Raw genomic sequence first — 144,179 nt, 5'->3', positions numbered from 1 at the left:
GCCCAAATGTGGTACCATTTAGGACCCCAGTTTCTAACCTTCAGAGCTTCCAACATTGTGTCAAGGATTCAATGTCCAGATGTAACTGACCAAACCAGATCTTTTGCTTGCACCCAGGAAGCCAGACTCTGAATCATGAGAATTGTCTCTACACAAAGGCGTTTTATTTGAGATGGTCATCAAGGGAGTCAGCGGGATTGGCACCCCCAAAACAACCGAATCCCCAAATGGTAGAGTGCTGGGATTTTCTAAGGGGTGAAGAAAAGTGTGGGGTTTCTTGTCTCCAGGTGTGAGGAGATGCGGGCAGTCCAGGTGATGGGGGTTCAGAGTGTTTGAGGTTCCAAGTGTTAGGAGTTAGCGCCTCAACTCCGTCCGGGGTTCCCAAAGACTACACAGAGCCAGAGATGCAAAAGCAAAAGGCTTTATTGCTAGCTTAAGCTAGGGCCCATGTACCAAGAGTCAGATGTCCTCCTCCGGCCTAAGCCTTTCTCTGGCCACCTCGTGTAGTAAGTGGGGATCCCGGATGAGGCCCCAAAATGTTAGGAGTTGGCGCCTCAACTCCGTCCAGGGTTCCCAAGGACTACACGGAGCCAGAGATGCAAAAGCAAAAAGGCTTTATTGTTAGCTTAAGCTAGGGCCCAACTCTGCCTGGAGCACTGACACAGCAGTCTCATCAGGTTGAGAGAGGGACCCCCTCCCAGAGCAACCAGCTGTTTTTGTACTTTGTTGACAGGATGCGGGGACTTTTGACACCTGGGGCAGGGTCCACCCTGATTGGATAGCTCTCATGGTGCCAGCTAAATTTCGTTTTTCCTTATGTTGTGGTTTCTGCCCAGAAACGAAACCTCGCGGTGCCTTTTTGAGATGGCAGTTATTTCTCAAAATGGCTGCAGTCTTGCTCATCTTACACAAGCAGGGGGTTTTCTTGGCAATTAGCAGGTGTTTGTCTCTGAGGCCACAATCAACTCAGAGAGACAGAGAATGTTATTAGGGATGGAACACGATTTTTCCAAGTTCCCAGCAATGTAGGTGAAGCCAGTTAATGGTTAATCATGAGGAGGGGAGAGGGCGCAAATCAGTGAGTTGGCAGTCTGAGAGAGGGAATGCAAAAGGGTGGTTAGAGTTCAATTCCATGGATTCCTAATTTTAAGTCTTTTCTGTTGCAAAATGGAGGTGATCCAGCTACACAAAGAAAATGAAGGTGGGGAGCCTCCCTGGTGGCTTAGGGGTTGAGTCTCAGCACTGTCACTGCGGCAACCTGAGTTTGATCCCCAGCCAGGGAGCTGACCCATAAGGTGCAGCAGACCTCTCCTGTCTCCCTGCTGCTCCCCTCAGCAGTGTATTTCAGTAGCTCATTCTGTTCTGCTCCCCACTCTGTCTCTGGTGAATTCTCTCAGCCCCTGTACCTCTGGCCTACACCCCAGCTCTTGTATGCATAAATAAATAAATAAAATGTTTTACAAAATAGAAAATAAAATAAAGGGGGAGGGGTAGAAAAGGGGTGGAGAGGTGGTTAAACACAAAGGCCAGCTCTTTACCAGAGTAAGTGAACAGGAGGCTATGAGAAAGCCCCGAGGCCAAACCGTGGTCTCTACACAGCCGTTCCTTATGAAAAGAAAACAAGGTTTCTTGGAAAATGGTGGATTCCACATCTGGAGCAGAAGAAGTAGAAATTATAGCTGGAACATCTTGCTCCACAAAGCAAGGACATGCTCTGAGGTTGGTGGGAGCACAGCAAAAGGACACAGGGGCTGACTACGAGGCATCCCCACTGGGCAAATCTTGGACAATCGAGCATGAAGACTGAGGCAGGGCCTCCCCGGTGGCGCAGCGGTTGAGCGCTGGGTTGCGAAGCTGCCCGCGGCCTCTGCGGTGCCGGTTCGATCCCCGGCTGCTCCCCGGCCACCGGAGGAGGGTCCCACATGGCGCGCAGACCTCTCCTGCCGCCCGCTGCTCCCCTCAGCAGTGTACTTCGGTCCTTCTGCCTGCTCTGCTCCCCGCTCTGGCTCTGGTGAATTCTCTCACCCTCCCGCGCTTCTGACTGTACCCAGTGCATGTATAAACAAAACAAACAAACAAACAAACAAATAAATAAAAACATGCCTCTATAAAATAAATAAATAAATAAATAAAACTAAAAAAAAAAAAAAAAAAAAGACTGAGGCAGCTGTGGATTATCACATTCAACAGAAAAATGGTTTGAATCCTAGGGCACATGCCCAGCCCCTCCCTACTTAGAAAGAATGGCAATGTAAAATGTGGACTCTAAAATGTAGAAGAAATGGTAAGAATAGAAAATTACATTTTTTGGTAACAAATTTTGTTAAGTCAATTCAGGTGAAACTTATTCAAGGAGGCTAAGTTGGTGTCTTATATAGGTTGTTGGAACAAGATAATCACACAATCTTGGGCCTCTCTGGTGGTGCAAGTTGTTAAGCACTGCTCTATGAAGCAATATGTAGCCTTTGCAGCAGAGTTTGATCCCTGCCCAGGGAGATACCCACATGTCGCAGCAGACCTCTCCTGACTCACCCGATGCTCCCCTCAGCAGTGTATTTCTGTCAATCTGCCTCTTCTGTTCCCTACTCTGTCTCTGGTGAGTCCTCTCACCCCCTGCATCTCTGGCCTGTACGGCAGCTCTTGTATGCATAAATAAATAAATCTTAAAAAAAAAAATTACACAATCTCAAAGTGTCACCCAAAGGCTTATGAGTCATGACGAGAACATGGAGAAATCTGGCAGGTGCCACTTAACCAAATAACAAGATTCCCTCACCAATGCTGGCATCAGCTGAGACCGTGGGTCTTCCTTTGAAGGACACAACATCACCTAGGAGGATCCTTGCCAAAAAAATATTTAATCTGAGTTTACTCATGAGGAATCAACAGGAAAATTCAAAATTTGCAAAATATTCTGCTAAATAACAGAAATATCAAAGCCAAGGAAGACCCAGAGAGACTTGGGGATCTGTTACCGATGGAAAGAGATTAAAGAGACGTCACAACTAAACGCAGTGTGAGATTATTGACTGGATCCATGGATTTAAAAACCAAACAAGGGCCTCCCTGGTGGCGCAGCGGTTGAGCGCTGGGTTGCGAAGCTGCCCGCAGCCTCTGCAGCGCCGGTTCGATCCCCGGCTGCTCCCCGGCCACCAGAGGAGGGTCCCACATGGCGCGCAGACCTCTCCTGCCGCCCGCTGCTCCCCTCAGCAGTGTCCTTCGGTCCTTCTGCCTGTTCTGCTCCCCGCTCTGGCTCTGGTGAATTCTCTCACCCTCCCGTGCTTCTGACTGTACCCAGTGCTTGTATAAACAAACAAATAAATAAATAAATCTTTAACCAAAAAAAAAAATAAAATAAAAACCAAACAAGTATAAAAGGCACAATTGGGACAACCTAGGAAATTAATCATGGGGTGCTCCCCTCACCTGTGATGATTACTGTTGCCAAAAAGATAAGAAGCAACAAATGTTGGCAAAAAGGGAGTCTTCCTACCCTGTTGTGGGAATGTAAATCCATGCAGCCACTGTGGGAAACAGTATGGTGATTCCACAAAGAACCTGAGAATAGAAATTCCATGTGATCCAGGCATTCCATTGCTGGGTATTCATCCTAAGAACACACAAACATGAATTTGGAAAGGTCCATGGGCCCCTATGTTCATTGCAGGTTTATCTTCGATAGCTAAGGTTTGGAAACAACCTAAGTTGGACGAGATTTCCTCACCAATACTGGCATCAGCTGAGACCGTGGGTCTTCTGATTAAGGACACAACATCACCTATAAGAATCCTTGCCAAAAATATTTAATCTGAGTTTAATCATGAGGAATCAACAGGAAAATTCAAATTTGCAAAATAACTGCTAAACTACAGGACAGTTGGATAGGTTGATACCCATTCATGGATAGATGGATGAATACTGAAGATGTAATATTTTCACATATATGACACATAGGTGGTATTATATACACATGGGATACTATTCAGCTATAAAAAATGTTGAAATTTTGCTGTTTGAAATAACATGCTTGGGCCTTGAAGCTATTATGTTAAGTGAAATGTGTCAGACAAAGATAAATACTATGTATCATTCATATGTGGAAGATAAAGAGATAAAACAACAGAATGGTGGTTACCAGAGGGAAGTGGGGGTGGGTCAGTCAAATAAAAGAGATCAATCAATTGTATGGTAGAGGATGGTAGCAATAACATGAGAGTACATACAGATGTCTAATTTTAATGTTGTATGCCAGAAATCTACATCATTGTCATAAACCAATGCTACCTCAATAAAAATGTATATAAAAATGGGTGATTCGTTTACAGAGAAGTTAAAATTTTTGATTGCAATAACTTGTGCTTTTACAGAGAAATGTCTTTGTTCTTAGGAGCTACGTGCTGAAATGTGTGAATTATCATTGGGTCTACAATTGATTCTCAGAAAGGTTAGCCCCCCCAAAATGGCTGCTTGTGTGCATGTGTATAGAGAGGGTGATAAAGCAAATGTGGAAAAATATTAACAAGTAGTGAATCTAGGAGTAGGATGTTTGCCTGATTATTATACTGTTATTTCAGCAGATTTGAAAATGGTTAAAATTAAAGGTGGAAAGAGAAGAGCTGGTCAATCATTGTGACTCTATTTGCCCATAGAAATGTTAGGTGAGTTTTAAGTAAAAAGATTAAATGTAGATGTCATCACTCATCACATTTTTAAATTAATGTCATTATGATTATAGTGATAACTGTTTTTTTAAAAACAACATCTAATTAATTTTTCTGCATGTTTAATTTTTGAATAGAAATACATTCACATAATTAAAAAAAGTACACAAAGGAATTTCCTTCCATCCTCCCCCATCTACCTCAATTCCCATTTTACCTTTGGCCTCTTATTTACTCTTCCAGAGATTACTTCTACATACATACACAAAAGCAAAATGTTTATTTTTTTCTTCCATTGTTACATTAAATAGTATAGTCTACATATGGTTCTACAGCTTGTCCTTTGCACCTAACGTATCTTAGATATGTTTTGGTATAAACACATAAAGAATTGGACCATTTTTTTTGAAATTGAGATATAATTGACATATAACATTATATTAGTTTCAGTGTATAACACAGTGACTTTGTATTTGTATATACTGTCGTAAGTCTAGTTAATGTTTGTCACTGAACAGTTTCAATTGTTTTTCTAAAAATAAAAAAAATTTAAGATCTACTCTCTTAGCAGCTTTCAAATATGCAGTATGATATTAACTTTGGTTGCATGCTATACATTATATCCCCAGGATATAATGCATTCATTAAAGGAAGTTCCTTTATTCCTTATTTCATTAAAGGAAGTTTTTACATTTTCACCTGCATTTTGCCCACTGCCCAGCTGACTCTGCCCAGCTGACTCTGACTCTGCCCAGCCTCTGCAGCGCCGGTTCGATCCTGGCCAGCCGGGGAGAATCCCACATGGCGCAGCAGACCTCTCCTATCTCGCCTGAGGCTCCCCTCAACAGTGTTCTTCGGTCCTTCTACCTGTCTGTTCCCTGCTCTGTCTCTGGTGAATCCTCTCACCCTCCCGCTTATCTGGCCTGTACTCCGGTTCTTGTATAAAAATAAATAATTTTTTTTTAAAAAGTGAGATTGTGTGGTGTTTGTCTTTGTCTTATTTCACTTAGCATCCATGTTTTGCAAGTAGCAAGGTTGCCTTCTTTTTTTATGACTGAATAGCATTCCATTCTAAATATATATTTCACAATTTCTCTATCCATTCCTCCATCTGCGGGTGTTTAGGTTGTTTCCATGACTTGGTTACTGTAGGTAATGCTGCAATGAACTTAGGGGTTCAGATATATCTTTTCATATTAATGCTTTTGTGTTCTTCAGATAAATACCCAGAAGGGAATTGCTAGATTATATGGTAGCTCTATTTTTAATTTTTTGAGGAATCTCTGATTGTTCTCCACACTGGCTGCACCAATTTACGTTCCCACCGACACTGAAGAAGGGCTCCCTCCTCCGTATATCCTCACTGACACCTGCTATATCTTTCCTTTTTTTTTTTTAGAAATTTAACTTTTTTTTTTTTTAAGATTTATTATTTATTTATACAAGCACTGGGTACAGTCAGAAGCGAGGGAGGGTGAGAGAATTCACCAGAGCCAGAGCAGGGAGCAGAGCAGGCAGAAGGACTGAAGGACACTGCTGAGGGGAGCAGCGGGCGGCAGGAGAGGTCTGCGCGCCATGTGGGACCCTCCTCCGGTGGCCGGGGAGCAGCCGGGGATCGAACCGGCGCTGCAGAGGCTGCGGGCAGCTTCGCAACCCAGCGCTCAACCGCTGCGCCACCGGGGAGGCCCTATTTCTTTCCTTTTAGATAGTAGTCATCCTGACAGATGTGCGGTGATATCTCATTGTGGTTTTGATTTGTATTTCCTTGATGATTAGCGATCTTGAGTGACTTTCCCGGTACCTGTTGGCCATCTGAATGTCTTCTTTGGAAAAACATCTGTTCAGATCCTCTGCCCACTTTTTAATTGATTGCTTGGGATATTTTTGCTTTTGAGTTGTATGAGTCCTTTATATATTTTGGATACTAATCCCATATCAGGTATAGGATTTGCAAATATTTTCTCCCATTCAGTAGGTGGCCTTTATGTTTTCTTGATGGTTTCCTTACCTGAGGCCATTTTCATTCTTTACACAGCTGTGTGGTGTTGTACTGTATGAACATAGTTTGATTTATTTATCTTTGACAGACTTTAGAAGTTTTCTTGTCTTTTGCTATTGCAAACAATTCAAAAGTGAACACCTTTGAGCACATACCTTTTTACACATGTGTGCTGGCAAGACCATAGAATATAGCACCAAGAGGCTCCTGAGCCAGAGGGACATGATTTCGTAATTTTGATGACTATTGCTTTTGGAATTAAAAATCTTCTTCACATAAATTTCTACCCCTGTGCAGGAAAAAGCTTTCCTGGCAGCCTTGTCAACAAAATGTACTGTGAAGCCTGTGAGTTTTTGCCTGTTAGATGAGGACAGATGATTCTTGGGGAAATTTCCATCTGCCTTGCTATAATAAATGAGGTTTTTTCATATCTTTAAGAATCTTTTGCAGTTTCTTCCTGTGAACTTTTCATACTTTTTGCCCCTTTTCTATTTCATTGTATTTTTATGGGAGCAAGGGGTTTCCAAGAGGAATTAAAACTTGTATGAATGTGAGGAGTTGAAGTTCTGAAATAGAGCTTCTAATCAGACCCCCAGAAACATTAGTACAGCTGAGGCCAGAGTTTGTGGGAAGATTCTGGGGTTGTGGGAAGATGAGGGGCTCTGTATGAAACCTGCTTTTTGGGCACTGCAGTCCAGCATTGTGTAGTGGGTGGGAGCTGCTCTTGATGCCCATCAACCAAGAGCTTCCAAGACTTGCTTCATCTCCTCAAATTCAAAGGACGACCTTCTGCTGCCATCCACATTTTGCATTAGAAAGCACGAGTTGGGTGTCCTCCAAGCCCATCTGGGTCAGGGCCCTGGGCTCCTGGTGCCAGGCTGGGTGTGTGGGGGGGTTCCAGGACAACTTGGCTGCTTGGCAGCTTTAGGGGCAGGTGGGCTGTGAGTCTGAGGCAGGGTTTGGGGATCCCAGGGGGGGACCAATTCAGGGGACCAAGTCTGGGGTTCAGGGTGGCCCTCTGGGCAAAGAGGGAAAGGGTGGGCAGGAAGCTTGGGAGAAGAAGGGAGTAGAGGAGGAAATCTTGGCACGAGGGCTGTTGTTCTTTTCCCCATTTGGGCACCCAAATCGGACTTAAAACCACCAGAGAACTTTCTAAGATGTAACGTCTCAAAATCCAAATTAGCATGTCTCTGTATGAAAAAGTAATCTGAATTAATGATCATATAACAGGATACGGGGCAGAGCCCGGAGCCGGCTGCGGGTGAAGGTAAGTAATTAAGCGCCTGGACTCCCCCCCCCCCCCCCTCCGGGCTCCATCAGCCAGAGCCGGCTCCAGCCCCTTAATTCGCTGCTGCGGGGCCACAGGCGAGGGCGTGAGCGGGTCTCTGGGCTGGAGGCGGACGCCCTCCCGGCGGGGCCTGCAGAGGGACGGTCCGCAGCGGGCAGCCCTGGAAGAAGACCCGCATCTACGGCGCAGACTGGAGAGGCTCTGGGGGGAAGAGCTTGCGCCCCGGGAGGCGACTGGTGACTAGGCCGACAGGAGGGGAGCACCCGCGAGCCCACTCACTGCCTGGAGGCCTTGGCGCTGCAGACCTGCCTCCCAGGCTCCGGGGAGCCGACCTTGTCTTCCACTGGATTCGAAGGGGTGGGGTCACCTCTAATAGGGCATCAATAAAGTTTCAGGATAATTAAGTGTCTAATTGAGTGTCTAAATTCAGCTGAAGCAATTTACCTGGAACCTTGCCGCATCTGTGGTGCTGTTTTGTTTTTTTTTTTTTTAGGAAGTCACTTTTTTTTTGAGGCTGGGGTGGGGTGTGTTGGTTGGGTGGAGAGCAGGGTGTGGAGGGGGCTCGATGGACTCTGGAGGACTGTGGGTGCCTGGGTAGTGGGTGATAGCATACCTCTGAAGGGATGTGAGCCTGCACCTCTGAATCACAGCGTTGCAAATCAATGTTACTTCAATGAAGAAATAAACTCTTTTTTGGCTTTAAATAAATCCCTTAATAATTCATGTTTTTTGACATTTAAATTTTCTTTCTTGAATTCCTTTGATATGATTGTGGCTGCCTTTTGCTTTTTATGAAACTGAGTAGGGTGCTGTTGCCACATGTAGGGTAAGGTAAAAGGATCAGGCTTTTCTGCCCTCCCGCCATCCGGATAGATGATGGATCCTTGCGGTCCTGAATGCATGCCTGATGGCGGGCACCTGGAGCAGGGTGTGGGCATATGTACATGGGATTCACCTGGGCCAAGACTGTGCTTTTAAGGGCGGCGTCAAGGGGACACCAGCAGAAGCCGAGAAGCGGAGCAGAACCACGCAAGAGCAGAGCGGCAGAGACCACCAGAGAAGGCCAGAGAGCCCACAGAGTGAAGACTTGCTGGGGGCTGGGAGGCCCCATGGACAGTAGAGACTGACTCGCCCTTGTGAAATAGGATTAGTGCCCCTTTCCCTGACCCCCTTCCTATTTTGGTTTTGGTGGGGGTGTTCTCTCTGCAGAATTGACTAACCCGAACTTCTGTGTCCTGCTTGTCAGTCTTTGGTAGGATCTCCACATTGTCACCATGGAGAGACATACTGATCCCCTTCAGTTTGCCTTTCCCTCTCCTTCTGCTTACCTTTCCCACCTCTGCTACATGTACTTTTCAGTGTTTCCTTTGTCAAAGTAAAAGCATGGACATTTTTTCCTCGTAATCATTTCTTCTTCCCGACCTGCCTAAAGAGTAATTCAAAAAAAGTAGAACCAATATAGTATTTATTTAAAAAAAAAGTTGGTTTAAAAATAAGCAGGCAACTATAACTCAGACATTCTGCAAGGGAAGGGGAGGCAGAAGGATCAAAACGGGAGGGAAGAGCACAAGGTGATGGTGCACAGGTGAATGGGTGGTGGGAATTTTACGGGAATGACACCTGATTAGAGAAAGCAAACATTGTACAAAAAATGAACAATGATGATATCTATATCTATATATAAAGAAAAAAAAAAGGAATGAGATCTAGAGAAAAAAAAAAGCTGGTTTAGATCATGCAAGTGTTGCTCACTGGAATACCTCGCTTGTGACTTTGTACATCGACACATAACTTCCTCAGAAGGAGCGCTCAGCAGATATATTACTGCCCAAATCTCTGCATGTTTGCAACACTTGAGTGATAGTTGGCCTGCTTAGGAGTTCCAGGGTCAAAATTACTTTCCTTAAGAACTTTGAAGGTGTTTTGCTATTGAAGAAGTAATTTGCAAGACTAAATTCCTTGACTGATACTACTATGGTGCTCGGTTCCAAGGTTTTATGAGTGTCAAATTTAATCTGTAGTCCTGTGAAATCTATAGTATTATTATCCACATTGCACAGATGAGGAAACCAAGGTATGTAACTTGTCCAGGCAGGATTAAACCCTGGCACCTGTGTGCTGAAGCTGGCAGGCTCCTTCGATTGAGGGGTGACCTCTTGCACAATCCTTGTTCTCACAGGGTTCCAGAAAGACTGCTTCCCTTCCCTACCCCTTCGGGCCCAGGACTAACAGCTTCCCAGTGTTCCTGCTCCCAAATGCTTTGTCACACCCTGTTTGGTCCCATAACCCAGCCCAAACTTCTGTTCTGAGTCTGTGCACTTACCCATTGGAGGGGGTCAGTTGTATGCTGGTGGACAAAGCTAGACTTTTTGTGGTGATCACACTGCCGTACATGCAGATGTCGAATAAGAAAGTTCAGCCACTGAAACTCATATGATGTTACAAGTGAATGTGCCTCAATTTTAAAAAAGTGATCATTAAATTGCTTTTCTTAAGCCTCTTGAATGCCCACCAGGGACTGTGACTGTTAGCATGAGACCAACGGGTATGCTGGGACCCCCAAACTTGTGTGCTCTAAAGGGATTCTGCCATCTGCTGCATAAAGACAAAGCAGACTCTTAGTGTCTAAGGTCTTCAATAGAATGGTTGTGCATAGAGAGGGAAGAAGAGAAAAGATATGATTTCTCAGTGAAACACCCCATGTTACCCGTCCCCTTGTGTGCAAATGTCCAGTTAAACAGGTTTGGCCCAAAGCGGGGCCACTGAGGTCTAAAAGCTTGCCACAAGCCTAAGGCACCTTCTGGTGGGGAACCACAGTTTCGAAAGCTCCCAGGAAGCTGGCACAGAAGGAAAGACCACATCAAGATAATAGCTGCCACTGTCAGCCTCCCTGAACATCTAGTCACCGTGTCTATTGTCTCTCCTCCCTGTGTCTCCTTCTGTCCTTCCTGCTTGTTTTAGTCCACACATCTTCCATGTTACACAGCTTCACCTGGCCACTCAGCTCTGCTTACCATGCCATGGTTCCTAGGAGCCAGTCCAAGGCACCACCCCCTTTATGGGGATATCTCTAACATGGCCAAAGCAGTCACATGTCTTGGAAGGGCCAGGGCTTAGAATCAGCCTGGTTCTGGGTGTCTGTTCCCCAGAAGTAGGTTTAAGACATGAAAAGAATAGTTTGGGGGCTTCCCTGGTGGCTCAGGGGTAGAAGTCTCAGTGCTATCAAGATTTTGCCAGTCACTGCAACATGAGTTCGATCCCAGGCCAGGGAGCTGAACTACATGGTGCAGCAGACCTCTCCTGTCTTCCTGCTGCTCCCCTCAGCAGTGGATTTCAGTAGGTCTGTCTGTTCTGCTCCCCACTCTGCCTCTGGTGAAGCTGTTACAGGACAGCCCCGATATTGAACGGGTTGCCTGGCTGTGGGTCCTCACCCGCGTGCTTACAAGGGACTTATTAATACTCCACTGCAGGCACACACAAAAGGTTAATAAAAGGTTTATTTACAAGGGAAAAGGAAATAAGGAAAATGTACAACTCAGGGAGAAAATCGGGAAATAAAGTCTTTAATGCGTCCTACCCGATCCGCCGACCTGGAAACCCAAAAAGCACTCTCAGAGCTGGCCAGACGCTGCGAGCTGGCGGAGAGCCAAAATGGGGGACCCCTCCAAAGCCCATGTGTCTGGCTTTATACCAAACCTGGCTGCTTAACCCCACCCTCAGGTCCCAGCCACCTTCCCTTTGGTGGTGATGGGATTCGGAGTTCCCAGTGTCTTTGGCTTTGGCCTGGGGTGGGGGTGGAGTCCACAAAGCCTGTGTGGAGTTAGCTTTAGGACATCCTTTTCCCCCTAACAAATCCTCTCAACCAGCCCCACACACCTCTGGCCTACACCCTAGTTCTTGTATGCATAAGTAAATAAAAATAAATTTTTTTTAAAAAAAGAAGACAATAGTTTGAATGGACAAAATTTAAGTTAGTGTATTTTAATTTGGTATTGAATAACCCCATATTTAAAAAAATCAAACTTGTCCTAATATTGTTATACCAATAACCACACTGTTCATGTCGTCACTTTTATCTATTAGTATTTCAGATCTGTATAGCAAAATAGTTGATCTAAGCAACTTATCTTTTAAAAATAGCATCATATAACTTTAAGTTCTTCTTTTACCATTGCTCAAGTGTTTTGAAAACCAGAGAGCATCTTTCTATGGGACCCTCTGGGGCTGCCAGGTTCAGCCTCCCCTTTGGGTTCTAATTGTCATTACAGAGAAGAGTGGTTGTTTTTCAGAGTTTGGACAACAGGTCCACCGTGAAGACATCGGCTCTGAAAGAGTTACCATGACAACCTCCCTATTCAAGGTAAGCATTTAAGTTTTATCGAAACAAAGGACTTGGCTTTGTGTTAAATTGGTCCCCACGGCAGGGCTGCTCACAGCACGAATGTCACTGTATTAGCCCCTTTTCCTGGGATTAGGGGGCTCAGCTCCTGACTGGGTGGCTACCTCCTTGCATCTTGGATTCAGATCAAGAACCTGGTCTATTTATGAGATAAGACCCAGCTGCCCCAAATAAGCAAGCTCTCTGTTGGCCGTATGTAGTGCCTCATTGTGTAGTTACTATTTGCTCTTGGAATAGAGGCTCTTAGATCTGGAAAGGAGATTTCGTTACTGGAACAGACTGCTGGGTTTTTTTTCTCTGTTTGGCTTTTCTTGCTGCTCCCTCTATCCTGGGAATCCTGTTTCACTCCTCCCAGTGACTCGTCCATTGATTGCTTAGTAAATGTTGCTGGGAGAGCTAGCTATCCATTTGGGGAGAAGTCACTTCTTTTTGTCTTGTTATTCACAAAATCTGATGGCTTAAAAATTAAAATTGCTAGAGATGAAGAAACTGAAGGAGTGTGTTTTCCTAGTGAGAAGAAAGAAAAACATCTAGAGGCCCTAATAGGAAAAACAGAGGCCACCAGAAATTTAAAATGTATACACACAACTTCATCACAACAGGTAAACAAGTAACAAAATTTCAAACGTATGTGTGCTATATGACAAAATGTCAATAGCCATAAAGGCTTATGAAGTAGATAAGACAAATATGTGTAAAAGATATTCAAACATGTGGATCAAAGAAATATAAACAAATAGCAGAAATATCACCATCACCTGTTGCTCCAGCTGAAATGTGAAAATCCTGAGAAAAATTAAGGGTGTGTCTGAGTCTGGGCAAGGAGCATTTCTGTTCTGTTGATGGGATGTAAAATTGTAGCGACTTTGAAAAGGGTGTGTGTGTGGCAATGTTTGTCCATTTAAAATGTCCAAGACGGGCCTCCCCGGTGGCACAGTGGTTGATTGCTGGGTTGAGAAGCTGCCCGCAGCCTCTGCAGCGCTGGTTCGATCCCCGGCTGCTCCCTGGCCACCGGAGGAGGGTCCCACATGGCGCGCAGACCTCTCCTGCCACCCGCTGCTCCCCTCAGCAGTGTACTTCGGTCCTTCTGCCTGCTCTGCTCCCCGCTCTGGCTCTGGTGAATACTCTCACCCTCCCGTGCTTCTGACTGTACCCAGTGCTTGTATAAATAAATAAATCTTAAAAAAAAAAGTCCAAGACTTCAACCCCCCAATTCCCTTCCTAATCATTGATTTTACAAGAATACTTTTACAGATTAAAAATGAGAGTATGTGAAAGTGGGAGTGTGTGCATCACAGTTTGAATTTACCTTGTTGGTAAATTTGCTCACATTCTTTTCCTCCACTGAAAGCTTTGTGAGGTCAGGGACCATGTCTCATTCACTGTTTTGTCCCCAGCCAGGTGTGGTGCTTTCCACATGGCAGATACGGAAATATTTGAATGAGTGAGTGGATGAGTGAATGAATGAGTGAATATCATGTAGATGCAATTAAACAAAAGTGGGATTATGTTACTAATACATGGAATGGATTTGGGTCAACGCGTCAATGATACAGAAGGTGAGATTTACCCTGATGTTCATGTCACTCACCCAGATATAATAAATAACTGAAGTTGAAATATACAAAGCAAAACTAGAAGACATTAAAGAATAAATTGTCACAAGGAATTTCAGAGTGAGACCCTTGGACACATCCTTCTCGCACTTTGACAGGTCAAATAGGAAAAAGGGAAGAGTTGGTGGCTCTGCATTGGGTAGACATGCTCTCCCAGGTGTCTGCACCTCACGCAAACCCACCCACGAACCTCTCAACCTCTGAAATTCTCCAGTTCCACATGGTAGTAGAACAGGACACATTTTCTAAAAATTTAATGTGACTTGAAATTGATTAAAAAGTTTATTTAAAAAATTCAAGGTCTGGAAGTAAAACAAATAAATCTTTTCAGTAATCTTCTGTCAGGGGTTAATTTCTGCCAAAAAGCAATTACGGATCCTTAGAAGGTTAGTAACAGAGAGCAAGAAGCAACAAAGCTTCTGAGAGGCAGCCAGTGCTTTGCTCAGAGAAAGAGAATGGAGTGCTTTCATTATTAGGCCGGAGAGGATGGACATAAATGAACCAAGTATTCCATAAAAAACTAGAACACCTGGGCCTCCCCTGGTGGTGCAGGCGGTTGAGTGCAGCGCTGTGAATCTGTCCGCAGCCTTTGCAGCGCGGGTTCGATCCCAGAGGGTCGGTGAGGGTCCCACATGGTGCAGCAGACCTCTCCTGTCTCCCCCGCGGCTCCCTTCAGCAGTGTGTTTCCTCAGTCTGCCCGTTCTGTTGCCCGCTCTGTCTCTGGTGAATCCTCTCACCTCCCGCGCGTCTGGCTTGTACCCCAGTTCTTGTATATATAAATAAATAAATAAATCTAAAAAAAAAAAAAAAAAGCTAGAACACCAATAAAACAAAGCCAAGAAAAATAAAAATGGGACTAACGGAGACCAAATTAGAGGACAGCAAATTAAAGAACTAGAGTAGAACTTTTAATACAAGGAATAGTTTCTGGAAAAGATAAAAAATGACTAAAATTTTAGCAATGCTAACCAAGAAAAAGAAAGAAAACATGGGTAGTCGTGCAGGGCACAGAGCCCAGTGGGAGAGGATTATTACCTGGCATCCTCCCTATGCCCTGCTCTCCCCGGCCGAGCTCTCCTGGTCTCAAGGGCTGGTAAGCACCCTGGCTGGCCAGGCTGGTCCCTGGGGAGCTCGGCTGTGTATTTGGTGAGGAAAATGCAGACCTTTGCTCTTGTCCTTGTCTTCCCTTGGGCCAGGGCCAGATGCCAGTGGTGAACTAGCTTGGGGCAGTCTCCTCCTGAAAGTGGATTTAGAACCCTGCAGCTCTGTCAGGCTGGGCTGCTCCTTTAAATGGAGAATCTGCAAACTTGAGATGGAGGGACAGGCCTTGTACTCCGAGGTGTGGAAAGAGCTGTTAGCTAAGAGGAGGGAGCAGCAGGTGTGGACATCGCTGGGGCGGGGAGAGAACATCGACATGGCCTGATGGACATGGCCCAGAGTGGCCTAAAGGCAGCGGCTTCGTGGCTGAGCAACTCCTCCAGTTCTTGGGTTCTCTGAGACCCTTTTCCCTTCTGTGAAGGTATAATTTACAAAAGATTAAATGACATGACTCAACAGCAGTAAATGCCAAGGAGTTTCTTCAGCTCAATTAATGTGGGGACCAGGAAGATGTGAAAATGAGTTCTGAATACAGTTGAGGAACTGGGTGTTTCAGGAATTTGATAAAGCAGGGTTAGCGACATTGCTCCCTGAGAAAGAAACCCGCGAATCTCCTATAGGCCCATCGCTATAACACCTGGGACTATTTTTCCTATAGGTCAGAGATTATTTGCATATCTAACTGAAATAATCTCTGAGTTCTCCCCTGCCCTGGCAGAGCTCTACCTGACAACAGAAAGGAGAGCAGGGGTGCAGGCCCAGAACTACACTCAGAGCGCCTGGCAAATCTCTCTGTTCTATTTCAAGTTTTGGAAACTTGTACTTAAAAATAAACTGCCTTTAAGCTGATCTGAGAGGAGTTCTGGTAATCAAAGCCTAGAGGGTCTTCACCAAGTGTGGAACAGGAGCAGATGAAACAGGCAGGAGAAGTCAGGCGTACAAGACTCAGAAGGGAGTCCTGAGACTCTAGGGGTGGGATGGGGTGGGGTGGGGAGTTGGGAGGATGGGGATAGGGGTGGGGTAGAGCACATGGTCTCCCGTGAGCCTCCCTTTCCAAGGTTCTAAACCAAGCTATGTAAAACAAAGTCATTCAGAGAAATAGAAGTGCACATCAGTTCGTTATCAATGAACCAAACTATCAATCAACCTTTGTATTTGAGACCTGCTGTGTGATCAGAACCAGGTTGGAAGTACAGAGGTGTGCGGGTGCTCTAAGCTGGCTCCCCAAGACTTCACAGACAACCAACACACTGAAATTACTTCTCAGGTATCGCACACATGGTTTGTTATTCCTAGACGTTTTTCATAATCATAGATTATTGTAACTTATGGAGAGAGTGGCAGTATAGTGTATTTGCTACTATTTTTTTTTAAGATTTATTTATTTATGCATACAAGAACTGGGGTACAGGCCAGAGGTGTGGGGGGGTGAGAGGATTCACCAGAGACAGAGTGGGCAACAGAACAGGCAGATCCACTGAAATACACTGCTGAGGGAGCAGCGGGCCAGTCAGGAGAGGTCTGCTGTGCCATGTGGGTTGCTCCCTGGCCAGGGATCAAACTTGTGCTGCAGAGGCTGCAGATAGCTTCATAATTGCATCTTAACCCCTTGTGCCACCAGGGAGGCCCCAGTATAGTGTATTTGAACTAGCAACAACAATTAACTATTGGGAGGAAATGAGAAAAAGGTACATTTGTGTTTTCAGGGATTTTTTTCCATTTTTTTGTTAAATATTTTTATTGAGGTAACATTGGTCTACAACACTGTGATTTAGAGGTGGCACTTCATGGCTCTTCACTTTTATGTCACTGACCACACCCACCAAAGCACCCATAAATCGCCACCATAATCCTCCTTCCCCCTTTGCTTCTCACCTCTCACCCTCCTCTTCAGGTAGTCTCAAATCTGCAGTCGGAGTTCTAAGTTTTGTTTTGTCTTTTCCTTTCCACACGTGAGTAAAACCATTGGTCTTATGACAACCATGTTGTCGTAAGCGGTAAGATTTCACTTTTTTTTAAAGATTTTTTTATTTATACAGGAACTGGGGTACAGGTCAGATGTGCAGAAGGGTGAGAGGATTCACCAGAGATAGAGCGGGGAACAGAACAGGCAGACTGATGAAATACACTGCTGAGGGGAGCAGCGGGTGAGATAAGAGAGGTCTGCTGCACAATGTAGGATTCTCGCCAGCCGTCTGGGATCGAATCCAGCTGTAGAGGCTGTGGACAGCTTCACAGTGCAGCACTCAATCGCCTGCGCCACCAAGGAGGCCCAGATTTCACTTTTTTTTAAGAAAGCCGAGCAGTATTCCATGGCGTACATGTACTTCTTCTTTATCCACTGGGGTCAGTCCTGGGGCAGTTAGACTGTTCCTATAACTTGGCTGTTATAAATAGTGCTGCAATGAACATGGGAGGCTGTTATTCAGGGATTATTCTTGATGGCCACGTCAACTCTCAGACTTTCTTGGGGAACTGTGGATTTGGAGATGGTGTCAGTTATCTAGGGCTGCTTAACAAACCTCTGCCAAATTTAGTGCTCAACATAATGACTTATTATTTCCCACAATTTCATGGTGTGGCTGTGCTCTGCTGGAGGAGCCTTCCATTAGGTTCCCCTGGGGTTTCTCATGTGGCTATAACCATCCAGAATATCCAAGATGACCTCTGTAAGGTCAAGGCCAGGGCAGAGGTGGGGTTGGGGAGGGGGAGAATTTGAAACTGCTGCCACCTGCATCCCAGAAGCCGGCTCTGCCAGGTTTGCACGGGCCCTGATTAGCAGCATTGAAAGAACAACCAGCTCCAAGAGAAAAAACTTCTTTGAAAAGGAACTTTGACTCCGCATTCTCCACCTCCCTCCAAGGCCAGACCCTGCCCTATAAAAGCTTGCCCTTATCCCCCAATGGGCTTGACTTCTCCAACCCCCGTGGGGGTAGGTGCAGGAGCACAATAAATTTCCTGCCTGCGAGAAACTTAGCCTGGCGTTCCTTTTCTTTACCACACTGATCCTTTCAGCCTCCAGTGTCTATGGCCTCATCACAGCCTGTTAGCTGGACCTCTCTGTCCAATTCATCCCTAATTATTTTGGAGTCTACCACAGGTTTGCTCACTGGGCAGCAGAACAGTCCAAGAATTAAAAGAGGAAGCTCCAAGGCTTCTTTCCGCCTGCCTCATATCTGCTGCATCCTGTTAGCCAAACTCCCCAAAACAGAGGACCTCCATGTGGTAGGGTAATGGACCTCACCACCAGGTGGGAGGGGCTGCAAGGTCCCATGGGAAAGAGGCCTGGCCTCATGGAGGCAAGATTCCTTGGGAGCCTTACTTGACTCATTTACTGGCAAACCATAAGGCAGTCCCTGTTCACAAGGTTCAGCAGGAAAAGGGCATGTGGCATTAATGGGCCTGCTTAATTCGGGCAGGACCACACATATGGGAGGACTTTAATAAACATTTACTATATTGAGCCAGAAGAATGAATTTAGACCCTTGTTTTGTAATCTTCCTAACCTTACCTTGCACAGTCTGCAGATCAAAAACCCTGAAAAAGATACTTAAAAGATTGAGTTAAAAACTACTTCAGAATTTTTCATTCCACTTAATTTGAACAAATAGTATATGTATATATATCAGCTAATGAATATTTCAGTCTTTCACGTATGAACCAAAAATGTAATTATGGATTTGATTTTACCAACGTTTGCTGCCTGCAGTAGGCAGTGATCACAAATTGCATTAAATGAAAGGTGAACCCCATTATAGTATCCGGAAAATGGAGCTTAATAAGTTTTATAATTATGGGGCAAATCTATGCAAATTGCAATTTTTATTAGGCAATTTTCCATCTTCATCTAGGCTCTAATAGTCTATTAGGCTGGTGGCACTTCAGTGCTTTTATTAAGGAAGTTCTTTAACTTCTTTTCTGTTTTGTTCCTTATAATGAAGGAATTGTATTTTTGGGGTAAAATGGTCACAGACCTGATTTACTTATCTTTTTCGATCACATCACAAATAGGAAGCCGAGTTCTATGTTAATTACTCAGCTAAAACTCTACATAGCCAATTTATACCCATCTTGTATAATGACTGAAAACTTAAGAGGATTTTTATGCTCTCTCAAAAAACCTTAATACTGAGATCTTTTCCATTTACTGTACCATGTTGAATGTTGGCCAAAAGAAAAGGACTTCTTGATTTAAAAATTTTGCCAGGTCAGTTTTTCATCCTATAAGTGTTGATTCCCCTGCTTGGTGATTATGAGGCTTTGAATCATTTTATAAGCGTGGAATTCAAAGTTGACACATAAAAGGAACCATAATATTCCCTTTGTCCACTTCTACTGCTCTATGGTTTGGGTATATTTTATGATATCAGACTCTGTAATTCAATGTTTTTAGCAAATTGTCAGGTTTTATTGTCATGTGTGTACAAAATTTTATCATGTTTTCTAAATCATGATTTGATGAAGAGAAAATGGCCCAGTGTCCCTAAGCATGAGGGGAAAGGCATGTAGGAGGTTTTTCAGGTTGCTTGGTATTTTTTTTTTAATTATTTTTTTCGCAGAAAAATTAGGGTGTAGGTTAGAGGGTGGGGGGGTGGGAGGATTCACCAGAGACAGAGTGGGGACCAGAACAGGCAGATTTATTGAAATACACTGCTGAGGAGAGCAGCAGATGAGACAGAAGAGATCTGCTGTGCCATGTTGGTAGCTCCCTGGCCGGGGAGTGAACTCTTGCTGCAGTGGCTGTGGATAGCTTCATAGTGCTGAGACTTAACCCTCTTGTACCATCAGGGAGGCCCAAAATACAGATGAATCTTAAATGCATATAATAAAAGAAAGACATCAGTCTGAATGACCCAATTATACAACATTTGGGAAAAGGCAAAACTATAGAAATGGTAACCAGATCCGTGGATGCCAGGTGTCTGAGTCGGGGGTTGAGCAGGGGGAGCACAGGGGAGTTTTTAGGACCGTGAAGCTATCCTGTATGCCCCTATAATAGCAGTAGTGGCCACATGACAGCATGCACTTCTCAAAACCACCAGGTATTTTCTACACTCTTTAAACCTCAGGAAGCAATACTTGGAGCACCGTACTCCTTGTCTGCAGCCCTAAAATAGAGGGATAGTGGTTCTGTCCCAGAAGTCAGCTGTTGCATCCCTCTCATTTCTGCCACCTCAACTCAGGTCATAGGTTCACCAAGGACGGAAGCCCGTCTGTCACTCCATCTAAACACAACATACAATTTTTAGAACACTGCACAGGGGATAGTTGGTTTCTGTGTAAGAAGTCCAGTCCATACCAAGACCACCACATGAGAAAAGCCATTTAACCATATGGAGCTAACACTAGGAGTAAGAGGTGCCCACCAGCCACCAGTTGTCCTAACTACCATGGCCCAGGGGGCAGACATGCGAGTGAAGAGCAGACAGATATGCCCATATAAACAACTGACAGCTAGTTCTTCACTTCTCTGTCTAAGGGAATAATTAAGACAATGCTCAATCATCAGGAAAGGAGGGTGAGGCTATCATGTGGTTCTCAGCCAGGCTTATATGGAATTGGCTCCATTCAAAGATCACCAAAAAGCAAGCAACGTGGAACTGAGCATAGATGTTACAAAAATGGGAATGGGGAGATGAGGATTAAGAACACACACGAACAAATATTCAATTATGTGATTGAAGAAACATTTAGATAAAACTTCTCCAAAGCCTCAGGAAAACTATGTTGTAAGAACTCAAAACAGAAAGGCTACAGTCAGAGACAAGAGCATCAAGCATCAGAAAGGGAGGGGAAGTGGCTCTTGGAGAATGCATTCAAGGGAAATGATTTCTAGAAGGGAAAACCACCTCTGAAGCCCATTGCAGTCAAGTCTGTACTGCTGCCATGGAGAAGATGGCCAAGGGAAACCCCAGCAAGTACAAGGAGCAGAAGTGGAGAATATACATGATTAGACAGTGGACATGGAAGGTGATAGAAGTGGTGCAACACACAGTGGGTCTTCCCAAATAGAACAGAACAAATTTAACAAAAGTAAATTTATAGAAAAAATAGAAGGGTGACTGTGGTTTATATGCTAACAGGATTCTCTTACTAGAACATGAAAAATCAGTATAAAATCATCAGGCTAATATAAATTCTAGAAGCATCAGGGCAAGATAAGGTTATAACTTGTCATAGGAAATTTCAGTTGACTTCAGACTTTTTTCCCAAACTCAAGATGCCAAAAGATAATGGAACAATTTTTGCAGATGTTGGTGGAGAAAAGACTTCGGGTTAGGAATTCACAAATGCCTCTTAAATTATATACTTTAGTTGATGGAATGCATATTAATAAGGATCAAAATAAATAACGTATGAATATGGAGAATTAAGTTTGTGGTGACCCTTTAATCTAAATACACAGATTTATTAGGTTAACATGACTGGAAATTGTGGTCATAAAACCAGAATTTACATATTAAAAATTTTTTTTTACATTAAGTAGCTTATTCAAGAAATGTAAGCGATCATAAAAATTCCAGCTAGTGCCAGCAGAAATAATGGATGGGGAAAGGATGGAAAGATCTTGGCTTCTTTGTTTTTTTAATAAGTGGAATGTCTAGTCTGGCTGCTATAACTAAGTGCCATGGACTAGAGAGCTTATAAACAATAGGCATTAACTTCTAACAGTTCTGGAGACTGAAAGTCTGAGACGAGGGGCCAGCATGGCTGGGTGAAGTCTCTTTTGGGTTGCCTTGCTGTGTCCTCATGTGGTGGAAGGGATTATTGGTCTCTTGTATGAGACCACCATTCCTGAGGGCTCCACCCTCAAGACTAGTCATTTCCCCAGGGCATCACTTTTGGGGTTAGGATTACAATTTATGAATTTGGGGGGACACAAACATTTATGCAAGAGCAGGGAATCAAGAGGTAATAGTTTAAAATTGAAAGCTATTAAAAAAATAAATAAAATTGAAAGCTATTAAATACACTTTAGCCTTTTTATACCAACCCCTACTTTAGATACAAACTTTAAGAAATGCCTTCTATATACACACATACAAAAATAATATAAAGAAATCACTTCTCTGTACACTCATTTATGTGCTTAGTCTGATTAGTTTTGAGGGTGATGGTGTCGCCTCTGTTGCTGTGCTCATCTCTCTCTCTCCATGCATTCCCTGTGGTTTTTCTTCATACATTCCAATGCTATGTTATTTGGTGCACAGATGTACATGCTAGTTACCGCCATTGTGACCTGTGACCTTTAAGATAAAGTGATCCTCTGACATATTTAATGCTTTTTACTTATAATTTATATATTTGTTGATTGATATGATTGCTACCCATGTTTTTCTTTGTTTGCATTTACCTTGTATATTTTTATGTATCCTTTTGTTTTCCTATTGTGGTATTCTTTTGTTTCAAGAATGCCTCGTATTTATCGCATAAAGTTGGACTTAGTTTTTAGGCCTGATTTTAGAATCTGTTTCATTTAGTGGGTTATTTTATTCCATGTTCTCTTATCATCAGAAATAATAGGGCCAGAGGGATAAACTAATGAATTAAACCAGAGTTCATAATTAGGCCCTAGTGTCTAAAGAATTAATTTTGTCACAGATATTTCCTCAGAGAAGTGTGGTGTCAAAGAGCCACACTATGTGTTTGAAGAATAAGTTAAATTCTCACCTTTCTCCTTACACCAAAACAAATTTCAGATAGCTAAAAAATTAAATGTGAAAAGTAGTGACAAATGGTCAGTAAATATGAAAGTATGCTTAATCGTAGAGATTAAAGAAATTCAAATTAAAGCAATGAGATCACTTATTTATAGCTACTTGTCAAGGAATTAAAAAGATGGATTATAGCAAATGCTATATGATATGAATGAGTGGGACTCTTTTGTATGATTGGAAAGTTGGTGTTTGGCACTGTGCTTTCAGTTTAACCAGATCAAGAATCTTAAAAAGGGCTCCCCGGTGGCTCCCCGGTGGCGCAGCGGTTGAGCACTGGGTTGCGAAGTTGCCCGCAGCCTCTGCAGCGCCGGTTTGATCCCTGGCTGCTCCCCGGCCACCAGAGGAGGGTCCCACATGGTGCGCAGACCTCTCCTGCCGCCCGCTGCTCCCCTCAGCAGTGTGCTTCGGTCCTTCTGCCTGCTCTGCTCCCTGCTCTGGCTCTGGTGAATTCTCTCACCCTCCTGCGCTTCTGACTGTACACAGTGGTTGTATAAATAAATAAATAAATAAATAAACAAATAAATAAAGGTATATCTACCTTTTTTTTTTTTGCATAGAAGAACGTGTGTGTAGGCCAGAGATGTGGGAAAGGTGAGAAGAGTCACCAGAGACAGAGTGGGGAGCAGAACAGGCAGATTGACTGAAATACACTGCTGAGGGGAGCAGCAGACAAGACAGGAGAGGTCTGCTGCGCCATGTGGGTCAGCTCCCTGGCCAGGGATAGAACTCAGGCCGTAGGGGTGAGACTTAACTAATCCCTAGGCCACCAGGGAGGCCTACATTTACCTTTTTAATTGCAAGGGACAGAATTCCAATTTCTACAAACTTCAGAAGGAAAGGATCGCCCCCTCCATGGGGTTTCCTGGACAGGGCTAGAAGCTGGGTCTTGAATGCCCCCTCTCACGCCCCCTCTGCCTCTCCCTGCAAACTGGCTCAGTCTTTTCCTGGGCTTCCTTCCCTTGGAGAACATGAGCTCAGGAGGCACTGGGCTTGCACCTTCCCAGCCCCCCATGGAGGGCTGCTTATGAGACGGTCTTCAAAAATACTTCCTGGCGTGGACCCGGACCTCTGTTTCCATTTCCACTCATGCCACGAGGGAGTCCACACAGGCTATTTCCTCTGCTGGAAAATCAGCCATGCAGCAAGCAGTGCTTTCCACATGGAGGCTTCCTGACAGCAAGCGTGGAACGTACTCCATCACTGGTGACCCCCGTCTATGGGACAGAGGCGAGCATTTCCCCCCAACTTGTCCTGGGTGAAAACAGCAGCGTGAGGCAGTCGTGGGCACTGCAGAGTCCATGACCAAAACTGTCTTCTCCAAGACTAAAAAGGTAGTTCTCATAGAAGCATTTTCCAACTTTTAGTTTAGAACAGTACTTGTAAATGAATAAAGACAAAGATGTCCTGCATCGGCCATGTAGGGTAATGACTCAGAGCACTGGCTACTTGGTCAGAAACCCAGCTGCAGCACACACGGCCTGGGGGGCCTTGAGCAAGTGATTTGCTTGAATTTCTCATCTGAAAATGAGGTTGATAATAGTAAGTACCTGTTTCAGGGTGATGTGAGGATGAACTCAGTTAATATGTGCACAGTGCTTCGAGGGATTCCTGGCAGGGTGGTGATGCTACAGTGCAAATGTTAAATGCAATACGTGCAATTGAGAAGGAGCAATAGTCAGTGTTGGAGTGATTTCCCGTCTTCCCCTGCTGAAGAGTGTGTCGACGGCTGTGAGCCTTGGGCAGTTCTATCTTTGTATATTGGGAATGGGGCAAAAACTGGAGGTGGGGTAGAGACCCTGAAATTTAGTTTCTAAATGTTTGGAGAGAGCACCTCCTGGGACCAAATTTAGAAATTCTTGTGCACCATCCAGGGACTTTAAGCCATACGCCATGAGTGAAGGGGGTTTTTGGATTATCACCGAGCTGTGTGTAAGTACATATTGCTTGTTGGGAAGAAGAGGAATCAAATACTCATTGCTGTTGGCCATATTTCCCTTTCTCCCCCTTTCCAGCCACACGGTAGGGTCACTTTGGCGCCCCCTGGTGGTTGAGCGGGGCCATATAACTGCAGAAGAGACGTGTCGCTTCCAGCTAGATGATTTTTTTTTGATTTTATATAATTCTTACATCATTTTTCATTTTTTTGCACAATGTACGCATTTTCATTTTGATTATATTCCCCGTACAATTGCACCCCCCTTATTTTGACCCTAGTCCTTCCTCTCCCCGCCCTACCTCCCTCCATCCCCCCACCCCCATAGGGTGTCTCTGGTTTATAGTTGCTTGTTGATTTTGATTTTTACTTTGTATTAATTAGTCTTTTTCCTGGTCCCTTATTTAGGTTTTCTAAATTCCTGCTATGATACCATCCGGTATTTTTCTTTTCTTTCTGGCTTATTTCGCTGAGCATGATCCCTTCTAGCTCCATCCATATTGCTGCAAACTGCATGAGTTTATCTTTTTTGATTGCTGAGTAATATTCCATGGTGTATATGTACCACATCTTCTTGAGAGCTGTGTGGCGATTTCTTGACCTACTAAAGATAGAGCTTTCATATGATCCAGCAATTCCACTCCTAGGCATTTACCCAAATGACACAGAAACATTAATTCTGAAGGGTACCTGCACCCCTATGTTTATAGCAGCACTATTTACAATAGCTAAGCTATGGAAACAAGCCAAATGCCCAAAAATAGATGACTGGATCAACAACTAGCAGCTAGGTGATTTAATTTCTAGTGCAAGACCCCCAGAGTCATCTCTGCCTCGGCCATAGTGACCAGGCACATGCCCAACGGAAGCTGCTTCACCCACTGAGATGGGACGGAGGAGAGCCAATGGAAAGCCTGGTCAACCCAGCTAAGGGTGGTAAATAACCTTCAGTGCTTTGAGCCACTGACATTTTAGGGCTGTTTGTCTCTGTAGCAGAATCAAGCCTTTCTAAAGACACAAATCGTAACATGAGCATTTCACTTGTATAATATCACCTTGCTCTCTATTTTGTACCACAGTGGCATCAGCACCATGCTGATCATCCGGGAGCCCCAGGAGGTGGATGGTGATTGATTGATGAACATCATATTTTTCATGCTAGACATTTGCTTCCATTGGGCCTACAAGGACTCCACTTAGCTTTGATTAAAACATAAATTGGAGTAGACTGCTCTGTAGTGACAGGAATATAAAAGTTGCTAACTTAGAGGCACTTCATTCTGAAGCCATTTGCACAACTCACATGCAGGTTTCGTGGCAAAGAGTTAGGAGGGCAGATGAGCACAGGGAAAGCAACACAAGTTCAAAATGCGGCTGGCAGGAGTTCTCTAAGGGGACTCGGCCATCTCAGTGGTTTCTACGTGGACGTGATGCGCATTGAAGGGAGGCAGCTGCTTCTCAGCATATCCAGGGCTCTGTTTCCTTGTAGACCAGAGAAGGGGCCTGGAAAGCCCGGTGAGTTGTGGCACGTAGAGCACACAAAGCTCAAAGTCATCCATTTTTGGAGCGACTCCTCTTAGTTACTTCACAAAAATGTTTCTTTTCCCGCTATGTGTCACCTTCCAAGAGGCTCTCCCTTTTAAAGTTTATCCTCTTATTCCACCTTGATTGTTAATACAGGTTATGTTATTGGTCTTAGTTCACTTCGTAAGAGCAACAAAAGGGGGGGAAGGGGCAAAGGGATGGGGCTGCAGGATCAGCTTTGCCTTTTTAAATAATTCCACAAGGACGCTGGTTAGAGAGCACGTCCCCAGCCCAGCTCACACGTCGCGGCCGGCTTTCTTCAAAGTGTGCATGAGGTGAGCGAGTCCAGGACAGAAATCACTGCCTTCTCGCTGATCTAATATCCAGCGTGGCAGCCCATCACTCGGCCACGCTGTGTTCTGTGACAGCCATTCCACAGGGTGGGGAATGGCTGGGAGGGTACAGGAGGAGATGTAGACAGACAGCGGCTGCCGGGGTGAAAGCTGATGACCACGGAGACTCGGTCATGGTAGGGAGGGCCAAGCCGGCAGACACTACAGATGGTGAGGAAGTTAAATGACTTATGGATTCAGGGGATTCTGGGGAGAGAGTCCGATGAGGTTTCTGGATGACGGGGTTGTCCCCTGTGCTACATGGAGTGGGCTGAGTGATGGGCTCCTAAATCGTGGCCTCCACCATGTCCCAGAACCTGTGGATGTGACTTTATCTAGAGATGTAGTTACATTAAGACTCTCTAGATGAGATCATCTTGGATTTTTCCGGGGCCTTTTAAGAGAAATGGAGAGGGAGATTTGAGGCATGCAAGCAGAGAAGAAGGCGTCTGAAGACCCTGTACATGGGCCAGTCTGTACACAAGTCTGAACCAGAGAAGTCAGTGTGCAAGACATTTGCACATAGGTGGCTTTGAAGTGAGCACATGGCAAGATCACCAAGGGGGAGAAAATAGAGTGAAAAGGGAGGCCGAGGACCAAGCCCTTGGGGCTCCAACATTGCAAGGGATGAGTAGAAGATATAGCTGCTCGTGAGCTAAAGAGTTGAGCTGCAAGAGAGGTGTCTTAAAGGAGAGGGCGCTTTGGAACAGATGGAATGGTAGCTGGTGCTTAAAATTACAAGGGCACAAGGATTAAGAAACAGTCACCAGGCCTCCCCGGTGGCGCAGTGGTTGAGCGCTGGGTTGCGAAGCTGCCCGCAGCCTCTGCAGCGCCGGTTCGATCCCCGGCTGCTCCCTGGCCACCGGAGGAGGGTCCCACATGGCGCGCAGACCTCTCCTGCCGCCCGCTGCTCCCCTCAGCAGTGTACTTCGGTCCTTCTGCCTGCTCTGCTCCCCGCTCTGGCTCTGGTGAATTCTCATCCTCCTGCACTTCTGACTGTACCCAGTGCTTGTATAAATAAATAAATAAATCTTAAAAAAAAAAAAGAAACAGTCACCAGATCTCATGACATCCTTGGTGACATCAGCAAGAGTTCTGCTGGTCAAGTAATCCTGCCAAAAGTGCCTCAAGTGGATTGAGATGTCACAAAAGGCAGTTTATATTGGTGTATTTGAACTTTATTTTCTTTTAAAGATTTATTTATTTATACAAGAACCGGGGTACAGGCCAGATGTGCAGGAGGGTGAGAGGATTCACCAGAGACAGAGCGGGGAACAGAACACACAGACGGATGAAATACACTGCTGAGGGGAGCAGTGGGTGCGACAGGAGAGGTCTGCTGCGCCATGTGGGATTCTTGCCGGTGACCGGAACTGAACCCTCACTGCAGAGGCTGCGGACAGCTTCACAGTGCAGCGCTCAACCGCCTGCGCCACCAGGGAGACCTATATTTGAACTGTTATTAAGTAAAGAAGAGACAGGGAGGCTTAGATTGGTTAGATTTGTGTTCTTGTTAGTTTGTTCCTATGAGAAGGATTATGAGTATGCTGAAAAGCACATGGGGAAGAGCCAGTTGAATGGAGAGTTTGACTGAAGAGGGATGGCTGACTGTGGAAGCATCCTGAAAGTTTCAAGATGGCAACACACAGCAGGCGGAAGGGTGTCGTCTCTGTTGCTCCAGGAGGAAAGGACGATGCATGTGAATGGCAGGAGAGGAGAAAGTTCTCATGCCATGGCTTCCATTTTCTCCGTAAGACTGGCCTTGGAGTGGGGGCAGGCAGGCTCTAAAGGGGTACCCTGTGGGGTCTCCTGGTGCAGCTGCCTTTGTGTGACCCTCCCTTGAGTATGGGCTGGACCAAGTGACTTGCTGTCACAGAACACAGCGTGGCCGAGTGATGGGCTGCCACGCTGGATATTAGATCAGCGAGAAGGCAGTGATTTCTGTCCTGGACTCGCTCACCTCATGCGCACTTTGAAGAAAGCCGGCCGCGACGTGTGAGCTGGGCTGGGGACGTGCTCTCGAACCAGCGTCCTGCGTGGAGCTGACACGGCTGACGCAGGATGAGATCGCACGAGGACCCAGTCCCAGCTCAGCCTTCACAGGAGGCTGAAACCCAATGAGAGACCTGGGTCAGAGGCACCCAGCCAATCCCGGCTTGGGCTCCTGAGTCACAGAAACAATGAGATGATAAATGCACTAAGGGTTCAAGCACTAAGTGGTAATTTGTTAGGTTGCAAAAGATAACTCACCTGGGCTTTCTTGCTGAGCGTATAGAGTATACACCCTATAGAATGGGGCTAGTATAGAAGGGGGCTAGAATGGGGCTAGAATTCGAAAGAGGAGATTTGAAATAGTTGTGGAAAGTGAGCGTTTATGTCAGCCAGCAACACAGTAGGATTTCTGGGCTCTGTCGAGAGCTCTCATGAGTTTTGCAGTCAAGGTTTTAGAGTGGAACCAGTTTGCTCGATGCAGGTATAGTGGGGTCGTTAGTCAGCTTTTCCTAATGAAAAGCTTTGTTATGTTTTGATGGACCAAGGGAAGTCTAGCGCCAACCCCCTCCAGTCTTTCCACAGCATCATGAGAGACATTTATTCTCTGCATATTTGCTGAGGGCTTATTATGTGCCAGGCGCTCTTTATTCATTAACTAATAGTTACTCAGTGTCTAATTGGAGCCAGGTGTGGTAGACCCCATTCCAGTGAGGGACGGGAGGAGAAATAAGTAAACAAGATGGCACTGCACACTAAGGAGCAGATGAGGGCATAGAGTTGAGGGGGGACGGTGCTTCTTTTATATAGGGAGATCGGGGCGGCCAAATTACAAAGAAGCGGAATCTTTGCCCTCCTGAAGTTACATTTTAGGAAGGAAATAGAAAAAGGACTGACAAAAATAAGTAATTGCGATGCTGCTAGATGGTAGGAAGCAGAATTAGTGAACAGGGCAGGTCTCTAAGAAGGCAGTACCTGAGCTAAGTGTCCACGTGAGGGAGGGAGGGAGCCGTGTGGGGCTGAGGAGAGAGAATGGCAGGTGGGTGGTGGGGTAAGTCTTATGGAGCTCTCCCCACACGGGACCATGCTTGGAATGTCCAAGTAGGACCCAGGGCTTTGGGAAATTAGATTTGCTTTTTGCTCATGACACAAAATGTTTTAAAAAATTGTCACAAAGTAGAAAAAGGTGGGAGGTGTTTATAATAGGTGATTTAGTCTCATCAGGGGTAAACATTTTATATAATAGAGTAGAAAGAAACCAGCAAAACTCCCCCTTTAAAAAAAATTTTTTTTAAGATTCATTTATTTATGCATACATGAGCTGGGGCACAGGCCAGAGATGTTGGAGGTGAGGATTCACTAGAGACAGAGTGGGGAACAGAACAGGCAAACTGAATGTGATACACTGCTGAGGGGAGCAGAGGGCGAGAGAGGAGAGGTCTGCTGCACCATGTGGGTCGGCAACCTGCCTGGGGATTGAACTCGTGCTGCAGAGGCTGCAGATTGCTTCATAGTGCAGTGCTTAAACCCCCTGCACCACCATGGAGGCCCAGCAAAACTCCCTTTTAAGAAGTGTCAAAATTGTGTTAATGAGCAGCAATAAATATTTATTAGGTGCTTACTCTGCCTAGCACCATCCTAAATTTAAATTATTAACTAATGGAATCCTTTCAAAAACTATGGGATGAGCCAGTTGATTTAATCTACTTACAGTTCAGGAAACTGAGTCAGTTTCTGTGTTTGTGTGTCTGGGTCCAAGGTCACACAGCTGTCAGGTGATGATACTAGGGGAGGGCCTTGCCCACAATGTTGCTTCCTCCAATCTCTTTCTTGGAAGGATATTAGAAAATATTAGCAAATAAGGTGTATTATAGCTTAACTCTAATGGAGTGGATTATATATGTGTAGGGAAACTAATTTTAAATACCTTACTGTAACAAGTACCATCACATGTCTGGTAGTCAGAAAGCAGGTTAGATTTTACAGATGACTCACGCATTATTTTGTATTAGAATTCTTACTATTAACCTAAAATATAGAAATACTAATAGGAGGGCCTCCCTGGTGGCGCAAGGGGTTAAGCACAGCACTGTGAAGCAATCCACAGCCTCTGCAGCACCAGTTCCATCCCCAGCTGGCCAGGAAGCAACCCACATGGAGCAGTAGACCTCTCTTGTCTCACCCGCTGCTCCCCTCAGCAGTGTACTTTGGTCAGTCTGCCTGTTCTGTTCCCTACTCTATCTCTGGTGAATCCTATCATCACACCTCTGCCCTGTACCCCAGTTCTTGTATGCATAAATAAATCTTAAAAAAAAAAAAGAAATACTAATAGGCTAGTGATTTAGGATTAGCTGCTAACATGCTGCTCCTTTAAAATATTGCCAATCTGGAAAACCCCAAACTAATCATGGAGAATAGTAATTTTTCATGTTTTTTTTTTTTTTTTAAGATTTATTTATTTATTTATACAAGCACTGGGTACAGTCAGAAGCGAGGGAGGGTGAAAGAATTCACCATAACCAGAGCGGGGAGCAGAACAGACTGATGAAATACACTGCTGAGGGGAGCAGTGGGCACAGCAGGAGAGGTCTGCACGCCATATGGGACCCTCACTGGCTGGCTGGGGATTGAACCGGCGCTGCAGAGGCTGCGGGCAGCTTCACAGCCCAGCACTCAACCGCTGCGCCACAGGGAGGCCCATTTTTCATGTTTTATAGTGTTGATACACCAGGTTCAAAAACCCTGCATTTTGTTTTCTTTTTTTTTTTTTGAACTTTTTTTTTGTTTTCTTTTTTTTTTTTTGTTTTCTTTTTATTTATTTATTTATTTGTTTGTTTGTTTTGTTTATACATGCACTGGGTACAGCCAGAAGCGCGGGAGGGTGAGAGAATTCACCAGAGCCAGAGCGGGGAGCAGAGCAGGCAAAGACCAAAGCACACTGCTGAGGGGAGCAGCGGGCGGCAGGAGAGGTCTGCGCGCCATGTGGGACCCTCCTCTGGTGGCCGGGGAGCAGCCGGGGATCGAACCGGCGCCGCAGAGGTCGCCGGCAGCTTCGCAATCCAGCGCTCAACCACTGCGCCAACCGGGAGGCCCGCATTTTGTTTTCTTTGTCAGTTGTGAGTACTGTCTATTAATGATTGATTTTCATTTAATCAATTTAATACTTCATTTTTTTAGAGCAGTTTCAGGTTCACAGTGAAACTGAGCTGAAAGTACAGAGATTTTCCACATACTCTCTGCCCTCGCCTCTCCCCATAGCTTCCTCCACTGTCAGCAGCCCCCACCCGAGGAGTATCCTTGTTATACCGATGAACCTATACTGACCCCTCATTATCACCCAAGGTCCATGCTTACCTTCGGGTTCACTCTCGGTGTTGTAGGGACTATGGGTTTGTACAAATGTCTAATGACGTGTCTCTACCACTATAGGATCAAACAGAACAGTTTCACTCAAAAGATCCTCTATGGCTAATTTCTCCCCACCAGCCTCTGGCAACCACTGATCTTTTCACTGTCTCCATAGTTTGCCTTTGCCAGAATATCAGAGAGTCAGAATCATATGTTTATTTATGTTCGCTTCTTTCACGAAATTGTATGCTTTCATGGTTCTTCCACATTTTCTCATAGGCTGGCAGCTCTTTCTGTTGAGGCACAGGCTGCTATTCCATTGTCCGGAGGGACTAGTTTATCCACTTTGCTCCTGAAGGACAGTCACTGTGCTGGATACAGTGGTGAGTGCTGGAGAGCTGCAGGGGTGAGACACAGAGCAAGGACTAATGCCTGAGCATGGGGCATTAGTTAATATTGCCTGAGCAATATTAACTTGCTGTTAATATTGCTGTTAATATTGCCTGAGCAATATTAACAGCTGTAGCCTGGGCTGGGTCAGAGCATCCAGTTCTCCTTATGGGAGAGGCTACCACCCAAAGCCCAGGAGGCGGTATCAGAACACCTGCCACCTGCCATCCCAGGGCTAAAGCAAAACAAAGAAACACTTAAACAAGAGCCCAAGCTCCTACCCAGAAGTGCAGCAAACACCCCAGGGGAAGGTTCTGTGCTGAGAAAGAAGAGATGGACTCCCGGCCTGTGACACCTGTCAACTCCGGCCTGTCCCCAGCGCTGCCTCTAGTGCTTCAACAGCCTGAAGCGGAAGTGGCCACGAGACTATGAGATACAGGACCCAGGAGCCGACAGAGGAGGGTCACTGTGGAGCCTGACACACAGTTCTGGCACCCACAGCACAGTAGGAAGTTCAAATTCTTGAGTCTACAGGAAGTGATTATTTGGTGCCCGAACAGCCACACTGAATAAGGAAACTAGGAAATGGGTACAGGCAGTCGGCTAGGAACAGGGTGGCCCAAACCCCGAGCCCCTTTATCAATCTGAATAAGGAGCATCAGTGGGATGGTGCCCCACCCCCACCAAGTCCAGGTGTCTGAAACTCATTTATCAAACTTAATGGGGAACAATTGATGGTCAGGATACCCCCAACGCCATTAAAATGGGATCTTCAGGACACCAGTACAATAACACAGTGCTACAGCAAAGGACCAAAGCTAGTGTCAGGGATGGCGGGCCAGGTTATGTGGGAGACTGAGCGCACCGGAGGAGACCCCACCGGCCCCCAACCAATCAGCAAGAGACACCCAACAGCCCAACCCCTACTTCTTGCCCACTATACTTAATGGGTTGTCGGAATAGTGACTTTTGGGTTGTTATGACTTTTCTTTTTTTTTTAAAGATTTATTTATGCATACAAGAACCGGGGTACAGGCCTGAGATGCGGGGGCAGGGGGGTGGTTGAGAGGATTCACCAGAGACAGGAGGGGAACAGAACAAGCAGACTGACTGAAATACACTGAGAGGAGCAGCGGGCGAGACAGGAGAGGTCTACTGTGCCATGTGGGTTGCTCCCTGGCCCACCAGGGTTCGAAGTTGTGCTGCAGAGGCTGCGGATTGCTTCATAGTGCGGTGCTTAACCCCTTGCGCCACCAGGGAGGCCCTGTTATGACTTTTCTAACAACCCAACACACACACACACACACATTCACACTCACACACTCTCTTGCTCTTTAGCCTCTCAGTGGCTATGTCCTCGGTACCATTCTCTGCTCACAGAACTTTCCTGTGTTCCTCTTATGTATCAGAGAATCTCTCGCTGCTCTCCTAATTCTGGTTTTGAGTTGAATTCTTCCCTTGCCAAGTCAAGAACCGAGAGGAGCCTCTGGAGGTCCCTAGACCCTATAGTTTAAAAAATACAATTGAGGACCTCAATAGCAAACAAACAGAAGCAATGGAGAGAATTAATGAGCTCAAGAATACAGTGTTGGAGAACACAAATAGAATAATGTAGAAAGAGAATTAAAAAAAAAAGTGTAAGAGCCCTGTGTGATAATTTAAAGAAAAATAATCTCTGTATCATGGGGGTCACAGAAGGAGAAGAGGAAGCCAAGGAAATTTATTTAAAGAATAATCATTGAAAAACATCTCAATCTGGGAAATGAACCAGACGGCGTAATCCAGGAGGATCAAAGAGCTCCATACAAAATAATACCGCCTCCAGTGCACACCAACACACATTATAATAAAGCTGTTAAAAACCAAAGGCAAGGACAGAATATTAAAAACATCAAGAGAAAGAAAGGTGACCTGTGGGAACCCTGATGAGACTGTCGTGCCCCTCGCAGTAGCAACACTATAAGCACCGAAGAGCTGGAAGGTGATCCTCAAGTACTTAAGGAAAAAGACTTCTAGCCCAACCCTCTCCCAGCAAGATTAACATTCTATATAGAAACGAGAGTAAGGAGCTTCACTGAAAAGCAAAAACTAAAAGGCTTTATCAACATTAAGCCTCCCAAGAAAGAAATCCTCGTGGGTTATTATAAAGCAACAGAACAATGAGTGTGGAGGGAACAGACTTAAATCACTTAACATGGAGGAGGAGGAAAGTAACAGTGTGGCCAGATAGCACAATGGTCACACAAGCAGCTCTTCATTTACTAACTTCAGTAGAACCCTCAAACAAGAGATAATAGAAGCAACACATATGACAACTGAAAAGGAACTTTAACAAAATATAACAGGAAGTCCTCAAAGGATAAAAAAGACTTGGACTCCCCTGGTGGTGCAGGTGGTTGAGCGCAGCGCTGTGAAGCTGTTCACAGCCTCTGCAGTGCGGGTTCCATCCCGGCCAGCTGGTGAGGGTCCCACATGGCGCGGCAGACCTCTCCTGACTCACCCACTACGCCCCTCAGCAGTGTATTTCAGTGAGTCTGCCTGTTCTGCTCCCTGCTCTGTCTTTGGTGAATCCTCTCACTCTCCAGCGCCTCTGGCCTGTACCCCAGTTCTTGTATAAATAAATAAATCTTTAAAAAAAAAAAAAAAGACAAGACAAACCAAAACCAGAAATAAACTCTAAATGGATAAAAGATTTAGATAATGAGACCTGCAACAATAAAATATATAAAGGAAAACATTGGCAATATGTTCCATATAGCAACAATAAAGACATTTTTTGGTGACTCAACACCCCCTCCCCACCCCCATAGCAAGGGAATTAGAAACAAAAATAGGGCCTCCCCTGGTGGCACAGGCGATTGAGTGCTGCGCTGTGAAGCTATACGCAGCCTCTGCAGCACCGGTTCGATCTAGGGGGCGGCAAGGGTCCCACATGTCACAGCAGACCTCTCCTGTCTCGCCCGCTGCTCCCCTCAGCAGTGTATTTCATCAGTCTGCCTGTTCTGTTCCCCACTCTGTCTCTGGTAAATCCTCTTACCCTCCTGTGCATCTGGACTGTACCCCAGTTCTTATATAAATAAATAAATCTTTAAAACAAACAAAACAAAATAAACAGTACTTCAAGTTAAAAAGCTTCTACACAGCAAAAGAAAATACATGAAGAGCTAACCAACTAAATGGGAGAAAATATTTATACAATATATAACTGATAAGGGATTAATATCCAAGATATATAAAAAACTCATACAATTCAACAATAAAAAAAGTCCAATTAATAGACAGCAGATATGAACAGACAATTCACCAAAGAGATACATCCAGAAGGCCAAGGCCATATGAAAAAATGTTCATTGTTACTTCTAATAAGAAGTAAAAGGCTTTAGGGGGGTGGGAATTGTATGGGGACTATAACCAAGATGAAAATGCATACCTTGTGCAAATATGAAAAATGAAGTAAAAAATACACAAAATAAAAATAAGAAAATAAAGAAGTAAAAGACTTTGATGGGGTTGGGGTGCCCTGACTCCCATAGATTGTTCCCCATTTATTTTGATAACTGGATTTCAGACACCTGGGCTTGTGGGGGCACCCTGCTGGTTCCCACTGATTGCTTTTTATTCAGACTGATAACTGTGCTCTGGGGCTTGGGCCACCCTATTCCTGACTGAAGTGGATGGCGAGCACAAATGCTGGCTTCTCAAAGTTAATATGGCCCATTCATAACTCTGTTCCTCCTCCTGCAGAGGGCCTGCTGCTCCCTGTGTTGGCTCAGGGCATTTTCTTGTATTTTTCCTATTTGTTGTCGGTATCCTTCACTAAAATGTAAGTTAAATGAGCATATGGACCTTGTCTGTCTTATGTTATGCATTCCCAGTGCCTACAGGTCTCAATAAATATGAAGCTAATGAATTTAATCAGAGAGACATTAGATTAAGCCATATCTAAAAGCCCAACAAGTTTAATATGCTAATGAACTTGCTTCATGGTTTAAGCCAACTTGAGCTGGCCTTATTGTAACCCCCACCATGACACTTCTATTTTTCCTAGGAGGAGTTTGTGTAGTTGTATCTAAAGAATGCCATTATAACCATTCTTATTCAGTGCAATAATAGGATATTTTTTATTCATGGCTATATCATAGGCCTCCCCCATCCCCCCAGGTCCATCACAGAGTAGGTGCTGGGTAACCTCATGGAAGGAACCACTGAGCTGGACAACAGCAAAGGGGGAGGGTGTGTTCATGGTGTCCATAACCCACCAGGCTCTTACAGACACTCAAAGATTCAGAAACATTTCCTATCAAACAAAAATGCTGCCCACAAAGACAAAGCAAAACAACATACAGGAGGTCCCCTAATGATGATCTTGTCTATTTGTACTACCCTATTAATTATCAATAATCTCAAAGTACTTTCCTAGCCAGAGTGAGTGAATTTACTGTGAGATCAGGTGTTGTAAAAATATCATTAACAGCAGAGAATGCTAAATGAGCACAACTTATGTAAATAATCTTAATAGCAATGATAAGAGAGATAATTGTTCACAGGTGTCATTTCCTGGGGAAAAAACATCCACCTTTTCTTGCAAAAGAAAATGCTAATAGTTTCATTAAATTTATGAGTCTTAATTAGCACACTGCTGTTCTAATTACTGTGCTAGTCCTGAAATCATGTTCCTTCACTCCTTTGCCTCTCTTAAGCAGATTCATACACGATCACACTTCCATCTCTTTATGAATATGTGCATTGTGGCAAGGCTTTGACATTCATCCTCAACAATGATGGTGTCTCACCAAACACATTCATTCAATCAGCTTTTCTGTCGTTGTGGCTCATTTCTCACTTACACACACACTCACACACACCCTTGTTAGGCAAGTCGTACTTCAGAAGTTACCAAGAAACTGGTTTTCCTAAAAACTGTTCTTACTGCTCTCCTACTAAGTAACTAAAGTTTTTTTTAATCATATTTTCTGCAGTCAGAAAAGTTCACATAAAATCACTAAGGGCTCTTTAGTACCTGTCTGACTGACATACTTTGTTCTTCATACTTTCTCTTTGACATTCTAATCTTGATGGTGAGGACACTACCCCACAATTCCATCTACTGCATTCACCATGTGCAGAGTATGGGGCCTAGTGCTTTACGCAGTATCTCATTTAATCCACCCCTTGACCCAATAAATAATAATTATTATACCTCCATTTACAAAAGAAAAAAGAAACATGCCAAGAATATAAGGAGACTGCTGAAAGTCACATGACCAATTCTCTCCTCTCCTTGGGACATCAGTGACACCTACCATGAAATGTTCTAATATACCTGATGTTCTTTCCTTGTTCATCATCCCCTCACCTATGTTTTAGTCTGAATATTTTCTTCTAAACTATCATCCAGTTGATTGGTGCTCTCTTCAGTTGTGTCTAATTTGCTATTTAACCCATCATTGAGTGCACATTTCTTGTATTTTCCTGTTCTAGTATTTCCATTGTTCTTTTTTTTAGTTTTCAGTTCACCAAAATTCTCCATCTTGTCATTTAAATTCTTAAATAAGCATAGCTATTTTAAAGTCTATGCTAAAAACTCTAATATCTGATTAGACTGTGGCTTTGTTTCTATTTCAGTTCTGTCAGTATTGCTTTTTATTAATTCCTAGCTATGACTGATTGAGTGCTAGTGATTACAGAATATTTGAGACCCAATGCCAGTTTCTTCTGGCTGGAAATATATCAGACACTGATCACTTCTGCTTGGAATTTCAGTATCTTTTTTGAACATTAACAGTCAGACACATTTGTTATCGATACACTCATACAAAAATGTAGACTACCTCCCATCTTCCCAAATTACTAAAGAAGAGAATTTAATCAAGAAATAGAAACAATTCCAAAGGTCAAAACAAACAGCATTTATCTCTTTGAGGATACATTGCGCTGATAGCAGCCTTCTCTTTAGAAATTTAAACTATAACTTTGAGGTTCAAGTGAAACAAACAGGTAGTTATAAAACCAAATTCCATGAAAAAAAAAAAACCCACAAAACTCTCCAAGTCCTTTAACATTAGCAAGACTAATTTAGACCTTGCCATATTCATCTTTAGTGACCATATACTATTTAGTGCATATTTAATACATTTTAATAATTCAGTTCCTTGGGTTTTGACCTTCAAAGAAATGAAAGACATCTTGTCTAACTTAAAAAGAGCTTTATTTAGTATACAATCTCCATACAATCCAGTACAACAAGTTATAAAAGCTCTTTGTCAGATTTTACCTATAGGATATTAAATACAGAAAATCAATTGCACAAGAAAGTAAGCCACACGCTCATTTAAAAAGCTTTCTGCATGACCAGATGAACAATCTCTTCTAGGCCAAAAGGTTGTCATATATAAAGTATCTGGGAGCATATTAATCAAGATACATGATCTGAGAATATTTTAATATGTTCCAATTAATTCCAAGGTTTAAATGAAATTTTAAAAATGGAATATTTTTATGTCCATTCAGGTAGGTTTTGGCCAAAGATGACTTAAAGTTGTTATATCTTAGACAAAGTTCATGTGGAATCATAATAAACACTTTTAGTTAATTGTGAAGATACAGACAAGATGAAATATTTACATATATCTTCAACACCTGGCAGAATCCCCCCACCCAAAACACACACACACACACACACATACACACTCACACACACACACACACACACTTTATCAATTGATCTCACAAGGGTCAATAAATCATCTCTAAGTGAACAATAAATGACCTAGGTAGCATGTAATTATGCTCCTGGCTAGTATATCTGAAATGAATTCCTATTTTTTAAAAGTCTGTATTAAAAGTGACTGGAACCTTTCGGCTATTATAGAATCCTTATTAGCCACTGTGATCAGTATCAGTAGTTGGTCATTTAATGAAGCAAGTAGGTTAAAACAGGGAAGCATAAGTTTTAGTGCACAATTGCACATGCATTTGCTAATCTTTTGATATAAAGCCAAGACCTTTCCTTTGCACAAGAGTCTAACGGTTACAGTTCTAGTCTTACATAAATCAGACTAATTAAATGATTTGGGTATATTTTAATACCCTCTGATCAGTCGAGAGTTTTTAAAGGTGCAATGAGTACTTATATAAATGTATGATGCAATCTAAGCTCAGAAATTTTCTTGAATTCTGTTTTCCCAAAATTTTGTAATTTTCCCAACCACGGCTACATTAAAGCAATTTTTATTAGAAACTCAACCTTTACCAAATTTTGCCAAAGCATTCAAATTAATTTTTGCAGAAATAACCCTTTCATTTTTACATTCATATTTCCTTGGTGTATGGTGAATTGTGTCCTTACACTAAGAAGCAGAACTGGCACAGAGAAGTTTGCTATGGACCTCGAACTCAAGAGAGGGAGCAGAGGTGTGTGAGAGAATACCAGGGAGCAGCCCTCCAGCAAGGGCTTCAGCTTACAGGAGGATGGAGGCTACCAACGGGTCTGGAGAGTCCTGTAAGTAAAGGTTAATTAAGAGCACTTATTTACTTAGAGGTTCTTCCGAATGCTAATTCTGAAGCAAATTCAAGTTATTCTATCTGTAAAAAACATACAATTTGAGGCTATTGCCTGACATCAACACAGCCACCAAGATCTGCGCAGCAGGGAGCTTAGGTCACAGGTCACTTGCTTTGGCTTGGTAAAGAGCCAGGAGTCAGTCGCTTTTCTTCTTTTTCCTTCTCTCTACTCCAGAGAGAAGTCATAAAAGAGAACACTGACAAGCACTAAAAATATTTCACATGATTCATTAAAAGATTTGGTCATTAGGAAATAAAAATGTCTACTGTACATGGTCACAGTGTCCTGGAGAGTGTAGGTATGGATTCTGTCTAGCAAAAATTTTTTTTCTGGCACTTTATATTTTTTATTAAAGACTAAACACTAAATGTTGTGGCAACAATGGCAGCTAGACTATGATAAAAAGATTACCGTATGCCATCAATGTGTTGATGATAAGCATAAAAGTTTAAGTGCGTCTCTCATATATATTGAGAATCCAAATACCCAAATATTTAGATTGATGCATATAGGAATATTTAAAACAAACTGAAATATGTCGGAGAAGGAAAAGGAGGATTTTAAAAATGAAACTACAGAGTCTAAAATGTTGTACCTTACATGTGCTTAGTCTCAATTAGAGTAAGGCACTCGCTGAAGGATGTACTGACCCATGCTGTCAGCTACAACAGGCATGCATCATTACTGGCTTCATTAAAGTTTTAGTGCTGATTAAAATGTTTTATTATTGTATTAGCCTAAACTGCAGTGGTCTCCAACCTTATTAAAGGGATTCAGGAAAGATATAATTCAGGAGTTTCAGTTGCATAATTTAATAACCCAGCTACTGTCAAATTTTTATTTAAATACGTTTTGATAAAAGCCAAGTATCCTTGAGTTCAATATGAAAGTGCAAATTTTTTTTCTGAATGCTGCTTAATATGTAGTAACTAAATATAAAATCATTTGAACATGTGATAGATTGATCTTGATGTCTACAGTCATTTACTTTACTACAATGGCAAGGAAAAACATTTAAATCATTTCCAATTGGCAAGAACAGGGTAGAAAGTTAATTTCCTTAGGCATTTTGATTTAATTAAATGCACAATAAACTTTTATCAGCAACTTTTGCAAGTCTTCTGCACTAGAAATTAATTATAAAAGCAATTATCAAAAAATTTTGAACAGGTACACACATCCTCTTTGTTGTTTACAAATCAGTATGACTTAGAGGCACTTGGTTACCTTTGAGTAAGGAAAAAAGATGACACTACTAGGGCCCTCGTAGTAAGATTGGAGACCACAGTCAAACTTGGTATGAAAATGCTCTTTGCCAAAAATATTGTATAAGTGGATTCATTAAGATACAACATTTAAAAAGTATTTAGACTTTGCAAGGGTCTAGGCTATAAAAAAATACAAAGGCTAAAAGCAAAAAGTTTACAAAATTTTGCAAACCCAGTAAATTTAAATGAGTAAGAAATAAAGAAAAATTATCTTACTTGCTGCAGGATAGGTTAAGTAGTATCAGTAGGCTTCAAAATAATAACACAGAACACTAACAAATTTCACGTGGCTACATAACATTTCAGTCCCTTTAAGACTTACAATACGGAACTTGTAACACTTTTCGGTGTCCAGCATTAAAACATGCACACACATGTGTGCACACAAATGCACACGCACAACTTAATACATGATACACTATATTTCGGACAGAGCACAACAAAATTTGAGATTCATACACAGGCTTAACATGATTTTTTGGGGAAATATTAAAAGCATGAAAATTGGAAAACATTATAAAATGTTTAGGTGAAACAGGACAATAAAAAGCTTTTTTAAAAAAGACACCAATTGGTCTTCACTAGTGAAATAGTATTAAATAATCTAATTATGCATACTCTCAATTCAATTCAATTCAACCACATGTGGTTGTCTTAAGTCAAACAAAAATTATGAGTATTTCATACCCCGAACAGGCTCTGAATTGTCAACATGATACATGGCTATTCAGGGCATCTATGGACACATACGGTTCTTCCCAAAGACAACTTTCTAGATTAGTCTTAGAAAGCTGAGAACATTTAGGCTAGAGAATATCCATGGAGACTAGACAGAAAAAGACACATTTGTATAAGATACTTTCAAAGATGGCAATGCTTGTGTAAACATCTGTAGAACTTATTCATGTCACAGCTTTAAGGTAAGGGCTATCCAATCACATATGAAACATTATCTACTGAGTCTCATTATGATGAAGTTTCAGGTATGAAAAATAGAGATTGAACAGGAAGCTTTGTTACTTGCTTCTGGAAAGCTTGTAAACGTGGAATGTTTTGTTCTGAAACACTCTGGTGAAGTACGCGGTGTAGGGAGGCAGGTTTCTTTTGATCTCTTCACAGAAACGAGGGTGGCCTGCAAGTTTCAAGTCAGGATCATTCTCTCCTGGGCCATCCATCATCTAAAGCCAAAGCCAAACCAAACACAACTTGGGAAAAGCTCATCTTTCTAAGAGACAACAGAAACAGCAGCAGGTACTGGTTTTCTTTAAGATGACAGGCTAGTGAACATAACTATTATTTCAATGTCAGTGGACCTGAAGATGGCCCGGTCTGTTCCTCCCTGTCAGCAGAGTCAACCAAGGCTGAGGAGGAGAGTTCAGTGTCACACAATGACCCTCTTCAATGGCAAAGCTAGAAGCAGAACTTGGATCTCCTTATTCTTAAGATTTGCTCCTCAGACATACAAAAAATACAGAGAATTATTTGTGACCAGAGAAAATTCTCCAATTTATCAGTAGGCCTGGTCAGTAAAAAGTCACACATAAAGCAAAATCTAAATGCATGCCTTTGGTCTGCATCTCTCTTCATTCAAGACAGCTACAGACAGTTGTTTTCCTTGGGCAAAAACCTGGAGCTCATATCCCTCCCCCCACCTTTATGAAGGTATGACTGACAAATAAAATCGTATATACTCAGGGCACCACCTGAGATACACATCCATTGTAAAGTAATTAACCATAGTCAAGCCATCTACATTGGTCAAAGGGACAAACCTGTGATGTGATGGATACTTTCTGGGGATCTAGTGCACAGCCTGGAGAAACTGTAGTTAACGGAACTGCCTGGAATACTTGCAATTTGCTAAGAGAGTAGATCTAAGGTGTTCTGAATTTCACATTCTGTACAGTGGGGTTTTTTTTTTTTTTTTCCAGAGTTAAGCTAGGTTCATCATTTTTCTCACTCATTTTATAAATATCTGTCAGCTTCTGTATGCAATGATTATAGCACACTCCACAGCTAAAGGGTGAAAATCTTCTGCTCACTCTACTTGAGGCCTGGAATAGATCCAGGGACATTTTCCTGAGAAGGGAGGACGAAGAAGGGCTTGTTTTCCTGCTTGGGAGTGCAAGCTGGGTCATCTCACAGGACCTGTCTTTGTGGAAATGGGCCAGTGGAAAAAGGGGCACCCCCAGTGTGCACCCACAGGTAGAGTGGTGAGAACGCAAGACCATGGCTGGGAGGAGAGGGGAGACACTGCTGTCCATCACTCACATATGACTTAAGTGATGCTCTGGACAGTGGTTTATAAAAGCCGAGGTCTTATTTTTTATTTAGCAGCAAAATCCTTAAAAAAACCCAAATTTTTATGCAAACCCTCACCAGACAAACCAGCTGATGAGAGTTGTTCTGTTGGCCACCAGCTGGGGACCTAGAGCTTCCTCTTCCCAAGCCCCCGTGGCAGTCACTCAAATGCCAGAGTAGCAAGTTCTGCAGAATACAAGCCAAAGTCAAGTACTCGATTCTGCTATAATCCTATCACGGCAATGTAGAAACAGATTCCCGCTACTCGGGAGCCACCTGGACTCCTGGTCCCCGGGCGCCCTTGTGCTCACGTGTCCGTTGGCGACGTCCAGCAGGTCCCGCAGCCGGCAGCCCCGGCGGTGCCGCCGCTCGTAGCAGATGCTGTCCTCCAGGATGACATAGTCGGTGCCGAAAGACCTGAGGAGCGCATGCACGTCCTCTGGAGACCGCTTTGCATATATCTGATAAACCTTCGGATTGAGATAAAAAAGGGAATAGGGTAAAATGCCACTTAACTACCAGAAAGGTCACGGGGGAATATCTAATGACATAACTGCCCAGCCGGCTGACCGTAAGACCAGGACCCCAGCGCGCCGGATGCTCTGGGCTTCTCACTGCCACTGGGGCTCACGTGCAAGGCCCGCAAGGGGATGAGGGTGGGGGTGGGGGGAAGGGATAGGCGGAGGGGGGTGGAGGGGGGCGGGCGGTTACGTTTCCAAAGGGACGTTGCCATGACTTGGCCTTGGGAAGAGGGGGGAGTGAGTCACGCTGAATAAGTTGGCTTTAGACAGTGTAATATTTTAAGCTACGAATATATTCATCAGTAGACCTTCTGAGACTGCTTCTGCAAGGTAAGTGACATAGCTGAGTAAATAAGCCATAGCCTCAACCTTTACAAATGGGACATTTGGATTAAAACGGTGTATTTGGTGTGAGGGTAGTACAGTTTGGGGGTGTATGGGGTCCCAGTTTTGATAATAGCAGTTGGGGAAAGCACCCCCTAGAAGTCCCTGGTTCTAGGCTGGGGCAGCACTTGTTGCTTTACTACTACTCTGTGCCACCCTGCTTGACCAGGGGATCCTACACTTCTCATCTTTCCTGGGACAAGAGCAATTTATAGCATCCAGTGGAGGTTCAAAAGTGGTTCCACCTTCCATTCACCACCAGTGCCACACAGTTTAAGTGAATGTTCACAGATACTGAGTGTCCTATATTCTGGGACTTGGCATTGGCATTGGAAAAGGTCGTGTGTGTGTGTATGTGTGTGTGTGTGTGTGTGTGTTGGGGGTAATGAGAGATATTGTTTCCTATCCTGCCCACTGATTTTTAATAGGTTTCTGACTTGGGAGGTTGGGTCTGTAGCGCCTAATTAGTTGTATGGTGGGTAAAGTGGTGGGAGGTGAGCTGCTTCTCCTAACCGGTGACATCATTCCCTCATGTCCAGCACCAGGCTTCAGACTGGAGGCATCCCACAAATTCAAAGGGTCAGGACTGAAGAAGGGCCTAGGACCTTTAGGACATCAGCTTTTAGGGCACAAAACTAACCAGACAGGGATAGACCTTGGCGAGGATGCAGCACAGGCAGACTCCCAGCAGCTGATAAGCCTTTCCGGCATCCCCTGAGTCCAAGCACACAGGTAACCTGCTGGCTAAATTCTGGGTCTGGGGCCAAGTTGCAGCTGTTAAAATGCTTGGGCCAATTTATAGTTCCCATTTTAGCAGGAATATAAACTCAGATGATTCTCATTAAAAAACAAAACAGAGGACTTGGTAAAAATGATTTGCTTTTAGGCTAGTCAAATCTCACTCCAAAGTAAGACTTTTCAGCAACTTTCAGCTATCAAAATTAAGAAGTGACTGATATGAAACATTAGTAATTTGAAATCACCACTGGGGCCTCCCTGGTGGCGCAGCGGTTGAGCGCTGGGTTGTGAAGCTGCCCGCAGCCTCTGCAGAGCCGGTTCGATCCCTGGCTGCTCCCCGGCCACTGGAGGAGGGTCCCACATGGCGCGCAGACCTCTCCTGCCGCCTGCTGCTCCCCTCAGCAGTGTACTTCGGTCCTTCTGCCTGCTCTGATCCCTGCTCTGGCTCTGGTGAATTCTCTCACCCTCCCGCGCTTCTGACTGTACCCAGTGCTTGTATAAATAAATAAATAAATCTTTAAAAAAAATAAATAAATGAAACCACCACTGGTAAGGACTGTAGGGTAAGAGACATGTTCCCTCCCGCAAGGCTGACAGGAATGCACTGATACAATCTGTATAGAGGGCGACTTAGTAGAAGTCATGTAAATGACAAGTGCCCATGTCTTTTGCCCTGCAATTTCACCTCTCAGGGCCTGATGACAGGCGTCCACTCACCCATCTAGATTGACATGCCGCAAGTCTACTGTTTGGAACTTTGTTCAGAAAATTGCAAAAAATAAGTAGATGTTATGCCATATCTACATAACAAAGCACAGTGTACCTTTAAAAATGACAGAGCAGTGATTAATTCACTGGATGGGAGGGCCTCCCCAGTGGCGCAGAGGATTAGGCAGAGCACTGTGGAGCTGTCCGCAGCCTCTGCAGCACCAGTTCAATTCCCAGCCAGCCAGAAAAATACCCACATGGCGCGACAGACCTCTCCTGTGTCGCCCGCTGCTCCCCTCAGCAGTGTTTTTGGTTGTCTGACTGTTCTTTTCCCTACTCTGTCTCTGGTGAATTCTCTCAACCTCCCTCGCCTCTAGCCTGTACCCGTTCTTGTAGAAATAAATAAATCTTTAAAAAAAAATTTATTGATGGGATACACTGGAAATGGAATAATGTCCAAAATATATGAAAAGCCAAACAAGAAAGATGTAGGACACTATTCCTTAAAAAAAAAAAAAAAAATACAAACAAAACGAGGGGGGAAGAGTATGAACCTGTGTATACATATGTGTATGTGCATGAAACACCTGTGGGAAGGTACACAAGGAGGGAGGACACACAAGAAACTGATAACGTTAGTTGCCTCTGGGGGGCGGAGGCAGAGCCAGCAGGAGCCGGAAGACAGGGATAGGAGGGACACTCTTATGTCCCCTCTTGTATGTGCTGAGCTTTGAACTTTGTGGCTGTAGTAACTATTAAAACACACACACACACGAGAAGGTCCGTAACAAATGTGACCAGTATGTGTTACTCCTTTTCCTTCACTCTCCAGTTCACATCTTGAGGTGTTTTATCTTCTCAGTTACTCTAACAGGGAGAAACACATGGTCTAAACAGCAGGCCTTCGATGGATGTGGGCAGGCCAAAGATGAGCATCAGGAGATGTGAGTCCCTACGTTTTGACTTCCCTTCAAAACCTACACACAGCATTAAGCCCCAGCTTTAGCAACTCAGAAGCACAAGGAACCCCCGCTGCCCCGACCGGCCCTCACCGCTTTGGTCCGCTCTCGCAGGCTGTTGTCTTCATAGTGCGGGTGGTTGGTTAGGGTCCTGCCAGTGCACAGCTTGACCCCGGCCAGCAACTGCATGCTGCCAGCAAACACAGCCTTTCTCGGGGTGTTAGAGCTGGAAGATTTGAGATTGTGAATTAATCCTGGTGCTAAGATTTCCTCAAAGGCAACAACAAAGACACTATCACACTCTCAGACTCCCCCAGCTATATCAGGAAGTGTTAAGAGTCGGAAAAAAACAGAGGAGGCTGCTTGAGTTTCTGATTTGCACTCAAATTTATTTTACAAATCTGTTTTTGGCAATGATTGGGAAGCTTCTCATGTACTGTTCTGATGGGTTCACTCTTATAATGAATTGTCTTAGATGCAGGTATCTCCTGAGGTAAGTCTTCCAGGCTAAAGCCAATGATTCACTCCTGCTTCTGTTCTAGGGGGGCACATTCTGAAAAGAAAAAAGCCTCAAAAGGTTGCCAATGCTTTTTGTATTAAACTGAACTAAAGGGCTGCCTAGAGTAAAATAACAAATGATAAAGCCAGAAACTGCCGTTGATTATAAGCCAATTCCAAGGGGTTTTGTTTAAAACAAGAAAAGACAGATCACAGATCTTACTATAAATTACTTTTTAGTGAAACAGAACTAGTAAACACAGAAGAACATGGAAAGAAGATTCTGAAATAGCAAATATCATTCAATATGGGCATATGCAGCATTCCTGTTATAGAAACTCGAAAATAGTTTGTATATTCCTTGTCTTTAGTCCTGACTATGAAAAATTATACACATCCGCAGGCATATAGGGCACCCTCATATTTAATCAGAATTTCATATTCCGATTCATCAAGGTGTGGGTCTCTGCCTCCCCATGAAGGACAATGACGTAAAAACATCCCCCCTCCCCCCCATCCCCACCCCGGATAAAAAGAATCTCAGTATTTGATTTAATTCCCTTCCATTTTTTTTGAAATCTGGGAGTTAATTGCAAATGGATGAGGTGTCATTTTTATAGTGAAGATGATAACAGCTTTTCTGTGGATTCCTCTCAATGAGAGTTTCCTGTGGCGACCCCGCAGAATACTGCAAGGTACAATTATCCTTGAGTTATGAAAGAGGAGTCTGTGCTTGAGGGCCAGTTCCAATGGAGGAGTTTTGAGAAGGAATCTAATTCAAGTAATTAAAACAGAAATTAAAACAGAAAATGCTAGCAGAGTCTGTTGCCCTCAGTGTTTTTGGAGAGCAGCGTGTGAAGCTTGCTCTGGTACAGAAGTTTCTAAGAGAAGCCCCATCATATCTGTATATCCTGTGAGGATGTTCTGCTTAGTCCAACTTAATGTTGACGCTGCCCATGGATGCTATCCTTGGATGCCTGCACCAAGCAAGATACCCCACAGTTCCATGGTAACATTTATAAATAATGCACTTCTGAAAAATTCAAGATTTTCTAACAATGACAGTCACATTCATTTCTTAAGTGATGGAAAAAAGTGGACAGGATTATAGCAAGCAGACAGGGAACGACAATAGGCTGCTTCCTCCCCTAGTCATGCCAGAGCCCAGAATGTAGACAATAGAAAAAGTCTTATATGAGCCTGAGTATGCTGACAATCAGACCCATAGATGTTTGCTCACTTCCCTGAACCAGCACTCTTATAAAGAAGTCCTGATTTGCCCCATATGGTCAGGGAAACAGGAGGATTTGCATAAAAACATGAGAAGGTGCATTGATTTCCTTAGTGAAAGGTTTTACAAAAATTCAGTTTAATTCCATTAATACTTAGTAAGCACTTAGCCATGCCTTACATAGCATGCTGCCCCCACTTAAAGTGTGCCGTAATAGCTGGAGAGGACACACGTGGACACTCAATAATGGGTGCAAACACCATTATCTTTTTAAGTTAGTCTTCTTTCTTTTGTATACCTCCCATTGGCACACACCATTTCACTGCAATAAACAATACAATAACATCCCATATTAATGCCAAAAAGGGTCTGTCTATGGGCCCCCTGACCTAAACTGCCTTGAACGCAGGGAGAAAGTAAGTAGGGTCTAGTGTCTGGCAGAGTACGCAGCAGAGGCGAGAGCTTTGGGGTAAGCTCTCCTGGCACGCACAGCCTTACTGCCTAGAGTGCCAAGCCGTTCTTTCTACACAAACCGCAAATCCAGCAGCTGAGCTGATAACATCCAAGCTGTAAGACTGTCTTAGCAGCGCTGTTGTGAATATATAACAGGAATCAGCCCGGGGGAGAGGCCCAGAGCTGTTTATCGCGCTTATTTTATAAGTGTGGCAGAGACAGATGCCTGACCTGCTATCTATTTATGGCTAACAATCAAGGTTTCATCGAGCTGCTGGAGCAACAATCACAATACTTTGATGAATTACATAGTTCACAAAGGCTTGAAATGTCAAAAGTCCTGGGAAGTTATTCTTTGTTGGGTTAAAAAATATGACTGACTGCTGGACTGGCAAACATGTGATAATCTGTCTTCAAGAAGCTTACTAGCTAACAGAGCTAACTCAGCTCCCACTGTGGTCAATCAAGGAGGAGAAAACTGGTGGTTAGTCCACTATATGCTCACTAATGCCCCCTGCAGGCCTTTAGTGGTGCTGGGACAGAAACACCGTGCTATCACGTAAGGCCATACTATCACATAAGGACGGCCTCTCTTCAGTATACACTGAGGACTGAGTGTCCCCTGTCCTATCACCCAGCAGCCCCCATCTCCTAGCAGAGCAAAGTGATCAGTTACGATGGCTTAGAGGAGTTGAGGGGAAAAATGGAATAAAGCTCATTCATTTGTAATATCTTTTTATGTTTGGCCTCTTTAGTGAAGAGTTAGCAAAGTCAACCCCTTGGACTGTTAACCTGTTCATTCACCGAGGTCCTCGGTTTTATTTTAAAGTAGAAAAATACAAAGAGCCTAACACCTATAAAAGGAGTTAGAAACAATACTTCTTTGGAAACTTTGACGTCCAAGCATAGGAGAGATGATGCTTATTCACTTTATTCTGTTTAACTTGGCATCATATTCTAGTCCCACGGTAAATCTGGAATATTTCCCTGCTACTCTGAATATTTAAGTTTACCTCTAAAGTATATAGATAAGTAAAACAAGCAAAAGTGAAGTAGAACAAAATTAAAAGCAGAAAATCACACATTTTCAAAACCTGTATTCACTGTATTTTATGTTTTCTGTGGTAAACTTCGCAGGCAAGGGGGAAAAGGATTATTTGGTTTTAACTAAAAATGTGCAGTATGACAGGTATAATGCTGGGTGTTCTTCCTTCCCAGATACTTTCGCTGAGCGAGCCTGTGGTGTGTGTCTAAAATAGCTAATGTGCTTTTAACCATTGAATGACACTTCTCTATTATAGAGAAACAAAGCAATTTTTACCAATGTTTGAATAAATGATGTATAAAATGAAAGGATAATTTGTTTTTATAGCTCTACACCAAGCTCCATAGAAGGCTGCCCAACCTGCAAACAATTTCTTCTGTAAGAAATGTCACTAAATAATGACAAGGACTCACAGGTCAAATGGATTTACATTATATAATTTGAATGTCATTCCAGGAAGACCTGATGGTATTTTGAACAAATAATCTCATTTATTTTTGAAGCTCTCAGCTTTAAAAAGTTAATTACTGTGGAACTAATAGGTAAACTGAGCATTAAAATATAATGTGTGAACGTTTCCCTTACTTACACTTCAAAAATATACGAAATTATGCAAATACTACAAAATGATTCATTAAAAATAAAAGAAGCCTATAGGCGTTTAAAGTCTGGATTTAACCTACATCATATTTAAAACATACAGTAATTCTTTCTGCTTTGATTAAACGTGAAGAAACTTTGGTCCTTTTTTGTAGTCCCATTGTGAAAATATTGCACACGCAGGCTTCATCACTGGAAAGAGACTGTTTCCAGTAGAAATCTCCTAAAGCCAAGTAGTTTAAATGTCAACCTTAGGATATTCAAATCTATAAGTCTGTCTATCTTAATTACATCCTATGAAAGAAAAATTTCAGGAACCTCAAACTAAAATGGTCTAAGGACATAGAGGAATGAAGTATGGACCAGCAACTGCTGTAGCATTTGGTCTTGCTGAAGTAAGTGTGCTTTCTCATCACATATAAGACCTATTGAAAGTCCCACCAAGGTTATGCAGACATACCAAAAAGCAAAACCAAAAACTAAACAGACAGATAAAAAACACCAAGGTTTTACATCTCTGTATCCAGGAAACATTATCAGTGAACAGGGCATTTGAATCTGCTGGAACACAGGCATGTGGCACCTCAGGGTCATGTGGGGGATCACCCAGGCCCGGACTGCAGGAGGCACAGATGAGCTGACCTCTGGCTCTCAGAGGAGATGCTGGGGGACTGACTTCAACAAAATGTCTTTGAAAAATAATGAGAAATGCAATCCCTAAGTAACCTTGTTTTTTTTTTTTTTTAAAGATTTATTGATTGATTGATTTATACAAGCACTGGGCACAGTCAGAAGCGCGGGAGGGTGAGAGAATTCACCAGAGCCAAAGCGGGGAGCAGAGCAGGCAGAAGGACTGAAGTACACCGCTGAGGGGAGCAGCGGGCGGCAGGAGAGGTCTGCGCGCCATGTGGGACCCTCCTCCGGTGGCCGGGGAGCAGCCGGGGATCGAACCAGGACTGCAGAGGCTGCGGGCAGCTTCGCAACCCAGCGCTCAATCACTGTGCCACTGGGGAGGCCCAGTAATCTTGGTTTTATACCTAACTTTAAAATCTTGATTCCTCTGAGGAACTGAAGAGGGAAAGGATTAAACAACATTTCTGTTCTTAAAAATGACTCTGAAAGTTTTTCCCACTAAAACCTGGTAGGCCTCTATAAATGGAGCCGACAGTTCCGTGGGAGAAATGAATGAAGACAACAGTGCTGAGGTGAGCAAAGAGGCAGGCAGAGAGGATTGCCACCCAGTGTTTGCCTGTCCAGAGCGTTCTGTTGACACACAGCTGGTACACAACATTTCTGGAGAATTGTTTATCGATAAGTAGACAACTTCAGATATGAAACAACTTTATATAGTAAGCTTTAAATTATTTCAAAGAAAACAAATCCCTCTAGTGTAACCACTCATATTAGTTAGTGCTTAGAGGAATCCCCCTTATTTTCCTTGAGGCCATCTGTTTAGCCTCTGAAAGGTCCTTACTGAGCCCCTCAAAGAGTAAAGAAAACAACTGAATTGGGCTGAGGTGATGAATTCTTTCACTCTCTCTTCAAGCAGTAAAGCCTCAGGGAATTTGGAAACATCTAGTCTCAACGGAAGCTCAGACCTGGGAGCACACCTCACCCAAAGCGGGGAGAAGGCTTGCTCCTGCATCAAGTGCACTGGCACAGTCTGGGCCATGGTGGTTGTTTCTTACAGCAACACTTAATCTTTGCTCCACATTTATTGAAAGGATATATTTCTTTTACTTTGTGAAAAGTATTTGTTCATGACCTTTGATCATTTTTCTATCATGGTGATCACCTATTCCTTTAATTACTTGAAGTAATTATTTTTCATATAATCACCTTGCATATAAGTATTATTAATATTTTCTGGCTTATGCATTTCAAATATTGTCTCAGATTATTATTTTTCAATTATGTCTATGGTGTTTTATAATTTTTGGTTATTTCTTTTTGTACAGACAGCTATGGTTTCTGCTTTACTGTCTCTGTAAGCTTTTTTCCATCTAAAAATCATTATTAACCTGTATTAAACTAATAAGAAATATTTCATTAAGAAAAGAAAAAGAGGGCCTCCCCGGTGACGCAGCGGTTGAGCGCTGGGTTGCGAAGCTGCCCGCAGCCTCTGCAGCGCTGGTTCAATCCCTGGCTGCCGGTTGAGGGTCCCACATGGCGCGCAGACCTCTCCTGCCGCCCGCTGCTCCCCTCAGCAGTGTACTTCGGTCCTTCTGCCTGCTCTGCTCCCTGCTCTGGCTCTGGTGAATTCTCTCACCCTCCCGCACTTCTGACTGTACCCAGTGCTTGTATAAATAAATAAATAAATCTTTAAAAGAAAAAAAAAAAGAGTTGCCCAGCACCAAATGGAGAGTCCCTGAGGGATCTCCTAGTTTCCACAATCCAGACTCATCCCAGAAGGCAGTCATGCTGTAACAAAAGTTGCACCCCCTCCCCAATACACGCTGTCCTGGTAGCTTTGACACAAGCTAAGGATGGGGGTCAGAAGTAGCAAGAATGAGAGGTAGTGGCATCCATTACTAACAGGGCTGGCTCCCCACAGGGGTCTGCTGCTGCCTTCAGACAATTTCCAATAGCCACCCAGCCACCAACCCCCATCTTCAGCCCAGCCTTTTCTCCAGTGCAGCTCAGACCAACCAATATCACAGACAGTGATGTGAAAGCTGAAGGTCGTATTTTGTTTCAAAAACAGAGCACGTCAAGGCAGGTGAAAAGAATATTAAGTACTTTCACATGTTTTTGGAATTGAAGCCTATGGACCCAAGAGCTGATCTAAACGTTGATTTAAACAAATACATTTTGTGTCTAAAATAGACCCTGTTTTGGCATCCATTCATCATCACTTAAACTTATTTCACAAACATGCCCAGCAGCTATTTTTGCAAAAACAATAATTTAGATTTGAAGAATTTTAAGGGAAAACAGGCAAGATTAGAAGACAATGGAAGCAACTTTTTTTTTTGAACAATATAAATCCTTCCATTACTGAGAATTTAAAACAAGTCATGAGTCTACACACAGGGAGAGCAAGGAGGGGGACAGACAGCTTTCCTAGCAGAGGAGTCACCTGAACAATCTGTCATCTAGTTTTCAGGACCAGCAACGTCACTTTAAGTAACTTTCTGTGAGGAAAGCATGAAGATAAAGGTATTACAGCATGGACATCTAGTAAGATAGAGCCAAAGACAGGCGGGGGCTTGCTAGCATAAACAGTTAAGGGGTTACAAGTAACTGCTAAAAGAAACGGAGGTGAGATGCTGATCATGCTAATCCAGGTCAATCCAGAAGACCCACCAACTCCAGGATTCTATAAGAGAGGAGATGCCTGCATGGTATTAACAGTGCAATTTTAAAAAGAGAAAATATCAGCCTCACCTTCAGATGCAAGTCATAAATTTCCAGTTGACTATAGTTAATGCAAAAGTAATTAGCTTTTCTTTATAGGAATAACCCTCTTTTCCCATACACAATAAATACTGAAGGAATTACTTACTCTATAATTGTCTGCCATGATTTAAAGTTAAATAAATAAATAAAGACAAAGCATTGCTTAGCACTCTCAGCACTGGAAATATATGAAAAATTATACTCACTGCATCTAGTCAAACTCAGTCTGACATTGGGACCAAAGCCACATATATATTTTAGGCATAAATCTCTATAAAATCCATGTATTGCCCTCAAGAGACCTAAGCTATCCAACATTTACCATCTCTTAATACACAAGCGGTGCTAAACTGTACTGGTTAGTAAACATTAGTCATGAGCAAGTGCCAATATGGCTACTAAAATTCTAAGTGATGGGGACAATACAGCCCAAGCTTTCAGACTGTGTCACCCAAGATTTGCAACATCTATTTAGTGTGAATAATCACACTGCTGCTGTTTTGGTTATAACACAGGGAAACACAGCATTACAGGCGAAAGAAAGCTGCTCTGGCTAGAAAAGCGGGTTTTGTTGGCGGGAGGCAGGTTTCATGACCAGAGCTTTGAAGCACAGATTTCATTCCAAAGCTGAATGCTGAAGCAAAGCATCAAAGTGCAGGTGAAAATAAGAACCAATGTAACATGAAAGGATGTTCAGAGAGGAAAAGAGCTTTTTTATTTTAGGTTCTCTCTAGGCCGAGGCTTGTGTAATATGATTAGTTAATATGACATCGGCACAGAGCTATTGTAATTCTTATTAACTTTAGCTTACAGAATAATTTTTAAGTGATTAACAAGGAAAGACTATTTTTATGTGTCAGCATTGATAGAAAATTTAAACAGTAATAAAATGAAAGAAAACGATAAAGATAAAATTGGCAGAGTAGAGAACTTTATTTCTACTGCAGTCAGAGCTTGAAATGCATCCCCCATTCTGTTGCCCCTTCCAGATGATTATTTTCCCTTCTGCAAAGGACTGTGGTTGAAAAGAACATTTCTTTAATAGAAAGATAGTACTTCATATAGACAGTTTTAAGAAAAACTTTGAAAGAAAGAAAGGACTTTCTTCACAGTTAGATTTGGAAGAAGGGTAACAACAACAAACTCCAAATGAGATCTACCTTGACTGTTAAACAGCACGTCACATTTGAAAGGTAAAAGAAGAAAAAGATTCTCTTACTTAATCCAATTCATCAGCTCCACTGTATCTGGATCGTAGAATTCTCTCAACTCGGAGAGTTCATCCATCATTCCTGGCCAGAACTAAAATTAAAAACAAAACAAAATAAAACCAAAATCCACCCACACCCACAAAAGCCACTAAGATTGAAATGGAAAAGGAGAAATTATACATAATCTGGGAGCTAAATAAATATGCAGCTGGGCCACTAGCACCACAACTCTCCTAGGAAAAGTGAGCTGAAGTTTGAGAAAACTTCCAAAATTATTTCGAGCCAAGTTAATTAGGGCTAGAGGTGCTGTCAATTTTTTTATTTTTTTGTCAATTTTTTTAAACGAACTTTTATTTTACTTTAAAAAGTGCTATGCATCTGTTATTAACATCAAGTAAAACATTGACCTGGATCTGATAGGAAGAGTACCACGAGGAAGCTCACAGTGTACTGGGGGCATGTGACTAGCCTCACACAGGCTGCACCCTTGAGTGCAGCATGTGCCCTGGGAAGACGGCAAGCACCATCTCAGAGCTGCAAAAATGCTTTTGGAATCTCATTTTATCCTCGCCATTATCCAGGGAGACAGATAATCACTATCACTATTTATTTTTCATTTTGTTCATATGGAGACCTCAGTTCAGAGAAATAACCTGACTTGACAAGCTCACAGTGTAGAAACGCCTCGACCTGGAACCTGACTCCGAATCTCGCCCCCTAGCGCTGGGTAACATGGGGGTTATGTACTTTGTACTAGAAATGTGAATACGTGTTGGAGGTATATAAATATAATTAACAGGTGCCATGGGAGAAAAGAATACTTGAAAGTAGGACTCTAGGAAAATCTGGTAGTTTTGAATACCATATTTATGCCACCAGCACCTCCTAATTGACTAGCTAACTTGGGGTTAGCAGACAAGTAGCTGTGAAAATTATACTGAGCCCACTGCCTATCTAATCTAACTTGTCTGTTTATTCAACAGTTAACCAAATATTTATTGTTTTATCAAATGACAATTGGCTAAAAGGACTTGCTCATCATATATGTCCTAAAGTGAACTGCAGAATTAATTCCAAATATTAGGATCGAATACCAATGACAAAGTGTCTATGCTTTCATTGAACTTGAAAATAAAATTATTTAAGAGCCACTAGCTAGAGGCAAAGGGGCATCTTACTGGCCTGTAGTCATGTTTTAGTCCTATCACTTTCTTTTTTTTTTTTTAAAGATTTATTTATTTATTCATACAAGCACTGGGTACAGTCAGAAGTGCAGGAGGGTAAGAGAATTCACCAGAGCCAGAGTGGGGAGCAGAGCAGGCAAAAGGACCAAAGTACACTGCTGAGGGGAGCAGCGGGCGGCAGGAGAGGTCTGCGCGCCATGTGGGACCCTCAACCGGCAGCCGGGATCAAACAGGCGCTGCAGAGGCTGCGGGCAGCTCCGCAACCCAGCACTCAACCGCTGCGCCACCGGGGAGGCCCCCTATCACTTTCTTATCCTGACATCCCGTTTGGTTATTTTTACTGCTCATTTACATCTTGTCTCCAGGGTGGGTGAATGAGGAAAACTGCTGGTGATAAAAAATCAGGTATCAGTTCTTCTGGTTCTACACTTTAGAACATAAAAACTGATTAAATGATATTTTTGTAAAATTTCAATTATCCATTATCTTTATTAATTTTATAATCAATAGAATACTAATTTTTAAACATGTTCTAATTCTTTTGAAATAAAATATATATTGAAGACTGTGACTTCAATGGATATTAGATAATTTGATAATTTTCTAGTTTGAAAGCAGCTGTTAATTCTGGAAATATTAAAATCTAATGATATAGTCTGGTGGTAATCTTAATGTAAAAGTAAGTGTTAAATGAACTTCGAAATATATGAGTTCATATAACTTACGAATCTCTTCAATGTTTGGAAAACAGACTCAGTTTCAGGGTAACCTCTAATACATATTATCATTATTTACTTCTTGATTTGTTTTGAGAAGCTGAAATATCTAAACTATTTTGTACAGTGAAAGCTAGATATGTTAGGATTACTCCTAAAATCCAATACTGAAAGAGAGAGGGCCACTAGCCACTAGTGGTCGTTGGAAGCCTTCTTTAAAATACTAACTCCCTTACTTCAAGATGCCTACAAAGATTTCCTAGTGCAGTCTCTAATTCTTCTCTGATAGCAGTTCTCAATAGGGGTGGAGGGACAAGGTTTGCTCCACCCCCAAAGGGGCAATTGGCAATGTCTGGAGACATTTTGACTGTCACACCGGGAGGGAGGTGCTATTGGCATCCAGGGGGTGTGAGATAAGGATGTGGCTAAACTTCTAGCCTGCACAGGACAGCGCCCTCCCACATAGTGTTACCCGGGTAACATGTCAACAGTGCTGCTGTTGAGGACCCCATTCTCTGCAGGGGTTCTCAGACATGATGGCGCCTTAGCCCCACCTGGAGGGCTGGTTAAAGTGCACTCTTGCCCCGAGTCCCACTGTTTCTGACTCACAGACAGGTCTGGAAGTGGGACCTAAGAATCTGTGCTTCTGACAAGCGAGGTCACAAGCACCAATCTCCCTGACACTTGGGGACCCCTGCTTTACAGTATGGGTTATTTCTTTTTCAATGCCCTCCCTCCATTGTATTAAGAACAAGAGACCTAAGTCTTCACATAGCTTTAAAATGTCAATCAAATTTCAAATAAATTGCTGAGACAGGGGCCTCCCTGGTGGCGCAGCGGGTTAAGAGCAGCACTGTAAAGCTGTCCGCAGCCTCCGTGGCACTGGTTCGATTCCCACCCAGCCAGGGAGATTCCCACATGGCCCAGTTGACCTCTCCTGTCTGGCTCTGCTCCCCTCAGCAGTGCTTTCAGTCTGTCTGCCTGTTCTGCTCTCGGCTCTGTCTCTGGTAGATTCCCGTGCCTCCCTCCCGCACCTCTGGCTTATACCCTGGTACTTGTATAAATAAATCTTAAAAAATATATATTAAAAAAAATAGCTGAGACATAAATGGACTCAGCCCACCCACACAGGCAGTGGGAAAAGACTGTTAGAGCGTGCAGACCTTTTTAGCTGTGAGAAAAGAACGATGAGCTGTATCTTCTGGGTGAGAAGAGTGTCTTATCCCTCAAAATAATGTGTAAAGGTAAAATCACCTCATTCATTGTTAAATCTATATTTTGTTTAACCCTTAACTGTTGCTTCCTAGCTGTCTGAAGAAGTTTTAACTATTTACAGCACAGTAATAAAATTCCCAGAAGCGGGGAGGTAGACATAAGCAATTTCTGTTTTTCAGTACCTGAGAGTGAGTGCAGGGTTCAGCCCACAATAGTAAATGTTCTGATAAATAAGAACATAATAGAATATAATTTTTGAAATATTTACAAAAGCATTATCCAACATAGTGACTACTAAACTTTTTTTAGCCTAAAATTTTTACTTCAAAACAACTTAGATGAAAATATATGTAAATAAAATCCAAAGCTGATCCTTTCTGTGGGGGTGTTACCATTGCCCCCTTTAGCCACCCTACCAAATTAGGGACTCTATACTGTGTTTAACATCCATTGTTTTAACTTAGAACAAAAGTTGAAGTAAGAACATCTAAACTTAAAAAATACAAGGTTTGTTTTTAAAAAGAGAGGATGAGAGCTCAACTGGATAAAACAACCAGCTACCTTCCCAGGTGAGAATTACAGCCTGTAAATCACAAAGACAAAACAAGAGCCACAAAACAGTCAACCTGATCAATGACTCAATGCCTCTTACAGAGAATTCTCAGAATCGAAGCACAGCTAATGCCATTTCAGACATTTGTCAACTGAGAATAAGAAGAATTTCATTATTTCCTACTGAAACTGAAGGACAGAAAAAACTAATTTTAGACTACATATATATATTCCCAATCCTCTTACAAAGATGACTTTGTAATAATTCGAATTATTAATTCCTAGTAGTTTTTCTATAATTTCTGACTTGTTAAAAACTATTTAGAAAACAGATAAGTTTTCCTTATCAGAGCCAACTGCTATAGAAGGTAAGGAGATAGCAATAACCTCCACAACCACTCTATTTGCCAAGGATTATATAAAGTGCAATGTAACACAGCAATTATTCTGCTAAATAATAGCAGAATATAATAATTAAATACAAGAATGAGGAAAATGAGTCTTACCTTACAGCACAGATACAGCAGTATTAATATCGGTACTGAGTATCGCATTACACATATCTGGTAAGAAAAAATAATTCGGATTACAAGCATCTTGTCTTAAAAGTTAATTTTGCAAACATATGTCTTAAAAAATATAATTTAATGGAGCATGATCCTCAAATATGCAAACAACTGAGTCCATGTCGGTGTCCCAATAGGTCAGAAGGTACATAAGCTTCTACCCTGGAGAACAGCTCACAACTGCATTTATAGGCTATTTATTATTACCATACACTTATTAATAATTATTTACAGGAGAATATATGACAGTAATAATAGTGATGTAGATTATAGGATTATTGGTGACTTTTTCTTCTTGTTCTATTGCCAAGTGCTGTATAATAAATATATCTAACATAAGGTCTAAGAAAGAAATAGTTCAAAAAATAAAATTTTAAATAAAATTATTAAAAATTAATACCATATTGGGCCTCCCCGGGGGTGCAGCAGGTTGAGTGACATGCTGTGAAGCTGTCCACAGCCCCTGCAGTGCGGGTTTGATTCCCCGCCGGCCAGGGAGCAAACCACATGGTGTGGCAGACCTCTCCTACCTCGCACGCTGCTCCCCTTAGCAGTGTCTTCGGTCCATCTGTCTGTTCTGCTCCCGGCTCTGTCTCTGGTGAATTTTCTCACCCTCCCGTGACTCTAGCCTATACCCCAGTTCTTGTATAAATAAATACATCTTTAAAAAAAAAATTAATACCATATAAAGTCATAATATATCAACCATCTATTTTTAGCTTCAAAATTATGTATCCATTTTATCAGACTAATGTATAAGCAATTCTGAAATAAAAAGGTGGATTAAAGAAATATTAAGTCACTAAAATGAATGGAAGAAGGGACAGCACTGACCCACTTTGGATTATAAAGGTGGACCAACTTCAGAAGTAACTCCCAAATTTCAGGGCTGCATAAGCCAAATGACGCAAACACGCACATGTGTGATGTCCAGAGGTACTTCATTCTGTAAGAGCAGGCACAGGCAAAAGTCAGCACGTGCTAGCTGTGCAGGGAGCTGGCGTCTGAGTGGTTGTAAAGGCAGCAGTGCTGACTGTGACAGTAAAATCTATTGAAACTGTCAACACTGTCTTTCAAAAGGGTAGATGAATTCTACCGACTTTATGGAAGTATGAGTAAAAACAGAGAATTTTGGTCATTAGAAAGAACTAGTTATAAATAAATAATATTTTACATTGGGAAAAGCCAGAAAACAAGAATAATTACATGGAAACCATGATCACTAATGAAGGGGATTGGCAGTTTCCAAATTATATTGCAAAATGATGTCAGATAAAGAGTGGCTGAATAAAACCACCAAATAAATGGGTAAGGCAAAAATACCTCATTGTGCTCAAAGCCAAGACTCCAAACAGGATGGTGTGTATGAGGTTGTAGGCAGTTTCTGGCTTTAGGCCAATTGTGCAAGTTGCCATTGGACCCATAGGTTGCTGATTACTTGTCGAATCACTGAATAAAAAGTAGCAAACAAACAATATTGAAACTGGATATATAATTCAGCTAAATTTTTCCTGAAGACACAGAAACATATCCCTTCATATATCTAGAAATGTTTTCTTCCCCTCAAATAAAATGATCAATTCTGAATTTAAGAGGTTAAATTTGTCATAATTGGGCCTCCCTGGTGGCGCAGCGGTTGAGCGCTGGGTTGCGAAGCTGCCCACAGCCTCTGCAGCGCTGGTTCGATCCCCGGCTGCTCCCCGGCCACCAGAGGAGGGTCCCACATGGCGTGCAGACCTCTCCTGCCGCCCGCTGCTCCCCTCAGCGGTGTGCTTCGGTCCTTCTGCCTGCTCTGCTCCCCGCTCTGGCTCTGGTGAATTTTCTCACCCTCCCGCGCTTCTGACTGTACCCAGTGCATGTATAAACCAACCAACCAACCAAATAAATAAATAAATAAGACATGCCTCTAGAAAATTTAAAAAAAAAAATAAGTAGTATAAAAAAAATAAAATAAAATAAATTTGTCATAATTACAATTAAAATTTAATAGATTTTATTTAAATTTAAATAAAATATCAAAATGCTTCAAACTTTTAAGTTATGAACAAATAACAAAAAGAAATCTTTTGGAATCACTGAAACTGAGAGATCTTTAGTGATGTTTTTACAAGTTATCAGTATTTTTCAATATTTTACAAATAAGAAAAAAAATGTATCCATAAACTTGGGATTCAGTTCCTTTGTGAACCAATAGGACACTTCTAACCTACTAATACCTCATTATATATGCCTCTCGGACAGCTTTTATAAACTATGACTACACTAAAATGATCACACCTGACAAGAACAACTTCTTAAAACATCACCTATGCTCGTGTTCTAGTTTCCCTGCTTATTAGAATTGTTTTTTTATAGGCGGTTTCTTTGATTCAAGAACCAAAACTTATACACTGCATTTTGTCATATCTTTTAAAATTATCTTCAATCACATAAAAGTATTCTTCCTTCTTATAAGGCTATTTAGTGGTTGAAGAAAATGTATCATTTTTCATATAACTCTTCCCACCTTCTGGATTTGGCTAACTGTTTCCTGGCAGTGGTGTTTAATGCACTTCTCCATTTCCATGGATCTTACACATTTGTAATTAGATCTAGAAGTAGATAATTAGAGGCCAGTTCATTTTTTTGGGCAAGAACACCTCATGGGGTAGGATGTGTTCTATATGGCACTGCACTGGGAAGGATACACATACTGTCTGAAGGTCTCCACCTTAGGTGGATAAGTGTTTGGATGTTGCACAAAGTGTCATGAGGGGGAAAGAAAACAATGGAAAGGCGACCAGTTTAAGTTAAAAATAATGCTTTTATGAAGGCACCCTTGTCCTTCATATAAATCCAATGGATTTGGATATGTGTGATACGTCTAGGTAACCACAGAAACATTATTTCCTAGAAATCCTTTCACCCCCTAGATTCATAAGGAAATTTAAATAATACTCTAAAGGTAATTTATAGCATGGATAGTGATTTTTACTTATTATCTATTATAAGCCTAACTCTAGCTTCTATATTGGTACTAAAAGGTTAATGCAGACAAGAAGAATCCATGCCCTTATCTCCCCTTGTTGCCTGGGGGCTTGTGCACCTCCTCCCCTGGTCCCTGAGCTGGGAAGCTCACATCTTATGAACATAGAGGAGGGTGCCCCTTTTAGTTATGTTTTTCACACTAATGCAGATGTGTTGTATAAGTGTAATGGTATCAGCCTTCCTAGTACTAAAAAGGTAGGAACAATTTAAATACTTGGCATTGATAAAATATTCTTCAAATTCCTTAAAAATTCATATGAAGATACTATAATTCTTAAATTACTTTAATTAATGTAGTGCTTTTCCTCTAATATCCCTACCTGATAGATGAGGATGTTCTAAAATCTTTATCTATATTCATAAACCAAATCAGTTTCCAGAAACGACTCATTGATTCACACTGAGAATGGCAGACGTTTTCACAAGACAGTGCAGACCAACTGAACGTCCTGCTTTGCATGCAGTCTAGAGTCCTGGTGACACTTGGTGTGTCTGGAATAATATTAAATTACACTGTCTAGAATAATTTCCATCTATTTTCACAGGGCTAAATTTCATCTTGGGCTAGGTATAAAACAGAACACTTCTGAAAGATACTAAAAGAGTTTATAGTGAATGAAATATTTTCATGGTTCAATGTTGCTTCATTTTTAATAATCGTGAAACACCTCAACTGATCTGGGCTTATTTTAATGACTTTTTCCCAGAACAGCTCTCTGGTGGCTGTGAATCACAGTTCACCAGCAACTTAATTGGCAAGGTAACTACATAGAAAAAGGGCTTCCTTCTGAGCTTCATTAAGTTTTCATAAATGACAGTAGTTTCAACTTCTTACACTTAATTTTCTTTCAATTTAATAAGGACAGTAAGTGCAAAGCCTCCATCAGCTTGATTGGTAGGTTTTCTGCAAGTTTTCAAGTCTTCATACCCCCTAACTTTTTCTTTTAGCAGATTAGTAGACATGATGAGTTTTAGAAGCTTATCTATTTATTATTCCTTAAGGTTTTTTAGTAGATGCTAATAATTATGATCTACTGTAACTTTATATGCTCTTAAACAAGATGCAACAAAACAAGCAAATAATATTTCACTCTTGATATTTCGTGAGAAATATAAAAGGTAGAGGAAGAAAAGTAGAAAAACACAAGAAACTATTAATGTGACCAAATAGAAAGACTTTGAGTCAATCATATAATTATAGCTAATGATAATGAAAATCTACAAAAACATCTAGGCATGAGGCACTATTTAAATACTTTATGTTGTTTTAACTCATTTTTCACAAAGCCCTGTAAAGTACTCTTAGTATTTCCAGGCTATGGATAAGGAAATGAAAATACTGAAAGGTTCCATCTAGCGCAAAGACTACTCCATCCCAGGAGCCTTGTAAGCTAAGACTGCGCTCACTGCTTCCTGGTGCTCATAACTCTGACTTGGATATCTTTCCTCTTCTCGTGGATAACACCACACTGTTCTGTGTCAGATATTTTGATTTCCAACTTAACAATTTTTTTGCAACATAGAACAAGTTCATCAAAACATCGCAGCATTACATTTCTGAATACACCATACCTGAGATTGTGGAAGGCAACAGCTAATGCTGCAACCACTGTGATGGATAGAACAAATATGTAAGCATAGAAAAGCAGAGTATCTGAAAGCCTTTCAAATGTATTAAGAGGCAGGAGGCCAAAAGCTTCTTCACAAAGATACAGATTTGCATCAAAATCTCTAGGGAATAAATGGAAAGCAAAGTATTAAAATCAATATAAGACAGGTAAACTACAAATTTTTCCTCAAAATGATCCTGCAATTAATAGTTGAAGGCAGAATGATAGATTGTTTTAAACTCCATGCTGATGTAATATAAAAACTCAAACATCGATTTAAATTCATTCATACCTTGTTGCTCCAAACCCAAATTTTGCCTTCAGGAATTTAAATATGTGTTCATCTGATTTCAGGTTAAGAATTTTCTGTTGGAAAGGGAGAAAACAAAACTGCTATTAATGTCTTAGGCATGGTTTCCAGCTAACTTCCTATTCAATACATTTATTCAGTGTTCACTTTCAATGGACTGTGTGTCTATATGCAATTTTAATTAGTAAATGTTTCCAATAGTTCTTAGAACTAGGAATTCAAAAGAAAGGACTTCCACACTCCCTCCACTCTTTTTTTTTTTAAGCAGAGTCATTTTTTCAAACAAAATCTTATGTTTAAGTTTAATTTGTAAAATAGATAAAAGATAAGCTTCTTTGGTTTCAGAAAAGGGAAATGTCTGTAGCCTGGTGAGTATAATTTTTTAGATCAGAAAATAATACAATCACTTGGAACCCCCAATAGGTATATCTTCTACAAGGCCTGCTTGTCTTTGGTGTCTTTTGTCTGCAGATACAACTGATATAAGACTCATTCCACAAAGACAATTCAAGACACAGTATAACCCTTAAGGGGTGAACAGACAAATGCCAGTGCTTATCATTAATGATTATAATTTTAATTCATATTTTATTTTTTAATTTATGGCTTACAAAAATCCATATAACATAAATGGGTGAAGAAAGTGTGTCAGAAGAAAAATGAAGATAGAAAACAAGAGCCCCAAACTGTGGTTAGTACCTAAAATATGTTTATGAGGGAAGAGCCACAAATCTGGGTTTATGCATTCTAGAACAAATGTAAACACAGAGAAAAAAGCATTTATGTTAGTCATAGGGTCACAAAATTAAAACAAACCAGTTGCTCAAAGATCCTAGTATGCTAGAACTGAGACTTAAAAGAAATTTTCCCCTTAGGTGTAGTAAAAACAACAAGGAATCTCGTGGATAATGTTCCCTAATTCTTCTTGTAGATTGCTGGCAAAACATCAAGTACAATTAAATAGTTGTTACTCTTTGGGGAGTGAAAAAAACAGCAGTCCAGACCTACAGCTCTCTACTGGCTCAGTCCAAGACCAGATCACTTACTATGTGGAGTGGGCAGACGGATGAACTGTATACCTTTCAGCTAAGACTACTTTCAAAAATGTTCATTATTCTGCTCAAATAAGCTTTGACAAGTACTGTGTGGGATTTAAGAACATAATGACAGGGAACTAGAGTGGTGGTATTTAGTAAAACCAGTTTATTTATTAACTCCCCAGGAAAAGTCATGTCATCTCTTTTTTAAGTATTGCAGTACAGAAAAGTATCTCTAAAAAGTAGAATTTTCTAAATTTAGAGAGGTACCTGCTTAAGGTTTTTACTTTTTAAAAAAGCGTGATAAATCAAAAGGGGATTTCAAGGTGGAACGTATTAAAGAAGAGTGAATAGAAATCAAGGACTAAAATCAAGGAAATATCCTGTTACTGAAGCAAAATTAATACTGAGCCTATTTGAAGTAAAGGTGGTAAATCTTTAGTACTGCTAAATTAATAACTTCATTTTATTAACCTACCTTAGCAATGTTGTTGAGAAAGAGTGTGAAACATAAAACCACAAATAAGTGCAACAAAAGTTTTCCAAGCCTATTAAAGAAGCTTCCAGTTTTCAGATTTTTCTAGAAAATAAAAGTTTTAATTCTTAAATTTTCATATAACTTCATAAACATTGAAGATGAGATTACTTAAGATTTAAAACATGGAATCATATAACATGGAACTGTGGAAACATATAACATGTGGAGTATATAACCCAGAAATTGTTCATGATGCTACATGGTCTTAATATTTGCAATTTTCTAATAGTAAATAAACCCCTTCGTAATGAGCAACGTAAGTGGAGAAAATGTGTCTGATGTGAAAGGGTGGGGCAAAAGGTGGTGTCATCACATCAAAGAAAGACAAGGTGTCCACGAATTTGAGACTGTGATGAACGTATTCCTGTAAGCAGCACATTCTTATTCAAGTTCATACATGCACAAAAGTTAACATCATTTCTTTTATTTCAACTTTAAATCAGTGGCACTCAAGTTAGTATATTTGGCTAATCCCTGAAAAGAAATAAAATTCTAATTCTCTAAAAAATAAAAAATGCCAGAAGGAAGGGCATATCAGAAAGCTTGAAAGCAGAAATACTATTCCACACATTTCAAAAGGAAAAAAAGCAAATAATGCCACTAGTGAGTTTTAATGGGAATTTGGCCATAAATTTTTCTTTGTATGCTATATGAAAATGAAATCCAACCAGTCACAGTTTAAAAATTTACCTTAAGGGCTTCCCTGGTGGCCTAGGGTTAAGTCTCAGCGCTATCACCACTACAGCCCGAGTTTGATCCCCTGCCAGGGAACTGACCCACATGGCGCAGCAGACCTCTCCTGTCTTGCCTGCTGTTCCCCTCAGCAGTGTATTTCAGTTGATCTGCCTGTTCTGCTCCCCACTCTGTCTCTGGTGAATCCGCTCATCCACCTTTCCACACACCTCTGGCCTACACCCCAGTCCTTTTACACAAAAACAAAACAAAAAACCCCAACAAAATTACCTTAAAAGCAAATTCACAACAAAAAACCAAACCTACCTGAAGTTTTCTTGCAATTAATACTGAAAAGTTAAAACTGATAAGCAATGATCCAAGAATCATGGAATTAAAAAACTGAAGAATGCAGACCAGGAGTAAACCAGTTATCTGTATACCATACAGCCATGTCGCCTGCAATGACCAAAGATTAGATGGTTAAACAGGTTTTATCAAGAGACGACCCTGTACTAACATGCTGGTTACCAGTTGGATACATCTCAAATTATAAATATGCAGAATATACTCTTCCTTCAAGGAATACAATCTAAGAAAGGAAACTAAATCAACAGCACCTTTAAAATTTTATAACATGAATTAAAGAGCAAAAGAATGGGAATAACACGAAGCAAAGAAAGCAAACAATGGTGTGAATGTTGTCTATGAATGGGCAAGCACAGTTCATAGTCTTCAATTTTCTGCTAAACTCTTTTTTAGTTACTGCCCACTGTCAACAATTAGTATTTTATTATATTCCATTATTTCCTAATTTTCCATACCATGTACTTTAAGACTGAGTTATTCACTGCTTCATGTTATTTATGTGTGCCTAATCCCCTCAGCTGACTGAAAACTCTTCCTCATTCTCTCTGACCTCACATGGCAATAGCAGGCAGTACAGTGTAGCGGTCAAGTGCAAGAGCTCCAGTCTCAGCACCTGAACCACAGTGCTGGTTTGGGTATAAATCAGGAGTGTGACATTCATGTCCTGGAAGAGTTTCATCTGTAATAGTGGGATGATTATACCTTCCTGAGAGCTGCTGTAAAGAACTGATAGAAGAGCCAGATGTGATGTATTAAAATGCCTAGCACATAATAAGCACTCACTAAAGACAGCTTTTGATGTAGTAAAAATTGTTGACAGGTTGACAATGAATGAAACAAAACTCAACCAACTTGAACACACACAAAAAAAATATGCCACAAAGGGAAAAAAAAAGACAGCTTTTAATAAAGAGGTAATACTTCTCTCTTTCAAATTAGACAATTACATATTCATAGTGATATATGAAAAATGCCACTTTTATCCAGCAATAAATCATATTTTTATCTAATTTTGTTTTCTTACCCTCAAAGGAGACCTACAACAAGCTTTCAAAAGCAAGGCCTAAACCAGTGGTTCTATTTTATGAATCTGTCCTAAGAAAATGCATTCATTCCTCCAATATTTATTGAGTGACACTATTCTCTTTGACATTGTTAGGTATTGGTATTAATGGAAACTTGGGAAAATGGATACTGATAGATTTTAGGATTATAAAGATAATATATTTTTATTGTAGGAGATATAAAGAATTCAGAAATACATAAACAAGAAATAGTAATAGAAAGAAAGGTGGGTTCTACAGTCAAAATTCAACATCATTACCTACAGAAACAATACTGACTTCATAGTGGTAAATATTTTATTATTTCACAATATACCGTATAATCACATCAATGACTATTCTGTGTGTGGAAAAAAATCAGCCAGTTTTGGACAAAGGAAAAGGACTTGCAGAAGCAGAAGTCAGCAGATCAAAATGAAATGCTGTGAAGGTGCCCTGTGGTCAGCCCCGTCCATTGTCACAGATCAGTGGAAATGAGTGTCTAGAAGTCCCGAGCCTGGGAGGTTGAGGGAGGTGGGGTTAAAGAGGGTGGGGAGTCGAGGGGCTCCCAACCCCTTTCCCGCAAGTAATCTACAGAAGTCTAAGCAAACAGGCATTTCCTCATGATAAAATCTTTTATCTCCTAAGTTCCTGCCTTTCTTATACACAAATTAACATATACCAGAGAAACAATGCCTGCAAAAATGTGTGTAGTCTCAAATGCAACTCCTTTTTCTAAGAAACACTGTCTATCTCAACGTTTTACAAACCAAACTACTGTGGAGGAGGGTGGAAGAAGCAGCTGCAAGGGACACCTTTCCTACCAGTCTCTTCTTTTGGGTTTGAATTCTCAATTTCATTATCTAGTAGATTATTTGTCTAACCATCATTGAGACTTTTATTTCAGTTAACATGTGAACACTTAATTTTAAATGGTGATATAACATTCTACCAAATACCACAATTTGCCTGCCATTAGATCTCTTCAGTGTTTCCAGCCTTTTATTATTATTGAAATTAATATATAATGAATATTCTTTTAAAAAACCCCTCAGATCATTATATCTCATTAATTCTTTATTTTGTTCATTGTTATATATCTAGTACCTAAAACAATGTCGACTAGAAATAGTACCATTCAATAAATATTGGAGGAATGAATGCATTTCCTTAGGACAGATTCATAAAAACAGAACCATTGGTTAGAGAAAAAATGGTTTTTCCTTTTTTAACAGCTTTATTGAGATAGAATTCAAATGTCATAAAATTCACTCACTTGAAGTACAACATTCATGACTTTTAGTATATTAACAGGCTTGTACAAAAATCACCACAATCTAAGATATTCTCATCATTCCAAAAGATAGCGACCATTTAGTCCTCACTTTTCATTCCATGCTGTCAAACACCAATGGACTTTCTGTCTCTATGGGTACTCTGGACATTTCATTCAAATGTAATCATAGACAATGTAGTTTTTGTGACTGGCTTCTTTTACTTAAGACAATGTTTTGATGCTTACTGGTGTTACAGCATGTATCAGTACTTCATTCTTTTTGTTGTTGAATGTTGCATTGTACCAATACACTACCTTTTATTTATCCATTAATCAGATGATGGGCATTTGGTTGGTTTCCTCTTTTTGGCTCTTATGAATGATATTGCTCTGAGCAATTATGAACATATTTTTACATGGATAAAGGTTTTCATTTCTTTTGGGTGTGTATCCAGCAGTGGAACTGCTCAAACATATGGTAACTCTACATTAACATTTGCAGAAATGCTGTTTTCCAAAGTGAATGTACCATTTACAAACCCCCCATAAGGCACGGGAGTTCCAATTTCCTTACATCCTTGCCAGCATTTGTTAATACCTATATCTGCTTTTTCTTTTCCTCAATTTTAGTGATCCAAGTGGGTGTAAGTGGTATCTCATTGTGGTTTTTTTTTTTTTTAAGATTTATTTATTTTTATACAAGAGCTGGGGTACAGGCCAGAGGCGCGGGAGGTTGAGAGGATTCACCAGAGACAGAGCGGGGAACAGAACAGGCAGACTGACAAAATACACTGCTGAGGGGAGCAGTGGGTGCGACAGGAGAGGTCTGCTGCCCCATGTGAGACCCTCGCTGGCTGGCAGGGATCGAACCGGCACTGCAGAGGCTGCGGACAGCTTCACAGCACGGTGTTCAACCCACTGCGCCACAGGGGAGGCCCTCATTGTGGTTTTTTTTTTTTTAATTTATTTTTTTAAATTTTTTTTTTTTAATAGAGGCATGTTTTATTTATTTATTTGTTTGTTTGTTTTGTTTATACATGCACTGGGTACAGTCAGAAGCACGGGAGGTGAGAGAATTCACCAGAGTCAGAGCAGGGAGCAGAGCAGGCAGAAGGACCGAAGTACACTGCTGAGGGGAGCAGCGGGCGGCAGGAGAGGTCTGCGCACCATGTGGGACCCTCCTCCGGTGGCCGGGGAGCAGCCGGGGATCGAACCGGCGCCGCAGAGGCCGCGGGCGGCTTCACAACCCAGCGCTCAACCGCTGCGCCACCAGGGAGGCCCTCATTGTGGTTTTGATTTGCATTTTGACTGATGTTATTGAGCATCTTTTCATGGCTTACTATGGACTTTTATGTATCACCTTTGGAAAAACGTCTAAATTCTTTACCCATTTTTTATTGTTGAAAGAGATATAAGAGATCTTTATATATTTGGAAGACCTCTGATAAGCTATGCGATTTGCCAATATTCTCTCCCATTTTGTGGATTATCTTTTTACTTTCTGGTATACCTTAAAGTGCAAATGTTTTAAATTTTGATGAAGTCCAACTCATCTATTTTTTTCTTTAGTCACTTGTGCTATTGGTGGTGTATCTAAGAAGACGTGGTTAACTTCAAGATTACGAAAAATTATTCCTATCTTCTAAACATATTATTTTATTTTATGAAAAAATTTATAAGTAAAATAACATTTTTTATAGTGTTAGCTCTTACATTAATTAGGCCTATGTTGACTTATTGTGTATGGGGAAAAGAAGGGTTCCAACTTCATTCTTTTGCATGTAGTTGTCCAGTTATTCCAGTAACATTAGTTGAAAAGATTATTCTTTCTCTATATAATTATTTTGGCACACTTACTAAAAAATCAACAGACTATTTTTCTGGTCTCTCAATTCTAATCTACTAATCCATGTCTATCCTATTGCCCGTATTACACTATTTTCATTACTGTAGTTTGGAAGTAAGTTTTGAAATTGGTAAGTGTGAGTCCTCCAATTTTGTTCTTTGTCAACATTGTTTTGGCTCTTCTGGGTCTCTGGAGTTTCCATATGAACTTTAGGCTCATCTTGTCAATTTCTGTAAAAAACCCACTGGAATCTGAAAGGGACAGTGTTGAATCTGTACATCAAACTGCCACCTAACAACAGAAAGTCTTCTAACCTATGACCATGAGTATCTTTTCAATTTATGTAAATCTTTAAAACATTCAATGATGTTTTGCAGCTCGTACTTTTTGTTAAATTTATATCTAAGTATTTTTGCTCTTTTTGGTGCTATTCCTTCTAGTACTTTTATCTTTTGTTCCTTTTTCTGATGAGGTGTAAATGTTTTTCTCATTAATTTTTAGGACGTCTTTAAGGATAACAACTCATTCACAAACACTTTTTTTTCAAATAAAATAACTTTTTAGTTTGCCTTTATTTTTTTTTTATGTTGGCAGGTTTTTTTTAAGATCAAGTAAGCAAACTTCCAGGGAAAAAGTACAGTTTGTATTACAAGACTGCATGGTTTTGTTAATGTTCAAAAGAACACTGCTGGTGAGCAGCCAGAAATATGAAACTGAACAGAACTGTATATTAGAGGTCCCTGGTCCAGTCCAGTTAGGAAACAAGTAGCAATACAGTCTTTCTATGTAGAGTAACTGGAATTTTCTTCAGTGGATCATGCTCATGCTCTTCATCATCATTCATGATTAAACATGGTTAATATTTAACATTCATAAAATCTCAATGTTCTAAATGAGTCACATATATTAACTCATGCAGACCTAGCAATCTGGCTCTGGAGTCTGTGTTGTCAACCACTGTGCTGTACTGACAAGACCACAAGAAATGCCAGAGACTCAGAACTTTGGTATTCAATTCTGCCAAGACTGTCTTTTTAATGCTCTAAGAGCCTTATGGAATTTTGCTAAAACAAAAACCCTGTACACATTTCTGAGTGAAAACTTGAGATTTGGGGGAAGAGATTTTCCATCACTCACAAAAAGAAACTCACGGGTACTGAAAAGACAGTGCTTCTTGTTACACTAGGATCAGAATTTGTATTATCTTTCTCTACACCAATGTGGGTTCCTATGAGCTGGCTACTAGCTGGCCACTGATAGGCAACTGTGATCTAGTTGCTATTTACAAATCACAGCAGAGAATTCCTTGACTACCTATGGAGCACAGTCCATATCGTGAGGCAGGCCTGGGGATGCCTAGGCCGCTGTTGACCTGATTACGTGACTATCTCCATGGTGGTCTCGGGATAACTCTGTGATAACATCAAATACTTTGCTGATGCAAATGGCTCTTGATGTATGGTCACAATGTCCCCTTCCCTGTCCCTCATAAAACTTTGTCCCTCATTCCTATTCTACCTTTCGGACTTAATTCCTCATACCATTGTTGCATGATCAGCTTTAACTAGCCTGTATGCTTTCAATAAATGGTACAAGAACTTCTGCTCAAGTAGCAGAATGTTGCCTTGCAAACCTGCTCCACGACTGCTGTGTCCCTCATGGCATTCCTGCCACAAGGCAGCAACAAAGCTCCTGTTGCAAGACACCAATAATTCTAAACTCTTCCCATTTGATATTATAAGACAGCAATGATTCCAATTTATGAAGAAACTAATAGTCGAAAAGATCATCTGCCCAAGTTTAAAAAGCTAGTTATTTTCAGAGCTAACACTAGCAACTTTGTTTCATGACTCAGAATTCTTTCATCTTAGATCTGGTCCTTCTTATATTCTGATACTTATAACTACCTCTGACACCAAGAGAGTTTTAAACATTAAAGTTGAACAAAGCTTAGGATTGATTATAAGATAAATTAACTGTATTATTTAGTTTGTGTGTGTGCCAAAATGGTAATTTTTATTCTGTGTTCTAATTTTACAAGAAATATTTGCTACAGAAAAATTCAAAACATCTAAAAAACAGAAAGAATATACTGAACATCAATCATGTAGAGCAGACTATTAATACTTTAACATACAGCTTTTCAGAACCTTTTCTCAATTTCTTACATGTTTTACTTTTTAGAAAAGGGAGAGGAGAAGATGAGGGTTATGTAATACTCTTTTATGGATAGTCCATGTTTATTTAACAATACCCTAATGCTACTGTCTGAGATTGTTTCCAACTTTTTCTTATTGTACAACTAATATGAACATTTTTGATTATTTCCTTAGGATAAATATACATAAGTTGAAGTACTGGTGAAAGAGCGAACACATTTTTAGGCCTTTGGTACCTACTGTGAAACTATAGTACATGAATCTGATAGCCTACCTGCAGTGTGTGAGTGACCACTTAAATCACACTTGCAGAAACACTAAATACACACACACATACTCACTCTTAATTTTGCCATATCTACCTCTTTTATTTACTGTATTTACCTTCCTACCCTGTTCCATCATATTCCATCCAAATTCTACTTATTTGTGGCCCAAATCTAGATTCCTACTTCTCAGAAATCTTGTCAGACTAAAAAGAACAGTTTTCTTCTAGACTGATAGCACTTACCATTACCACAAACTGACATCATTTCTAGTTATCTACTCAAGTTGTCTGTCTTTACTTCCCAACCTAGATGGTGAACTCCCTGTTGAGGGAACAATGGCTCACACCTGTTGGCATTTTCTACAGTGTTGTTCTACTCTGACTGCCCAGTATAGAGATGGGACCTACTGCCCAGTATGTGTGAGGCATGTATGCGAGTGACTGCAATGTCTCCTGATTCAGATTCAGTCACTTTCCAATATTATTGCATCTCTTTTGACAGGGAACAAATGAGTGCAACTCTTATGTATTAGGCTATATTGCTGCCTTAGATCTGGAGGCAGTATTTTATTATACTTGGAAAACACTTTAAGTTATTGCTAACTAAGGATAGTATCTATGAGCAATTTTTAAAATGTATACAATACATCAAAACATATGGAAAAAAAACAAGCAGTTAAATGATAGCAGCACACTTGGGAGATAACTAAAGGCTTCCTATGACTGACTTATTTCATAGAAGACATTCAGCTATACACTAAGGATTCACATTCCATGTTGTTTAAATGTTTCTATGGAGGGCCTCTCCTGGTGGCGCAGCGGTTGAGCGCTGGGTTGTGAAGCTGCCTGCAGCCTCTGCAGCATCCGTTCAATCCCTGGCCACAGGACGAGGGTCCCACATGGCGCGCAGACCTCTCCTGCCGCTCGCTGCTCCCCTCAGCAGTGTATTTTGTCAGTCTTCCTGTTCTGCTCCCCGCTCTGACTCTGGTGAATTCTCTCACCCTCCTGCGCTTCTGACTGTACCCAGTGCTTATATAAATAAATAAATAAATCTTTAAAAAAAATGTTACTATGGAAATTTTATAAATTACACAGAAAAAGTGTTGTGTATCTGTTGAGTTGCTGGGGAGGGAAGGCAGTACATAGTTTAACACATTTTAAAAGAACTATGTTTTAAAATTTAAGTAAACCTTATAAAGGACAATTGCTCTAAATATCTATTCTCCAAATAAACCCATCTTTTAATGAAAAATAGGCAGAATCAAAGTTAAGATGGTCAAATGAGGTGCAGAAGTTACTCGGTTTCAACTGACCACAGCATAAAGCCAAGTAGAAGCCTCAACTTTATCATTAAGCAGGTGCAGATTTTGAGCAAATCCTATGATATAAAACACTACACAATGACCATCTCAAATGAGAAAAGAGAGCCAAGCTTGCCTTTACTGCCGGCAGCATGTCCAAGGAGTCCAGAGTGAACAGCACTAATGCTTGCATCAGCATCATAAATTGATTAAATTGCCATGTCAGGCTAAAGAGAAAAGTTGATATGAAAATGGCAAGAAGTGTCAGCCTCTGTGAAAAGAAAACCTTTGTATAATTTACATGTCTCTAGTAATAAAAAGCCTTGCAGACAAGTTTTCTCAAGAGCATCCAATATCTCTATAAAGCAAATAGGAAAACCATAAACTGTTGCTCTGAAAACCCTTGCATTTGTTATTTAAGCTCTAAATGTACTAAAGTGACACTTTGCATATAAATATTCACATACGGTATGTGTATTCTACACTATCACGGGGGCGATAATGCACCAAATCGCATCTCAAGAGCAATGGCTTAAAAATTCTGACAGTTTTGCAGAAATTGTGTGTGGGTTTGCTGCAACTATTTAAGGGCACATTATGTAGAGTACATTTTTAACATCAAATATGAAAACATTTTCTTCACAAAGTAGAAGAAAGCTCAGAAAGAGAAAACTTAATTTAACTCAAGTTAAAAAAAAAAAAATTGGTCAGGGAATAAGAACTACCCCCATGTATTGGGACAGTATATACATCACATTTTCTGAAGCTTCTTAGATAAAATTGGAGAATTGAAAAATAAGGTATAATGAAAACTTACCTCAGAAAGAGGCTGCAATTTTGGTCTCAGAAAATATGTAATTGCTGCTATCTGAATGGCAAAGAACGGCAGCGCCCAATTCTCCCTCAGTGGGATGGTAAACTCCACTCTTGTAGTATCTATTCTGCACAGAGGAAAACACAAATGGCCCAAGTGACAACTTTTACTACATTTCTGCAAAGATTTCCTAAATATGAAAGATATATTACATGAAGTGTATTTAGATTCTAGTAACAACTTGTCCTTAATCATTGTCACCCCTGTAACATAAAATTGTCACTGAGAAAACGTCAGCCAGCTGTGCTGGGGCATTCCGTCTGCTAAGTGGTAGAAGGGGAGTTCAAGCCCATGCTCTGCTATTCCCAGACCCATGCTTGTTCATGCTTTTATGTCTGTTTTGTACTTTTATGTCTCTCTAACTTCAGTAATGCCAACTGTCTAGCCTCTGCATTCTCTCTCAGTTTATATCTTTAGTGACTTATGCTTGAGTTTTAAGCCTGTCATTGGCCATAATATTTAAAGGCTTCTTCCCCTAGAATGTAAACCCCAGGGGACAAGTATCCTTACATTCTCACCTTTCTACAGCCAGCAGCAAAAACCATCGAGGCACATAGTAGGTATTCAATAGATGTTTTCTTAATTTATCTTTAATAGGAACAATATAAATTTGACTTTCATTTACTCTTAGCAAAAATATCAGATTAAAATGTTAAAAGGCAGCATAACATAGTGATCTCACATCCTCTATTTGAATTCTTTTTTTTTTTTTTTAAGATTTATTTATTTATTTACACAAGCACTGGGTACAGTAGTCAGAAGCGCGGGAGGGTGAGAGACTTCACCAGAGTCAGAGCGGGGAGCAGAGCAGGAAGAAGGACCGAAGTACACTACTGAGGGGAGCAGTGGGCGGCAGGAGAGGTCTGCGCACCATGTGGGACCCTCCTCTGGTGGCCGGGGGGCAGCCGGGAATGAACCAGCGCTGCAGAGGCTGCTGGCAGCTTCGCAACCCAGCCCTCTCTATTTGAATTCTGACTAAGACTTAGCTCTGTGTGTGTGTGTGTGGGGGGGGGGGGGATATGGACATATATATTAACTTAAGCTTTTAAGTAATGTGCATGTTACTAACCTTTTAAACCTCAATTTCCTTAGTTCTAAGATAATATTAATAGTATCTATATTATAGGGTTGTTATAAGAATATATATAAAGTGTTTTTTAAAGTGCTGGACACATTGTAAGCATCAATAGGGTTATAACAAAAATTCTCTTAAGATTACAAAATGAAATCATTACTATAACTTGTGCTCAAGTTTTAAGACACTTATTGAATAATGGTATTGCTGCTATAGGTCAGACAACAATTCAATATATATCTTGAATATATATATATTTTTAAAGATTTATTTATTTATGTATACAAGAACTGGGGTATAGGCCAGAGGTGCAGGGGGTGAGAGGATTCACCAGAGACAGAATGGGGAGCAGAACAGGCAGATCTACTGAAATACACTGCTGTGGGGAGCAGTGGACGAGACAGGAGAGGTCTGCTGTGCCATGTGGGTAGCTCCCTGGCTGGCCAGGGATTGAACTCATACTGCAGAGGCTGCAGATAGCTTCATAGTGCTGTGTTTAACCCCTTGCGCCACCAGGAAGGCCCTCTTGAATACATTTTTTAAAAATGTCATTTCAGGAGCCTCCCAGGTGGCACAGGGGTTAAAGACAGTACTATCAAGCTATTGCCAGCCATTGCAGCACAAGTTTGATTCCCCAGCCAACCAGGGAGCTAACCCACATGGCACAGCAGACCTCTCCTGTCTTGCCCGCTGCTCCCTCTTAGCAGTGTATTTCAGTCAGTCTGCCTATTCTGTGTCCAACCCTGTCTCTGGTGAATTCTCTCACTCCCTGCACCTCTGGCCTACATCTCAGTTCTTGTGTGCATAAATAAATAAATCTTTTTTTTAAAAAAAGTTATTTCACCAAAAAAACCCAAAACACCTCAATAATAATGGTGGCGGGTATGGTGGCCTGGACCTGAAGGGCATGATCCTACACTTCTGAATCAAATCACAGATAGCATTGTAAACCAATGCCGCTGCAATTAAAAAACAAAGTTATTTCACAAGTCTCCAGTATTTAGAAATTAATAACATGTATTGAACAGTGTGAGAACTTGCTTGCATTTGCACAGTACTCTATGCTTTGCTGATTATGAGCTGCACACAACCCTATTAATGTTGATAGTAAAGGTATTATTAAATCATCTTTAAGAGATGAGATATGTGGTTGGAGAAATATTGATTACCCAGAAACTGGCTATGGAACTGGGATTATTATGGATGATTCTCTTGATTTGTGATTCAGTGTTCTGTTTCTCAGCTAGAAATATACAGAATTAAGACTTTCTACCTTACTAAGACAAACACCACCAGGTGAACCAAGAGAAAATGACTGAGAAAATGAATAAGAGAAAATGACTCCCATACAAACAAATGTGGCAAAACAACTTTCTTTTAACTGCAAATGAAGCAACATCATTTTACTTATATTTTACAAATGGAAACAAGCACACTGATTGCAACTTACCTATTTGTGACATACCAGAAAGCTGCCAACAGTCCTGACAGCCACGTGCCACTGAGGAGCCAGCTGGTTATGTACAGAGCTGTGACATAGATCGCTTGGAGACCAAACAAAGTGTAAATATAAAAATAAACTGGCTCTAAGTATTTCTGTAAAAAGGAACCATAAAAAAGATGTGTTAGCAAAGCCCTAATCCTTCTGACTGCCATTTAAAAAATATGACTGGAAATTTAATATTCATTCCTTTCCATTTAAAAGCAAGCTGGCAGCCTTCTTCTCATGGCCTAGAGCAGAAGAGGAAGGGAAGTCCTTGAGGACTCTGGGTTCATTCTTACTCTAGACAAATCTAACTCCTCACTGCCCAGTTTTCCTTATTCACATGAGAAGTGGTCACTGTGATTTGCTAATTTTCCAATTTTTTAAAGAATTTCAATGATAAAGAAAATTGTTAGCATGTTTTCAAATGAAATTATTTTTCACCTTTTAGGATTCTGCTAGCCAAAAGAAGTCAGAACGGAAAAGATAGCTATTGCATGGTCTCACTTTTATGTGGAATATAGAGAATCCAAACAAAAGGGCAGGAAAAATCAAAACTAGCAAGCTGACCATAGAGCTGAGGCATACAGCAATGGAGGGGCGGGGAAGGGGGGCAAAACAGGGGAGGGAGGAACACAAGGGAATACGGTGATGGTTCACATGTGATACAGTGGTGGGAGAACTGTGGGGACTACAAAGATGTAAGAAAAAATTTAATTAAAAAAGAAATAATTATCACCTTCTAGACTGCACATATATGCACGCCAGGAAGCATTTATATATTTAAAATAGCTTACAAAAGATAAATTTTAAAAAGTTCGCTATATATGGAGATTTTTAGACTATTACTGTTTTAATACCAAGTCAGCTGAAGATCAGACTAATATATGTGAAACTTACAACTTAAAATGGCAGAATTTTGACTTTGATCTGATAGTAACAATTCAATGTCAGAATACAACATACCTGTATGGGTAGAATTCTATATAAAATACTGAGAAAAACCTCTTGGTAAATATTCATTCGTTGCAGGAGGTTAATTGTCTTCATAGATTCAGTTTTGTTATCATATATTAAGCCATGAAAACCTAAGGTTGATATTTGAAAAGTCAGGAAAAATTACAATCACTCATTCATTCAAGACTATGCCTAGATTTGTTTAGCATGTGCCAAAGACTGTGCTAAGCAATGGCGATAGAAGAGTAAGCAAAAAATATAGTCCTATCTTCAAAGAGCTTACCATGTATTAGATGAGCATTATTTAAATGTTTACACAAATATAGGTAAATTGTTACTGGTAAATGCAATGACAACACAGACAGTTCTTCTCTAGAAAACTGGCCCAGATTTTAACATCACCCTGCCCGCCCTCCTGCATGAGACCTAAGTACGTTCAAGGAGAGTAAACTTAGCCTTAGCCTCCTCACCCGCCCCTGCCCCCATGCATTTGGCTATTTGACTTGCTCTGACCAATGGCAGCTGATTGGATATGCCACATGGCACATCTGAACAGAGGCTTTGAGACAATGCATGTTTCCACAGCAATTTTGCTCATAACATCTATGTTCCAAATAGGGGCTGGATAATGAGTCAAAGAAGAAACCTGTTGCTACAGAATTACAGTGCTAGTGAAGTCATTTGTGACTGTAACCAAGCTAACTAAAAGAAGAAAGGAATAGACTGTGCACAGAAGACAACCTGCACATAGTCCTAACACATAAGATGCTCAGCCTTGTTTCCACTAGAAGCACAAATTATGACTGTGCTGAGATACAATTCCCCATGTATCAGCTTGGAAAAAAATCACTAAGTCTGACCATGTACTCTGTGAGTAAGGCTGGAAGAGGTGGGGTCTCTCATAGAATGCAGTTGGGAATGCAAGATGGTATAAACCCTATGGAGAAAATTTGGTAGTACCCCTAACAAAGTTATAAGTGCATTTACCCTTTGATCTTGGACTTAACCTAGGAATAGATTCCAAAGACAGACTGATAAAAAGACAAGACGATGGGCATGAGGTTATTCACGCAATGCCATCTGTAACAGTAAAAGATGAGAAACAACCCAAATGCCCATCAAGAAAAGAGATTTTGGACTGAACTGTATAACCCCACTGTGTCTGTATTTGGACAGGGTTTACAAGAAAGTAATAAGATTAAGTGAGGTAGGGGTAGGGGTCTAACCTGATAGGACTGGTGTCCATATCAGAAGTGGGGCAAGACAGAGCTCTCTAGGCACACACGCATAAAGGAAAGGTCATGTGTGCAGACACAGCTGCACAAGAAGATGGACAGCTATAAGCTGGGAAGAGAGGCTTCACCAGAAGCCAAGACTGATCTTGGACTTCTGTCTTTGGAATTGAGAGAAAATATATGTGTTGTGTAAGTCCCCCAGTCTGTGGTAATTTGTTATGGCAGTGCTACTAGATGAATACAGGAGTATTAAGGGTTGAAAGTCTGTGTTTCTCTGCTCCCCAAATTCATGTTGAAGCCCCAACCCTGCCATATGAAGATGAAATGGGCGTTTGGGAAATGATTAGGGGTTAAATGACATCACAACAGTGATGGTGGGGTTAGTGCTCTTATTGAGAGAGATACCAGAGACCTTGCTTTTTGTCTGTCTTCATGTGAGGAGAATACAAAGAGAAGGTGGCTATCTGCAAGTCAAGAGGGAGTCCTCACCAGAACCCAACCTGCATTCTGATCCCAGACTTCCTACCAATAAAACTGAAGGAGAATTTGTTTTTCAAGTTACCCAGTCCACAGTATTCTGTTATGGTAGCCCAAGCAGACTGAGACAAGAAGGTTATGTGAATAAACTAAGCTTATCCATATAAAAAAATACAGTTGCAAAAAGTAATAAAGAATGCCTTTATATCCTACTAAAGTGATTTCAGATGTTAAGTGAAAAGCAAAACAGATAACAGTATATACCGAAGTTTTGTGATAAAGGGTGATATATGAGCATATAAAGTACTTATATTAAAAATGTTAACAATAAAGGAATAAACCAAAAATTAGTAAAAATGGTTCCCTAAAGAAGGAAACTAATACTTTGAAAATATTCTACATAGTAAAACAAAACAAGTTAGCAATACCATCAATGACACAAGACACCAAATTTTTCAACTTAAGAAAGAAGAGCTACATATATGAAATAAAAAAGTAAGAACTCCGGGGCCTCCCTGGTGGCCTAGGGTTAAGTCTCAATGCTGTCACCACTACCGTCTGAGTTTGAACCCTGGCCAGAGAGCTGACTCCCACATGGCGCAGCAGACCTCTCCTGTCTTGCCCACTGCTCCCCTCAGCAGTGTATTTCAGTAGATCTGCCTGTTCTGCTCCCCCCTCTGTCTCTGGTGAATCCTCTCCCTTCCCCGCACCTCTGGCCTACGTCCTAGTTCTTCTATGCAAAATAAATAAATAAAATATTTTTTGAAAAGGTAAAAGTCCTGGCCTCCCCGGTGGCGCAGCGGGTTGAGCACAGCACTGTGAAGCTGTAAAGCCAACCGGAGCCTCTGCAGCACAGGTTTGATTCCCAGCCAGCCAGGGAGATTCCTACATGTCCTGGCAGACCTCTCCTGTCACGCCTGCTGCTCCCCTCAGCAGTATGTTTTGGTCATCTGCCTGTTCTGCTCCCCACTCTGTCTCTGGTGAATCCTCTCACCCTCCTGTGCCTCTGGCCTGTACCCCAACTATTGTATAATTAAAAAATAAATCTTTAAAATAAAAAAAAAAAAGGTAAAAGCCCTGGTACCCTACTTTTGAGTTGAAAAATAGCTATATTCATATTTTCTCTTAGGGAAAAAAAATTCACATCTCCTAGCTCTGTTCACTAAGAAGGCTTGGAAACCAGCATCCCTAGTACCCAGATTGTGGTCTCTAAATAGCCACTAAAAAAAGAATGCGATTCCTCAGAGAAATGGTTGATTCTAGGTCAGGGGTAAGAAATACACTGAATGATCTTGAAACATTTTGATATGCCAAAAAGCAGGGGAGTTTCAAAGACCACTGGAGTCAGGTCAAAAAAGACAGCAACCTACCTAAAGGGCATCCTATTATCTAAAGATTGCACAATTTGAAAGTAGGGGGAAAAAGCAAGAGTGAAAGACATCAAACTTATTCGAAAAACAATAAAGGGAAAGGAGCATTATTTATCCTGCCTCTCCTTTAGGAACTGAAGATTTATATTATGAAACATCTAGTGAGAAGATTTTCTTTAGAGATGAGTCCTGTCTAATAATGATGGAAGGAATGACAGCATTAGAAACTCATCACTTTATAGACCTTATGCAATCAGCCAATTTAGGGAATGATCACTGAGGTGCTAAACCGTTAGGTGAAATACAAATTAATTGAGAACGTAATATTGGAAGTCAGTCTCATCCCCCAAAGAAGGACAGCCACACACTTTATGTCCTTGAATGTGAAAGTGTACACTGCCAGTTAGGAAGTATCTGTGCCAGAAAACAGAACCTAATCTGAGCAAGCCTCTAGATCTAGCCACCAATTAACAGGGAATTTAGGCAACAAACATTAAATAATACTATGGGGCTCCAGCAAAATCCATGAAGTGGAAACTCTATTTGACAAATGAATCTGTGTTTTCAACAAAAATTACTAGAAAAAAAAGATGGAAACAATAGATTAAAAGAAACACTTATAGACAGACATAGTAAATGACTGCAATGTATAGACTTCATTTGCATCTCAAACACTACATTAACAAACTGTAAGGCAATCAGAAAGATGAGAATGCTTTGAATATTAAGTAATTTCTTAACTGTGTTTAAGATACAATGATAATGAGAGATATTCCTATCTTTTAGAGAAATGTACTTATGTATTTACAGACTGAGCAATATGACTTGGAGTTATTCCAAAACAGGCCAGGTTGAGGAAGGGTGTATAGAGAAAACAAGGTTGGTTGTGAATTGATAACTGTTTTGGCTGGACAACAGGTACAGCCATTAGATGTATCCATATAAATCCATGAGAGGATACTCTCTACCTTTTCATATGCTTGGAATTTTCTAAGAAAATAATCTTAACAGATGACTTAAATGAATTGAAACAGATCATACTTGAATTCATAGCCACACTTAAAAAGAAAATACCGGGCATCCCTGGTGGTGCAAGGGGTTAAGACGCAAACTATGAAGCTATTTGCAGTCACTGCAGCACAAGTTCGATCCCCGGCCAGGGAGATCCCCACATGGCGCAGCAGACCTCTCCTGACTCGACCGCTGCTCCCCTCAGCAGTATATTTCAGTCAATCTGCCTGTTCTGTTTCCCACTCTGTCTCTGGTGAATCCTCTCCCCGACCCTTACACCTTTGGCCTGTACCCCAGGTTCTTGTATGCACAAATAAATCTTAAAAAAAAAAAAAAAACATTATTCACCTTTAGAGCAGAGTTTCTGAACTTTAACACTATATATATATATATATTTGGTATTTTGACTTTTCGGGCCTGATAATTTTTTATTGTGGAGAATGTCCTGTGCATTGTGGATGTTTAGAAGCATCCCTACCCTCTACCCACTAAATTCCAGCAGCTCCCACTCCAACTACCACTGGTAACCATCAAAAAATGTTTCCAGACATTTCAAATGTCCGCTAGGGCACAACTGCACCTCAATTAAGAACCACTACTCCAGAGGACACTAGAGAAGCAATTTACAAATTTGAGAACTGGTAAGTACAGCTGACTGTCACTATTCACATTAGTTATGTTCTATAAGTATTATAACTGTATGTTCTTGACATGAAAACTGAATTATTAATACTTAACAAGTAGAACTACACAGGATATTTTATAGACTTAAAATAGACAGTCCTCTGTCTATTAGTGTCCTCTGGTCATGCATTTTCATCAACCAATTGACATATAACATTGATTTATGTGTGTTTCTGTTTCAAGATACCTAAAATATATATGTGTGTGTGTGTGTATACACACACACACACACACTTTTGATTCATTAACATTTTACTCACGAGCAACAGCACTATCATTCATACTTGAACAAATTATCTAATTTGTTTTAGATCATTTATCTGATGAACATATTTTCTCTGTAATGCCAACATCACCCCCTTTTTGCACTTAGGAACACCCAATACTCTAATACTAAACAGCATTCTAATACTAAGCTTGAGGGTTGTTCTAAGGAGCAAAATCACCAACAAAAAGCACAAAAGTTGGAACAACATGGCACAAAATAGACCATGAAAGGCACTTATTATGAAAGCTGCAATAAGAAGGCAGCGAGACACTGCCCTGTTTGACCTCAGCTAGGAATGCACTTGCTGGGCAACAATTTTTTTTGCCACTCTGCACATGTCCATGATCAACCATGAAAGTACCCTAAATGTTGGTTCTGGGGTTACAAGTTATTGAGGAGATAAATTTGCAAGAATAACAAGTCTGACTGACTTGAATAGGAGGAAAAAAATCAACAGTTAATCTGTCCTCCTTATGTAATTTGTACCTCAAGGGTCATCACATAATTGATTAAAAAGAAGGTTTTCTATAAAATGGAGTTCCAGTAAACATAGGAGGAATGATAGAATGTCACTTTTATAACTCAATTAAAACAATAGAAATAAGCAATCATCATCAGTGGTTGTTAAAAATCACTGAACAAAAGGTTGAGGTAGTTAACATTAAGGGTGAATCTGACTATTTACACAGGAACCAAATGATTTTTTTATGACACAAAAAGAAAGGATATCACAATTTCATGTATTCTATTGTGATAAAATTAGAAGTGCAAAACATCACCTATGAAGAATTTTTGCCCAAAATACATCTGAATCCAAACAAAATCTCGAAAAGGGTAATTGTCTGCTGTATGTACCCATTTAAGTACATCAAGCATATAAATAGAAGAGATCCTTTTGGGGGCTTCCATTAGAAGGAGTAATGTAAAGAGAAAATGTGGGGAAATGGCAATTGCAAAATAAAGGATTGAGTGGGATACTATGGGGACAAGGGAACCAACTGTCATTTTTATTTATATTACCAGTCTCCAGAAATAATCCTTTCACCTGCAAAGTCCACTTCCAAAATGATCATGAGAAAATGAGAGCAAAAATCAAGAAATTGCAAACAGATTTACTTTGGGATAGAGTAGAGCTGAGAGGAGAGAGAAGAGTTACATAAAGTTTTATATAATATCTTCCAAAGAAAAACATTTTCGTGGATTGATTAGATGTTAACAAGGAAAAATTACAGGAGTTCAAAGAAAAACTACACACGTACTATAAAGCATTCAAAACGCTTTTAGTGCAAAAGTATGTTCTGGCTGAAAACTGAAAAGAATAAAATAGACCCCCCAAAACTATTAATTGCAATTACCTTGTGTGAGAGTTGGAGCCTGCAGCATTTGCTTGTAGTACGAGTAATATAATCCACATTCTGTTCTGAATGAGATTTCTCGCTCCACTTCCTGAAATGAAGTTAGGTCTACTGGGTTTATATGACCTAGTTTGGTTTAAATATCTACTGTAGAAACAGGGTAAGAACTCAGTTTGATAGAACCCTGAAATAAGAAATCTCAGCAAATAAGAACAACAGAAGGTAGATAGCTATTGATTGGTAAATAGAGAGGTTTATTATACTAGTTTCTACTTTTGTAGATGTTAAAAATTTTCCATTACAAACCATTTCTAATAATGGAGATGACTAGTTCATTTATGTTGATGTTAGAGAGTTTAATTTCACACAAATTAAAACTAATCTATGTTCACGAAGGAAATGGATACAAGAAATATTAAACTGCTTTTACATATATATTCAATCTTAGAAGAACTGAAATTTTAAGGTAATAGCTATTAGTCAATTTAGTTGTAAGAAGATTTTATGAAATTCAAACGTTAAATCATTAACATAAAATATAGAGGCAACTGGTAATGAGGATGGGGAAGGTTTTCTGGAACAATTCTATTAATACTCTTAAATCTTTATGTATATATAACATTATTAATGAACAAAAAAAATTTATGTCACTAAATTCTTTTACACAAGTGGTCGAAACAAGTCCTAGAATCTACTTCAACAGATTGTCTAAATCTTTAATTTATGTTTTTTTTCCATTAAAACATCTGTATTCCACAAATCCAACTTTATTGGGGGAAATATGATAAACACTGAACATCTTTCTAGTAGATAAATTTTTTTAGCACATCTTTGTCTTTTCCTACTTGCAACCATTTTTCAAACAGCAATAAACATTTCATTGAAAGAGCCATTCATGATATTTATCTTCAGCCCTGGAAATTATTTAATGTACTTATTCAACCTTTTAAAAATTTCTTTAAATATTTTTCCTATCCTTTAAAAAAAGTGTTAAAAATCAATTCATTAATAAATAAAGCATTGAAGAAAGACTCAATTACCTAAGAATATAAATATCTAAGAAGTGACCTTGAAAAATGATGGTTTTATTGTTGTTAGCTCTTTTTTTAAAAAGGAGAGGTGGGCTAAGGTTGCAATCTGTCTTATAAAATGAACTTCCTTCCACAGAAGACAAATTGGCAAAATCAGATATGAGAAAAAAGCCCAGTCTGTTTCTAAAGCACACTTGCTTTATTAAAAAGACAATATAAAATGAGTAGGGCTTTTAGCTCTTACGTTCACTACTTAGTGTTGTAGCGTTCACAGCAGTAAAGACAACACAGCAGTCATGTTAATTCATTCATTTTTAATCTTTGAGGAAAAAAATGGTTTCTTGCTTTTGGTAAAATAAAACTAAATGGTAGCATTTTTTTCTAGAATGTTCAAACTTGTACTTGGTCAATGAAACTGTAAAAGCTATGAATAGATGCTAAGTGAGCAAATATTAGCTTTTGTCATACAATTAAAATAAAAGCATTAATTTTGATTATATTCCCTTCTCTCCCACTGCCTTAAGTGTTCAAAGTTTGGCTGCCTTCAACAGAGTTTTCTAATGTCAAGCCTGCACCCCAAAAGAAAATGGAGAACTAAGTCAGTCTTTCACATATAGGAGCTTCATATATGACAAAGAAGAAAAGATAGACTTCATCAAGATGGGGGGAAAGGAAAAAAAAAAACATTGCTCTAAGTACTAAAAATAGAAAATTTTTGTGCCCCGCCCCTCTATTTAATATCCCCAGAATGTGTAAAGAACAGAGGGGGACCTAATTAGTAAAAATGCATTCAAACATGATTAATTGGTAATCTTGGCACCAGCTGTATAGAACCAAATGCTATACTTTATTAGACAGATACTTGCAAGTTTTACATCTGCTTCATGCTAAGAGAACAGCTGCTTTCCTCATTCAAACACTTTTCCAGTTTTACAGCAATTTATACTTTGCCTGGCGGATCATGCCAATGTACATCAATAGAAGTTACCCTCTAAAGAATGCAAAACGAATGTATATTTCATATTTTAATTTACAAAAGTTCCACAGGGAAAGCAATGCTGAGAGACTGAAAGCATCTCTGCTGCTAATGACGAAAGAAGTGGAAAGACAAAAGAAATGGATTTTTAAGGAACAGTACAGCTAAAACTGTTCACATAGTTTAGCAGAACTAGTAAAAGGAAAAAGCATGAGGAAAAAAATAACCACTCACAATTAATGATTTGTATCCCATGGCAACACACAAAATACAGCAAACCCTTTTAGACAAAATGACACCAAATTTGCAAAGGAAACCTATTGTTTGTTGCAAAAAATCTAATGTAAATAACTTTTGTTTATACAAATTGTCCCCCAAAATAACTAGGTTTCTGATAGTGGGGGAGTCAACAAAAAATCAACTTTATAATCTGTTTCAGAATTAGGTTAACAAATCATCTCACCAAGAAACAGCTCATGATAAGACAGCTGTTCTTAAAGTTCTGTATTGGGAATCATGCCCTCAGCAAGCATATTTATGGCATATACATGGTTTATTGTCTGGTTAAATTCATGTCCATCTGTTAGAATGTAATGATTCTTGCCCCAGAGTTGATTAAAGCCGTGACACGTGACAGTTGCCAAGCAGTGGCTGTGAGCAGCTCCGGCTGTTGTTGCCTGACAGTACTTCCACTGGGCCATGCTGAAGCAACCATTACCTTGGTACTACTGTTGTAACTACTTTGTAGATTAACCCTATTTATTCGAAAGACTCTTGCTTTGCAAGAGTATTCAAATAAGACAATATGCAAATTTTGCCATACCAAAAAAAAAGGAACTGGAAAATGCTAGCACAAGGAAAAAAGACTTAAAAAAAACAAAGGTGACTTGAGTGGTTTTAGCCAAATGAAAATTACCTTTTATCATTGAACATCTATTTGCTGGGGAAACAAAAAAGTATAAGAATTTAGTCCTTGATTTCAATGGGTTTTAAGTCTCACTGCGAAAGAGACATAAAGGAAAATGAATATTCAAGGAAAGTATCAATTAAAAGAATGACTAGCGGGCCTCCCCGGTGGCGCAGCAGTTGAGCGCTGGGTTGCAAAGCTGCCCGCAGCCTCTGCAGCACCGGTTCGATCCCCGGCTGCTCCCCAGCCACCGGAGGAGGGTCCCACATGGCGCGCAGACCTCTCCTGCCGCCTGCTGCTCTCCTCAGCAGTGTCCTTCGGTCCTTCTGCCTGCTCTGCTCCCCGCTCTGGCTCTGGCGAATTATCTCACCCTCCCGCGCTTCTGACTGTACCCAGTGCTTGTATAAAAAAATAAATAAATAAATAAAAATTTAAAAAATAAAAAAAATAAAAAATAAAAGAATGACTAGCCTCTTGCCTGATCTATTAAACTAAGCTCCCCAGTGGACTTCAGGCTTCTAATTGGTCTCTTCTTCCTCCAATCTATCTTTCTTGTTCATTCATTCATTCATTCATTTATTCATTCATTCGTTTAATACATATTGGCCAGCAACAAGTGACAAGCATCCTGCTGGGAGATTCAGCATGAAACAAAGGAGACAAAAATCTGTTTTCAAAGAAATTGTAATCTAGAGCAGATGAAAAAGAGAACAAATAAGTAAAATATAAGGCGTGAAACAGACAAGGGGGATAGGGAGAGAAAGAGAGGTGATGTAATCTTGAAAGTAGGCATGGACAGTCTCAGCAATGTGACAACTGACAGAAACCGGAGGAGGGGGCCCTTGTAGACATCTGAGGGAAAATCTGTGGGTCAGAAAGAACAACTCCCACACACCCTGAAGAACAGTGAGGAAGACAGAATGGCCTGGGTGGCTGGAACAGGAAAGACAGCTTATTAGGGCTAGGGAGGTAGCGGGGGCAGAAGTGGTCAGAGAGGTAACGTGGTCCTGGTTTGTAGTTGGAATCAGGGATGCAGGGGAGGCCAGGGTTTGTTTTCAGGCATGTGAGTTTGACTGTGAAGGGTTCTGTGCAGAGGCTTAAGTTGCTTGATATTGAACAGAATCACACTGCTTGCGGTGTTCACAAGAGACTTGGGAAGCAAAAGCAAAGCAGAAAAACATGTAAGGGGGCCATGGTAATAACCCAGTAAGATGAAGGGAGAGGTTGAGAGAGGAGGAGAGATGATCAGGTTCTATATATTCTCAAAGTAAAGCCAATAGGATTTCCTGTGGGATTTAATGTGGGGATTGAGAGAACTAACCTTCAGGATTTCTGTCCAGAGGCACTAAGGATGAAGGTGCAATGTACAGAAATGGAGATTCAAGGAGAAACACCTGAGGACAAGGAAAATCTGGCTTTGACTTTGGACCTGTTATGTCTGAAATGTCCACTGCCCCTCTGAATTTGCAGATGGACAAGTAGGTGGCTGGACATACAAACCTGGAATTCAGGGGAGAGGGCTGAGCAAGGGATAAACCTTCGGGACCATTGCAGAGATGGTATTTAAAGTGATAGACAAGATTGTCTTAGAAATGAGGGTGGACAGGGGCCTCCCTGGTGGCGCAGGCGGTTGAGCGCCGCACTGTGAATCTGTCTGCAGCCTCTGCAGCGCGGGTTCGATCCCGGCCAGCCGGTGAGAATCCCACATGGCAAAGCAGACCTCTCCTATCTCGCCTGCTGCTCCCCTCAGTAGTGTATTTCTTCAGTCTGCCTGTTCTGTTCCCCTCTCTGTCTCCAGTGAATCCTCTCACCCTCCCGCGCATCTGGCCTGTACCCCGGTTCTTGTATAAGAATAAATAAATCTTTAAAAAAATGAGGGTGGACAGAGAATCCCGGTTCCAAGTTGTTGGGTTCCCTGCCCATAAGAGTTCAAGAGGCTGCGGAGGAAGCCGTAAAGGAGTCAAAGATCAGTTGGGAAGGCAAGAGTGAAACCAGGGGAACATGTGTCTGGAGCCATGAAAAACCTTTACCAGGGCAGGTTGAGTGAGAGATAACTGCTAAATTCAGCAATTTGGAGGTCACTGTTGACTTTAACTAGAAATTTTTTTTTTATAAAGTATTCTTTTTTTTTTTTAAGATTTATTCATTTATACAAGCACTGGGTACAGTCAGAAGTGCGGGAGGGTGAGAGAGTTCACCAGAGCAGGCAACAGAACAGGCAGACTGATGAAATACACTGCTGAGGGGAGCAGCGGGCAGCAGGAGAGGTCTGCGCGCCATGTGAGACCCTCGCCTGGCGGCCAGGGAGGGATACAATGGGCGCTGCAGAGGCTACAGGCAGCCTCGCAGACCAGCGCTCAACCGCTGCGCCACCAGGGGAGGCCCTAACTAGAACTTTTTAAGAGCAGTACCATGGGTGAAGCCTGATGGGAGTGGGTTCAAGAGAGGGAGAATGGAAAGACATGAACAGAGACCGTTCGGGCTCTCAATTTGCAGGAAGAATTCTGGTGTTAAGGTGAGCAGGAAAATGCGTTATTGGCTGAAAGAGAAAATGGGTTCAGAACAGACTCCCTGCTGGAGAAGAGAGAAGAGAAAGAGGGATAGCAAGAGTGAGAGCAAAAGAGAGAGACGACAATTTTTAAAACGAAATACTTAGGTTTCTGTATTTTGGTTTTGTAGCCTGTTACTTTCTGAATTTTACCTTATTGCTCATAGCAATTTTTTAGATTATTCTCTTGGGGCTTCTAGGTATATAATCATATCATCTGCAAATTACTTGGCTTCCTCCTTTCTAATTTTTATATTTTTAATTTCTTTTCATATTCATGTTGCTGGTACCTTCCAAACAATGTTAAATAGCAGTACTAGTAATCGATAGCTTTGACTCAGAGATATGCTTCTAATGCTGTGGTGCCTCTGGCCACAAGAGCTTACTTAAATGTAATTAAAATTAAAAATTCAGTTCCTTAGTTCTGAGCATTTGGCTATAATATTAGCACAGCACAGATAAAGTCTCATCATCACAGAAAGTCCTGTTGGATAGTATTGTTCTAGCATTTCCTTAATGGGTAAGTATTCAGTCTATGCTACATTAAAAAAAAAAAAAAGGTATGCACGTATTCTCATAAGTTTTATGGAGACAGAACTCACATACAAGTCAGCCATTTAAGGTATACGACTCAATGGCTTTTACTATATTGAGTTATGCGTGCTTCCCGCTATGGCCTGACTCTTGTTGCAGCTGTCCTATGGAGGTGATCAGAGGATGAAGATGGTAAGGGGTCGTGCAGCTCAGCACAAGAAGCCCCAGGTCTGGGCCAGCAGGATGGGGTTTGAAATTCCAGCTCTGGCACCTGTTAGTGGCGTGGCCTCAGGCAAGTCACTTAATACTTTGAACTTCATTTCCTCTTTTGTAAAATAAAGAGAATCAACCAGGATGAGGTTTAGGATTTAAGAATATGATCTATGTGTGAGATGTGAGTGTACATATTTCCCCAGGAGCAATGGTTCAGTATTCTCTCATTTAGAGTTCTCAATGACTTTATAGAACAGAGCTGCTGGGAAAAGAACTGATTGTAGTTAGATTCTGATCTTTAGTTTTTGTGGGAGTTCTATGCCTGACTTATAAAAATAATTGGAAAATTTTCTTCCTCCCCAGTGTTCTAGAAAGTTCAGACACTATTGTAATATTTTGGTTTTTAAAGGGTTTAATATAATTCTTTTGTAAGATCAATGGAGTCTGGTATTTTGAGGGGTAAGGAATGAGTAGCTCTTTATCAAGTTTCTCTGTCATATATACAGAAATAATTATGTATATTCTGGGGGCATCCTTTCCCTCCAAGACCTTTAATTTGCACAGAATCAAACAAAATGGTCCTGCATGGCTCTTTGCAATTTCATGGTCTCTGGAGTTATTTCTGTTATTTCATGAGCTCTGTAATTATTACTTATCTTGGATATCTGTAACTGTTTTTTCCTTTCTATGTATGAAGTTATCTTTATCTTTACATTTCTTTCTCTGTATGATGGTTTATCTTAGTTTTCATCCTTCTCATAACCACGCACTTATGAATGGTTTTCCTAATTTTCAGTTGATCAACTTCCCCTTTTATTCTTCCTTCTTTTGTTAGATTTTGTTTACTTTCCAACTTCACAAATGGAATATTTATGCTCATTCATTGTTATTTCATCACATACTATTTACAGTCACAAATTTCCTCCAGAGTACCGTTTAGCTATATCCCATAATCCCAAACCATGACTTTCATCATTTTCTAGATTTCATTAATGATTTCTATAAATTCAGTTTTAATTTCCTCTGTGACCCAAAAGCTATTTAAGAAATATTTAAATATTTCTATATAGTGTTCTTGTTTTTCTTTTTGGTTATGTCCCATTTTTACTGAAAAGAATAAGTTAAAGACTTCTTTTGAGTTTTGTGAGTCTATAACTGTTACCCCAAAGTAATGAACAAGCTAAGAGACACCACATTGTGATTAGAGTATTGTGTGTAAAATTCCTGCATTTTTGGATCTGAGATTTTAACGTTTAACGTATCAATGTTTTAGTGTGTGATCTGTGGACATCTGAGAACATATTGTCTGTCTTGAGATACTTATAGATTAGATCTGTTGTATTCATCATATTCCCTAGGTCTTCTTTATTACTTATTTTCCCACTTGTATTTTTATGAACTGAGAAAGAATTACAACTCTTCCAATACTAAAATGTTTCTTTACTCTTCTTACATTTCCTGTGGCTTTTGCTTTATGAATATTGATGATAAGTTATTTGGTGAACAGTCAAAATTGTGGGGTTTCCCATGTTTCCTTTAAGAAGGGACAGGCATTTGTACACTTCTGCTTTGAATTCCTCTTTCACATTGGCAAGTGTTTTATTATGTTTGCTTTTGATGTGACATTTCTGCACAGTCTTCAGGCATCTGCTATAAAATTTTTCTGATGGCTGTTCTTCATTTATTATTTGCTATTGTTTTTCTCTTCCTTCTTTTCTTGAATCATTGTACAGATCCTGTGCTGGCTCCTTGCTTTTTATTAGTCATTTTGGAATGTGGGAAGTTCTTTCTGGTTACTTGCAGGAAGTTCATGTTGGAGAGAGTGAGCACCATAACTGAGGCCAATACTTTCTCCTGTGACAGCACATTACATATGTGTAAATAGTTTCTTCCTCATTTCAGTCAACAGAGGTCAGCAGCTTCAGGGCTATCTAAAATACAAGTTTTCTCTATTTATTCCAGTCTTCTTAACTTCCACTTTTACACATTGTCTTTTCTCTGTGATTACTCCTTTTAACCTGCCTTGCTTGCTTCTCTTTCATACCACAGTGTACCCAAGAAAGCTTCTATGATTATCCCTCACACCCAGTCCCAAGCTCTGCACAGGGGATTCAGGACAGGCAGTAACTATGGACAGTGAAGCTTCAGCAGTGCTGCAGGGGGCCTTGCTGCCCCAGCCAGGTAAGACACTGGCAAGCAGCTAAGAAAAGGGCTTCACACAGTGGGGCCGAAGTTTAAAGAGCCTCACACAGTGGGGCTGAAGAAAAAGGGACTCACACCGTGGGGCCGAAGACTTTTAAAGAGCCTCACACCATGGGGCTGAGGATTCCTTGTGCCTCACACCGTGGGGCTGAAGATTAAATATCCCTTTGTTTTTTGTTCTTGGTCATAAAAAGAAAAAACCTTACGGAACATACATTGGGCAATAAATTATACGTATAAGAATATTGTAAGTACATGGCATGGAAAATTACTTGCTTAAAAATTAAACACTGAATAATTTGGCCCACTTGACAATGGGAAATAATTATTGTGCAAGGGCATGTCTGATAAGCAACCCAGAGCTGGTCATAATAATATTCCTCATATAGAAGTTCCGTAGAGAAGCCTTGTAATGAATCACGAAGTTGATTATGCTAGGAGTTTCTAGGTAGAAAAAAGTTCTAACAACTGATTACCGGGAAGCAACTGGTCTCTAGCTGTAAGTCATATAGATAGAAGAGTCTCCTGATATTTTAGCCTTGTCGACAGGGTGGTACCAAGGACTGTGAGCTGACCTAGGTAGTTGTTTAGGCTGAAATAATGTGTCTAAGGTTTAATTATCAATTAAATTTTAAGGTCCTTTCTTTTCTTAAAAACACGTAGGCGACAAAATGTCTGTGGGAAAGGAATGTACTGATTGTTTTATTTTGCTTCTATGCTTATGATGATGTAATCCCATGGCTTGCCTTAAACATATAAATAAAGACCACTGAGACCCTCAGCAGGAGATGCTTGCACCAATGTCAGAGTGTATTGTATCTGCCTCAACTTCCCCTTTCCCCTTCCCTTCAGCCCTTAAGAAAGTTTCACCTAGGCCATCTCATCCTTTCAGGGACACCTGACCTGACATTTTGCCGTAAGCTGGTCTTCGACACAGCAGCTCCATGTGAATCTGAGGCTTCAAGAATACTGTCTCAGCATCTTTAGGCTCCTTTGAGCTTCATGGATTTGGCAGCCCTTCCTCGTATATTGTGGCTCCAGATTACAGGTCGTTCTTAATTTCATCAAAGACAGAATGTGACTACAGGTTTCCCCCTGCTATGCAAAGGTAGAATTTTCCTATCTGTTTTGATCTGGTAGGTTATTTTTTGGGTTGGGGAATGCTATTACCATTCATTTATATGGGAAAAAATTTGAACATTCCCAGACCCAAATATAACCTACCAAATTGTACCAAAACTGAAATATTCTACTTTGGGATAGCAGGGAAACCCCTATTTCTCAATTTCCTCAATGCTATAATTGTTTTTAAAAAAAAAAAAAAAAGGAACTGATATGCTTACACTGCCACTTTAAAACAAGAAGTCAAGTAAACAGCTTCAGAAGGTTAACCATACAAATAGAAACAATCTAATATCTAAAACTGGGGATCATGGGAATGCTGAATTAACTAAGTGTAACTTCAAAAATACTAAATCATAAATCATAATTATTGTAACTTTGAAAGTTTTGTGAATATTTAAGTATATGAAAAAACAATATGCTGTAACAGATAAAGTGGATTACAAAATTATATTAGGATCATAAGTAAGTAAAATACATACACGTAGAGGATGAAAAAAGGAAGGCATAAAATACCTTTTTGTTAAAGATAATTAATATTGAGTAATGCTTTTCATTTAAAAATTTTTGTTGAATGGTATTGTCTGTGCAAGTAAAAAAACATAACACGTTCAAAAAAATAAAAAGAATAGACCATACAGATTTTTACTGTAAGCTCTGCTAAGCACAGCATCACTAAAGTGCACTGAGGGCTCCACACTAGCCAGCACTGGCCACTTCCCATCCCTGAAGACAAGGGGTTGCACCCTTCTGTTCTAGCTCCGGTCGGATCTCTTAGGGCAGCCAATCCTCTCCCCCTCTCCTCTGCCCACATCACTCCCTCACTCCTGGGGTTTATCTCTACTTCAAATATACTATGTTTAACTTGGCACTGATGATATGCCAGGCATCCTAAGGGTAGCACAGCCAGTAAGAGCATGGGCTTTGAACCTTTTTACTTTCTTTTGATTATAATAAGGGAAACAAAAAGGCAGATTTCATTTAGAGGACACTTCAGAGTTAAAACATTTGGGCTTTGGAAACACCACATTAAATATGTGTAAATGCACCTAAAATAAACAGAGTGGATATTTAATAAAGGCAGTCTCTAATACTTTTAGTTTCCTAGCAAGGAAATATAATACAAATTTTTAATTTAAAAATACACTAAGACAGGATGCCACATACATATTTTCTATGATTGTTCAAAATCATTATCTTCTTCAACTTTTAAGTTAGGGTTCATGAGTTCCACATTTCAAATGCTAACATTAAAAGAAATCATATTGAATACATAAATCCAATGTATGATTTGTCTATTTTATAAGCAATATTTTTACTGTTTGAATAATTACAACCAGTTCAAAGTATTCAATAGATCAATGTATTTTAATAAAAAAATCTAGCCTAGCAATTTTGGTAAGTTATAACCATAGACAAAAGGAAAACAGTTTATCTTTCTCAAATATTTTCATGACCTCTGATATAAAAACAGTGTAAATTATAGAAATATATTCATGGAGGCAATATGAACTCTGAAAAATAAGCTTTTCCCTTGGCTAAATAATGCTTTTGATCAGTAATGACTATAATTTTCAATGTTTTATTGAAAGAAACTGTATAACATTTTAAAATTATTGTTTCATTTAAATAAATCAAAACAAACTTGAAATGTAATTCCTTAGCTGCACTAGCCTGCATCTCAAGTGTTTAATAGCTACATCTGGCTACTGTGTTGGGCAGTGAACAGAGAGATCATTTCTTTCACTACAAGGAGTTCTGTTACAAGCACTGGGCTGAGTTCACCTAAGATGAAAATTAAGACAAGGGTGGCACAAGGGGTAAAGTCTCAGCATTATCAAGCTATCCAAAGCCACTGCAGCATGGGTTCAATTCCCAGCCAGGGAGCTAACCCTCATGGTGCAACAGACCTCTCCTATCTAACAGTGTATTTCAGTAGATTCGCCTGTTCTGCTCCCCACTTTGGTGAATCCTCTCACCCCCTGAAACTCTGGCCTACACCTCAGTTCTTGTATGCATAAATAAATCTTTAAAAAAAAAAAAGAAAATTAAGGGCCTCCCCTGGTGGCACAGCAGTTGAGCACTGGGCTGTGAAGCTGCCCGCAGCCTCTGCAGCTCCGGTTCAAACCCCAGCCGCCGGCAAGAGTCCCACAAGGCGCACAGACCTTTCCTATCACCCCTGCTGCTCCCCTCAGCAGTGTGTTTCGTCAGTCTGCCTGTTCTGTTCCCACTCTGTCTCTGGTGAATTCTCTCACCCTCCTGCGCTTCTGACTATACCCAGTGCTTGTATAAATAAATAAATGAATTTTTAAAAAAAGAAAAAAGAAATTTAACTTTAAAAAAAAAGAAAAAAAAGAAAATTAAGATAAATACCTATACAGAGGTATCATCAGATTGGAGAAATAGTTACAACATCTGAAGATTCCTCTTGTAAAAGGGGGTATGGTGGTTGTGAGATGTCTGTGCTACAAGCTATTGTCTGAATAAAGAAAAAAAATGTATGAGACTCCATGCTCAGTTTCAGGGGAGATGGTAGTAGGAAGAAACCTGTTAGAAAAGGTGCCTACTTTATAGCTTCTCCTAGATGGTATCTGAGGCAGAAACTAGGTAGAAACTAGCGTAGGGTCTCTCTCACTCTACACACTCCTCCAACAATCTTGTCTGCATATCTATAAGCTGGTAATACGGAATGTCCATCTCCAACACAGATGAAGTCCAGTCCTTGGATCCATAAATCCAGCTTCCTTCATTGTTATATCCTCTTGGACTGCTTTGAAATTGACTCAAAGCATCCAAACTTGATTTCATCATTTCCTGCCTGTTGCCCCCTGTATAATAAATAATTTGTTGGGATTTATGTCTCCAGTGGGTGGGATGTAGCCAATATCCTAATTTTCGCAGTGACGGGTTATTTGTTTTTCATGGTGGGTTATTCACTTTTGAGTGTGTGCCAACAGGCAACCCCTAGATAGTTTGTGTCAAGGAGATGACTCAGGACAGGGTCTAGTGAGGCCAAAAAGACCACATGATTAGATGCTGGGATTTGGAGCTGGCTGTTTATCAGTCTCCTCTGTGGAGGGGAGAGGGGCTGGAGATTTTCAGCCTCTGGCTAACGAGTCAGTCAATCACATTACATAATGAAACCCCAGTAAAAATTGGGGTAACAAAGCTCAGGTAAGCTTTCCTGTTTTGCAATACTCTACATATTATCTTACATCAGTGTGCCAGGAGAATAATCCATACTGACTCTGCAGGGAAAAGATAATGGGAGCTTGGAGTTTGGGATCCTCCCACACTTTGCTGCATGTGTCTCTAGGTCTGGTCGGTTCTGCTTTGTATACTTTTGATATAATAAAATTGTAATCCTAAGTCTAATATTTCCCCGAGTTCTGTGAGTTGTTCTAGTGAACTACTGAACCTCAGAAGATATTGGGAACTCTCAAACTTACGGTCAGTTGGACCCCCAAACTACAACTGCTGTCCGAAAAGGCAGTTTTATGGAGGTCTGTCCTTCACCTATGAAGCCTGGCTTTGCTCTGTGTAGCTAATGTCGGAAATCATTTCACCCTCCAGATCTGCTCCTCCCACAGGGTTCATTATCACAGCGACTGGCCCATCCATCCATCCATCCATCCATCCATCCACCCACTTGCTAATGAGAGTAAATCATCACAGATGATTCTTCCCTCCTAACTGCCCTCTACACAATGAATCAACACATCCTTCCAAGTCTACCTCCTAAAAAGCTCTGGCACTTATCTCCAACTCCAGTCCAGCCTACGAAGTCCTTTATAATCTCATCTTTTCCTTTCTTGTATCATTTTTCTTGTTGCCCATAAAATTCTGGTCACATGGATCTCTTCTCTGATACTCGACAAGTTTACTCCTACCTTAGAACCCTTTCACATTGTGCTGCCTCTGCTTACGTTTTCACAGATCTCAGTGTGGCTGGTTCCATCGTAACAGTTTTATCTTGGCTCATGTCTTCATCAAAGTGGTCTGCTTTACCTCCATTTCAAGCAGCCTTCCAATAGCGATCTCATTTCCCTGTTTAATTTTTATCATAATAGTTTTTTCTTTACAGTTTCTGATTTACTTCTCATCAGAATTAAGTCCCAGATTATGTTCAAATGCTGTATTCTCAGGGCCTAGATATTCCATAAGATTTATGGAATATCTTAATGGGATAACCAGATATTACTGAATTCACTGAATTGGATTATCCCAGTGGGTCTCTTGTATTAGTTTTGTTTTTCTCAAATCCATTCTCCACACTGTAACCTGAGTCATCTTTCTAAAACACCAATGTGATGACATAAAACTCACTAATATTTTTAGCATTTAGAATGCTCTACCCATGAGACACTGAAGACAGGTCCTTTCATAATCTGACTTCTAGGTACCATTCCAGTGCACTCTTCACCCCCTCTACTCTCTCCGGTCATGCTGAACCACCCTGGACACTCGAGGCTTTCTTACCTGTACATATCTCTTCCCTGTGACACTCACTTTTCCTCCCAATTTCCCTGGTTAACCCTTATTTATACTTTGGGATCTCCTTAACTACCACTTCTTCTATAAAACCTTCCCTGAGGGCCTCCCTGGTGGTGCAGGGGATTAAGCACTGCACTATGAAGCAATCCGCAGCCTCTGCAGCACAAGTTTGATCCCCGGCCAGCCAGAGAAAAACCTACATGGTGAGGCAGACCTCTCCTGGCTCACCCACTGCTCCCCTCAGCAGTGTATTTCAGTCAATCTGCCTGTTATGTTCCCCACTCTCTCTCTGGTGGATCCTCTCACCCCTCACATCTCTGCCTGTACCCCAGCTCTTGTATGCATAGAAATAAATAAATTTTAAAAAAAATAACACAGAAAACCTTCCCTGATTTACTATAATTGAGTAGCATACTCTTCCAGCTGCTCCCACAATACTCCATCTCACCCCATCAAGGCGCTGATTTTGGATGTGCTATAATTGTCTACAGAGTTGTCTGTATCCTCCCCAAAAGCATAAGCTCCTTGAGGGCAGGGGTACTCTATCATTCTCACTGAGCACAAATGCCACAGGCATGTTGTAGGTCCTGGGTAAGTATTTGCTGGATGAGAGTAAATATATTAATCTAATATACTGGAAAATCTGCTGGCAAATTCAGAAATCTTCACTATTCCTTTCATGTTCTTCATGGTATTTAAATCAACGTGACTCATAGAACAGGTGCTCAATGAACACTAGATACAAGTATAACAACTTCCTTAACTTGGTGAAGAGAGAAAAATCGAGGACCCCTTAGGTTTCTTGATGATAGGAAGTATTTATTTAAGGATACTAGCAAGGCAACTTATAAACGTTCAAGATCTAAACCTACAGGTAAAAATCAAGTTATGCAGGGCCTCCCTGGTAGTGCAAGGGGTTAAGATGCAACCTGTGAAGCTGTCTGCAGCCACTGCAGCACGAGTTCAATCCCCAGCCGGCCAGGGAGCAAACCCACATGGCACAGCAGACCTCTCCTGACTTGCCTGCTGCTCCCCTCAGCAGTGTATTTTGGTCAGTCTACTTGTTCTGTTCCCCACTCTGTCTCTGGTGAATCCTCTCACCCCTCACACCTCTGGGCTATACCCCAGTTCTTATATGCATAAATAAATCTTTAAGTTATGTAGTCTCTTTCAACATGTCCCTTTGGTTTACATTTACTAGTATTAAATTTTAGCTACACAGGGATATTTCAGTCTTTATTCAAAATAGCTAGTACTTAATAAATAAGTACTAAGTTGTTTAACTCTAGGGAATCCATTAAGTCCCCCATTTTATTTTTTTTTTAAGATTTATTTATTTATGCATACAAGAACTGGGGTACAGGCCAGAGGTGTGGGGGAATGAGAGGATTCACCAGTGACAGAGTGAGGAACAGAACAGGAGGATTAACTGAAATACACTGCTGAGGGGAGCAGTGGGAGAGTCAGGAGAGGTCTGCTGCGCCATGTGGGTCACCTCTGTTGCCGGGGATTGAACTCGTGCTGCAGTGGCTGCAGATTGCTTCATAGTGCTGCATCTTAACCCCTTTCGCCACCAGGGAGGCCCCAAGTCCCCCATTTTAAAGAGTTATTGATGAGCAAATTTTTCTTGACACCTTGTCACTGAAGGTTAAGAATTTTTATTCTTTGGTATCATCATAATTTGTATAAAGATATATACACAGATACATGATATACCTATAGAGTAATATGACTAAGTTTTTAAAATAAACATAGAAGTTATTCATAAAAATTAAATCATTCATAAAAATTAAATCTCAAGTAGTGTTTCGTGGACACTCATTCTCACAATGGAACCAGAGTTCAAACTATTCTGGACACTTTTTCTGGGATTGCCTTTAGATCCTGCATCGATTCTTTTAAATATTCTCATAGATGAAAACTCTTTGGCCTCTTTTACATTATAAGCAACTAGTTGTTAGAAGCTATGGGTAGTAAATAAGGTCAACGATCATGACATTTTGGATGAAAAACATCAGCAGTAAGTTTCCTTGTGTAAATGATATAGATAGTATAAAAACAATGCCAAGAAGCACTCTAGAATGTTGAGAGGGAGAAAGAAGAAAGAGTAGGAAAACTGGTATTTAAAAAGCCTCTTCTGAGAAACTATCAAAATTCTGGCTCATTCCTCCCCTTACATCTATTTGCATACACTATTAGAAAGGTGTGAACACACCTATGGAGGCCGATTAAAATTTCAAGGTTTAGAGCAGTGGCTGTTGACTTTTTTCTTTAACTATAACAACAGAAAAAAAATTTATACTGTGACCCAGATTTTACATACATAACCATAATTAAAAATTTCACAAATAATTTCCAAACATACTATATGGAATAGTATATGGTATCACATCTATCTGATTTCCTTAAGGAAAATTTCATAATCCACTGCACTAATTTCACAATCTACAGTTTGACAAACACTGGACAGAGTAACTGTGGCCTAACTGAAATAAATTAATGGAAAAGAGAAAACTCAGTTGATTATAAAAACTCTGATGTTATTTAAACTAACAAGCACAAAAGTCTATTTTCTCTTTAGACAAACCTTTAAGAAACTGGATTCTTTATGGGAAAACTGTGCTGACTTGGTCATTTCCCAACACAGCTGTCAGAGACACTGATAAATGAATCAGACAATGGTCATAGAAACCCCATACCTTAATATTAGAAAACCATAAATCGTTTTCATGTAAAGTGGCCAGGTAGACAGATGTAAGAAGTCCAATGCAAAGGGCAGTGGCTCCACCAATTGTAAATGACAGGATCTTCCATAATCTTCTACTGGTAAAACCTTTTATAGAAATGAAATAAATAAGTCAGTAAAAAATGTAGAATCCAAAAGTTCTACTTTAGACAACTAAGTGGCTAAACTCCAGGTGCCTGTCATTGATGAAGCTTCCTGTGTCCCAGCAGCTAGTTAGGCACACTGTTCTGTGATTCCACTAATCTGTTTCATACTTTCATTACAGTGTTTACCCCAATGTATCAACCTGTTCACTTATCCATTTTGCCAGCTACAATGTAAACTTCTTGAGATCAAGTACATTATCTTAATCATCTTAATACCCCCTCTAGCAAACCATAACACTATAGTTTAACTAATAAGTTTGTTAAATGGAGGAATAAATGGGTTACATACAGGATGTAAACAGTCTTTTTGATGGTCTACTTATAACTGTGGTTTATTCATTAAAAGCTTAATTATTTAAAATTCAAAGCCGCATAGAGGGAAAGTGCATCATAACTCAAGTTAAAGGGCATAAAAACTAGGAAAAATATTTATAGTATATATGAAAGTTTAAATATCCTTAATATAGGATAGTTTTAGGATAATAAAAAATGATGAATATTCCAGTAGGAAACTTAATCAGCACATGAATAGGCAATATGGGAAAGAAAAAATGGCTAATAAACATAATAGAAAAGTTAAAATTTATTAGTATTAAAGAAATGCAAATTAAAACTATGAGCTATAATTTTAAAAATCTTGGCCAATTTGCGTAAAAATGTTCATACTCTGTTTTGGTAAGTATATACAAATTAAACATTTTCCAAACACTTCTGATAGAAGAATAAATTCATACTTCTCTGAAATGCAACATGGCAAGAGGGAGTAAAAGCCACCGAAATGAGCATAATATCTGATAAGTAAAATTCTACAACTAGGCATATACCCTAAGGAAATAAAATTCTGAACAAAATTTGGCCACAGGATGTTGACTGCCATTCTATAGGTAAAAAACATATAATTCTTCAACAATGAATTAAATCAATTGTTATCACCACATAAAGAGTATACATTTATATTTCAAAAATATACTGACTTATATGTTCATAAGTGAAATAGAGCAAGTCAGCAGCAGCATGCAAGATCCCAATTTTGTAAAACTACCTAAGAAGGTGAGCACGCACGTGCTGATTTACACAGCAAGATAACCAAAGTGTCATGGTAGGAGTCCCAGGATGGGTGCTACAGTGGGAATATTTTTTTTAAAGATTTATTTATTTATTTATACAAGCACTGAGTATAGTCAGAAGCGCGGGAGGGTGAGAGAATTCACCAGAGCCAGAGTGGGGAGCAGAACAGGCAGAAGGACCGAAGTGGGCGACAGGAGAGGTCTGCGCACCATGTGGGACCCAGGCCTGTGGCCGGGGATCGAACTGGCGCTGCAGAGGCTGCAGGCAGCTTCGCAGCCCAGTGCTCAACCGCTGCATCCCCAGGGAGGCCCAATATGTATTTTTTTTTTTAAAGATTTATTTATTTATTTACACAAGCACTGGGTACAGTCAGAAGCGCGGGAGGGTAAGAGAATTCACCAGAGCCAGAGCGGGGAGCAGAGCAGGCAGACTGAAGTACCCTGCTGAGGGGAGCAGTGGGCGGCAGGGGTCTGTGCGCCATGTGGGACTCTCCCCAGGTGGCCGGGGAGCAGCCGGGGATCGAACCGGCGCTGCAGAGGCTGCGGGCAGCTTCGCAACCCAGCGCTCAACCGCTGCGCCACCAGGGAGGCCCCATATAGTGGGAGTATTTTTTTCCTTGTTTTTGCTTTGTTTAATTTTCAGATTATTTTTTGACATGAATAAATAACTGCTTTCTTTAACAAGAGAACAATCTTCAAAGTTATGCTTTAATCAACAAACTAGAATTTGCATTGTATAAGATCATAGGAAAGCTTCCCTCTGTAGTGTCAAAAATACGTTATTTGTGACTAGCTAAGATGGATGGCATGGCTTCTCACTCTATATTAGTTTCCTTTTATAAAACTGTTTCCACAAATTACTTTGCTAGCTGGTAAGAATTAACATGGCTGCAATTAACATAAATTCTGGCAGATATTCAAAATGGCTAACGGACATAAAATTTTTCATGCTTTTAAAAATCTTGACTATGCTTGGTTAAGAAAGCAATTTGGGAGTTAAGAAGTTGGTAATTAATGTCATTTGATGTATGGCTTAGCAGGAATTTTCAGCATTCTACAAAAATAAAATTTTAAAATTATAAAATTCTGACTACTTATACCCCCCCAGCCCCCAAGCCCGCACATGTGCGCGCGTACACACACACACACACACACACACACAAAGGAGAAACATTTCAGGAATTTGACTGAAAATAAAAAAATTTTTGATTCTTCTTTCAATATTTGAATGCAATGAGAAACTCACCCAAGGTAGCATACACAAACCGGACAAATTAGAAAGGGTAAAATCGGAACAGTGGACAAAAGCATTAATCTAGAGCCCAAGGGCCAGACTGGCATCATCAAAAGCTATTTATCGGACAGCTGAAAAACAATGGGAACGCTTTCATAATGATCTAATCATACTGTAAACCACCATTATCAAATCATTCATAAAATTAAAATATCAGGGTGCTATTAACAAGTTTCCTCAACTGTTAGGTCTCACCAAATTTTTATCTTATTGGAGAGTGATCTTTTAATAAGTAAAAATAAAAGCAATCCAAAATGTTGCTTTAATTAAAAGCACCTACCAGATGGCAACTCATTTTCCAATTTCACATTTTCTTCTTGTGCTGCATAATCCTCAGAAACTTCAGAAGTTTTTGTTCCTTTTCTTTGCCTGATGGATATCATGGTGTCAATGACTTACATGCATTGTTCTTCCAATCACTCCTAAAAACAACACAGAAGTAAATGGCCCATCTACAAGGTGGCACCTTTTCTCTCCAACACACCCTGTGCTCACAAGTCACATGGTGTAAATGACTTGACTTCAGTGCCTTTCCTTGCTTAGCATATCCTCCCATGTTCCCATCCAGATCGTCACCAGCCTTCAATGCCACTCTCAAGACACAACATAGTATTTAATGTAACCAAATTTATGAAGAGCCTGTTCTAAGAGTGGGGAACACAGGTGAGCATCCAGGTCCAGTCCCTGCACTCCGTTCAGGAAGTCTCCCTTCTTTTGAAGTGCCAGCCTCTGCACATCTTTTCCCATCCTGAGCCACTGCTATCACCATGCAATTTATCACATAATTATGTAGCTTTATATCCTTTGCCACAGTTCCATACCATGTGAGAGACATTCAGTAGTAAATCTGTCAGTAGCCTGACTCTTAAAACTGAATACAGTTTGTCTCAGGTATCGAATTTTATTACCTGCGTTCTTTAAATCAACTCACACTGGAAGCTATAGGAATGTGCCTCAGTGGAGCCGGCAGCGGGGGCGGGGCGTGACAATCAGGGCAGCTGCTATCCCAGGGAGCAACGGTGGGAGTAACTGCAGGGAGGAGCAGGCGCCTGGATTGGAAGCAGCAAGTGGGAGGCAGGGGAGTGGTGGCAGTGAGTAAGCTGGTTCCAATCCCCCGGAACATCTTGCTTCGCTCATCTGAATAATGAGCAGTGTTTTACTAATCATTTATTAAATATGATCAGTTGCAGGACACAATGATGAGGGCAGATTATTAATTCCTAAAGGTAAACTAATTGCTACAGAGAAAAGAACAAGCCAGTTAACATTACACAATTAATTTATTCATTCATTCACACACAGAAAAAAAAGTGAGAAGCAAAACAGACTTAGTAAAAGCAACAGAGTCTGGAGCAGAGAGGGAGAAAAGGCAAAGCCACATAGCCAAAGATGGTTTCTGAATCCCCAAATTACCTCCTCCTGGGGTCGTGCCCTTTCTGGGGGAAAGAAGATCTGGAAAAACCCCATCGTGGACAGAGTCTAGCGAGTTAGGACCGAAAGTGCTTAAGTGTCAACTATAAGTCAGGCACGTGACAACAGCACGAACTAGGGAACAAAAGTTTCTCCTTCAAATTAAAAAGAATATCACCCCAAATGTTTGAAAAAGGAAAGTGAAGCTTTACTTTCCATGATGAGGGCCCAGCTAGGGCTGGCATTCCGGGGCGCCGCAGGGCACGCTCCTCCGTTCCCCCCACCCCAGCATCCCGAACCCCAACGCCCCCGAGGGGCCGGCGGCGGCCGGAGAAGTTTGGTAACTTGCTCCAGTTCCTCGGAGTCCGCGGAGGCCGGACACCAAGCAGGCCTCCCCCGCGCGCGAGCCCCAGCGCACAAGTCGCCCCCTCTTTGCAAACTTCCTCACCCCCGAGTTGCCGCCCCCGCCCCGCGTTCTGGGCGGGCGGTCCGGCGCCCAGAGCCGCCCCGGGGAGCCCCACGACGCCGCCAGAGGCCGGGCCGCGCCCCCCGACCGCGCGCCCGTGGACTCCCGAGAGTCGCGGCGGGGTCCCCTGAACGCCGCCCCCCCGACCCCCGCCCGCCCGCCCGCCGGCCGCCCGGGGCCGGCCGCCGAAGCCTCGCGCCCGCGCGGCCCGACACGCAGCCACAGACCTGCGGCCTCAGCCGTCCTCGCGCGCGCTCCGGGCGGGGAAGCAGGCCGGCGGGGCGGGCCGCCGAGGGCCGCGGGGGCGGGGCCGCGCTCGGGCCGCGCCGCGCCGCCGGGACAGCGGGGACTCGCAGCCGCGCAGCTTTGTGCGACACCCTGCAAATGGGGACGGGGGGCGTCAGCGGCCCCGCGGAAAGGGGCGCGCCGGGGAGGCCGGGCCGCTGCGGCCGCGCCCATAGGTCTCGGGAGCCGTCCGTCAGAGCGAGACCCCGCCCCCTCCCGGGACGCCCCGCCCCGTCTCGTGCGGCGCCCGCCGGAAGGAAGCGGCGCACTTCCGCCTGTCGGGCTGTCGGCGTCCGCCGCGCGCTGCTGCCGCCGCTACCTCGGGGGCGGCGAGCGCAGCTGCCGGGTTGGCGTGGCCGCCGGCGGACTTCTGGGGCTTCCCGGGCTCCCTTAGCCTGCCGCCCCCCCGGGCCAGAGCGAGAGGTGCGGCTCGGACGAGGAGCAGGAGCCGGGCCGCGCGCAGGGGTGGCCTCAGGTCGGGCGGCGAGCGCGCCCACCCGGCTTCGGCCTCAGGCCCCCGACTTGGGGGGCGGGCGGGCGGGCGGGGGTCGCTCCTGACTTCCTCCAGCCGGTGCCCGCCTGTGGGTGCTGGGGTTTCGGTGAGGCCACGACGGGCGGAAGCAGCCCCACCGCTCGGCTTCCGGGGTGGCCAGCCTTGGGCGCCCCTCCCGGGTTTTGGCAGCCCGGTGTGACCCCGGTTGCCTTTGATCTGTGCTTGGAAGCCTTTTGCAGACTCCCAGGGAGGGCACCTGCCGACGTGCTTCGGCAGCTCCAAAGACTCCCCGCTTTTTGTTAGGGGGCGGGGACACTGTTTTCTTCCTGGATTTGTCTTTAGGAATCTGCTGTGCCTTGCTCCCCTGTGTTACTGTCTCCAAGCTAGAGTGTCACTTCTGAGGACAGGTTGTGGGCTGTTTCCATGGCTGTCTTTCTTAATCCCGCTGCGAAAAACAGCAGATAAAGCCTTTTGCCAGCACAGACTCAAACCGCATGTTGGTTTTTCTTAAGGAACTGTCCCCACCTGTGAAAAGCCAGGCCATGCCTCTAATTCCACCACAAAATGCCTTCATCCAGGAAGCCTTTCCTAGTTTCCCTGTTGGGTAGTTTTCTTCTTTGTGTATCTGTTGCTGTTAGTAACAAGCACACATTCTGTGTTGGTGGATTGAGGTATCTGCTGAATGGCTTTAATAAAAATGAATGTCAGCGGCTTTTTCAGATGGCGTTTGTCATGTTTCAGTGTGGTGGTGGGTGTCTTCCTTGACGTTATGGATTTGAGAGCAGGGACTGTGTATAATCTTTCATGTTAAGATGCCTTACATGACATGCATTTGAGTGCTTAGTAAATACATACGTGATTTGAGTCCACCTTAAATAGAATCCCCACTCCATTGTATTTGTATTTTTCCTTAAATTGTTGTCTCACACTGGGGGGAAATATGTCTGTCGTGAAGCATGCATCCCTTGAGTAAAAGAAATAGTACTCATTAGCAGCTGCTTGTTTGTTTTAATATGAAATGATTTAGCTAAGCAAAATAAGCTTTGAGACTTTTAAGAAAGGCATCCACTGCCGAGAATAAGTCCTGGGAATAGTAAGTCAGTTAAGAATGAGCCCTTACTCTGGTGAATTTTCTCACCCTCCCGCGCTTCTGTCTGTACCCAGTACTTGTATAAATAAATAAATAAATCTTTAAAAAAAAAAGAAAGAAAGAAAGAAAAGAAGAAGAATGAGCCTTTAGCCTGATAGGCCAGCGCTGGAGGTGATGGATGAGGGATAGTAGGCCCTTATGCCAGTGAGGTCTGGTCATGGATTCTGACTACAGTGTGTGCAGGAACACTTGCGTTATGGACTCTGGCTTTTCCTCTCGTGTCCAGTAATAGTTAAACTGCGGTCCTCAAGAGTGTTTTCTGGAACCTGCAGCATCACAGTCATTAACTGGGAGCTTGTTAGAAATGCAAGTTATCAGTCTGTAGAGGTGGGGACTCATCTGTTTTAAGACATTCTCTGTGATTCTGCACTCGATAAAGTTTGAGAACCACAGCAAACCCTTGCTACTCAAAATGTGGTCTGTGGACTTGCAGTATTGTATCACCTTAGAAACGATCTCAGACTCTCCCCAAGACCTGAACCAGAGTCTGCATTTGAATATAATCCCAAGGTTTTTTGTGTGTGTGGCACAGCTTGAGAAGTCACTAACACTGTCCACCAAGGGAGGTCCCAAAGTAAGATACTTTTTTATCGGAAGGTTGTGAACAGTGCTAGTGACTTTTCTGTTGGCTTTTTCCTGTCTGGTACACAATGTTTAGCTTTAAATTTCTTGATTATGAATACTCTTGATCACTCCTGGTTTTTTGTTGTTTTTTTTTTTCAATGTCTTGCAAGCTCCTCTACCTCTTGAAAATCAACAATTCTTTGGCCGATGGCTCCAGTTTTCACTGTGATTCCAATAACTCATAAATTTTTATGTTTCAGTGTATCTCCTGATCTCCTGATCCTATATGTCCATTGTTTAGTGGGCATTTATTTCCATGTGTGCCAACACCTCAAATTCAATTTGGTAAAAATTAAATTTCTGGGGCCTCGCTGGTGGCGCAAGGGGTTAAAGCACAGTGCTGTGAAGCTATCCACAGCCTCTGCAACAGTTCGATCCCCAGCCAGCCAGGGAGCTACCCACGTGGTGCAGCAGACCTCTCCTGCCTCGCCCGCCCACTGCTCCCTTCAGCAGTCTATTTCTGTCAGTCTGTCTGTTCTGCTCCCCACTCTGTCTCTGGTGAAGACTCTCACCCCCACACCTCTTGCCTGTACCCCAGTTCTTGTATGCATAAATAAATTAAATCTTTTAGAAAAAATTAAACTTCTAATCCCCAAACCTGCTTTTCCTTCCATGGGCCCCATTTATCTCATTGCTCAAATCAAAAACCTCAGAGCCAAACTATGTTCCCCCTGTCATGTAATCCATGTTTCCAATTAAACATTTGCTCCTGCTGGGCTTATTCCTAAACATCCTAGAACTTGGCCAACGTTCCTCCATCTCCGCTGCCATCAACCTAATCTAAGTTACCATTTCTGTTCTGGGTCATTTCCATACCTGGTTCCTTACCTTCAGTCCTGCCCCCTGTCCTTGTCCACCAGTCCATTCAAAGTGTAATAAGCAGACTGATGTTATTAAAATATAAATCTCTTGGTGGCTTACTGACTTTATGGTAAAAATCAAGCTTCTTTTCATAGCTTGTAAGGATTGACATGAACCAGCCTCTTAATCTCTCTAGTCTTATCTCTATTTCTATTCATAAATTCTTTCCAAGGTTTTATAAGTGAGCACTCTCTTTACAAAACTACCATTCAGCCTCTACTGAAATGCCGTCTATTGAGTGAGCTACCTTGGAGGATGACCCACAGCTCTAGGTCAGCCTTAAGATGACTGCAGCCTTATGAGAGATTCTAAGCCAGAACTGTCCATATGGGTGACTCCTAAATATCTGACACACAGAATCAATAAGAATAAGTGTTTATTGTTTTAGGCTATTGCATTTTGGGGTAGTTATTCAATGAGATCATCAATGCTAGAATAACCCTCCATATGGATATATCACAATTTATTTCCTTCTAATTGGACACTTTGGTCGCTTCTAGTTTTAGATTATTACAAGGGATATGGTGGAGAACATCATATGTTGAGGTAATTTTTTTTAAGGTTTATTTATTTATACAAGAACCAGGGTACAGACCAGATGCGCAGGAGGGTGAGAGGATTCACCAGAGACAGAGTGGGGAACAGAACAGACTGATGAAATACACTGCTGAGGGGAGCAGTGGGCACAACAGGAGAGGTCTGCTGCACCATGTGGGACCCTCGCCTGCCGGCCTGGATCAAACCAGTGCTGCAGAGGTTGCAGACAGCCTCACAGCGCAACGCTCAACCGCCTGCGCCACCAGAGTAGGCCCTGTTGAGGTAATCTTTAGAATATATTTCTAGAAAATTGCTAGAACTCATTTTATTTTATTTTTATTTTTTTATTTTTATTTATTTTTTTATAGCGGCATGTTATTTATTTGTTTGTTTGTTTGTTTGTTTATACATGCACTGGGTACAGTCAGAAGCGCGGGAGGGTGAGAGAATTCACCAGAGCCAGAGCTGGGAGCAGAGCAGGCAGAAGGACCGAAGTACACTGCTGAGGGGAGCAGCGGGCGGCAGGAGAGGTCTGCGCGCCATGTGGGACCCTCCTCCGGTGGCTGGGGAGCAGCCGGGGATCGAACCGGCACCGCAGAGATCGCGGGCAGCTTCGCAACCCAGCGCTCAACCGCTGCGCCACCGGGGAGGCCCTAGAACTCATTTTATTTATTTATTTATTTTATTTTTAAAGATTTATTATTTATTTATTTATGCAAGCACTGGGTACAGTCAGAAGTGTGGGAGGGTGAGAGAATTCACCAGAGCTAGAGTGGGGAACAGAACAGGCAGACTGACGAAATACTCTGCTGAGGGGAGCAGCGGTCCGCAGGAGAGATCTGCACGCCATGTGGGACCCTCGCCGGCAGCCGGGGACTGAACTGGCGCTGCAGAGGCTTCAGGCAGCCTCGCAGCCCAGTGCTCAATTGCTGCGCCACCAGGGGAAGCCCTAAAACTCGTTTTAAATTAGAATAAACAGTGGCAAACTACATTCCACAAAGGTTAAAAATTTTATTACTTTATACTTTAATCAATGCGTATTTTTTTTTAAAGGGGCGGGGATGTGTGTGTGTGTGTGTAGAAAAACTGGGTTGTAGGCCAGAGGTGCAGGGAGTGAGAGGATTCACCAGAAACAGAGTGGGAGCAAAACAGGCAAATCTACTGAAATACACTGCTGAGAGGAGTAGCGGGTGAGATGGGGGAGGTTTGCTGTGCCATATGTGGGTCAGCTCCCTGCCCCGGGAATCAATGTGGCCTTGAAAGTGCTGAGATTTAACCCCTGGGCCACCAGGGAGGCCCGTTAACCAATGTGTATTATGGCACTTATTTCTCCATGCCCTTGCCTACAATGGCTGTTTTTCATCATTGCCAACCTTAGGTAACAAATGCTGTATCACTTTATGATGTAGAGACAGTTACAGCAATGGCTTATTGACCCTTTGATGTCTTTTCATGTTATATTTAACCTTAATAAGAAGGGGTTATGTATAGATTATGGATATTAATTAACTTTTGGTCATATAACTAACAGATATTGTTTCATTATTGTGTCCCTGGCATAGTGGTTTTCACTCTGCACCTATTTTCCTTTTTGCTATTGTCAAATCTGTCATCTTACCTTTATGGCTTCTGGGTTTTTCTGTCTTAGAACAACCTTTCCCATCCCAAGATTATAAATTAAAAAAAAATCTCTTCTACTTTTGCCTTTTTTTGATACAAGGTGAAATTGTGATGTTTTTCTAATTGGAGAGCCAATTGTTTCCCCGTCATCCTTACCCTACTGATTTGAATTATCTATAGCTCATATTAATTCCTCTATGTAGATAATCTATTTGTAAACTCACTCTCCGGTTTAAATGTTTTATTTTTTTAAGATTGATTTATTTATGCATACAAGGACTGGGGGTAGGCCAGAGGTGCGGGGGTGGGGGGGTGAGAGGATTCACCAGAGACAGAGTGGGGAGCAGAACAAGTGGATCAACTAAAATACACTGCTGAGGGGACCAGGAGTGAGACAGGAGAGGTCTGCTGCACCATGTGCTGTGCCATGTGGGTTAGCTCCCTGGCCAGGGATAGAACAAGTGCTGCAGATAGCTTCATAGTGCTGAGACTTAACCCCTTGTGCCATCAGGGAGGCGCAGTTTAAATGATTTAAAGGAAGGACTAAAGGCAGAAGTTGCCCCAAGACTGCCCACCTGCACAGATCTTTCTTTTCTTTTTTTTTTTAAAGATAGATTTATTTATTTATTTATTTATTTATTTATTTATTTATTTATTTATTTATTTATACAAGCACTGGGTACAGTCAGAAGCGCGGGAGGGCGAGAGAATTCACCAGAGCCAGAGTGGGGAGCAGAGCAGGCAGAAGGACCGAAGTAGCGGCAGGAGAGGTCTGCGCACCATGCGGGACCCTCATCCGGAGGCCGGGGAGCAGCCGGGGATCGAACTGGCGCCCCAGAGGGACCCTCATCCGGAGGCCGGGGAGCAGCCGGGGATCGAACTGGCGCCCCAGAGGCTGCGGTCAGCTTTGCAACCCAGTGTTCAACTGCTGCGCCACCGGGGAGGCCCCTGCACAGATCTTTCTTAATACTCCTGCCACTTTGGAAGGGCAGCTTCTTACCTTCAAGAACTGCCCATCTGCACCTATGCAGTTGTCTCTTTTTCTCTTTCCTAACAGACCTGCCCTTTTCACTTACAATAAAGCCTCGTTTCTATCTTAAAAAAAAAAAAAATTAAAAGAACTCAAATGCAACAGTTTCACGTATTTTTAATTACTGCTTCTTTATTGAATGCTTTGTATTTGGGAGCAGTATTGCCCCTTTATTATCTTCTTTTAAGCATGTCTTGGCAAGTTTTGCATAATTATTTGCTTAGAGAAACTTTATTTTTTTAAATTTTTATTATATATGTATATATTACATTGTTCTTCCTTTATGTACAAAGCATGATTTCTCCCCACAAGTGTAGTCCCCACAAACTGCCCATCATCAATTCAACCATGCACCATCACCATAGACCCTTGTGTAAGAACACATTCCCTCCCCTGTTTTGATCCCTCTTCCTCCCCCTCCCTTGCTGAGTGTCTGCTTAGAGAAACTTTATAATCCTCTGCTAGCTTCCAAGAAAGAACATGGAGGTCTTTTACTAGATTTGTATAAAATGTATGGAAACCTTTGGGAGAAAGAGATCTTTGCAATGCTGAATGTTCTCTAATGGGGCTAGGCATTCGGTTGAAGAGTCTGGCACACTACATTTGTTTTTCCCAATAGGACTTTCATCCAATTCATATTACTTCACTTGTCCAAAAGGTTTGGCTTTTCAAGTGTCTTGACAAAAGTCAGGGCAGCAGTCTCCAAACTTCTTGATAGCTATGAGAGAGGCTTGGTAGTAGTCTAGCTGGACAGCTCTGTGCCCAGCTGAAAACTGTACCACCCTAGGAGAGAATGGATGCTGGGGGTCAACTCTGGTGAAAGTATGTTCTTTGAGGGGTTAAGGTTGAGTGTGTATTATTTCATGCATACTATTCACCTTGTTTATTTTATGATCATGAACTGTAAGCACAAGAATTATTTTATAAAGCTAGTACGTGGAAACAGCTTATGATTGAGAAGCAGAACCAGGGTAATCAATCTAAAAAATATCTGATTATCTGCTCAGCTACAAAACACAGATCCCCTAGTTCTCTGACCCCCCCTTCTGCCCCCGCATTTTATGGAAAAACAATTTCTATTTTTTTAAAAACTGGAATTTTAATTTCACTGGGTAAGTTTTACCAGAACAACTGACAAAGAAACATTAAGAAACTCAATTTGTATGTTGTGATTGACTATATCAGCTGAAAGATGCTATGTACATGCAGATTATTGCATAACCAAGATCTTCGCAACGACCCTGTAAGGTTTAAGCATGATCATCTGTGTTACTGATGAAGAAACCAAGGCTCAAAAAAGGTTGCATACCTGACTCAAGGTCACATGCTTGGAATCAAGCACCATCCACAACTGTGTCAGATCTTGATGAGGTATTTTACAGGCCATCTCGTATAACAGGCCACCTCATATAACAAAGCCCCTGGAGGCGGGTCTTTTAGTTATTTCACACTTCAGAAAATAGAGAAAATAACTGAGCTCCTAAGGTTAAAAAAGATAAAGGCAAAATACATTCTTTTTTTTATTTATTTTTTAAATAATAAATTTTATTTTTATATTCCCCCATACAATTGCAAACTCCCCATTCTGATACCAATCCCTCCCCTCCCGCTCCCCACCCCCCAAAAAGTGTCTCTGGTTCATAGTTTTTTGTTGATTTTGATTTTCACTTTCTTATAGTTATTCATTTTCCTGGTCCCTTATTTAAGTTTTCTAGATTCCTGCTATGAGTGAGACCATCCGGTATTTTTCTTTTTCTTTTTGGCTTATTTCGCTGAGCATGATCCCTTCCAGCGCCATCCATGTTGCTGCAAATGGCATGTGTTTATCTTTTTTGAATGCTGAGTAATATTCCATGGTATATATGTACCACATCTTCTTGATCCAGTCATCTATTTTTGGGCATTTGGGCTGTTTCCAAAGCTTAGCTATTGTAAATAGTGCTGCTATAAACATAGGGGTGCAGGTGTTCTTTGGAATTGATGTTTCTGTATCCTTTGGGTAAATACCTAGGAGTGGAATTGCTGGATCATATGGAAGCTCTATGTTTAGTAGGTCCAGAAATCTCCACACAGCTCTCCACAGTGGTTGGACCAGTTTGCACTCCCACTAACAGTGCAGAAGAGTTCCTTTTTCTCCACACCCTCGCCAACATTTGTTGTTGCTAGTTTTTTTGATATGTGCCATTCTCACTGGTGTAAGATGGTATCTCATGGTAGTTTTGATTTGCAATTCCCTGATTACAAGTGATGTTGAACATTTTTTCATATGTCTGTTGGCCATTTGCATTTCCTCTTCAGAGAAGTTTCTTCTTAGCTCTTCTGCCCATTTTTTGACTGGATTATTTTCTTTGTTGTTGCTGAGTCTCATCAGCTCTTTGCAGATTTTTGTGATCAGTCCTTTATCATTAGTGTTGTGTGCAAAAATGTTCTCCCAGTTGGTGGGGTTTCTCTTTGTTTTTGTTATTGTCTCTTTTGCTGTGCAGAAGCTCTTTAATTTGATGTAGTCCCAGCTGTTTATCTTTGCCTTCACTATCACTGCTTTGGATGATGTGTCTGTAAAGATGTCTTTGATATGCAAACACTAAACCCCCAAAAAACGGAGTACACATTTTTCTCAAGTGCACATGGATCATTCTCCAGGATCGATCACATACTGGGGCACAAGACAAACATCAACAGATACACCAAGATTGAAATCATACCAACCATCTTTTCTGACCATGAAGGCATCAAACTAGAAATAAACCATAAAAAGAAGGCAAGGAACTATCCTACCTCATGGAGATTAAAAACCACACTACTGGAAGACCACTGGACTAACGAGGAGATCAAAGAAGAAATTAAAAAATTCTTTGAATTGAATGACAAGGAGGACACCAATATCCTAAATGTATGGGATGCAGCAAAAGCAGTAATAAGAGGAAAATATATAGCAATAGAAACTCACATCAAAAAACAAGGAAGAACTCAAAGAAACAACCTAATCTCGAAGCTCAGAGATCTAGAAAAAGAACAACAAAAAAAAAACCCAAAACCAATAGAAGAAAAGAAATAATAAAAACCAAAGCAGAAATAAATGAAATTGAAACTAAAAAAACAATCCAAAAGATCAATGAAACCAAGAGCTGGTTCTTTGAAAAAATCAATAAAATAGACAAACCCCTAGCCAGGCTCACAAAGGAAAAAAGGGAGAAAGCACAAATAAATAGGATCATAAATGAAAGAGGAGAAATCACAACGGACACAGCAGAAATCAAAAGAATAATCAGTAACTACTATGAACAGTTATATGGAAACAAGTTCAACAATCTAGAGGAGATGGACAAATTCCTACAACTCTACAATCACCCAAAGCTAGATAAAGAAGAAACAGAACACCTAAACAGACCAATTACAATTAGCAAAATTGAAATGGTAATCAAAAACCTCCCCAAAAACAAAAGCCCAGGACCTGATGGATTTACAAATGAATTCTACCAAACATTCAGAGATGAATTAGTGCCTATCCTTCACAAACTCTTCCAAAAAACTGAGAAGGAAGGGATAATACCAAACACATTCTATGAAGCCAACATTACACTAATACCAAAACCGAATAAGGACAACACAAAAAAAGGAAAACTACAGGCCAATCTCCCTAATGAACACTGATGCAAAAATCCTCAATAAAATTTTAGCTATCAGAATCCAACAATGTATCCATAAGATAATTCACCACGACCAAGTAGGATTCATTCCAGGGACACAAGGATGGTCTTTTTTTTTTTTTTTTTTTAAGATTTTATTTATTTATTTATACAAGCACTGGGTACAGTCAAAAGCGCGGGAGGGTGAGAGAATTCACCAGAGCCAGGGAACAGAACAGGCAGGATTACTAAGTACACTGCTGAGGGGAGCAGCAGGCGGCAGGAGAGGTCTTCGCACCATGTGGGACCCTTGCCCGGTGGCCGGGGATAGAACCAGCGCTGCAGAGGCTGTGGGCAGCTTCGCAGCCCAGCGCTCACCCGCTGCGCCACTGGGGAGGCCCACAAACTATATTCTAAAAGCAGCTACACACCCTGGCTCTGGCAGCTGTGTGTCTGCACATCCTTCCCTTGCTTCGGGTGTGATGTGGTGACTTCTTCCCCACGAGGATTCACATATTTCTTTTCCCTGCTAGCACAAAGTAAGTTTTTAATACTGTCTCATCACACACTGGAGTCTCTTTATCAGTATTTGCACAAAGCGTTGTGCCAGCTGGATACAGATGCTGGAGAGTCTTATTTTAAATAGTTTTTAGCCTGTATGGTGATACCCTGCATGGCCTCCAGCAGCACCACAGGAGGCATGACTCCCCAGCTGTGTCCTTAGGCTTCACTTGGAGACGGGCTTAGGAAGTGGAGATAATCTTGAAACCACTGGGTTCCTACAATTATTTCACTATTTCTGCATCACTATTTTTTGGAGAATGTGAGCTGCAGAGGATCAGAAATAAATACAACTTAAGATTTGAACCACGTCCTGCTGTACTTTTTCTCAGAAGTCTGAAATAGAATTTTCCAACACCTTTTGTGGTTAGAAATACTGAATTTAAATAGGCCTGCAGATATAAACAAAAAGAGCAAGATGTGGATTGATGCGCCTATTTCAGTAAGACACAGCCACATTATTTCTGAAATATGGATACTAAAATTAATATAATGACAAATAGAAAAAAATGCAATCTGGAGATGTGCACTGTAGTGTCAATAAACCTTTAAATAATGCTGTTAGGTACTAATAATAGACCTGAAGAATGAATAACTTTTTAAAAAAATTTTGTTGAGGGCCTCTTCAGGTCACAATTTTTCATTGTATACATATTTAAGATGACACTTTATTAATTATGTAAAAAACAGATTTGGTTATCCCTTATACCAGTGACAATGACATGGATAATTATAAACTTTTTTTTTTCCTTTTAACAAAGTATATAGCTGAGAAATCAGAAAGATGAAGTTAGGCCTGAGCTCACTGCTGAGGGTTCATTATTTTCTGATTTGTGTAAATAAAACTCCATCCACCTAACATGTAATGTCCTCTTCCAACAAAGGCCCCAAGTAGCTCGGTATCACCATGGAAACACCCGTCTTACACTCAGTTTTGTGCACTGTCTCGAAAGGGTGCCTTTACTAACTTGATTAAGTAATACTGCTGGTGCAAAGGCGGTGGAGTTAGGAAACAGACACACAGCAACAATGGATGATTTTGTTATATATATAATGCTAAGAATTTGTATTGGATGCCTAAAATTAAACTGTAAAATTAAACCTTCAAAGGAAGATCTACTATAATCTACTTTTATAAACAATCAAAACAGTGGGGGGAAAATCGAGATTAAAAAAACATTATCATATACCTTATGATTCAAATGAGAAAACCAGACAGTGTATTGATTATTGTACCACCAGATAAATGAGATCTAAAGTTCCCAACACAGAATGCAGCGTACTCATTTGAATTCTGAGATATAAAGCAAAACACTCCAAACTTACCTAAGGAAGCCCATTGTATGACACCGATTAAAAACAGAAATTTCTTTAATTTATGGGCAGGGCCTCCCTGGTGGTGCAAGGGGTTAAATGTGAGTACTATGAAGCTATCTGCAACTACTGCAACACGAGTTCGATCCTGGCCAGGTAGCTGATCCACATGGCACGGCAGACCTCTCCTGTCTCGCCCACTGGCTACCCTCAGCAGTGTATTTCAGTAGATCTGCCTGTCCTGCGCTCCACTCTGTCTCTGGTGAATCCTCTCACCTTCTGCACTTCTGACCTGTACCCCAGTTCTTGTATGCATAAATAAATAAAAAAAAATATTTATCGTGCCAAGAATGTTCACTGCATCTTGACAAACTGGTTTGGGATAAATCTTTGTAGAAGTTGCTATTGTGATTCTTTCTTAGCTCTGGCAGTTTACAACAGCTCTACACAAAAGCCTACCACCACCTCTACCCACCTCATAAATTTGATATTAGAGTCACACAATTTTAAAGAGGTGCGTCTAAGACTTTCTTCTCAATATCCTGGATTATTCAAGTCAATCGTGAGCCCAGCTGAGTGGGTCAGTTGCCATGGTTACCTTGTAGCAGTTACATGTGCAGGTGGTGTGGCCACATCATTACCTGTAGTGCCCACAGCTCTGCAAGGGTGAAGCAGCCAGGGTCTCATGGACACAGAGATTGTCAGGAGGAAAACAAGATCATACTATTTGTGGCTGTGTTAATGTTTTATTATGTGTTGCTGGTTTTTTTTTAAAAAGATTTATTTATGCATACAAGAACTGGGGTTAAGGCCAGAGGTGTGGGGGGTGATTCACCAGAGACAGTATGTATTGCTGTTTTTTTTTAAAGATTTATTTATTTATACAAGCACTGGGTACAGTCAGAAGCGTGGGAGGGTGTGAGAATTTACCAGAGCCAGAGCGGGGAGCAGAGCAGGCAGAAGGACCGAAGTACACTGCTGAGGGGAGCAGCGGGCGGCAGGAGAGGTCTGCGCACCATGTGGGATTCGAACCGGCGCTGCAGAGGCTGCGGGCAGCTTCGCAACCCAGCGCTCAACCACTGCGCCACCGGGGAGGCCCTGTATTACTGTTTTAAATGAACTCTTTGGTTTTAAATATCAGAGATGCTGAATTTGTGAGTTAGGTTAAAATCATTCAGAAGAACAGGAAGACTATAAAAATTGCAGAGAAACAATTTAGTTATTGAACAGTGCTATAAAAAGCTTGCTTTATAACCTTTCTTCTTTCTGGTAGCTTTAGAGGATATATCATGCTGTTGCTCTAGCTCAGAGGTCAACAAAGTTTCTACCAAACTATTTACTATCAAATATAATAGTAAAAAATTTGATCTTTGTGTGCCACATGGTTTCTGTCAGGACTCAACACTGTTGAACACAGGCATCTATAATACGGAAGAGAACGGGCCTGGCTGCTTTCCAATAAAACTTGACTTATACAGGTGGCTGACCAGCTCCGAAGCAAGGGCAATCATTTGCTAATCTCTTCTATACCAGCACTAACAGAAATAGAACACAAGCCACAAATGTAATTTAAAAATTTTTAGTAGCCACAATAAAAACCAAAACCAAACTAGGTAACATTATTTTATTTAACCCTAAATATCAAAATTTCAACATGTAACCAATCTAAAAAGAAACTGATACCGATACTTCACCTTGTTTGTACTAAGATGTGAGAACTGTTGTGTTTGCACACATAGAGCACACTAACTGTGTTTCAAGTGCTTATTAGCCACGTGTGCCTACTGGCTGCCAAGAATCCCGGATATTCTGGGTCTCCCGTACAGGAATTTCAACAGTGCACCTGAAGTTTAGTGACAGAGTTGAGGTTTGGTTCTTGAAAGACAGAAGATGTAACTTTGATGCCCCAGGGGACAAGGGAAGGCAGCTATTTGGCCTCAGACACTTTAACTTGAGGTGGCCCAGGATTCCAGGATGGAAATGGACAACCAGACGAGTGAGATTATTATTGGTATACTCTTTGTCCTTCAATAAAGAATAGTAACTGTCATTAAACAGACTGGATCTTTAGCATTTTGACTATGTCAAAATTGAAGGTATATAAAAGGATGTGGTTTGGAAGGTAAAACAAACTGTGGAGTAAGGGAAAAGCTTCAACTTTAGATTGAATCTTTAAAACAATTTAAAAAGTCTTTACAGTCTTTAGGATCTGTGTAAGGCAGTTCAGTGCTTGTCAGCAATACTATTAAAGGTAATCATAAACCATAGGTAGTTAATAAACCCCTGTTTATTATTTAAACACAACTTTCTAAGTGATCTAATCAAGGTGTCCAAGATAAGAATGACTATAACCTTTTATTAATAACACTTAGAGGCAAGTGTTTTTAACAAAAAAATTTATTACCAAAATACAATATTAAAGTCAATACATGACAAACTCCTGTAAAGCAAAATAAATTATTCTAACATTGTACAGTATTTCCAAAGGTAGTTAAAGAAGCGCTATAGACCTTGCTTCACTGTATGCTGAACAGATAAACTGTTCTACCATGAACACGATCCTAGAGTTTTAGGCTTTAAGGCATGCAGCTCGATGTGCTGGATAATTTTACAAAATGCAAATCATCCTATTATAATAAGATACAGTGTCAGAATTAACTGTAGTCTTTACATGTCAGTGTTCCAGAAATTTTTAGACTTTGGCTATAGAAGCAATGCCATAGTGTTACACAATACTTATTTCTTAAAAAAATACATGTATTCATGTCCATGAATATCAAACTCAAATTTCTATTAAATATATTTTATATAATATTACTTAGAGCACCTTGCTGTACAATAAAAAAAGATTAAATAAGTGTCTATGAAAACTAAAAATATAATAAGTCTCAATAGAGAAGCCTGCTTGTCCTTGTCAAGCCAAGTTCATTGCGGGAAGATACAATGTAAACATGGGTGCCATCATTTGCTTTGTGAAAAAAGATGAGAAAATAAGAAGGGAACCACCAACAGCTACCTTCAAAAGACTGAAAGATGTAGAACAAAGGCTTCAGTCAGTGTCACTACACTGCACTGCCAGACACGGAGCTCAAATCTACAGACGACTGGAAGACAGGCACAGTTAAGAACATTGGGGACACCAACCATACTCTCTGGATTATGAGAAAATGATAGAGCTCTGAAAAGCATTATTTATAATGATGAGAATACATCATCTCCCTCCTACCCCCATCCCCACCTTTGCTGCATTGGTTAAGTATCTTTTAAAAAGTATTTTCACCATCCAATTTTATAACTGTAAATGTTCAGAGCAGAAAACATACTATGAGTGTTAACATGGCAAAAGATCTAGCACTAATACATGAAATGTTATTCCTAAAAAGGGAATTCTTGCTGATTACTTGTATACCTAACTTTTTGACAATTTAAATTGCATATTTAGTCTTCATTATTACTTTTAGTATTCCTGGTAGAGCACGATGAACTTAAGGCGTGCCACCAGTGGTAATGGGAAGGTGGGGAACAGCCTTGGTGTGTGGTTCCTCCTGTATGGCCAGGAGAAGGCTTTGGAGGATATTGCAGGCCAGAAGTAGAAGAAAGTTTAAAGGCTTTAAACTTCTGGGCTAATTCTGGATTAATTTTTCTCATGAGCTATGAAAATTTTAAATCCATGATTGCAAATGGAAAATTTAAGTATCAATTAATGGATGTGATTTAAGGTAATGAAAAAAGGTTAAAAATTAATTCACTATGAAATTTTGAGTGTGTTTCTGTTTGGTGTTTTCCAAATAATTACATAAAACCAAGGAAAATTTATAAAATAAAATTCTTCTAAGGTTAATTTTTTAGAACAGATTTTACAAGGAAATACTGAGAAATAGCTACCAACAATGAAAAAAATGGATGGAATGGCAATGATGAGTAATAATGGAAACATTGAAAATATTTTATTTGAATTTGAATTGAAATATAAATGTTTTATTTCTGAAAACAAATGAATATAAATCCACATAGAGTGGAACTGGAGAATATAATCTAGAGTATATAAATTCATTTTATGTTTTCAAAATCAAATATCAGAAATGGGTTAACTTTCATAAATAAATTAAACCTACCTAAACTAAACAGTTGCAAAGTTACAATCAATTTTGTTTAAATATCATCATCAAAATGAGATTAAAAAAACAAATCAGACAATGTTTCAAGATGCCTAACCCTGCTTAAATAGTTCCTAATGCTTCTTTGAAAAGGTTAATTCATTCCATTCTTACCTAGACTTTGGGAAGAGAATTCTTTCCTAAAGTACATCTTTCTTAAAATACATCCCACCCAGAAAATTTTCTTTTCAATTCTGAGTTGGTCAGTGTCACAGCTTCAGCTCTAGATGTTAGAAATCAAGTTCAGGAAGAGCACCACAAAGATCGTGCCTGCATGGCGCACTGGCCTTCCGCGTGTAGGCAGAGTTTATTTTAACAAAACAATGCATAAACAAATCATCAGAACTACAAAAACAAAACAGAAAAACCTTGTTCTCATCACTCTTAAATACATTATAATACAAATGTGTAATTAACGAGATTACATGTATTTGATGATGAGTTTTAAAGCAAAATCACTTTTAGTTGGTTTTCCTTACATTCTATTGGCACACTAACAAAATGGAATTTTTCCTAAAGAGGAGAAACCCTGTAGAAATGTTGTTTGTTATTAAATGTCTTATAAACAACCTGAATTGTGACTGTATTTTAATCACATTTGGTTATACCTCTTACATTAAGTATACCTAAATTATAAACTCCAGGAAGTAATATCTCAATAGTGATATTCATTTTAAGACTTCTGAATTTCATCCTTCTTCCCTCAAATGATTTTTATTTAAGAGTTCAAGCTATTTCTAAGGTCCATTGATCAAATGCCAACTTTCACTTTGCTGCTTTAACACCCTTTCAGAAAACAAGCTTGGTCTAGTTTGCAAGAGAACTGGAAGGCCCACACACCTAGGGATTACACATGCGGCGTTCCTTAAACATTCTAAAAGGAACCTCTGTGGATGCCTGCACTCCACGACTCACCACTTCCATAATTCTTGAGATTTGGGTTGAATGTGGCCAGAATTCACCTATTTCCTTCTTTGCCCATAAGAAATTCATTGTAAATTTAGATAACTACTTCTTAAATATCTACTTACAATCTAGATCTGGACTTAGACGTCTGGTTTTTCTTTTCTAAGGACTAAAACATAAGACTTAGATCAAAACCCATTAATCTTTTCCCTGCTGACTGTTGGTAACACTGAAAACCCCTCAGCAAGCTGCTTCCCACTGCTCACCTGAGGCCTGTCACTCTGCAGTTGGCATGTCAAAATTGAGAACGAACAAAACAAGCTCTACTTAAGCCTATGACAATTCCATAACAAATTTTAGAATGGTTCCTGAAAAGTCCTTTCTCAACTCTTTTGCTTACATTTCTTTCTCAACTCCTTTGCTTGCATTTCTATACTATAATAAGCTTTTAATAATAAATACACTCAATACTAAGAAGAGGTAACAGGGTTAATACAGGACTACATTTTTGCTTCTTCCTCAACCCACTTCCCCTTACTCAAAATATTTAAGTATTTACTACTTATCCATTTGGAATTCCTTTGATTACAAATTTGGTTCCAAAGGTAATGACATTTGTCATTTCCTCAAAAATCATCCCAACTATTTCTTCCGTGTCTAGTAAGTTATTTGACAATGCAAAGGTAAAACTGTTTTCCTCTTCAAGTAATTATTCCAACTAATTTGTGTTTAGATTTGTGCTGTGGTCCTTATTTAGGATGATGTTTACGATTTCACCCTCATGCTCTTTCATATGATCCAAGAGATTTTCTTTGCTGGTAGATTCGAAGCCACAAATGCAGCAACAGAAGAGTAAAACACAGTACTCCATACCAGGAGGGGCGAGACTGGAGGTTTTTTCTAAGCTACATGAGGTATTGCTTGTAGGGCTCAGTTTCTCATTTTCGTTGGGGCCTACAATTTCACTGGGGGTCTGGGAAATCAGCTCTGAGGATGAGACCAAGTTTTCCGAACTTCCACTGATATGATCGGCTCTTTCTTCACTGCTGTTTAATAGAGTCTTTCCAGGGGTTTTCCCCAGAACTCTTAAAAACAAAACAAAACACACCAAACTTTGAGTTGATTATTCTGTAGGATTAATAAATTTAATCCTAACTTTAATTCACATACAACAAAAAAGGGAAGGAGTCGGATCAAATACCTGCCACTTTGTGAAATTGCATCATTAATAGCCTTGTTTACTTGTTCGTAGTTATAATTTTGGTCACTCGCGTGTTTCCACATATGAGACTTCAAAGATGGAGGATGGCTGCACACATAGCCACACAAAGAGCATCTGAAAGACATTTTGGAGAGCACCAGGAGAATCCCATAACACGATTTTAAAAAATTACAATGATTTTGTAACAATGATTAAATCCCTCATGTTTTATTAGACATTTCACCAACTCTAAGATGTTACTAATTCCAAGAAACATACAAATTTCAGAGAGGCTAAAATGTCCTAGAATGGATATCCTTGAATCAATGAAATAATGAATTTTATATTATAAAGTACTTACAAGAATTAAGACAAGCATACCAGATTAGTGTAGCTACTATAGTATTTGGAAAGACTGCTATAGCTAAGATACAAAATCTTTGCTCTAAATTATTTAATCAAACAGGAAGAAAACCACACAAAGCCAATACTTTATTGCACTGTTTATTTTTTTAAATACAGATTTATTTATTTATGCACACAAGAACTGGGGTGTAGGCCAGTGGTGCAGGAGGGTGAGAGGATTCACCAGAGACAAAGTGGGGAGCAGAACAGGCAGATCTACTGAAATACACTCCTGAGGGGAGCAGCAGGGAGACAGGAGAGGTCTGCTGTGCCATGTGGGTTAGATCCCTGGCTGGGGATCAAACTCATGCTGCAATGGCTGGTGATAGCTTCATAATGCTGTGTCTTTAACCCCTGCACCACCATGGAGGCCCCCCATTCCACTGTTTCTTAGGAAAGCAAAGTGGAATTAATTTTTTCTCTTTAAAGATTTATTTATTTATTTATACAAGCACCAGGTACAGTTAGAAGTGTGGGAGGGTGAGAGAATTCACCAGAGCGATGAAACACACTGCTGAGGGGAGCAGCAGGCATAGCAGGAGAGGTCTGTCATGCCATGTGGGGACCCTTGCCAGTGGCTGGGGATCGAACCGGCGCTGCAGAGGCTGCAGGCAGCTTCGCAGCCCAGTGCTCAACCGCTGCACCACCAGGGGAGGACCTAATTTTCAACATGAATTGTGCTTATTTATAATCTACAGAATGTGGCAGTAGTTGTCTAAAAGGCTTCAAAAATTATGATTTCATGAAAAAGGAATTTTAAAAATGTTTTCATTCAAAATAATAATTGTTTCATATAACTGGGTACATTTGGTAAAATCTGTTTTTTTTTTTTTTTAATAGAGGCATGTTTTATTTATTTATTTGTTTGTTTGTTTATACATGCACTGGGTACAGTCAGAAGCGCGGGAGGGTGAGAGAATTCACCAGAGCCAGAGCGGGGAGCAGAGCAGGCAGAAGGACCAAAGTCCATTGCTGAGGGGAGCAGCGGGCGGCAGGAGAGGTCTGCGCGCCATGTGGGACCCTCCTCCAGTGGCCGGGGAGCAGCCGGGAATCGAACCAGTGCCGCAGAGGCCGCAGGCAGCTTCGCAACCCAGCGCTCAACCGCTGCGCCACCGGGGAGGCCCACATTTGGTAAAATCTGAACTCAATAAAGTAATCAAAAAAAAATTACACAATCTTTCAGAGTACTTTTAGGATTATCCCCACTCTCCTGGTTCCTCCTCTTATTAACATCTTGCATCAGTATGGAATATTTGTTACAACTGATGAACTAATATTGATATATTACTATTACCCAAATTCTAGTTTATATTAGGGCTCACGTTTTATGTTACAGAGTTCTATGGGTTTTGACCAGTATCCACTATTATAATATCATACTAAGCAATTTCCCCACTTTAAAAATCCTCTGTGCTCCACCAATTCATTGCTTTGACAACCCTGAAACCCTAGTGACTGCTTTCGCCTTTTCTATGTCACCACATCTTGGAATCATATTGTGCAGACAGCCTTTTCACACTGTTTTTTACTTAGCCATGTACATTTAAGGTTCCTCCACATCTTTACATGGTGTTATAGCTCTTTTATTATTGTTGAGTAATATTTTACTGTATGGATGTACCACAGTTTGCTTACCTGTTAACTTACTGAAAGATATCTGGATGCATTCAACTTTTGGCAATTATGAATGAAATTGCTATAAATATTCATGTGCAGGTTTTTGTGTGGATAGATATACATTTTCATCATTTGGGTAATACCTAAGCAACACAATTGCTGAACTATATGGTCAAAGTATGTTTATCTTTTTAGGAAACTGCAAATGTTGTTTTAAAAGACATTTCTGTTAGATACTGAATTACAAACTTAGCAAATTAGGTAATTTAATGTGACCTCTTCCCAGAACAGTATGAGACAGGTCAACAATAACAAAAACACATACACATACACAAAAGTCAAAAGGCATCAGAATAAACAAAACAATTACATATGGCAAGAACTAAACTCTTCTAACATACCTCCAATTTAACTTTACCACGGCAAGCAACAATATTATTTTAGCATTATTATTTTTGTGACATGTTCTGAGGCATCAGGGCCAAGGCCCCTGACCTCAAGAAATACCAGGTCACTTAAAGGCAGTTAAGTAAGCAATTCTTAGAAGAACTTCCCAGAAATTCAAACATATTAAAAGATCTACAATCTCATTAATAGTCAGAGAAGTGAGTCACACCCACAAGACTGACAAAGGTGTCTGATAATGGCATATTTGCAGAGGTGGGGAACTGTAGACACACAGACCATGCGTAAGTGTCTGTATGCACAAGCATTCTGAAGAGTAATTTGATTATCTGTTAAGACAGAAGAGGCACGTGCTTGTGAAGTACAAGTCCAGTTCTAGGGTCCAGCCTCATCTACATGTTCACAAGGACACATCAACAAGAACAGTAACTTGTAGCCACAAGAGCAAAAAAGGACATAGTCTATAATCACTGTTTTCCCAAGGGATATTATGGAATTATTTCCATATAATGAAATAGAGCGTTAAAGTTAAAGAACTAGATCTGTATTTATCACATGAACCAGTGTCAATAACAATTAGTGAAAAGAGAAAATTATAAAATGATTTGTTTGGCACAACATTTAACCCGTTAAAAAGCCAAAACCAGTATATATTGCTTATTAAAAAAAAATATCTGTGTTTGTATATATAACACAAACATATCTGTTTGTATCTCTGTGTGTGTGTGTATGTATAAGTACACATTGTATATGTAGCCAGGAAATGACACATATCATTATCAGGACAATGTGAAGAAAAGGGTGAAAAACTAAGGAAGTGAGGTTTTACCTGTCCCTATGTTTTCTTTCTTTAAAATATTTGACACATTTTATTTCTATATGGTTTCACATGAAACCTCCCAGAAAATTCTCTATCTAAAATGAGCCACAGAGGGCCTCCCCTGGTGGTGCAGGTAGTTGAGCACAGCGCTGTGAAGCTGTCTGCAGCCTCTGCAGCGCTGGTTTGATCCCGGCTGGCTGGCCAGCTGGCAAGGGTCCCCCATGGCGCGGCAGACTTCTCCTGTCGTGTCCGCTGCTCCCCTCACCAGTGTATTTTGTCAGTCTGCCTATTCTGTTCCCTGCTCTGTCTCTGGTGAATCCTCTCACCTTCCCGTGCATCTGGCCTGTACCCCGGTTCTTGTATAAACAAATAAATCTTTAAAAAAAAAAATAAAATAAAATGAGCCACAGAGTGCTATATAGTAAATGGTCCCCTGAATGAAAAGTCAGTCTTAGGCAATGAGAATTTTGTATTTTGATAAAGCAGATCAGAAAATAAATGTCAGAAGTTGAAAGTCTATCTTACAGAATATCTCCAGTGTTACTTGAACCCTTAAAAAATAACACTGGTAAATAACTAATGTCTATCTATTTAGGGTTTTTTTTTGTGTGTGTGCAGAAGAACTGGGGTACAGGCCAGAGGTCTGGGGGGTGAGAGGATTCACCAAAGACAAAGTAGGGAGCAGAACAGGCAGACTGACTGAAATACACTATCAAGGGGAGCAGCGGGTGAGACAGGAGAGGTCTGTTGCACCATGTAGGTTAGCTCCTTGGCTGGGGAATGAACTCAGGCCACAGCAGTGACAGTGCTGAGACTTAACCCCTAGGCCACCAGGGAGGCCCTGATTTCTCTTACCGAAAAAAAAAAAAAAAAAAAAAAAATCATTTTGAAATGGTTTTGGATTTTCAGAAAAGTTGAGTTTCTCCTATTGTTAACATCTTACCTTACGGTGGTACATATATCTGTCATAAGGAGCCAGTGTTGATGCGTCATTATTAACTGAAGTCCACACTTCAGATTTCCTTAAATTTTTTATTTATTTATTTTTTTTGGTGGGACCCTCGCCGGCGGCCAGGGAATGAACCGGCGCTGCAGAGGCTGCGGGCAGCCTTGCAGCCCAGCACTCAACAGCTGCACCACCACAGGAGGCTCTTCCTTAGTTTTTCCCTAACATGCCCCTTCTTTGTTCTAGGGCCCCATCAAGGACACCATGTGACATTTGGTCATCGTCTCCTAAGGATCTTTTAGACTCTAACAGTTTCTCCAACTTTCCATGTTTTTAATGACTTTGACAGATTTGAGGACCATTGATCAGCTATTCTGCAGACTGCCCCTCAATGTGGGTTTGTCTGATGTCTCTCTCCTGCTTATCCTGGGGCTTATGGGTTCGGAGGAAGACCACTGTGGGAAAGTGCCATTTTCATCCCGTAAGACTGTCAACGTGACTTGATGTTGACCTTGATCGTCTGGTTGAGGTACAGAGTCTGCATAGTAAAGTTACTCTTTCTTATCCCCTGTTACCATATGGTACAATCTGGAAAGAAGTTTCTATGTGCAGCCCACATATAAGGAGTGGGAATTACAATCCACCTTCTGGAGGGTAGAATATTAACATAATATTTATGGAATTCTCCTGCACAGGAGCCTCTCTACTTTAAATCATTTATGTATTCCATTATATTTACTTATTCAATCTTATTCATACTTTATTATTGATACCATGTCATTAAATTTAAGAATAAAGACATCCCCCAAAAGGGCAAAACTTTCTTCTCATTTCAGATGATGTAGTGCCCCCTATTTTCATTATATTCTTCCAAACACTTCCTACTATAAATCATGAATGATAATGTTCAATACTACCTATCACTCCATCTACAATTTAAGTCATGGAGTTATGGTTAATAATGCTTAATGACATTCATTTCACTCTGGAATCCTCGGGATCCTAGTTTTAAAAATATTTGGGAAAATAAAATAGAAACAATAAGGTGGGTCAACCTCCTTCCACAGAGCTACACAGATATACTGTCTGAATAGTGATTATAAATAAGCCTGCTGGCTAGCAAATTAAATACATATTTTTTTTTTTTTAAAGATTTATTTATTCATTTATACAAGCACTGGGTACAGTCAGAAGTGCGGGAGGGTGAGAGAATTCACCAGAGCCAGAGCGGGGAGCAGAGCAGGCAGAAGGACCGAGGTACACTGCTGAGGGGAGCAGCGGGCGGCAGGAGAGGTCTGCGCGCCATGTGGGACCCTCCTCCCATGGCCGGGGAGCAGCCAGGGATCGAACCGGTGCTGCAGAGTCTGCGGGCAGCTTCGCAACCCAGCGCTCAACCGCTGTGCCACCGGGGAGGCCCCCAAATTAAATACATATTAAGTATTTAAAACCAGATATATAGAGACCGCTACAGTACAGGATCAAATAATAGTATTATAAAGGGTATGTAGTCAGGTTTTCACTTTAGATACTGACCCTATAACTTTCTCACACTCTCACTTGTGTCATACCCAGAAAACCCAGGTAGACTTAAAACAAGTTCTGACAAAGGTGCAAAAGTTCATGTCCACGGCCTACCACTATCCACTGTGCTGACTGGTTTTGCTGGAGTGGGAATCTAGTGTTGTTCCATCAAAGCTGCAATAGAATTTAGTCTGTGACCACTGGACAAATGAGGCAAAAATGTTTTGCCTTGACTATACATAAACAATTAGTTTACTCTCAAGAGGCACAGCTTATTTAGGAAATACTGATTTCTGTTTATCAGCCTATCTTAATTGACTGAGAATGCCTGTATTTTCTGAAAATGCATTATTAGAATTGGCTGTTGTGAAAAATCAAGGTATAAAGTTAATTAAATGACCTTATTCTACACATGATAGCTCTATTTTCAAAAAGAGAATCTTTTATAGGAAATTTTGTTGTTGAACTTTCAAATTTCAAGGATCTTTTGCTCTTAGAATACAGATGACTTAACTACCTAATTACTAAAATGTACTCTATACTGCTATAATTTATATCCAAATGAAACTGAAAACATAAAACTGACAGATAAAGACAGCTTCCTAAATTTCAACCAGACAAAATGCCTATTGTCCTATCCTGAGGTGGTCTAAAGATATGGAGATTGAGCCCAACAGACCCCAAAGGTAAAGATATGGAGATTGAGCCCATTGCAGAATCTCCAGTTCCTTTCAAATTCTACATAGGTATACAAATTTAGCAACTGACTGACAGCTCACAAGGAGTGATCCCTCCCAAACAGAAGACGACTATCAGTTCAATCTGCACAGGCTCAGGGCTGCACTCCTACTGCCCACCTTTGACTATGCAGGTGTCTCTTTTCACCAACTCTCTCCCTCTGCAGGGCAGCAGCTTCCTGCCTGCCCGAAACCTGTCAAGGCCACCGGCCTGCAACCATGCAGGCCTCTCTTCGCAAACCTGTCCCTTCTGGGGCAGTTCTTCCTGCCCACTTGTGTCTCTGCAAGTGTCTTTAACTGTTTTATCCCTTCCCTAATAAACCTACCCTTTAAATATTAAAAAAAAAAAAAAAAAGAAAAGCCTGTTGTCCTAAGACTCAAACCTAAAGTTCCTATTAACAAACTAAAAAAGACAGGACAAGCTTTCTTGGCAGTTTCTTTAAACAACTGTTAGGGAATTTTAATTTTCTCTTTACTATAAAATATTTTACTACAAGTGTTAAAACGTTTTACTAGGAGCGTCACACTTACCTGTACGGCTTGTCAGAATTATGGATGCGTCTGTGGTTTCTGGCACCAACGTATGTCGTACTTGTGTAATCACAAACATCGCATCTATACTGTTTCTGGACTGAAGACTTATTCCCTAGACAAGGGATTTCAGGGTTTTAGTGACATGCTTTGATTAGATTTAAAGGACAGTATTTACCTTCCATTATAAACGAATATTTATATCACAGTGTATTAACATTTCCATCAAGGCTTTTTCACTGTTAACAAGTCTGAACATGGCTTTTTAGATTCTCCTGCATCTGGATTGAGTATCATCTGACTGAAAACATTTACATTGGGTTGGTCGTCATTTATTTATTTATTTTAAATCTCTTTTTTAAAATATATTTTTATTTTATATATTTTTTACATCATTTTTCATTTTTGCACAATGTATGCATTTTCATCTTGGTTATATTCCCCATACAATTCCCACGCCCCCTTATTTTGACCCTAATCCCTCCTCCCCCCCCACCCCCCACTGTGTTTCTGGTTTATAGTTGCTTATTGATTTTGATTTTTACTTTATTATAATTAGTCTTTTTCCTGGTCTCTTATTTAGGTTTTCTAAATTCCTGCTATGGTCCTCATTTAATGTATAAAATTCTAAAATATAATAAACTTGGTGCCCTGCTGACTGTGTAGGAGCTGAATTAACCAGACACACTATGTGTTAGTCTAATCAATATTGGCTATTCTGTCTTAAGGAAACAGTGATTTGCCAATAAGCTGTAATTCAATATTATAAAGTATGGCTACAAAGCAGATGCAGGAATCTCCCTCTTATCCAGTTTCAGTTGTCTGCAGTCAACCACAGCCTGAAAATGTTAAACAGGATATTATCAGGGAGAGGGAGAGAGGCCATAGTCACATACTTTTACTACAGTATATATTTATAATTGTTCTATTTTATTATTGTTGTTGTTACCCTCTTACTGTGCCTAAATTATAAATTAGACTTTATCATAGGTATGTACATATAGGGAAAAACATAGCCTATGTAGGGTCTGTTATTATATGTGGTTTCTGGCATCCATGGGGGGGGCGGGGAGAGGAAGAGGGTGTGTGTCTTAGAGCATATCCTTTGTGGATAAGGGGGGGCTAATATATAATAAACTTTACAATATAAAAAGCGTTTTCATCCTGTGGGTTTATTTATAACTAAATGTCAGCTGTCAAAGTAACAATGGAAAGAAAAGCAACTGCAAATTATGAAGTGCTATATAATAGAGTATAATTATATCTAGTAAACTGACAGGTCACAAGGACTGAGGTGATGACTAATGTGAATATGCAGCCTCTAAAATTAAGGAAACAGGGATCCAATAGAAACAGGCCATGCGACTACGCTCGCTACAGAGCAAGGTTGGTAACTCAAATCAGGGTAAACCTGACACAGGAAAGCTGGGTGACCTGGTCCTATGAAACTGTTGAAGATCCGCAACATTTTATTTACTCTCTTCTCCAACATCAAGTTTCTCCAGCATCAAGTGTGCTGACCAGTTCCAGCCTGCTTTGTATTTGGAAAAACAGCAGTCATGGAAGTTGAAGCATACAGCAGAGCAGGAAGAAACTTTAGGTAGAACACTAGTGAGCCAGGCATAAAAGTGAAATTGGTGGCACAAAAGAAAACCCACACTGAAATTTTAACAAAACAATGAAAATCCTTAAGTTAAATTTAAGCTTTCTAAAACTGAATTTTTCTTTTGCTAATAACTACTCTTGCCAGGCAGAACAAAATGTCCTCATTTACTGGTATAAATCTATAACATTAATACACACACTAATCATAATTATAATCTAAGTATTGCTCTTAATTGGTAGGTTAAAAACTTGGACTTGATTATAAGTGGCACTGTTCCAAATGCAGTTTTTTAAAAAGCCCTGAAAAAATGAAGTGTGAAATATTGGATAATGGTTTTGTGTGAGAAGTATTACAGATCAATGACAACTAATAAAAATGACAGATGGAAAAACTTAATATAGCACAGAATGAGAGTCTGTGCTACTTCAAGCAACTGTTTCCAATGGGAAGAATATTGGACTTAAAGTTAAAAAACTTGGGCTCAGTCCTTGCTCTGCCACTTAGTACCAGTGTGATCACCGGCAAAGTATTTATGTCTTAAGGACTCAGTTTTCTCATCTATAAAATGGAAACATGAGAACGGCCTAGCATGATTTAGTAAGCCCGGGGGTACTCCTGATTCCCCTTCCCAGTGGGCTGTACTTTACCAGCATGTTTGCAAGTCTGTGACCTGTCACTAGCAGCAGACTTCAAGTGGGCAGGGATTTGCCTGTTTTGTTTACACTGAATCCCTAGGACTTGGCAAACTTTACGGTTGCAAAATAAAGAACAATTTAATTAAATGTCACAAAGAAACAGCATATGAAAGTGCTCTACCCGTGTCTCTATTAGCACCTGTGGTGCTTGCTGACTTAGCTGTCAGTGCAGCTCTCTCCTCAGTGGGCTGGGTTCCTCCAAGGGAGAGATGCCTTCACTGTGCTCCCAGCACCTTGCACAACAGCCAGCTAAGATGGGCTCTCCATGCTTGTCAGAGGAATGTCTGAAGTACCATTTTAATGGCCATCTGAGTGGAAAACATGCCTTGTTATCTGTGCCATCATAAAGGACAGCAGCCAGGGATCACGTTCCCACACATCTCCCTTCTTAGTTTTCTAAAGTAGTTAATGAAACAAATCATTTTTATCTTCTTTGTGAGTTATAAAAATTGTTCTTTGGGCTAATCGATTCAAGAGCTCTAAAGCTGAATTAACAAAATAAGAGTAGAGGTCTGAGCATGCGGGAGGTTACCAGTCATCTGAATTGTTATGACAAAGAAAAGCAAATGGAGCCAAATTTGGGTGGGGGGTGGATAGTAGCAATTTAAAATCTGCATGTTTAACCCTAAGAAACAGAGCACGATCTACAAAAAAACAGATGCTGCAAAATGGTACATGGTGGACAGATGTCAATGCTGTCAAGACTGAACTGATTATGTTAATCTTGAGCTGACATGTTAATCACTTTTATTAAAATTGTGAGTTTTATAATTTGTTAAACCATTTGGACTGTTTTAAATTACTGCTTTTGAAGCTGGTGCTCGAACAGACCTAGTCTACTGCTGGTATTAACCGCAGGTGGTGCCACTACACTTACTTTATTCCTTCATTAGGGATTTATGATCCAATGATATCAAATGTTTTAATGTCTCTTTTAAAGGGGATATGGAAACATAATGAATTAAAATAAAAGGAGGCATTTAGGGGCATTTTGTTAAAAAAAAAAACAAAACTGTTTTAGCTCAGCCATCTATCGCAGAAACAGATGCTATGTCATAAACTCCTTTTGTTTGGGGTAGTTTTACAGGGATGACATCTGCTTGACAAGGGAATTTTGGTGCTACAGTGGTGTCAAAATCAGTTCTTTCAAAAACATTCCAGAATCAGTTATGCTTTCTGGGGTATAATTTAATGAAGCATTATGGTAAAACATTTTATTCTGCAGTTGTTTCTAACTTTAATTCTTAGGAAGTCTAAAAAGGAAAGTCACCCCAATATGTTTTATTTCCCATAAACACTATGTACCATGCTTGAGACATTTAGAGCATATCAATTCAAGGGAGCTGATGCAAGGAAGCACAGCTTATTAAGCTTTATCCCTAATTCTCCGAATGTGGCATCAGCCTTTTCATGAAACTAATTAAATCTTTTGAGTCTAATATTCCCATTAGCAGAAACTTGGCTGACTGGTACCTAGCCAGTACATGAAAAAATCCTGTAATTTTATTTTTTTTAAAAATGCAGATGAAACCCGGCAGTCATGCTTGAATAAGAATAAAGATCACAGCAGGAAGGCTCAGTTAAAGTTTGAGGTGGGGGCTTGCCATCTGCGAAAGCTCTGTTCTCCAAGGGTCACCCAGCACTGAGAGGGAGAGGAGGCTTGTGACTCCACTGCAGCTCCCCTGGCTGGTGAGCATGGTCCCTTCTAGGGGTGAATGCTGTGACCTGCTCCTGCAGGACAGCACACATTTCAACACAATAGCAACACAGCTGAGGCTGTGGACTTAGGAAGAGAGTACCTCTTACCCAGGACCTAGTAATAATGGACATCCTTTAGTCTCAGAAATTCCTTAGGAACAGAAGGTTCACTCACATTCATAGTATAAAAACAGAAAAGAATGCATGTAGCTTTACTTCTACAATCACCCACATGACAACTGATGGCATTTTGCACTTCACATGCTTGTCATGCAGCCTGTATAAGAAAATGCAGATACCTTCCTGTACACACTTCCCGTCGGCTATATCGCTGGAAATTCTTGACTCATTAGAAGCTGCTACTGACAAGGTGTCTGGGAGACTGTGCTGCTCTCTCTCGTGATTCCTCAGTTGACTCTAAAAAATTCAGAGAAACTAATATGTAATTTTCAGTAAGGACACAAGCTCAGTCACCGGAGGCTATAGAGTCACCAATGTTTCTATGGTCTAGAACATGTTACTAATATTTTCAAACCAGATGTGCGAAAAGTTTTGACCCACATGACAATTTATGGAAAGAGAGGCACTAGAGAACTCAAACTCATCAACAAGGGAGTTCTTTTCATGGTCTCTGAAAGGAAGCCGTCACTGTCTTAGGAAGCAGACCCACACAAAGAACAGTGGTTAGGAAAACTCAACACTTTCACCAAAATAAATCCAACTGGTAAGTGCTGAATTCTTGCTACTTTTTGCCTTTAAATATTAACTAAATGTGTAAGAGACATCTAGCAGCAGCTGGTGCTCCAACGATATTCTCCTCCATATCCATCCCCATGACTCAGGAATGCAATAACAAAAGAAACTGCTGGAAAATTCGGGAACTTGCCTGCCTCTGCATGTAAGACATCATGTAGAAGTCTACTTGTCTGATGGCCTGAGGCCATTTCATAATTTCATGAGGCAATCCAAATGGTGGTGAATCTCAGACTTAGGGACTTGAGGAATAACCCTGATTACTTTTTTACTACCAGGCAGACCCCAGTTCTGGATAATAGTAAAGAAAAAGTCTATATCCCAGCCAGTCCTTTAGGATATATATATATATATATATATATATATATATATATATATATATATATATATATATATATCAAATAGTCAAGTGGCACATTGAAGAAAACTACTAAACCAGAGCCTCCCCTGGTGGCACAGGAGGTTGAGTGCTGCGCTGTGAAGCTGTCCACAGCCTCTGCAGTGCTGGTTCGATCCTAGCCAGCCAGCGAGGGGCCCCATGGCACGGCAGATCTCTCCTGTCTTGCCCGCTGCTCCCCTCAGCAGTGTATTTTGTCAGTCTGTCTGTTGTTTCCCACTGTCTCTGGTGAATCCTCTCACCCTCCGGCGAGTCTGGCCTGTACCCCAGTTCGCGTATAAATAAATAAATAAATCTAAAAAAAAAAAAAAACAAAACAAAACAAAAAAAAACCCAAAACAAAAAACAAACTACTAAACCAATGATTCAATGTGTACAAGTTTCCTTAAAGAAACTGTATTTTATACTGATTTTTTTTTTTGGCATAGAAAAACTGGAGTGTAGGCCAGAGCTGCTGCGGGGGTGGGGGGGTGGGAGGGGTGAAAGAGGGGCCAGAAGGAGGGAGTGAGAGGATTCACCAGAGACAGAGGGGGGGAGCAGAGCCGGTGGACTGAATGAAATAGACTGCTCCCTGGCCAGGGATCAACTCAGGCTGTAGCAGTGATAGAACTGAGACTTAACTAGGCCACCAGGGAGGCCCCCTCATGCTGGTTTTTGGTCTTAAGGCAGTGCAAATGATGGAAAAAAACAGTTAAAGCTTTGAAACTCTCTCAAACTGCCCACAGAAGAGCACACATCCACCTCACTATCTCTCATGAAGTTCAATTAGCCCATTTTTTCCTTTTGCAATGATACACATCATGTTTGTTTTTTATGTAGCAGCTGAAATGACTTGCATTTTGGAGCCATAGAATATGAAAAAAATTTTGTGCTAATGACGCAGGATTAAATTTGTGCATGTCAAATGTGTGTGCGCTGTCACTCTGTTGGACCCTCCCTTGCCATTTTAACTGAACACATTAAAAACACTAGCACCAGGGGCCTCCCCGGTGGCGCAGCGGGTTGAGTGCCGCGCTGTGAAGCTGTCTGCAGCCTCTGCGGCGTGGGTTCGATCCCAGCCCACTGGCGAGAATCCCACAAGGTGCGGCAGACCTCTCCTGTCTCGCCCGCTGCTCCCCTCAGCAGTGTATTTCGTCACTCTGCGTGTTCTGTTCCCCACTTTGTCTCTGGTGAATCCTCTCACCCTCCTGTGCATCTGGCCTGTACCTCGGTTCTTGTATAAATACATAACTCTTTAAAAACAAAAAAAACAAACAAAAAACACTAGTGCCATAAAGAGGCTATTAAAGAGGCAGCAGGGAGACAAGTACCCTGTTCCAGAAATTCTACCTAGACTTCAGTCACAGTTTTGATACTACTTAGTCTGGGTTCCCCTGGGCAAATTCTCAAACTTGCTGGTCTCAGTTTCCTATCTATAAAGTAGGTAGCTGAACTGTATCCACAAAAGGCCCCCACTGATCTAAATTCTAAGGTTCTCAAATGACTTCACCAATCAAGGCTTACCTTATAATGAAAAGACTCTTCGCACTGCTTGCACTGGTATATTCTTGTTTTACAGTGGTTGATCATGTGGTTCTCCAGTTCTTTGCTATTGTCGGCTATGTGCTCACAGATAGGACACTGGTAGGGCTGTCTCTGTCGATGGACTCGCAGGTGCTGCTTGATGTAGCCTTTGTTACCACTTGTGTAGTGACACAAGCGGCAGCGGTAGGGCCGCTCAGCGTTAGGGATGTACTCCACCACACTGCCTCCTGACACGCTTGTGTCGCTGTTGGGTTGACATTGGGCGTTATCCTGTAACTCCTTCAAGATGTCATCATCTGAAGCGTTTTGGTCTGTTCTTTCCCTCAACTTTTCAATGACAGTTAGTAGGGACATGCTGATGCCTGTCTTAACTTGCCCGTCAGACAGTTCCTGCCGACCCTCTGGAAGCGCTACCAAGGTAGAGTTGCTTTGGTTAAAAGTAGTTAGTCCATCTGCAGAGTTTTTAAGTGGTGACATCATTTTGGAATACGCTGCCAACGTACTATCTACTTGTCTTTGTCCGGTATCTGGAGCTAAAAGGTTTATATTCCCGTAGTGTCCAAGGTTGGCTCTTGTTAGTTCTGCAGCTCTTATAGGCATCGTGACCAGCGCTTCTGCAGCCAATGAGTGCAGCCTAAGAGACTCAGAATTCGTCCTTCTTCGGCCTGGTGGGGCATTTTCATCAGTAGCCAGTCCTTTATTTATTAACTCGCTGTCCTCCTTCTCTGGATTGCTCCAGCCTATGATCAGTCCCCCGATATCAACAGTACATTTATCAGCATGGTAAATCTCCTCTGTGCCTTCACACCCAATTGGAGCTTCTGCTGGGCTGAGGTTTTGCCCCTCTTCCATTTCAGCATTCATGAGGAAACGTTTCTGGGAAAGTGTTTCTTCAGCACTCGGCAAACGTTCCACTATCACGTTAACATGGCCTTTTTTGTTAGGGCTACTGCTAATGATTTTCTGTGCTGAGGAAAGCAGGCTATCAGCGATCAGATTCTCCTCAGCATCAGAAATCACCTCCAGCATTTCTTCCTCCTGAGGGTCAAGGGTAACTGACTGACTGAGGTGAACTCTGCCTTCCATGCTCTGTTCTAAAGGAGCCACAGATGATAACGGCTCTGAGCTGCAGATCTGCACCTGAATGGAAGGCCCATTGTGGATACTCAGTTCATTGTCTCCAATAGCAATGACCACTGCATCAACGCCCCCAGGTGCAGCAGCTACCGAAGCGTCTAGCAAACCAAGGGGCTCATTTTCATTCTCAAAGATTGGATAGGAACAATCAACCTCCCCGGCATGTTTCCAAGCATGTGTTTTTAACATTCTCTGCTGCCCACAAGTATAACTGCAAAACAAGCACCGGTACATGCCATACTGTTCATATGCATACCACTTCCTCCTACCCATTTCTGTCACGGGTGCAGTCTGGACAGCACGAGCTTGAGGGTTATCCACACTCACTGGGACATCAGGAATGGTTTCATTATTTCTTTCTGTGGTTCTCTGACACAAGGAGTTGGAGGGACTCACGCACTCCTGGGCTTTGGACTGAGGATGGCTGTTGGCATCATTCTCATGGTCATTTACCACGTGAGCTTCAAGTTCTTCTTGGCTCTTAGATGTAACGTGGCACTCTGAGCACATTAGTATCACCTCATTCTGCTGACCATGCTGCTTGATGTGATCTTTCAACACAGAAAAAGATGATGACAGGAATTTACAGAGGCTACACTGGTACGACATGGCCTTCCCATCGTTCTGGGCAGGAGAGTCAGGGGTAGAATTTGTTTGCGACATCTCAGCCCTTCTAATACCAGCAGCAGGTGATTGGGTTACTTTAGCTGGAATCTCACCAAGTTCTTCAGTTTCAGGAGACCGCGTTGCAGCACTTGACCGTGAACGTTTTTTTCCAATTAAAAGACATTTTTGTGACTTTTCATGTTCCACTATCTTGCTTAATTTTTGGATAACATGGATTAATGGATCAGTTTTTGCTTTTTTTTGTTCATCAATTTCCACGGATGAACTGATGACAGTTTCAGCAGTCAATATAGCTTCCTGTTCCCCAATATCTGGCACCAACATGGCAACACTGCTACTTTCTTCCATATCTAGAAAGAATAATACACAATAAAAGTACCATGTTGAACAATTACAGGTACATATTCGATTCTAGGCTAATCTTAGAGTTTAAGTTAACCTATGTATTTTCTAACTGGGAGCTGCTTACCACTATACCTGGCTACCCCCAACATAGACTTCACTCCTTTGGAACTTCTGTCTGGAATGTTACCTCTTAACATTCCGATGTTGGAGACCTCCCCACCTTTCACTGCTTTGGAAATTTCTTTGGAAATGATTTTAACAGTCTGTATCTCTTTCTTTCTTCATTTTCTTTCCCCCAGACATTTAGATGAACCCAACTGGTACTCCTTCTTGGCACAATGTCAAAACCCCAAAAAGTTTCCTATTCCTAGCTTAATGTAGCCATTCCTTTTATATATGGAACCTCCTTAAGTTCCTGTGAGATACCATTCTATAAAGTCAATACATGATTAATAGTTGGGAAATCACTTCTGACACCAAATATAGTTTTATTACCAAAATTATAAAATTCCAGTTTTTTCCTTTGGAATTGTGAAAATACAGTCACGTAACCTATTGTAAAAGGCACAGTGAATTTCAAGAAGTATGATGCAAATGAAACCAAATAAAAGCAGTGATCCAGTTCCTTCTTTAACTTCTCCTTTGCTTTATCTTCCTGAAGATAAACCACAAACTATGCTGTGGCTTTTTTCTAGAGGTCATATTAATGGTCAATTATCACTCATATACATATAGCTTTTTCTTTTTTCCTGAAAGGGAAAAGGGCACTAGAAAGGTGGGGGAAAAAAAAAAAAACCCAACAAAAAAACACACAACTGATCTCCTAGTTGTTTCAGGTCTAAATATGCACAGAATCTTTAGAAAGGTTAACCGTAGATTCTAGTAAAGCATTAAGGGCAAGGAAGCCACAAACATAAAACACTCATATTCTCTTTCAGCCTGAATCGTGAATACTCTAATTTCCTGGCAGTATTTTCATTTCAAACATTTCCTTTGGCTTAAAGTGAGATTAATTTGTTGACTTGGATCACATTTTAAGGTTGGGCTTCTTTCCAGCAACAAGTTTTGTTTTTCCACATTTTAGGTGCATTCTGGGATCTTACTCACAACATTAAATAAATGCCAACAAAATTTTTAGTGGCACTAGTCAGAGACCAAAGACCGTACTTTTGCAAACTTCAGTAACAGGCTCTGAATTCTGAATGCAGGAGGTGGATGGAGGCTCCTCTTCTTCCAGGTGACTGATCAACAGATGAGGCTCTAGCGCCAAGTCACACTGGACCCCACTAATGCCTGCCCAGTGTGGTGCCAGTTCTGCATCAACTCCTGGCAGCAGTCAGAACTTTTCCTCTCTTATTTCCCCTCTTTCTGGCACACTTGCCTTCTTTATCTAGGTTCACATCAGGCAAGAAGGCAAACATTTTACTGTGGGCTTTACCTCTTTCTTCCTTCCTACTTCTCTGCCCATGGGATCAGACTTTCCCCCCTCTGTCCCACCACTACCTGCAAGGAATGCACCTAGTCTTCAGAATGACAGCCATTCCAGCCAATCCTTTGAGCATTTTCTTCCCTAAACCTGAGGGCTCTCAAAGAATGAGTTCCTTTTACATCTAAAGTAGAAGAACAAAAGTGTTTTTAAATCTTGATACTCAAGTCACTAAAGAGGGGACCAGTGGGGAACAATTTGTTTTAGTAAAACCCTTTGGGACTTCATAACTCTCTTTACTGTCGCATAATTCCACATTTTTAGGCCACCTGGAGTTGTGGCTCTTTGTTCCCTTTACGATCATCCATCTAAGGCTTTCTTTCAGTCAGTTGTTGTTTAATAACGTGATTCCTACACTATTCAATTTCTTGCACAAGAGATGGGGCTCTATTGTAGGGGTGAGGTCTCCTTGCCAAGAAATGTGATATCCATGTAGGCTGATTGATAATCTGAAGGTTAACAAGTTGAGTGTCTGCTCAGCAGACTTTGCACACCCACAGGGTTAGAAAGGTGACTCATGTTATTCCTCTTCTACTAATGATATAATAGGAGGGAGACGGAGCGGTGCAAATTGCTCCCTGTGGATATTTCAGTGTGTACCTTAAAAAGAAAGTGAAATGAAGAAGAGGAGGAGCTCACCCTATCTCAAGAAAAAGACTAATACAAAAGAATCTGACAAAGCACTCAGATTTTTAAAGCTGTGTCTGCTCAGGCATTAAGAGCTAATGGAAATTTGCAGCAGATGCTCCAATTTTCCCTGCACATTTATGTAAGTATCTCATTTTAGAGACTGCATACATTTGGGAATAAGTACAGAAATGGCAGCTATAAAACAGATATGACAACATAAAATACACCAAGAAACACCTGAAAGCCAGTTTGGATCCACATGGCAAAATCAACTCACAAGTTAGGTCTCATTAAAACAGAAGTCTCTGATAAAAAAAAAAAAAAAAAAAAAAGGCCACATAAACAGCTCATAATAAAGAGAAGTTAAACTGACCTTAAGTCCAATTCTTTATCTTTTTACAAAAATTTCACTTCAGCCACCAAGGCAGCTTTGGGATTGCATGTTAAGTGAGGTAAAATTTATTTAAGTGACGAGAGAGATCAGGAACAGAAATACAATCCCAGTGGCCGAGCAGTGATGACACTATGGGTTATAATCATTTGTGCACTATTCTTGGCCTCCAAGAAACCAACGCAAATATAAGTTTAAAAAAGATGGCCAATGAGGTGGTTGGGTGGGAATAAAACAAAAATGGCAAATTATGTAATTGAATTTGTGAGTTGGGTACCTAGCTGTTCACCATACTATTTTTTCTACCTAAGAAAATGTTTAAAAATTTTCAAAATAAACAGTAAGAGAAAAAATTGTAATGTGCAAAGCACCAAGCAAAGTACCAGGAAGAATGGAAAAAATTTTTAAATGCAGAGTTTAAAACTGAGTTGACTGAATAAGACAAATGTAGTTAGAAGTTTAAGAGAATGAATGGCTTTTAAACAATGCAACAATACACAAGGTAAGATAATAAGAAGGCAACTATCAATAACCAAATCCTAATAGAGACCTGAGAGCTTGTTTTGGTCTGGTAAGGTTAAGCAAAGGCTTCTTGAAGAGGAAAGATGTCAACTACAGTTCAAAAGGGCACGCCAGATGGCGTGCTCACTGTCAGATGGCGTGACACTGCTCA

The 144,179-nt window shown here is 40.9% G+C and overlaps 2 protein-coding genes across 2 annotated transcripts in view; both read right to left on the bottom strand.

The window, feature by feature from the left end:
- Nucleotides 1-42,204: 42,204 nt before the first annotated feature.
- Nucleotides 42,205-105,377, bottom strand: DPY19L3 (dpy-19 like C-mannosyltransferase 3; the record flags this gene model as incomplete). Its single annotated transcript, XM_084257800.1, has 18 exons — nt 42,205-42,366; nt 43,801-43,959; nt 46,893-47,025; nt 55,245-55,327; nt 59,410-59,466; nt 60,304-60,415; nt 60,793-60,918; nt 64,069-64,227; nt 64,399-64,472; nt 65,932-66,033; nt 66,991-67,122; nt 75,062-75,196; nt 75,743-75,866; nt 78,325-78,470; nt 79,324-79,445; nt 85,715-85,805; nt 102,441-102,574; nt 105,275-105,377. The coding sequence occupies 18 exons, from the start codon at nt 105,375-105,377 to the stop codon at nt 42,205-42,207; spliced, it is 2,154 nt and encodes a 717-aa protein (XP_084113926.1).
- Nucleotides 105,378-124,752: 19,375 nt separating this feature from the next.
- The window catches only part of ZNF507 (zinc finger protein 507), a gene marked incomplete at both ends in the record, with an annotated part of 22,990 nt that continues 3,563 nt past the window's right edge, over nt 124,753-144,179 (bottom strand). The window contains 5 exons of the mRNA XM_084257082.1: nt 124,753-125,119; nt 125,236-125,370; nt 132,218-132,332; nt 136,516-136,633; nt 138,870-141,004. Of these exons, the coding sequence (XP_084113208.1) occupies nt 124,753-125,119; nt 125,236-125,370; nt 132,218-132,332; nt 136,516-136,633; nt 138,870-141,004 (2,870 nt within the window). The remainder of the gene's footprint in view (nt 125,120-125,235; nt 125,371-132,217; nt 132,333-136,515; nt 136,634-138,869; nt 141,005-144,179) is intronic.

Source organism: Talpa europaea (genome assembly GCF_964194135.1).
Source record: "Talpa europaea genome assembly, chromosome: 16".
NCBI classification, from domain to species: Eukaryota; Metazoa; Chordata; class Mammalia; order Eulipotyphla; family Talpidae; genus Talpa; species Talpa europaea.
Note: the sequence above shows the minus strand (reverse complement) of the source record. Positions and strands in the feature narration are given on the sequence as shown.